The sequence below is a fragment of the Budorcas taxicolor genome, chromosome 11, assembly GCF_023091745.1.
Source record: "Budorcas taxicolor isolate Tak-1 chromosome 11, Takin1.1, whole genome shotgun sequence".
In the NCBI taxonomy this organism is placed as follows: domain Eukaryota; kingdom Metazoa; phylum Chordata; class Mammalia; order Artiodactyla; family Bovidae; genus Budorcas; species Budorcas taxicolor.
Window position 1 is genome coordinate 52391608 of NC_068920.1, and position 144179 is coordinate 52535786.

Here is a 144179-nt window from a genome sequence, read left to right on the forward strand (position 1 = left end):
AAGTAAGGATTCAATATCTGCATATATTGTAAAATGATCACCAAAATGAGCCGTTAAATTCCCTCACCATACATGATCACAACACTGTTTTCCTTGTGATCAGAATTGTTAAGACCTATTCTCTCAGCAATTTTCTGATAAACAATACAGAATTATTAACTATAGTCACCACGCTATACATTACATCTCCATGGCTTTTTAACTTTATAGCTGAAGGTTTGTATCTTTTGACCCTCTGTTCCTATTTGCCCACCACATCTTGTTGTCTTTGGCAACAAGAAATGTGTTCTTTGTATATATGAACTCATTTTTGTTTGTTTTTCTAGATTCCACATATAAGTGAAATCATACAACATTTGTTTTTTTTTTATCTGACCTGTTTTACTTAGCATAATATTTTCAAGGACGATTCTTGTCTCAAATGGCAAGTTTTTTTTTTCTTTTTCTTTGTGGTGACTGAGTAATATTTTCTTGTATGTGTATCTATCTCTGTCTTATCTTTCTATATTCAGTTCATATCAGTCACTCAGTCATGTACAGCTCTTTGCGACCCCAAGGACTGCAGCACGCCAGGCTTCCCTGTCCATCACCAACTCCTGGAGCTTACTCAAACTCATGTCCATCGAGTTGGTGAGGCCATCCAACCATCTCATCCTCTGTCGTCCCCTTCTCCTCCCACCTTCAATCTTTCCCAGCATCAGGGTCTTTTCCAAGAAGTCAGTTCTTCTCATCAGGTGGCCAAAGTATTGGAGTTTCAGCTTCAGCATCAGTCCTTCCAATGAATATTCAGGATTGATCTCCTTTAGGATGGACTGGTTGGATCTCCTTGCAGTCCAAGGGACTCTCAAAAGTCTTCTCCAACACCATAGTTCAAGAGCCTCAGTTCTTCAGCGCTCAGCTTTCTTTACGGTCCAACTCTCACAGCCATACATGACTACCAGAAAAACCTTAGCTTTGATGATATGGACCTTTTTTGGCAAAGTAATGTGTCTGCTTTTTAATATGCTGTCTAGGTTGGTCATAGCTCTTCTTCCAAGGAGTAAGTGTCTTTTAATTTCATGGCTGCAATCACCATCTGCAGTGATTTTGGAGCCCCCACCCAAATAGTCTGTCACTGTTTCCATTGTTTCCCCATCTATTTCCTATGAAGTGATGGGATTGGATGCCATGATCTTCGTTTTCTGAATGTTGACTTTTAAGCCAACTTTTTCTCTCTCCTCTTTCACTTTCATCGAGAGGCTTTTGAGTTCCTCTTCGCTTTCTGCCATAAAGGTGGTGTCATCTGCATATCTGAGGTTATTGATATTTCTCCCGGCAATCTTGATTCCAGATTGTGATTCATCCAGCCCAGCATTTCTCATGATGTACTCTGCATATAAGTTAAATAAGCAGGAAGACAATTTACAGCCTTGACACACTCCTTTCCTTATTTGGAACCAGTCTGTTGTTCTATGTCCATTTCTAATTGTTGCTTCTTGACCTGCATACACATTTCTCAGGAGGCAGGTTAGGTGGTCTGGTATTCCCATCTCTTTAAGAATTTTCCACAGTTTGTTGTGATCCACACAGTCAAAGGCTTTGGTGTAGTCAATAAAGCAGAAGTAGATGTTTCTATATTATATTTTCTTTATCCATTCATCCATTGATAGGCCCTTAGGTTGCTTCCATATCTTGGTTGTTAAAAATAGTACTGCAATGAACATGGGGGTGCATATATCTTTTTAATTTAGTTTTTTCATTTTCTTTAGACAAATACCAAGAACTGGAATTGCAGGGTCATAAGGTAGTTCTCTTTTTAATTTTTTCAGCACATTCCATAGTGTTTTTCATAGTGGTTGCACAAATTTACACTCCTACCAACAGTGCACAAGTGTTCCCTTTTCTCCACATTCTTGCCAACCATTGTTACTCGTCTTTTAGGTGTGCTGGTGCTGCTGCTGCTGCTGCTGCGTCACTTCCATTGTGTCCGACTCTGTGCAACCCCATAGATGGCACCCCACCAGGCTCCCCCGTCCCTGGGATTCTCCAGGCAAGAACACAGAGTGGGTTGCCATTTCCTTCTCCAATGCATGAAAGTGAAAAGTGAAAGTGAAGTTCCTCAGTCGTGTCCGACTCTCCACGACCCCATGGGCTGCCGTCCACCAGGCTCCTCCGCCCATGGGACTTTCCAGGCAAGAGTACTGAAGTGGGTTGCCATTGCCTGAGGTGATATGATATCATATTGTGGCTTGATTTCAATTCCTTTGATAATTAGTGATGTTGAGTACCTTTTCATGTACCTGTTGGTTATCTGTACGTCTTCTCTGTAAAAATATTTATTCAGATCCTCTGACCCATTTTTAATGAAATTTTAAAAATTAAGCTATAAAGGCTCTTTATATATTTTGGATATTAACCTCTCATCAGACATATCATTTGCAAATATTTTCCTCTATTCAGGAGGTTGTGTTTCCTTTTGTTGATGATTTCCTTAGCTGTGCAGAGAATTTTTAGTTTGAAATAGTTCTACTTGTTTATTTTTAGATTTTTTGCCTTTGCTTTTGGTTCAAATCTTAAAAATCATCACCAAGACAGGTATCAATTGCATTCCCTTTAGTTATCTTCCAGGAATTTTATACTGAAATCAGATTGATTTTGTTTTTTGCAGCTGAAGATGGAGAAGCTCTATACAGTCAGCAAAAATAAGACCAGGAGCGGACTGTGGCTCAGATCATGAGCTCCTTATTGCAAAATTCAGGCTTAAATTGAAGAAAGTAGGGAAAACCACTAGGCCATTTGTGTATGACCTAAATCAAATCCCTTGTGATTGTGCAGTAGAGGTGATAATTAGATTCAAGGGATTAGATCTAGCAGACAGAGTGCCTGAAGAACTATGGACGGAAGTTCATAGCATTGTATAGGAGGCAGTAACCAAAATCATCCCAAAGAAAAAGAAATGCAAGAAGGCAAAGAGGTTGTCTGAGGAGGCTTTATAAATAGCTGAGGAAAGAAGAGAAGTGAAAGGCAAGAGAGAAAGGGAAAGATACATCCAACTGAATTCAGAGTTCCAGAGAATAGCAAGGAGAGATAGGCCTTTAAAATTTTTTTAAATTTATATTTAATTGAAGGATAATTGCTTTACAACATTGTGTTGGTTTCTGCCATACATCAAATTGTTAAGAAGGTCTTCTTAAGTGAACAAAGCAAAGAAATAGAGGAAAACAATAGAATGGGAAAGACTAGGAATCTCTTCAAGAAAATTGGAGATATCAAGGGAATATTTCATGCAAGGATGAGTATGAGGACAGAAATGGTAAGGACCTAAAAGAAGCAGAAAAGATGAAGAAGAACCAGCAAGTGTACATGGAAGAACTATACAAAAAAAGGGTTAATGACCTGGATAACCATGATGGTGTGGTCACTCACCTTGAACCAGATATCTTGCAGTATGAAGTCAAGTGGGGCTTTGGAAGCACTACTATGAACAAAGCTAGTGGGGGTGATGGAATTCCAGCCGAGCTCTTTAAAATCCTAAATGGTGATGCTGTTAAAGTGCTGCATTCAATATGTCAGACAATTTGGAAGACTCAGTTGTGGCCACAGGACTGGAAAAGGTCAGTTTTCACTACAAACCCAAATAAGAGCAATGACAGAATGTTCAAACTATCATATAATTGCACTCATTTCACAAGGTTATGCTCAAAATCCTTCAAGCTAGGCTTCAGCAGTACATGAATCAAGAACTTCCAGAGGTACAAGCAGGATTTAGGAAAGGCAGAGGAACCAGAGATCAAATTGCCAGTTCATTGGATCTTGGAAAAAGCAAGGGAATTCCAGAAAAACATCTACTTCTGCTTCATTGACTATGCTAAAGCCTTTGACTGTGTGGATCACAACAAACTGTGGAAAATTCTTAAAGAGATGGGAATACCAGAACACTTTACATGTCTTCTGACAAACCTGAATGCAGGTCAAGAAACAACAGTTAGAACCAGACATGGAACAATGCCACTGGTTCAAAACTGGGAAAGGAAAACAAGGTTGTATATTGTCAATCCACTCATTTAACTTCTGTGCAGAGTACATAATGTGAAATGCTGTACTGGATAAATCACAAACTGGAATCAAGATTGCTGGGAGAAATATCAACAGCCTCAGATATGCAGATGATACCAGTTTAATGGCAAAAAGTGAAGAAGAACTAAAGAGCCTCTTGATGAGGGTGAAAGAGGAGAGGGGAAAGCTGACTTGAAACTCAACTTTCAAAACAACTAAGATCATGGCATCTGGTCCCATCACTTCATGGCAAACAGAAGGAGAAAATAGATGACTTCTTTTTCTTGGACTCCAAAATCACTGTGGCTTCAAAGTCTCTCCAAAATGACCACAGTCATGAAATGAAAACATACTTGCTACTTGAAAGAAAGGCTATGACAAACATAAACAGTGTTTTAAAAAGCAGAGACATCATTTTGCCAACAAAGGTCCATATAGTCAAAGCTATGGTTTTTCCAGTAGTCACATCCAGTATGGATGTGAGAGTTGGACCACAAAGAAGGCTGAGAGCCTAAGAGTTGATGTTTTCAAACTGTGGTACTTGAGAAGACTCTTGAGATTCCCTTAGACTGCAAGGAGATCAATCTAGTCACTCATAAAGATAATCAATCCTGAATATTCATTGGAAGGGCTGACCCTGAAGCTGAAGCTCCAATATTTTGGCCACCTGATGAGAAGAACTGACTCATTGGAGAAAAAAAATACCCTGATTCTGGGAAAGACTGAAGGCAAAAGGAGAAGAGGGCAGCAGAGAATGAGATGGTTAGATAGCATCACCAACTCAACAGACATGAATCTGAGCAAATTCCAGGAGATAGTGAAGGACAGAGGATCCTGGTGTGCTGCAGCCCATGGGGTCACAAAGAGCTGGATAAGACTTAGCAACTGAACAACAACAACTAGGAGTTTTATGACTTCAGATCTTTAATCAAGTATTTAACCCATTTTGAGTTAATTTTTGTGTATGGTCTAAGTTAGTGATCAACTTTTATTGCTTTGCATGCAACTTTCCAATTTCCCCAATATCCCAATAATTTATTAGAGTCTGTCCTTTCCCCATTGTATATTCTTGACTTAAAAAAAATAAATTCATTGATTATATATGTGTGGGTTTAATTTCTGTTTCATTGTTCCATATGTCTATTTTTATGCCAATAGCATACTGTTTGGATTACTATAGCTTTGCAATATAGTTTGAAATTAGGGTGCATGATGTCTCTAGCTTTGTTGTTGTTTCTCAAGTCTGCTTTAGCTAATCAGCATCTTCTGTACTTCCTTACAAATTAAAGGAATATTTGTTCTAGTTCTGTGAAAAATGTCATTGGAATTTTGATAGGGATTGCATTGAATCTGTTGATTGCTTTAGTACTATGGACATTTAAACACTATTAATTCTTCTAATTTCGTCAGTTTGGTATATCTTTTCATTTATTTACTGAACCTCATAGTTTTCAGAAATTTTTCACCTCCTTTGTTAGAAGTGAGCTGCTGTAGATCTATTCTTGGATTTTTTTATATTGTTTCATTGATCTAAGTACCCATCCTTTCAAAATAGCCATTAGTTTTGATCACTCTAGCTATAAAATAGTTTTAATTTGGTTAAACATCATTTATATTTGGAAATAAATGTCCCACATGTTTATTTTTCTGCATTCAATTTGTTTTATCTATCCTAATTCATATGCTTTTTCATAGATGTTTCAGAATAAGTTTCTACAACTATTAAAGATTTTGCTGGGACTTGGACTAAAATTACATTAAACCAGGATATCAGCTTGAGAAAGAATTGACATCTTTCCTATGTTCAGGTTTTCAGCTGATAGATATAGTTACACTTTCCATTTATTTATATCTTTGACTTCTTTCACCAGCCTTTTAGTGTACAAATTCTTTACATGTTCTGTTGCTGCTAATTCACTTCAGTCGTGTCCGACTCTGTGCGACCCCATAGACGGCACCCCACCAGGCTCCCCCGTCCCTGGGATTCTCCAGGCAAGAACACTGGAGTGGGTTGCCATTTCCTTCTCCAATGCATGAAAGTGAAAAGTGAAAGTGAAGTCACTCAGTCATGTCTGACTCTTGGCGACCCCATGGACTGCAGCCTACCAGGCTCCTTCATCCATGGGATTTTCTAGGCAAGACTACTGGAGTGCGGTGCCATTGCCTTCTGCAACATGTTCTGTTAGTTATACTTAAGTCTCTCTTTCTGGTCTTATTGTAAATATTATATTTTTAACTTTTGTTTTATGTCTTCATTGCCATATATAGATATATATGCTGATTTTTTAAATTGATTTTGAAATCTGCACTTTTGATAAAATCCATTATTATATAGAATTTTTTAAAATATAAATTTATTTATTTTAATTGGAGGTTAATCACTTTACAATATTGTATTGGTTTTGCCATACATCAACATGAATCTGCCACAGGTATAGACGTGTTCCCCATCCTGAAGCCTCCTCCCTCCCCATACCATCCCTCTGGGTCATCCCAGTGCACCAGCCCCAAGCATCCAGTATCATGCATCGAACCTGGACTGGCGATTCGTTTCTTACATGATATTATACATGTTTCAATGCCATTCTCCCAAATCATCTCACCCTTTCCCTCTCCCACAGAGTCCAAAAGGCTCTTCTGTACATCTGTGTCCCTTTTGCTGTCTCGCATACAGGGTTATTGTTACCATCTTTCTAAATTCCATATATATGCGTTAGTATACTGTATTGGTGTTTTTCTTTCTGGCTTACTTCACTCTGTATAGTGGGCTCCAGTTTCATCCACCTCATTAGAACTGATTCAAATGTATTCTTTTTAATGGCTGAGTAACACTCCATTGTGTATATGTACCACAGCTTTCTTATCCATTCATCTGCTGTTGGACATCTAGGTTGCTTCCATGTCCTGGCTATTATAAACAGTGCTGCGATGAACATTGGGGTATGCATGTCTCTTTCAATTCTGGTTTCCTTGGTGTGTATGCCCAGCAGTGGGATTGCTGGGTCATATGGCAGTTCTATCTCCAGCTTTTTAAGGAATCTCCACACTGTTCTCCATAGTGGCTGTACTAGTTTGCATTCCCACCAACAGTTTAAGAGGGTTCCTTTTTCTCCACACCCTCTCCAGCATTTATTGCTTGTAGACTTTTGGATAGCAGCCATTCTGCCTGGTGTGAAATGGTACCTCAATGTGGTTTTGATTTGCATTTCTCTGATAATGAGTGATGTTGAGCATCTTTTCATGTGTTTGTTAGCCATCTGTATGTCTTTGGAGAAATGTCTATTTAGTTCTTTGGCCCATTTTTTGATTGGGTCGTTTATTTTTCTGGAATTGAGCTGTAGGAGTTGCTTGCATATTTTTGAGATTAGTTCTTTGTCAGTTGCTTCATTTGCTATTATTTTCTCCCATTCTGAAGGCTGTCTTTTCACCTTGCTTATAGTTTCCTTAGTTGTGCAGAAGCTTTTAATTTTAATTAGGTCCCATTGTTTATTTTTGCTTTTATTTCCAATATTCTGGGATGTGGGTCATAGAGGATCCTGCTGTGATTTATGTCAGAGAGTGTTTTGCCTATGTTCTCCTCTAGGAGTTTTATAGTTTCTGGTCTTACATGTAGATCTTTAATCCATTTTGAGTTTATTTTTGTGAATGGTGTTAGAAAGTGTTCTAGGTTCATTCTTTTACGAGTGGTTGACCAGTTTTCCCAGCACCACTTGTCTTTTCTCCATTGTATATTCTTGCCTCCTTTGTCAAAGATAAGGTGTCCATAGGTGTGTGGATTTATCTCTGGGCTTTCTATTTTGTTCCATTGATCTATATTTCTGTCTTTGTGCCAGTACCATACTGTCTTGATGACTGTGACTTTGTAGTAGAGCCTGAAGTTGGGCAGGTTGATTCCTCCAGTTCCATTCTTCTCTCTCAAGATTGCTTTGGCTATTTGAGGTTTTTTGTATTTCCATACAAATTGTGAAATTATTTGTTCTAGCTCTGTGAAAAATACCATTGGTTATAGAATTTTTTTATGAAGGGGAGGGCATTCCTTGGAAATTTTTGTGTGGACCATTATATCAAATGAGGATAGGTATAATTTTATTTAGGGGTTTCCCTGGTGGCTCAGACAGTAAAGAATCTGCCTGGAGTGCAGGAGACACGGGTTTGATCTCTGGGTCGGGAAGATCCCCTGGAGAAGGGCATGGCAATCCACTCCAGTATTCCTGTCTGTAGATTTCTCATGGACCGAGAAGCTTGGAAAGCTACAGTCCACAGGGTTGCAAAGAGTTGGATACAATTGAGTGACTAACATGCACAGACACACACACACACACACACACCACACACAAGTTATTTCTGATATTTTTGTGTTCTGACCACTTCCTCTTCATTCTGTAGATGAAGGAGGGTCCCCTACCTTTAATAGTATGAGATAGCTGAACAAACAACATCCAAATGGACAGATGAATTGATAGCAGTTTATTATGTAGACTCACAGCCTGAGGATACAACTCCCTCCATAGGGGCACATGGAGGCTGCACTCAGGAACACAGTGAATAACTAGCGGCTATGGAAGACAACCTTTGTAGTAACAAGATAATGGGGTCCCCCTGGATTTTATGGAAGGACGTTTTTGGTTGTCAGAATAGTTTCATTAGCTCATCGGGATGTGAAACCTTAGACTGAGAATCAAGGGCAGTTCAGCTGTTCAGGTTGATGGGAAGTAGCTGGGTAGAGAAACAAGCCTAGTGAAAGCAGAGAAGGAACTCATAATCTGGGGCCCTTTGAGGCCTGAAGAGGTCTTGGCTGCAATTCAAATTATAGATCTCACAATATAACACATCACTGATTTCTTTTTCTTGTTTTATTACGCTGAGTAGACTTCCATTAGTGTGTTAACTAAAGAAGGAGAAAGGCATATGACCATGTGGATAGAATTATAAAATAGTTTTTAGAGATAGATTTACAAAACACAATTCAATCTCTGTTCTTCATTTTTAAAAAATTTAAACCTCTTATTAAACAATGAGTATGCAAGAGAAATTTTCTCAGTCTAAGAAGACTACTCTGCTGCACACGTCAGACTCAGTAGCAAAATATTTAAAATCTTCTTGATATCTGGAGTACTGGAGATGGTAGACAATGAAAAATGGAGAGAAAAATAAAGCTATAAGGGTTGCAATAGAGGTAAAATTGTCATTATTTACTCTTAATTTAATCCAACACTTTGAAAATAAACATAATAGACAAAGTAACAGATTTAATAGCATTGTTGGATAAAAGGCCAATATACAGAAAACCAACTCTATTATGCTCTACCAGAAATGAAGAAATAGCAAAACTGAGAAAATAATATCATTCAGAGTAGCAATCCCAAATAGCAAATATCTAGGAATAAACCTAACAAGATATGAGTAAGACTTCTGTACTGAAAACCACAAAACATCATTGGGAGAAGTCAGTGAACCCATGTAAGTGATGACAACAAAGATCAGAGATGGTAAGGGTAAGTATTTTTAAATGCTAGTTACCTCTAAATTAATCTATATTCAATTAAATTTTCATTGAAAATCAAGGTAAGGAGTTTTGTTTGCTTGCTTGCTCCTTCTGCTTTCTCTTTGGTCTCTGTGTGTGTGAAGGTGTGTTTCTGTGCTGTTGTTCAGTCGTTCCGTCGCTCAGTTGTGTCCGACTCTCTGCGGCCCCACGGACTGCAGCACGCCAGGCTTCCCTGTCCTTCACCACGTCCTGGAGCTTGCTCAAACTCATGTCCATTGAGTCGGTGATGCCATCCAACCATCTCATCCTCTGTTGTCCCCTTCTCCCCCTGCCTTCAATCTTTCCCAGCATCAGTATCTTTTCTAATGAATCAGCTCTTCGCATCAGGTGACCAAAGTATTGGAGCTTCAACTTCAGCATCAGTCCTTCCAATGACTATTCAGGGTTGATTTCCTTTAGGATGGACTGGTTTCATCTCCTTGCAGTTCAACAGACTTGCAAGAGTCTTCTCCAACACCCCAGTTCAAAAGCATCAGTTCTTCAGCACTCAGCCTTCTTTATGGACCAACTCTCACGTCTGTTCATGACTACTGGAAAAACCATAGCTTTGACTATGCAGACTTTTGTTGGCAAAGTAATGTCTCTGCTTTTTAATACGCTGTCTAGGTTTGTCATAGCTTTTCTTCCAAGGAGCAAGTCGCTTTTAATTTCATGGCTGCAGTGATTTTGGAGCCCAAGACAATAAAGTCTGCCACTGTTTCCTCATCTATTTGCCATGAAGTGATGGGACTGGATGTGTATGTGTGAAGATTGTAAAACTAAATTTAAAATTTGAACATAAATTTTATAGCCTAGAATCACCTAGGAAATGTTCAAAAGTAAGAACACACCTGGGAGAAAATTAGTACAACATAACAAAAGGCTTGTTAGATTATGCTGTGTTGTATTGGCTATGCTAATTGACACACGGTGGTATATTAATCAACATAGTGTGATGTTTGCTTGGGTGAAGATGAATAGGAAAACAGAATAAAATAGAAATTCTAGAACCAGATCCTCTCTCAAATAAAATGCTCTTGTCTATGGTGGCACTGCAAAGCAATGGGAGGAAGATGGTCTTTTCAATAAACATGACTAGGTCATCTGAATGTCTCTTTGAGAAAATTTACCATGGCAGTTACTCTAATCATTGGGCTTCCCTCATGGCACTAGTGGTAAAGAATCCACCTACCAATGCAGGAGATGCAAGAGATGTGGGTTCGATCCCTGGGTAGGGAAGATCCCCTGGAGAAGGAAATGGCAAACCATTCCATGTTTCTTGCCTGGAGAAGTCCACAGACAGAGGAGCCCTGGTGGGCTACAGTGCATAGGCTCACAAAGAGTCAGACATGACTGAAGTGACTTAACACTCACATGCACACTCTAACCATTAATAAAATAAGTTCCAGACAGATTGAAACATTTGGTAGGTTTTTGAAATGGAGGGTGGTCCTTGTCCCCTCCTCCCTATGTCCTCAGCCTGCCATCTGTCTGTGAAAAAACTTTAGCCAAAGAATAAGTCTAATCAGAGAAGTGAGAACACGCAGAAACAAAGGGAAACAGCCACCTCCCCTTACATCTGGACCGGCGCCGAGCTCAGACCGTGAGAATGTGGTGGAGAGGACACCACATGTCTTCTGAGACTACACCTCAAGAAGTCTTGAGGCATTTACTTTCCTCTCGGAAGTGCTGAGCCACCAGATGAGAACTTGTCTTCATTGCTGGTGGGACCACATGGGCCACATTAGAGGCGCTGGATCTGCTGAGAGAGAGGCTGTCTCCACATCCCAAGGGAGCCTCAGGAGATCCCTGCCCCAGCTGCCATCTGACTTGCAGCCGTATGAGGGACCTTCTGTGAGAACCACCCACTATGTTCAGTCAACTCTCAGGACTGTAAAAAAAATCACTACATGGCTGTAGTTTAAAAATAACTAATTAATTACTTTTTGGTTGCCTGGGTCTTTGTCACTGTGTGTGGGCTTTCTCCCGCTGCATGGAGCTGGGGCCACTCTCTAGCTGTGTGCGCAGGCTTCTCATTGTCCCGGCTTCTCTTTTGGTGAAGCTCGGTCTCTAGAGCGCCGGCTCAGTACTTGTGGCAGCGGGGCGTGGTTGCTCTGAGGCACGTGAAATCTTTCCGGAGCACGAATTGAAGCCATGGCCCCTGCCATTGGCAGGCAGATTCTTATTCACTGTACCATCAGGGAAGTCCAAATGGCTGTATAAGTTTTGGAGTAATATTTTTGGAAGTGGCTGTGGAAATTTTATTTTTATTTATTAAAATTTTTTTATTATGGAAATTTTCAAACATAACTGAAAATGGAGGAGTAGTGCAATGACTTCTACACAGAAGTAGGTCATGAAATGGGAGAAGGCATTGGCACCCCACTCCAGCACTCTTGCCTGGAAAATCTTATAGACAGAGGCGCCTGGTAGGCTGCAGTCCATGGGGTCACCAAGAGTCGGACATGACTGAGTGACTTCACTTTCACTTTTCACTTTGATGCATTGGAGAAGGAAATGGCAACCCACTCCAGTGTTCTTGCCTGAAGAATCCCAGGGACGGGGGAGCCTGGTGGGCTGCCGTCTATGGGGTCGCACAGAGTCGGACACAACTGAAGCGACTTAGCAGCAGCAGCAGCAGGTCATGAAATATTGTGGTTTTCAAAGAATTTCATCTAAAATGTCCAATCTACTGGCACAGAATTCTTTATATTCTATTAGCATCTTTTTAATGCTTGTAGAATCTGCAGGAATGGCATCTTTTCATTATAGATGTTAATAATTTGCAAGTTGGAGAAAGAAAGAAAGAAAGAAAACTCTAGCTTTGTGATTTGCTTTATTATACATCTATGTTCTTTTAAAATTAACTGCAAATCCTTTATTGCTATCAAATAAGAATCAATTTTATTTTATTTTATTTTTTTTTGCTGCACCAGATGGCATGTAGAATCTTAGTCCCATGACCTGGGACTGCATCTGTGCCCCTGCACTGGAAGCTTGGAGTCTTAGCCACTGGACCACCAGGGAAGTCTCTATACATCTATTTTCATTCTGTTTATTCCCTCTCTCACTGTCGTCATATCCCTTCTTCTACTTTTCTCGGTGTGTGTTACTCCAGTTTACACAGCATATTTTCTTAAAGACACTATTCTTTCCCCATTGGATATTTTTGGCTCCCTTGTCAAATATTACTTGACTGTACATCCAAGGGTTTAATTCTGGGCTCTCTATTCTATTTCAATGGTCTGTGTGTCCATGTTAACATCAGGCTATATTGTTTTTATTACTATAACTTTTTACTAAAGTTTCAAATCAGGAAGTGTGATGCCTCTGGCTTTGTTCTTTCTCAGGGTTGCTTTGGGTATTCTGGGTCTTTTGTACTTTATGACTTTTTTTTTTTTTTTGCTACCCAGGCTGGCTAGTCCTACCTTCATTCATGTAACACTTGGCATATTATCCCTTTGCATGGCTATACCATAATTCATCTGTTCTTTCTCTGAAAATTAGACTGTTTCTTTTCTCTTCAATGACATTTTTAATATGTCATCTTGGGCACATATGTGAGAATTTATTTAGAATGCTTTTAACTAAGATGGAAATCTGGGATTATCTGACTACCCAAAGAGGTATACACCAGTATTTAACATACAGTTTTTTAACATACAGAATATTTATAATCAAGATAAGTTTATAAGTTTCTCTCTTAGAGTTCTGAAATAATTTTATTGCTCCAAACCCTGGTGCAACAAACATTCAAGTAGAGGTTTCTTTAGGCTCATGTAGGATTGTTCCTTTAAGACAGATATTGTCTTAGTTCCTTCAGGCCTCCAGAACCAAATACTATAAGTGGGGTAGCTTATAAATAACAGAATTTTATATCTCACAGTTCTGGAGGCTGGGAAATCTGAGTTCAGGGTGCCAGCAAGGTCAAGTGCTGGTGAGAAACCTCTTCTGGGTTTGCAAACTGCCAACACCTCACTTGTAGCCTCATATGGTGGGAAGGGAAGACACTGGTCTCTTTGGGCATTAATGGCATTAATGTCATAGGCAGAAGAACCAGAGATCAAATTGCCAACATCCACTGGATCATGGAAAAAGCAAGAGAGTTCCAGAAAAACATCTATTTCTGCCCTATTGACTATGCCAAAGCCTTTGACTGTGTGGATCACAATAAACTGGAAAATTCTGAAAGAGATGGGAATACCAGACCACCTGACCTGCCTCTTGAGAAACGTATATGCAGATCAGGAAGCAACGGTTATAACTGGACATGGAACAACAGACTGGTTCCAAATAGGAAAAGGAGTACGTCAAGGCTGTATATTGTCACCCTGCTTATTTAACTTTTATGCAGAGTACATCATGAGAAATGCTGGGCTGGAGGAAGCACAAGCTGGAATCAAGATTCTGGGAGAAATATCAATAACCTCAGATATGCAGATGACACCACCTTTATGGCAGAAAGTGAAGAGGAACTAAAAAGCCTCTTGATGAAAGTGAAAGAGGAGAGTGAAAAAGTTGGCTTAAAGCTCAACATATAGAAAATGAAGATCCTTGCATCTGGTCCCATCACTTCATGGGAAATAGATAGGGAAACAGTGTCAGACTTTATTTTTTTGGGCTCCAAAATAACTGTAATGGTGATTGCAGCCATGAAATTAAAAGACTCTTACTCCTTGGAAGGAAAGTTATGACCAACCTAGATAGCATATTCAAAAGCAGAGATATTACCTTGCCAACAAAGGTCCGTCTAGTCAAGGCTATGGTTTTTCCAGTAGTCATGTATGGATGTGAGAGTTGGACTGTGAAGACAGCTGAGTGCCAAAGAACTGATGCTTTTGAACTGTGGTGTTGGAGAGTACTCTTGGGAGTCCCTTGGACTGCAAGGAGATTGAACCAGTCCATTCAAAAGGAAACCAGTCCTGGGTGTTCATTGGAAGGAATGATGCTGAAGCTGAAACTCCAGTACTTTGGCCACCTCATGCGAAGAGTTGACTCACTGGAAAAGACTCTGATGCTGGGAGGGATTGGGGGCAGGAGGAGAAGGGGATGACAGAGGATGAGATGGCTGGATGGCATCACTGACTTGAAGGACATGAGTTTGAGTGAACTCCGGGAGTTGGTGATGGACAGGGAGGCCTGGAGTGATGCAATTCACGGGGTAGCAAAGAGTTGGACATGACTAAGCACCTGAACTGAAATGATAGGGGCTCAACTTTCAAGACCTAATCACCCCCAAAGGCTTCGCTTCCTAATACCATCACATTAAGGATCAGGTTTCAACAGACACATTTTGTAGAGGCACAAACATTCAGAACATAGCAGATACATAGATGCGGATTTTATTGTTGTTGTCAATCACGCAACATTTGCACTCTTAATTTTAATTACTGTGTTAACTGCTCAGCTGTGTCTGACTTTTTGCGACTCCATGGACTGTGGGCTGCCAAATCCCTCTGTCCATGGGATTTTCCAGGCAAGATTTCTGGAGTGGGTTGCCATTCCCTTCTCCAGGGTATCTTCCTGACCCAGAAATTGAACCCAGGACTCCTGCATTGCAGGCGTCTTCTTTACCATCTGAACCATAGATACAACCAAGTTCATGATGTTACTAGTAATATATGAGAGAATCCATTCTCACAGAATCTTCTAAATCCTTTATTTACAAAACCAGACTACTACACTTGCCAATTTGGGGGAAAAATATTTCATCATATTGCTATCTGAATTTGTATGTTTTTGATTATTGGTGTGTTTCAGTAAATATTTTATGCTTAATGGCCTTTGGTATATTATCATCTGTAAATAGTCTAGATCTTCGACCAATTTTCTGTTGTTTATGTTTGTTTATTTATTTATAGATTTGTTGGTGATTTCAGATGATAAGAAAGTTAATCCAATTGTCAGCCTTATGTGTTACAAAGTTTTCCTGAGCTTTACATATTTCTTTAAAACTTATTTTATCCATGCAAATATATTTTTAATTTTTATTCAAGTACATATTTTTACTTATGTCTTCTAGGTCTTCTGTCTTGCTTAGGTAGACTCTTTTTCTTAAAAAAAAAAATAAAAGATTATTTTAACAAATCTCCTGAGGTGTAATTAGCTTACCACAATATCATTCTTTCTACATGTAAAATGTAATGTTTTAGTAAATTATAGATTTTTTTCTTGTTTTAAATTTATTTTTTATTGAGGTAACATTAATTTAGGAGGAGAAGGGGATAACAGAGGATGGGATGGTTGGATGACATCACCGACTCTATGGACATGAGTTTGAGTAAGCTCCAGGAGTTGGTGATGGACAGGGAAGCCTGGAGTGCTGCAGTCAATAGAGTCACAAAAAGTCGGACATGACTGAGCAACTGAACTGAAATGAACATTAATTTATAACACTATGTAATTTTTGCATTAAAACATTTTATTTCCACTTTTGTGTACACTAGAGCATGCCAGAAATTTAGTTTCCATTCACCTTCCTACAGTTGATCCCCTTTATCCATTTCACCCTCCTCCCACTTCTGGGTACTTATCCAAAGACTATGCAAACACTAACTCAAAAAGATATATGCATCCACATGTTTATCACAGTAATATTTGCAATAGCCAAACTATGGAAACAACCTAAGTGCCCACCAACAGATGAATGGATTAAAACAAGACATGGTATGTGGTATATATATATATCTGTATTTATACAATGGAGTGCTATCAGCCATAAAAAAGGTGAAGTCTTGCCATTTGCAACCACATGGATGGACCTCGAGGGTATGATGCCAAGTAAAATAAGTCAGATAGAGAAAGATATGTATTTTATGACTTTACTCATAATATGTGGAATGCAAAAACAAGCAAAACAAAATAAATAAAACATATCAAACAAAAATAAATGCCTAGATACAATGAACAGAGAAGTGGTTACCAGTGGTGTGTTTTGATTGGCTGATTCAACTTATTTACATTTAGGGTGATTATTGATCAATGAGGACACAGTACTGTTATTTTCTCTTTTGTTTTCTGGTTGTTTTTGGATCTCTATTGCTTCCTTTTTCCTTGTGTTTCTATCTGCCATTTTAACTTGGTGGCTTTGTAGTATGTCTTCTTCATTTCTCTTTTTTTTTTAATGTTTCATATCTCTGCTCTAGATTTATGTTTTGTGGCCACCATGAAGTTCGTATAAAACATACTGTAGTCCACGTTCGATGCATGATACTGGATGCTTGGGGCTGGTGCACTGAGATGACCCAGAGGGATGGTACGGGGAGGGAGGAGGGAGGGGGGTTCAGGATGGGGAACACATGTATACCTGTGGGGGATTCATGTTGATGTATGGCAAAACCAATACAATATTGTTAAGTAATTAGCCTCCAATTAAAATAAATAAATTTATATAAAAAAGTATCGTAGATAAAATAGTCTTTTTTCCTGCTGATAGCATTTTATCTTCATTTACCTATTCGGCTTCTGTACTTTTTCCCTTCCCTGTTTGTATTTTTTGTTGTCTCAAAAGAGCCCCTTTTGTGTTGTGTTTGTTCCCAAGTTGAAGTAGCTATAGCTATTTTTCTGCCTTTCCCCTCTTTAATCTTTATGCTATGAGAAAATGTTAAAAACTCTGTTCTGATTACACAGTTGCAGTTTTCTGCTTCTATGTATCACCTTACTCAAAATTTGTTGCTTTTGGAAAGTAGCCCTTGGCTCCTTCCCTGTTTGCCCATTTCTGTTCCTCTCTAACCTTAAAGGAACTTAGTTAGAGGAATGAGATCACTGAGCAGTTGAAACTGACTTCCGACTTATGCTCTCATGAATACACACCATGCCTTGTCTAACCTGTACAAAGATTCCACTCTCTTGTATTTCAAAAAATACATATAAAGAAATGTGTATGGAGGGAGGCAGCAGGGGTAGAGAACAAAGAGGACCAGGAAAGAATGAAGATAAGGTACTGGGATCAATCCTGGGGACTTCTGGGTGCAGGGTAGGGGCCGAAGAAGCCACCCAGGACTTTTTCTGCAGGGTCATTCAACCCAGAGCAAATTAGACCCTGAGAAAGTACTCTCGTGAGGAGTGAACGCTGTACAGCAGAAATGAAAACAACACTGCAAATCAACCATATTTCAATAAAATTAACAAATAAAGACTGCCAGGCCAGCAGCCACCAGAGGGGCATCTCTTCGATTAAAAACTCTGAAAGTAATACAATAAGAGGCCCACGGTCTGAAGTAGGAAACCTTTTCAAGCTGCGAAAAAGCTGGGACTGAAGGTTCTTGTCTGAGTGTCATGGTCTCTGCTCCAGCTCAGGAGACCTGCAGGGGACAGAGGAGACGGCTGTTTCCATACCACTGCTTCACGCTGCTTCTTCCCCACTTCCTGGGGACCTCCCCTGAGAGCTCTGCAGTAAGAAGGCGGAAATCAGTCTTAAGCCTCCCTGAACCACAGCAACCTCAGGCCATGGGCCTCTTATTTTATTATTTTTAGAGTTTTAATTGAAGAGATGCCCCTTTGGTGGCTGCTGGGCTGGCAGTCTTTATTTGTTAATTTTATTGAAATGTAGTTGATTTACAGCACTGTTTCCATGTCTGCTGTACAGCAAAGTGACCCAGTTATACACATATATACATTTAAATTTTACTTTTCATTTATTTATGGTTGCACTGGATCTTTGTTGTGGGGCACGGGCTTTCTCTAGTTGTGGCTGGTGGGCTTCTCACTGCAGTGGTTTCTCCTGTTGCAGAGTGCAGGCTCTAGGGTGCATGGACACAGTAGCTGTGGCATGCAGGCTTATTAGCCCTGTGGCATGTGGGATCTTAGTTCCCCAACCCCGGACTGAACCTGTGTCCCCTGCATCAGGAGGTGGCTTCTTAACCACTGGAGCACCAGGGAAAACCCCACATACATACATTTTTAAAAAGTTCTTTTCCATTATGATTTATCTCAGGATATAGAGTTTCCTGTGCTATACAGTAGGACCTTGGTATTTATCCATCCTGTATATAATATCCATCTGCCAATCCCAGACTCCCAATCTCTCTCTTCTCCACCCCCTCCCCCTTGGCAAACACAAGTCTGTTCTCTTATTAACTGTGCAAAGGTTTACTGCAAACTGCCTAATCAGAATTCAGTCTTTCTCATTTTGTCTGTTGCCCCATTTGTCATCTCCACCACTGTTCCTAGGAGACCAAATCTCTCTCTAAAAGGGGATGAAAGGGCATTACCTTGGCTGAAGCCCAGTGTCCCCTAGGAAAGGAGAGGGAGGAGGCACATTCTCAGGATACAGTGTCTCAGCCCCTGACCACCCCCTGAGATTTCTCAACACCACAGCTTGCATCACTGAATACCAGGGTGGACAGGGGAGCAGACCCTGGAATGCATATGACCTAGGAAGCTTTCATCACACAAATCCAGCACCATTTCATCAGCCTTAGTGTCTCTTCTTGCATTTGCCCAAGGATTTCCATCTGAGATCTCCGTGCATGCTAACCCTTCTCTTATCTCTACAGGCCATCACCTCTTATATTTCACCCATAGGTTCTTTCTGGATTTCTAGGAAAGTTAAGATCAACTAGACAAAGGTTGTATTCAGAGAACTTCATTGAGTAAAGCCATATTTCTTCCTCCAAACAATCTGCGGGGATTCTCAGCTGCCAACAGGTCCCTTACCTCCTGATGTAGAAGAGCAGCCCCATCCCAAGGAAGAGCAGACCCAGAACACAGGCCCCGATTCCACTCAGCATCTTTTCTTGTGAAGATTCGTCCTGTGCCCCTGAGAAAAGAAGCCAGTTTCTCAGTGATTTTTATCCCAAATCCAACTTCTGTAATTGAAATTGGGGGGAAGAAGCCTGCTCTGAAAAAACTGAAATAATTGGCCATTCCTAGAAAAGAGATGAAAATTCAAGCTGAGTTACTACAAGGTTCAGGCAGTGTATCATTTAAATATCCCAGCCCTGATAGAAGGCCACACATCTTCAACATCTGACGGATGAGGAGCCTGGGACTGGATGAGGTGGGGAAGTCTGTCTTGGCTGACAGAGCTAATAAAAGGCAGAGCTGGGACTGAACTTCCCTCAGGTCAGGAAGGTCCTTGGAGGGGGTGTGCCCCTTCTCAGATCACAGTGAACAGCTCAGGGCAAGAGTGTCCGAAGCACAAGCCCAACTTGACACAGAGGACTGGTGCCCTGGAGGTCACAGGAGGCTCTGCTTGCTGGGCAGAACTGGCTCCCCAGGGGGCCCAGGCATTTACAGAAGTCATCAGGGATATCTGCAAACTATTGGAGGATCTCCAGCACAGGACGTCACAGGGCAACCCCAACAACCTCAGCTGAACGAGACGAGAACATGGAGCCCATGGACACTTGTGCGGGGAGAGGAGAAACCTGACACTTGGGGGTAAGTGGGCCCCCTCTGTGGTGGCTGAGAAACTTATGAGATCAGAGAGCCCCTCACTCCATTCTGCTGTGACAGGGCTCGTCCGGCTGGGGTGCTCCACGTGGCAGGTGTAGACCTCTCCACCCTGAGGAACTATTTCAAGCATCACCATGATCTGGAAGGTCCAGTCTCCATTAGGGATCAGGCCTGTGGAGACCACCCCAGAGTCCTCTTCCTGGCCGTTCCGGAACCACTTGACTTCAATGTGGCCAGGGTAGAAACCATTCACAGAGCAGACCAGGAGGTTGTGGTGCTGTAGAGGCCGACTCTTTACAGGATACACAGTCACCGTAGGCTCAACTAGGAGAGAAAACACAGCAGGGGTTATTGCGGGAGACAGACTAAGTCTCCTGACCAGACTGCAGCCTCCGACAGGCCAGGCTACCCATGTGGCTTCAGAGGATGTGGTGCCATGAACCTTGCTTGAATTTAACCCCAAAACCTCCAACCCCTATTAGAGTTGAGAGATGTTGAGGAAAATTGTGGGGTTTCTTTTTGATAACTTGAAGGAGTTACTTATTGTTGAACTGCAGTATTTACACTTTTTACAGGACACAGGGTATATTCATTAAAGGTGTGATTTCTGTAACTAGGCTCCTTGGGTTCAAATCCAGGCTCTGCTTCTATCTGGTTAATTCTGGAAGAGTTTTTAAATTACTTTGTGCCTCAACTTTCTTATCTCTAAGGAAGATAATGAAGCAAACTTACCTCTTTAAGTTAGATGAGTCATATATAAGATGGACTACTATATATAGAAAATGATAAAACACTGGTGAAAGAAATCAAAGAGGACACTAATAGATGGAGAAATATACCATGTCTATGGATCAAAAGAATCAATATAGTGAAAATGAGTATATACACAAAGCAATCTATAGATTCAATGCAATCCCTATCAAGCTACCAACAGTATTTTTCACAGAGCTAGAACAAATAATTTCACAATTTGTATGGAAATACAAAAAACCTCAAATAGCCAAAGCAATCTTGAGAAAGAAGAATGGAACTGGAGGAATCAACCTGCCCGACTTCAGGCTCTATTACAAAGCCACAGTCATCAAGACAGTATGGTACTGGCACAAACACAGAAATATAGATCAATGGAACAAAATAGAAAGCCCAGAGATAAATCCACACACCTATGGATACCTTATCTTTGACAAAGGAGGCAAGAATATACAATGGAGAAAAGCTCATCTCTTTAACAAGTGGTGCTGGGAAAACTGGTCAACCACTTGTAAAAGAATGAACCTAGAACACTTTCTAACACTATTCACAAAAATAAACTCAAAGTGGATTAAAGAGCTAAACATAAGACCAGAAACTATAAAACTCCTAGAGGAGAACATAGGCAAAACACTCTCTGACATAAATCACAGCAGGATCCTCTATGATCCACATCCCAGAATATTGGAAATAAAAGCAAAAATAAGCAATGGGACCTAATTAAAATTAAAAGCTTCTGCACAACAAAAGAAACTATAAGCAAGGTGAAAAGACAGCCTTCAGAATGGGAGAAAATAATAGCAAATGAAGCAACTGACAAAGAACTAATCTCAAAAATATGCAAGCAACTCCTACAGCTCAATTCCAGAAAAATAAACAACTCAATCAAAAAATGGGCCAAAGAACTAAATAGACATTTCTCCAAAGAAGACACACAGATGGCTAACAAACACATGAAAAGATGCTCAACATCACTTATTATCAGAAAAATGCAAATCAAAACCACAATGAGGTACCGTTTCACACCAGTCAGAATGGCTGCAATCCAAAAGTCTACAAGCAATAAATGCTGGAGAGGGTGTGGAGAAAAAGGAACCCTCTTAAACTGTTGGTGGGAATGCAAACTAGTACAGCCACTATGGAGAATGGTGTGGAGATTCCTTATAAAACTGGAAATAGAACTGCCTTATGACCCAGCAATCCCACTGCTGGGCATACACACTGAGGAAACCAGAATTGAAAGAGACACGTGTACCCCAATGTTCATCGCAGCACTGTTTATAATAGCCAGGACATGGAAGCAACCTAGATGTCCATCAGCAGATGAATGGATAAGAAAGCTGTGGTACATATACACAATGGAGTATTACTCAGACATTAAAAAGAATACATTTGAATCAGTTCTAATGAGGTGGATGAAACTGGAGCCCATTATACAGAGTGAAGTAAGCCAGAAAGAAAAACACCAATACAGTATACTAATGCATATATATGGAATTTAGAAGATGGTAATGATAACCCTGTATGCGAGACAGCAAAAGAGACACAGATGTATAGAACAGTCTTTTGGACTCTGTGGGAGAGGGAGAGGGTGGGATGATTTGGGAGAATGGCACTGAAACATGTATATTATCATATGTGAAATGAATCACCAGTCCAGGTTTGATGCATGATACAGGATGCTCGGGGCTGGTGCACTGGGATGACCCAGAGGGATGGGATGAGGAAGGAGGTGGGAGGGGAGTTCAGGATGGGGAACACACGTACACCCATGGTGGATTCATGTCAATGTATGGCAAAACCAATACAATATTGCAAAGTAATTAGCCTCCAATTAAAGTAAATAAATTTATATATATATAAAAGATGGACTACTGCTGCTAAGTCATCTCAGTCATGTCCGACTCTGTGTGACCCCATAGACAGCAGCCCACCAGGCTCCTCTGTCCATGGGATTCTCCAGGCAAAGAGTACTGGAGTGGGGTGCCATTGCCTTCTCCAAGATGGACTACTACTCAGCCATAAAAAAGAACAAAATAATGCCATTTACAACAACATGGATGCCCCTAGAGATGATCATACCAAGTTAAGTCAGTCAGAAAGAGAAGGACAGATACCACATGCTATCACTTATATGTGGAATCTAAAATATGACACAATGAACTCATTTATGAAACAGACACATGGACACAGAGAACAGACCTGTAGTTGTCAAGGGGTACGGGCTTGGGGGAGGAATGAAGTGGGAGTCTGGGGTTGGTAGATGAAAGTTATTATATACAGAACAGATAAACAACATGGTCCCACTGTATAGCAGAGAACTATATTCAGTATCCTATGATAAAGCATAATGGAAAAGAAAAGAGTATTAAAAGAAGAATGTATGTAACTGAATCACTTTGCTGTACAGCAGAGATTAACACAACATTGTAAATCAACTCTACTTCAATAAAATATATTGACCATCATATTTTTAAAAAAGACTTGATAGACTTAAACTATGTTAAGAAACAGCTGGGGGAATTCCCTGGTGGTCCAATGGTTAGGAGTCTGCACTCTCACTGCCAAGGGCCTGGTTCAACCCCTGATTGAGGAACTAAAGTCCCACAGGTTGTGTGGAGTGGCTGGAACTTAGTGCTCAATATATGTTAGTTACTTGTTGAAAAAATTTTTTTTTCTATGAAAGAAAATACGATTCAAAGCTTAAGGATAAATGAGAGAACAGCAGTGGGGTTGGCAGAGTTGTAGGGCTGCATGGAAACTGTTCTTCCCCTGAGCAGCAGAGACGGGCCTCAGAGGTCATTCTCCACGAGGGGTATCTCAAGGAAAACATAAGTCCTGCACAGGAAAAGCAGCAAGGAGAGTTCATCATTTTAAAAGTTGTTATAGCTTGATACTCAGCTGATGAATCTCTCCCTTTGTCTCCCTTTTTTCCAAAGAAAGTCACAGTGGGATCTCACCAGACACTGAATCTGCCTGTGCCTTGATTTTGGACTTATTCTTCTCTAAAGCTGTGAGAAATACATTTATGTCATTTTTAACATAAAGCAGTTTATGGTAGTTTATTATAGTAGTCTGATCTGATTATAGCTGTCTGACATTATACAAATGGCAGAGTAGAAGGACGTGAGCTCATCTTTTCCTGCGAGAACACCAAAATTGCAACTAGCTGCGGAACAACTATTGACAGCAGGATGTTGGAACCCACCAAAGAAAAGATACCCCACATCCAGGGACAAAGGAGAAACCACAACGAGATGGTAGGAGGGGCTCAATCAGAGGCTCTTGGAGAGTACAAACAAAACTTGCCCACACCAGGACCCAGGGAAAGGAGCAGTGACCCCCACAAGAGACTGAGCCAGCCCTGCCTGTGAGTGTTTGAGGGTCTCCTGCAGAGGCACAGGTCAGTAGTGGCCTCCCACAGGGACAGGGGCTCTGGCAGCGGCAGTCCTGGGAGGCGTGGTGTGTGGCTTACGTCCACTTGGAGGAGGCTTACGTCCATTAGCCCTATCCTTAGAGCCGATAGCCCTAGCTCAGAGACTGCAGAATCCAGGACTGGGCTGTCTCAGGGAGAGAGCACAGCCCCAGCCATCAGCAGAAAACTGGATTAAAGACTTACTGAGCATGACCCTACCCTCAGAGCAAGACCCAGATTTCCCCACAGCCAGTCTCTCCCATCAGGGAGCTTGCACAAGCCTCTTATTGTCATGCATCAGAGCTCAGACAGAATGAAACTATAAACACAGAAAACTAACCAAAATGATCACATGGATCTCAGCCTGTGTAAGCCAATGAAACTGTGAGCCATGCCGTGCAAGGCCACCCAAGACAGACGGGCCATGGTAGAGTCCTGACAAAACATGGTCCACTGGAGAAGGGAATGGTGAACCACTTCAGCATTCTTGCCTTGAGAACCCCATGAACAGTATGAAAAGGCAGAAAGAATGGCCCTGAAAGATGAGCCCCCCAGGTCAGAAGGTGTCCACTATGCTACTGAGGAAGAGCAGAGAAACAGCTCCGAACTGTGGTGCTAAAAAAGGATCTTGAGAGTCCTTTGGAGAGCAAGGAGATCAAATCAGTCCATCCTAAAAGAAATCAACCCTGAATTCTCATTGGAAGGACTGATGCCGAAGCGGAAGCTCCAATGCTTTGGCCACCTGATGTGAACAGCTGGCTTGTTGGAAAAGATGCTGTTGCTGGGAAAGACTGAAGGCAGGAGAAGGGGGTGACAGAGGATGAGATGGTTGGACAGCATCATTGACTCAATGGACATGAGTCTGAGCAAACTCTGGGAGACAGTGAAGGACAGAGAAGCCTGGTGTGCAGCAGTCCATAGGGTCACAAAGAGTTGGACGTGACTGAGTGATTGTACAATGTTTGGAATTGTTATCATTTTAGAATTATCTCTCCTTCTAAACTGACATTTGTGATCAGAGTACGGCCTGGGACTCAACATCTGAAACAACTATCAAAGTGAAAGTGAAGTCACTCAGTCATGTCTGACTCTTTGCGACCCCGTGAACTGTAGCCCACCAGGCTCTTCAGTCCATGGAATTTTCCAGGCAAGAGTACTAGAGTGGGTTGCCATTTCCTTCTCTAACACTGTCAGGCCCTAGGTAAATACAATTATTTTAAAAGAAAGAAGTGGGGGATGCATTTGTACAGAAACATGAAACAGTAGATTTAAGATTGATGGTAAACCATTAGTCACAATTTTGCTGTTTCTATTTCTGTAAATAAAAACTGTTAAACACTTAACATGGAAAATATTAAACAGAATCTAATAGAAACTGCAAACTGGAGAAAATGTTGACTCAAAATGTTAATAATCTTACTGCATAGAGAAGTCATAAAATTACTGAGAAAAACACATGGACCCCAGCGATAACAGATTAATAGTGTTTGGAGCAGTCATTGCTGCTGCTAAGTCACTTCAGTCGTGTCCGACTCTGTGTGACCCCATAGACGGCAGCACACGAGGCTCCCCCGTCCCTGGGATTCTCCAGGCAAGAACACTGGAGTGGGTTGCCGTTTCCTTCTCCAATGCTTGAAAGTGAAAAGTGAAAGCGAAGTCGCTCAGTCGGGTCCGACCCTCAGCGACCCCATGGACTGCAGCCTTCCAGGCTCCTCCATCCATGGGATTCTCCAGGCAAGAGTACTGGAGTGGGGTGCCATTGCCTTCTCCGGGAGCAGTCATTACAACTGACAAAAAAAAAAAATGTGATAAAAGAGAACTTTAGAAATAAAAGAAATATAAGTTAAAAACAATAAGATATAAATTTCCAACTAAGTGACAATATGGAAAATAAAATTTACAATGGGGAGTGCCAGGTAAATTGTTTACAACCATACAAAGGGTTAATATGTAACTACCTAAGTAGTATTACATTATAAACATGGTAATATTAGTATGTTAATATTAAGTAACAAAATTATATCCGGAAGTTGGCTTCATAATCATTTCAAATATGTAAACATGTACATACCAAGAAAGCAAAAAAGTAGTCGGAAATTTAGAACTAAAAGCAGCTTCAGAAAGGTCAGAAGGGTGTGGGAGGTTCCCCTCTACTGCACCCCTAGAAATTAGTGCCCCCACTAATTTATTCTCAGCGCAACACTGCTGCGCACAGACCCCAGCGCACTTAGCGCGGAGGGTTCAGCAGTGAGGGGTGTGCCCAGAGCAGACTGGAGCTCTTCTCAGTCTCCCAGTCCTTTCGCATTCCTCAGCTCCCCCCCAAACCTCCCAAACCACGGACACCTCGAGGCCCCTTCCCGAATCTCTGCGCCACTTCAGCCAGCCTTCCCCTCCCTCCACCCGCCCCCCAGCCCTCCCTGGGCGCCAGGAGGCCCAGACGCCCGTCCCCCGCATCCGTCTTCCCACCTCGCCCCTCTCTCCCCCTCTCAGACCCCGGTCCACTCCCCCACCACACCACCCTCTCTCCGCCCACCGCACACTGACAAAATCGCACACTAGCTTTCTGACAGCAGGCTTTCACGGGGACCCCCGTAGCCTGCCCTGACCTCCCCCATCCGACTCACTAGACTCAGTCTAGCTCCGTCTCCCTCTCTGTCTCTCGGTCTGTGTCTCTGTCTCTGCCTGTCTGTCTCTGTCTCTCTGTGTCTCGCTGTCTCTGCCTGTCTGTCTCTGTCTCTCCATCTCTGTCTCTCTGTGTCTCGCTGTCTCTGTCTGTCTGCGTCTCTATCTCTCTCTCTGTCTCTCCATCTCTGTCTCTGTCTCTATCTCCACCTCTGAAATCTCCGTCTCTCTCTGTCTCTCCGTCTCTCTCTCCGTCTCTCTCTGTGTCTCTGTCTTTCTATCTCTGTCTCTCTGTGTCTCTGTCTCTCTATCTCCGTCTCTCTTTGTCTCTCCGTCTCTGTCTCGGTCGCTCTCACACTCCCCGCCGCTGCACCGACCTCTCACCCCCATCCCGGCTCACCTCTCCTCTGCACCGTGCAGCTTGCGAAGAACTCGTAGTTGCTGGCGCAGAAATCGTGCACGGCGGCGCGGGCCCGCTGCAGGGCGTCGGGCCAGCGGTTCCAGCGCTCGGCCGCCGGCCGCCCCATCTCGGTCTGCGCCCGGTACTCGCCCACGAGGCTGTCGAAGCGCTCCTGCTCCTCGCGGTTGTAGATGTACCTGTCCAGGAAGCGCACCTGCCGCGTGCCGTTGGAGAAGTGACACTCGGACTTGCCCTGCACCATGAAGAGTGCTGTGGGGACGGGAGTGCCCTGGTTACCTGGCGCCCGGCGCCGCGGGGCAACGGGGACCCCCAAGGGCTCCCCCGGGCCCTCGGAGCCCTGGTCCGTCCTCCCCCGCCAGCCACGCAGGGAAGACGAGCTCTGCCCCTGAGCCGATCGGGCTCCTTTTGGCCACCAGGCTCGCCTGGCGTCGCCAAGTGTGGCCTGGTCGGGGTCCCCGCCACCGCCTCCTCCTGGGACCCTCCACCGCGGAGACACCAGCGCTGAGTCTCCCCACGACCTCTGCCGCAACACGGCCGCCCCCTTCCTCCTGTGCGTGCTTGGTCAGGACTGCCCGCCTGCCAAACCCTCGCTGCCCCTGAGATTCCAGAAAGGGGAAAACGTGCACCGTCCCTCTATTCGTGGAGCTTGACATTTAGTGAAAGTGATGCACGGAAGCCAAATGCACAGCAATTTATACAGGAATGAGAAATGTCAGGATAACAAGGGGGGGGGGGGATCTGTGAATGATGGGAGGACCTAAGCTAGGTTAGGGCGTCAGAGGCACGGTCTCTGAAGACACTTAAAGTATGAGGTGTAAGGGGAAGTGGCTGAGAGCTCGAGGAAGAGTGTGTGTGTTTAGGGGAAAAAGAGAGACACATTTTAAGTAGAAATGTGGAAAAGAAGTAGACGGGTGGAAAAGCTGAAAGAATTAACTGATGAACTTCCTCAAGAAGACAGTTCACTGAACCACAAAAAAGTGAGAGAAAGGAGGCTAAAAGATGAGACTGGAGAAATTACATGGAACCAGGGACTTGTAGGTAATAGTAGGATTTTGACTTTATGCTAAATGTAATGAAAACTATTGATGGGTTGTAGGAGATTAAAACTGTAAGCCCAGGTCCACCATTCCAAGTCTGGACAGCTCAGAAAGCCAGATTTTCTAAAAATTGGGTGCCAAGATTCATTTGGCAGTTCTGACCTGCTGACGGAAAGGGTCAGCTGGGTCTCAGCGCTCTTGTTGGTTGCACATGGTTCTGTAGCTTCATTGTGTGTAAAGATACAGAGATACAAATATACACACACATACCATATGAGTGTATATCTTTGTAAATTTTGGGGTCTTTTCTTAAATTGCAGTATCGTTGATTTACAATATTATATTAGTTCCAGGTGTACAACACAGTGATTCAATACTTTTATAGATTATACTCCATTTAAAGTTATTACAAAATAATGGCTATATTTCCCTGAGCTGTACTATATGTCTTTGCTGCTTATTTATTTTATACATAATACTTTGCATCTCTTAATACCATACCCCTGTCTCATTCTTCCTGCCTTCCGGTTCCCCACTGGTAGCCACTAGTTCACACTTTGTGAGTCTGTTTCTGTTTTGTCATACACATTTGTTCGCTTTATGTTTTAGATTCCACTTATAAGTGATAACAGAGTATTCGATTTTTTCTGTCTGACTTATTCCACTAATCTTAATACTCTCTAGGTCCATCCATATTGTTGCAAATGGCAGAATTTCATTCTTTTTTATGACTAATATTCCATTGTATATGTACCACATTTTTATCCATTCACCTGTCAATGGACACTTAAGTTGCTTTCACATTTTGGGTATTGTAAAAAATGCTGCAGTGAATGAACATTGGGATGCAACATTGGGATGCATGAACCCCTGCAATCTAATTGCCATGTGGTAGCTAGAATTATTTTAAAAAAATAAATATAGGGCAGTAGTTCAGTGGCTAAGACTCTGAGCTTCCCATGCACAAGGCCAGCGTTCACTCCTTGGTTAGAGAACTAGACCCCACGTGCCGCAACTAAAATCCCACATGCGGCCACTAAAAAAAAAAAAGATCGTGCAGGCTGCAACTACAGATATGCGTGCCGCAACAAAGATAGAAGATCCCGCGTGCCACAACTAAGATCCAGTGCAGCCAAATAAATAAATAAATATTTAAAAAAATATACAAGTGGACTCACTTTGTAACTTCCCTTAGTGGCTTCACGTATCTCTGTAAATAAAAGTCAAATTTCTCATCATGGCCATTTGGGCCTAACATGATTTGGCTCTTGACTTTCTCTCCAACCTCACCTTATTCCACTCCTCCACCTGCTTTATTTGTTTCAGCTGCTCGAACCTTCTTTCTGTCCCTTAAACACAGCAAACATCATCCCACATTTCTACCTTTCCCTTGGTCCCTGGAGTATTTGTCCCTTAGATCTTTCTCATGATTGTTTTCTTCTCATCATTTATTGGATGTCGCTTTCTCAGGAAAAGCCCCCTAGACACTTGCACTGAAGTCAGGTGAATACTATATATCTATATCTATCTATCTATATATAAAATATGTGACTCAGACAGTAAAGAACCTGCCTGCAATGCAGCAGACCTGTGTTTGATCCCTCCAGGGTCTGGAAGATCCCCTGGAGAGGGGAATGGCAACCCACTCCAGTATTCTTGCTTGGAGAATTCCATGGACAGAGGAGCCTGGTGGGCTACAGCCCATAGTGTAATGAAGAGTCAGACACGCTAACACTCACTCATCACATATAATATACACATATAAACAGCATTTACTACTGTTTCAAATGTTTTTCTTGGTTCAGTGTTTATTGGGTTGTTGTCTTTCTTGTCATTAGGTAATTTCCATGATCATAACGGACTTCTCTGTATTATTCAAATAGAATTCACTGAGCCTAGTACATAATAGTTGCTCAAGAAAGTATTTGTCATTTATGGTTTGGGGAATTAATCTTTGTGGGACTTCTGGAAAGCAGGAAGAGGCTCCCACTCCAACACAGTTTTGTAATCATGACAACTTAATTCCCCAGCCAGGGTTGAACCTGTGCCCTCTGCAGTTGGAGGTGGAGTTTTAACCACTGGACCACTGGGGAAGACTCTATATATACCTTATGTCTCTGCTATATCCTGTGAGAAATTCGGACTAACTTCCTCTTTCTCTTCTTTCTACTGTAAAGAAACATTCACAGGTGATTTTAAGAGACAAGCAACATTTTATGAAGTTTCATCTCATCCAATGGGTCTGTTATAGTGCTTCAGGTTTGTGCAAACTTTGGGAATTTTCAGTAATGGTGATGGGGGAAAGAATACAGAAAAATGGAGGGAGAGGTAACCAAAGATGGTTGATTATGGAAAACTGTTGGCATGATGAATGAACATATGAAAATCGGGCTCAAGACTCCAAGAGGTAATGAGTTCCCTTGACTTCCTTATAGGCTTTCAGCCCCGTGGGATGGAAACAGCCTTGACACTCTCAGTATCCTGCTCAGGGTACATGGTTTGAACCATATGAAATGGCTGATATGTGACTATTTTGGGTTTATAAAAATATAATTTAATATGGTCTATTCTATACTGGGATTCCCAGGTGGCACTAGTGGTAAAGAACCCACCTGCCAGTGCAGGACACATGGGAGATGCAGGTTTGACCCCTAGGTTGGGAAGATCTCCTGGAAAAGGGCATGGCAATCCACTCCAGTATTCTTGCCTAGAGAATCCCTTGGACAGAGGAGCCTAGTGGGCTATGATCTATAGGATCTCATAGAGTCAGACACTACTGAGCGACTGAAGACACACACACGCATTCTATATTAGTTGAATCTCTTCTTGAAGGTTCAGGCCAGATCAAGAGGCGATGTAGCAGAAACTGAGAGGATAGAAAGGTTCAAAATAGTCACAATAAGCACTGGCCTGTGCCAGGGTTTCAGTTCTTCTTGAGTTCTTTAAGGCATCACAGAATGCCCCTTGGATGCTCCTTAACTACAGGGTCATTCCAAGTACTGAGGATCCCCACTTTAGTTCCGGAGTGCGTTACACCACAGGAGAAACGAGAGAAAACTAACCCCAACTTGTGGCAGAGAACCTCCAGTCCAGGGACACAGGCCTTATAAACCATGGGGTTTAGGGAGAAAGAACAGGAGACAGCAGATAACCAATAAGGACCTACTGCATAGCACAAGGGATGCTATTTAATAATTTGTAATAACCTAAAGGGGAAAATAATCTGAAAAAGAATATATATATTATACTATAAGAATATATATACTATATATATAAAAGAATATATATACGACATATATATGTAACTGAATTGCTGTGCTGTATACCTGAAACCAACTCGATGTTATAAATCAACTATGAAAAAGTGAAAGTGTTAGTTGCTCAGTTGTGTCCGACTCTTTGAAACCCCACAGACTGAAGCCTGCCAAGCTTCTCTGTCCATGGAATCCTCTAAGCAGGAATACTGGAGTGGGTTGCTATTCCCTTCTCCAGGGGATCTTCCTGACCCAGGGATCGAAGCAAAATCTCCTGCGCTACCGGCCGATTCTTTACCATCTGAGCCGCCAGGAGAGGCCAGCACATACATATCATGTGTATGTATGGATAACTGAGTTGCTGTGCTGTACACCAGAAGCTGACCCAATATTGTAAATCAACGATACTTTAATTGAAAAAAGGAGGAGACAGTGGGGAGGCCACTTGGAACATCCTCACATACTGGGGAGAGGAAGCAGTGTCACAGATCCCGTGGAGGACACAAGAAGGGTCTTCCAGGAGAGGTCTTTCTACTTCCTTTTGAATCCCCTTAATGTTTTCATTTTGAATTATTTTGGAAATCATTTCTAAATCCTCTCAAAACCCTGAGGGAATGGGATGCGAGACTGGAGAGGTTTTATTAGAAGAGAGTTGAGAAGAAATAGGCTATATGCATATATATGAAGGCTCCTTGGGCAGGTCTCCTAAAGAGGGCAAGTATCCAGGCTCCTTTTGTTTGTGGAAGGAATGGAGGATTCATATGATAAAGATAGGGCTTCCCAGGTGGCTCAGTGGATAAAGAATCCGCGTGCGATGCAGGAGATGCAGGAGACTTGAGTTCCATCCCTGGGTTGGGAAGATCCCCTGGAGGAGGGCATGACAACCCACTCCAGTACTCCTGCTTGGAAAATCCCACGGATAGAGGAGCGTGGCGGGCTACAGTCCATGGGGTTGCAAAGAGTTGGACACGACTGAAGTGGCTGAGCCCGCATGCAAGCACTCATGATAAAGATAAGTAGTCACTGGAGAAGATGCTGATTTTTGAGGGATGTGGCCTGCACAGAGAGGTAAAGCTAACTCCCTTCCTCCCCCTCCCTCCACAGCAGCTCACCATTCAAGGTGTGCACTTACTTCGGGTGTTTCCAGCCCAAGCCAGGAGAGGGCTCAGCACCATCAGTATCACTGGCAGAATTACTGTCCAGGAGCCTGGGGGGAACCAAAGGCACACCATGCAGGAGAACAGAAGAAGGCAAAGTGCAGGGGAGCAGAAAAATCTCGGTGAAGACTAAGATCCCCCCTCCACCCACATCTCAAATATTACCAACCTAGGAACTCATTGCTCTGTTTCTGGATTGGGTCGGCTGTTTGGGAGAGCCAATCAGATTCATCCGCGGACAACATCATCAGTTGCTGGTCAGATATTCAGTATGCAGTTCCTCTTTTGAATCCTTAAAAGGATTGTTTTAATTTTGTGCTTTAAAAGTTTGATCCGTTTTGTAGTTGTAGCATTTTGATTGGGGCCCTATCGTGAGCCAGCTCTGCTGGTCAGTGATGGTCACCTAAGTTTTTCAGGATCATCTCCCAACGCTGCCTCCACCGTTAGTGGACCTCCAGAATACACATAAGGGAAAGCCGCTAACAGAGAGTGATCTGTGGGCAACGCAGTGTCTTGAAGGTACCTTTGCAGAGTGCGTAACTCACAGTGTAATAGGGTCCATGTCCTAATCCCATCCTGCAGGGGCTCAGAGATAGGTCTCAAATCAGCAACTCTGCTTTAGAATAATTAGTATTTTATGTGAAAAAGGGATTAATCCCATCCTCCTGGTTCCCATTTTTGACTCTCCTCTGTCTACTGGGGACATGTCCCCTTCTCTTGCTTTACCCGAAGGAAAGATACAAGCAGATGTTGCTCAGAACACATTATAGAGTGTTCAGTAAACAGAACCCTATGAAAAAAACTATGAATTACCTCTTTTGATGCAACCATGATTTAAATATATCATTCTACTTTTAGATTAATGATTACATCTTATATTAATGTATGCATTATCTGTGATTCAGAATGGACTTTAAAGGAAAGCTGTCATCTAAAGTTCTGCCTTAATTCTTTTTCTACCACAATTCTGATAAACAGTCCATCTTTACATGCTTTAATGTATCTAGTGACAGGAAACTCACCATGCTACCATAAAAATGACTAGAACTGGTACTTTCCTGGTGGTCCAGTGGCTAAGACTCCATGCTCCCAATGCAGGGGGCTCAGATTTGATCCCTGTTGAGGGAACTAGATCCCACATGCCGCAACTAACAAGTCGCACGCCATAACTAAAGTTACTGCTTGCCACAACTGAGACCCAATGCAGCCAAATAAATAAATATATATTTTAAAATGACTAAAATTTGTTGAGCAATTTTTGAGCTGGCTTTCTGTATCATCGTTTTATTGAATTCTCACATCATCTCAGTGATTGAATTACCAGAAGATAGACAGAATAAAAGGGTGGAGAAGAACGACTTTTGCCAGGATGCAAATCTGAAGAGTGATACTCTCCACGCTCAACCAAGTTAAATGTGATTCCAAACCCCACAAGATCAGCTATTACTTCATAACAATCTACATTCAATTCCTGAAGAGAACAGGGTCCTTAGATTAAAAAAATGTTTTCACTGCATCTCAATGGAAATGAGAATCCATGAGAGGCCCATTTTCGTGAATGACAGCATTTTATATAAACTGAGGCAGTTGCAGCGTTGCAAATCTAGTTCCTCCAAAAGTTACCCCTCATCTTCACTCTTGCTTTCCTCTGGAAACGATGAACTCTGGCACGGACCTTTTGTCATGACACTAGAGCTCTTGTCCAAGTCTCCTCACTGAAGATGAAAATGACCTTAACAGTCCTAAATCCAGTGCGTTGGTCTCACTTATTATTCCAGATTTTTCAGCATAATGTAGTGCAAGTTTGGACACTGCAAAAGAGAATCAAATGGTGCCTCACTCACTTTGGGAAAAAAGGTTTCTTTGCCTGTGGAAAGTTCAAAATTTTCTTGGACAAGGAGAGCTTGAGGAGCAGTTACTATTGTCCCTGGACTTGAGGAGCATCTGTGTCCCCAGGACCCCAGTGATAATTCAGTACTTCTAGCAGTTGTGCAGTTGCCCCAGGAAATGCTCACGTTTAATTTGACAAACAGCAAATCATAATTTACTCAGAATTCACCACTTGTGACAGTGTGGAAAGCCTAACAAAGGCTCACCCGAGACGACAGGATAAAAGGAATGCTGAGGAAAAGTAATTCAATATCGCAAACATACCAAAGCCCCATGAAAGAGGGCACTACCAAAACTCATTCATACAAATCTGACATAGAGTTTATAAAATCATACAAAGTTCTTTTCAAAAAGGATGGGATGTATACATTTATGAGTAACCAAGATGTACTGCTTTAAATGTTATAAATCTCAACTTTTCTTCAATACTAATTAAACATAAGGACAATTCAGGTAAAACAATGCAGTAACCGTCACCGCATCATCATCCCTAAGGTGATCTTGAGGCTGAATTTCTCCACTGAAAACAGGAGGAGAAGCAATCCTGCTCAGCTCCGACTGTGTAAGAGAAGTCTCAAGTAAGAGCTTATCTCCTGAGGAAAATGCAGTTCATTTGGTTTCTGGAATAAAGTGTAGATTCAGTGTAGAAGTTCTAGTCTCTGCTCTCGATGCATGAGACCATATGCTTGCTTCTTTGGGCAATAAATCAACACTCGGGAACAAACAAGTGAGATCACATGCACAGACCTTCACTGACCAACAAGCAGGTGGAAGTTTGTATCATTACAGGATGCTTTGAGCCCCACAGACTGTCGCAGAATAGGACTCATTTGTAGAAAGCCTGGAAAGTTGCAATACATCTGGGAAAAATGGGTTCTTCATTTTCTCAAGCTAGTTAGCATGTAGAATGTCTCTCTCTTGTCCAAGCAGTTTAATATATTCTCTGTAGTTTTCAGAAGCTATCAGCACTAAGCTGGAAACAAAAGAGAGAAGCAGGTCAGTGGTTCCTTTATTTAAGGAAAAATGTTAATAACAGGGACTGGATCAACAGGGCCCATTTCTTCTTACCAAGGAAGATGCATATCCTCCACGGAAGACTGTGTCATTTACAGGCTGCGTCAGCCGTCAGCAGGCTTAGTAGGATGCTTTCCACTGAGGTTTTAGCGATGTCCTCCATTCAGTTCAGTTCAGTTCAGTCGCTCAGTCGTGACCGACTCTTTGCGACCCCATGAATTGCAGCACGCCAGGCCTCCCTGTCCATCACCAACTCCCGGAGGAACTTTTAAAAACTATTCGTTTTTATTTATTTATTTGGTTGTGCCAGGCATTAGCTGTGGCATGTGAATCCAGTTCCCTGACCAGGGATGGAACCCAGGGCCCTTGCATTGGGAGCTTGGAATCTTAGCCACTGGACCACCGGGAAGATGCTTAAAGATGATCTGGGGACAAAAAACCAAACAAAAACCCAACAAACAACAGCAACAACAACAAAACCCTTTTTTGCGCCAATAACAGTGTCGCGCGCCCCCTGCTGGCCGCCGGGCCCAGAACCGGACACCGGCTGGAGAAGCTTGCGGAGCCCCGCCCGCCGCGGACAGAGGGGAGCGAAGCGGCGACGGCGCGAAGGGGCTGCAGAGCGCTAAGGAGAGACCCCGGAGCTGCCGCGGGGGAGGTGGTGCGAGCGGAAAGCCGGAGCACTAACGGGAGAGACGCAGCCCCCCGGCCGCTCCCTCCCTCTGGTCCCGGGGAGCCCAGGAGCAGGGCAGGCGCCCTCTGGTTCTTGGGAGCTCGGAGGCTGGCGGGGCCGGGGTGTGCGGAGGGGGTCATGGAACTTTAACTTTTTAGAGGATGAAGTTGCAGATGGTCACGCTTCCCAGCTCCGTCAGGCCGAATGCCCTGGGTCCTAGGAGAGAGGTGCTGGTGAGATGGGGTGCCCAGGGCATCTTTCAGGGCAGCACTGGGTAAATGTGCACCGTGGAAAATGTCCGCTGCCCATTTTTAATGAGATTTTTTTTTCCTATTGAGTTGTATAATACTTCCTCAGGTCTCAGTGACGCTTTATTGCGACTGTGCTGCTGAGTACAGTTATCATCTTGATTTTACATTCTTTCATCAGCCTTTTTGGAGAAGGAAATGGCAGCCCACTCCAGTATTCTTGCCTGGAGAATCCCACGGACAAAGGAGCCTGGTGGGCTCCAGTCCATCGGGTCGCAAAGAGTCGGACACGACTGAGCGACTAACACACGTGCACACACACACACACACACACAAATTGAGTTGTATGGATTTTTAAATATATTTTGGATATTAACCCCTTTATCAGATACAAGATTTGCAAGTATTTTCTCCCATTCGGTAGGTTGCATTTTTGGTAGGTTTCCTTTGCTTTGCAAGAATTTTTTACTTTGATGTAGTTCTACTTGTTTATTTTTATTGCTTTTGGGGTCAAATTTTAAAAAATCATCAAGACCTATATCAAGAAGCTTAACACCTACGATGACTTTTAGAAGTCTCTGGTTTCAGGTCTTGCATTCAAATCTTCAACCCATTTTGAGTTAATTTTTGTGTATGGTGTTATTATTGATAGTTGTCTAATTTCATTCTTTTGCATGTGGCTGTCCAGTTCTCCTTACACCATTTACTGAAGAGATTGTCCTTTCCCCATCGTGTATTGGCTCTTTTGTTTTAAACTAAATGACTGCAGCCATGAAATTAAAAGACGCTTGGTCCTTGGAAGAAAAGCGATGACCAATCTAGACAGCATATTAAAAAGCAGAGACATTATTTTGCCAACAAAGGTCCGTATAGTCACAGCTATGTTTTTTCCAGTAGTCATATATGGATATGAGAGTTGGACCATAAAAAAAGCCAAGTGTTGAAGAATTGATGCTTTTGAACTGTGGTGTCGGAGAAGACTCTTGAGAGTCCCTTGGACTGCAAGGAGATCCAACCAGTCCATTCTAAAGGAGATCAGTCCTGAATATTCACTGGAAGGACTGATGCTGAAGCTCCAATACTTTGGCCACCTGATGTGAAGAACTGACTCATTGGAAATGACTCTGATGCTGGGAAAGATTGAGGGTGGGAGAAGAATGGGCTGACAGAGGATGAGATGGTTGGATGGCATCACCGACTTGATGGATATGACTTTGAGCAAGCTCTGGGAGTTGGTGATGGACAGGGAAGCCTGGTGTGCTGCAGTTCATGGGGTTGCAGCGTCAGACACAACTGAGCAACTGAACCGAACTGAACTGACCAAATGTATGTGAATTTATTTCTGGGCTCTCTATTGTGTTCCATTGGTCAGTTTTTATATGAATTCCATGCTGATCACCACAGCTTTGTAATGCGGTTTGAAATAAAGTCTGGAGTCTAGAGTCTATTGCTCTTATTGCATCTTCCATACTTCATGAGCTTCCCAGGTGGTGCTAGTGGTAAAGAACCCTCTGCAACGCGGGAGATGTAAGAGGCACAAGTTCGATCCTTGGGTGGGGAAGATCTCTCAGAGGAGAGCATGGCAACCCACTCCAGTATTCTTGCCTGGAGAATCCCACAGACAGAAGAGTCTGGAAGGCTACAGTTCACAGGGTTGCACAGTGTCAGACATGACTGAAGCAACTTAGCACGCATGCACATACTTTGTAATGCTTCATTTCACTAAATGTTAAGAATGAAAGGGGCTTTAGGGACTATCCAGCCAATTTCAGCCTCCATTTACTGTAAATACCAATAATTAGATTCAGATCAGTCATGTCCGACTCTTTGCGACCCCATGAATCGCAGCACGCCAGGCCTCCCTGTCCATCACCAAGTCCCGGAGTTCACTCAAACTCACATCCATCGAGTTGGTGATGCCATCCAGCCATCTCATCCTCTGTCATCCCCTTCTTCTCCTGCCCCCAATCCCTCCCAGCATCAGAGTCTTTTCCAAAGTCAACTCTTTGCATGAGGTGGCCAAAGTACTGGAGTTTCAGCTTTAGTTAGCATCATTCTTTCCAAAGAAATCCCAGGGCTGATCTCCTTCAGAATGGACTGGTTGGATCTCCTTGCAGTCCAAGGGACTCTCAAGAGTCGTCTCCAACACCACAGTTCAAAAGCATCAATTCTTCCGCTCTCAGCTTTCTTCACAGTCCAACTCTCACTCCATACATGACCCCTGGAAAAACCATAGCCTTGACTAGACGGACCTTAGTCAGCAAAGTAATGTCTCTGCTTTTGAATATGCTATCTAGGTTGGTCATAACTTTTCTTCCAAGGAGTAAGCCTCTTTTAATTTCATGGCTGCAGTCACCATCTGCAGTGATTTTGGAGCCCAAATAAATAAAGTCTGACACTGTTTCCACTGTTTCCCCATCTATTTCCTATGAAGTGATGGGACCAGATGCCATGATCTTCGTTTTCTGAATGTTGAGCTTTAAGCCAACTTTTTCACTCTCCTCTTTCACTTTCATCAAGAGGCTTTTTAGCTCCTCTTCACTTTCTGCCATAAGGGTGGTGTCATCTGCATATCTGAGGTTATTGACATCATAATGTAAATACAGCAAGTCCCCTACGTACAAACCTTTAAGTTTTGAATTTTCAAAGATGCAAACCTGCCTTCCCTCATGGTCAGGCTTTAGTGAAACTGCAGCTCGTCCTGTCTCCTATTGTTGACCCTTCAGCTCTGCCGTCTCCCACCTTCTCTCCCTCCTCGTCGGTAACTCTTCCTGCCTGCTCACTTGATGCCAGCCCCTGTCTGTATGCCAGCTGTTGTCCTGTACTGCTGTACTTTTCAAAGAACTGTAAGATTAAAAATGTTTTATCTTTTGTGTTTGTTTTTTCATGTATTATTTGTGTGATAAGTACTATAAACCTATTACAGTACAGTACTGTATAGCCGATTGTGTTAGTTGGGCATCTAGGCTAACTTTGTTGGGGTTCCGAACATGGTCAGAACATGAACAGAACTTGCTTGTGTGTAGACTTACTGTAGTCTGAGGAGTGCATCTTTCCCAGCCAAGGTCACCTGCTAAGGCCTCCTGACATCCTGTCCAGACACTGGTTCCCTTCTAATTTACACTTTTGTAAATATCACTTGGCCTACATGTTCAGAAGCATTTACAGGGAATGTTAAAATATTTACACAAAAGCATAAAGAGGAGAGAGCAGCTGGTAGATCTCAGTGGCTTATCTTCATGGAATGTAGGAGCAGGGAGCCTTAATCTAAATGGAAAGTTTGTTAGCAGCACCCGTAAGAACCCTGCCGTTAAACAGCCCATGTCCAGTTCTGAGAAGGGCCCCTTCCCCAGCAGGGAACCTTGATGCCCCGAAATCCCAGGCTCATAGCCCAGGTCTCTTCCCCCACATCTGACACCACCAGTGCTTGAAGGATGCTGTTACATTTTCTCTCTGCAGGGTCCCCAAGGAACCTCCTGAGATGTGGCCTCATCCTGGGTTTCCACGCTTTGCACTCTTTGTGTAGGTGCTAGTTCAGAAGGAGGCGGCCCAGGCCAGCGCCCTCCACTGAGACAGAAAGGCTCACCAACAGCTAGGGGCCAGGCGGCAGACAGAAGCATCCTGGGGCCAGGCTGGGCGGCAGACAGAAGAATCCTGGGGCCGGGCCAGGCCATGAGGCACACGGATTCGATTCCCTGACCAGGGATCGAACTTAAGCCCCCTGCCTCAGTAGCTTGGAGTTTTAACAACACAAGACCGCCAGGGGTCTGTCTGTAAACTTTTCTGTTTTTTCCAGTGCTGGGTCTCCAGCACTGCACAAGCTTTTCCCTGGTTGTGGCAAGCGGGGCTACTCCCTAACCGTGGCGCGGGCTTCCCACTGTGGTGGTCTTTTGCTGCAGAGCACCGGCTCCAGGGTGGTGGGTTCAGCCATGGCCTGAGGGCTGTGTGGCTCTTGGGCTTAGCTGTCCTGTGGCATGCAGGATCTTCCTTGATCAGGGATCGAAAAACCCGTGTCTCTTGCACTGGCAGGCAGATTCGTCACCACTGAGCCACCAGGAAAGCCTCCTTCACAGGTTTTGTTTGTTTGGAAACCTCTTGTAAATCCAGGAGACTTGATGGGTCAAGAAAAGGCCAGTTGTGTTTTAAGTGCGTGGGACAAGGCACTCTTCACTTATCTCAGTTTTCCCCCCAAAGCCTGAACCCTCAGCTGTGTTCAGGAGGAAAAGGTGATGCTTTGTCTTGGATAGAGACACAGAGCTGCCATTTGAATTTTCATATACACATGAAAGATCAGTATCAGCTGACTTAGAACAGATGTCTGTCTGAGGTACAGGAGTGATCGAAGTCCTTGTTACTCAACATGGTCCACAGACCAGTAGCATCAGCGTTGCCTGTTGGCCCCAACCCCGGGCCCACTGAGCCAGAGCTGCACTTCAAAGACGTGTATGCAGATCTGTTTGGCAGTGACCCTGCCCTGGGATCATTCAGATAGGTAAAAGCAGACCAGCAGGTGACGCTGAGAAAAGTGGACGGACCAGATGAACTAGGGGTCGGGGGTAGGTGAGAGATGCGTGTCTGAAGACATAGGTAGGCAGTGGCTGTCTGCTGGGCCTGCTGATTCAGTCTGAGTGGATTCTCCACGGTGCACAGAGCACCTGAGTTACTTGCATGTAATTGACCACATGATCGCTGACTCAGCACGGTGACGGTTTGGAATAAAAGGAAAATTCATGTCCGGCGGCCACTGCTCCCCTCCCCACAGGGCTGAGGGCTCCTGGGGAGGTCAGGCATCTCTGTTCTCATCACTGTGCTTCTTTCTAGAAAGAGCTGAGGATGGAGCATGATGAAGAAATCATTTTCCGGCATACTTGGGCTAATTAAAAAAAATTCACCACCATCCGATTAGTTGCAGAACTCACTTTCAAGAGTTTTCACAATGCCAATTCCATTCTTTATTTCCTCATACCACAAACATTTTAGTGCCTTTTTACAACCTGAATTTACATAAGCAAATTGCAAAGGGAAAAGGCATTCTTTTATCCTCCAAAATGCATGTAAGAAATACAGCACAAATGAACAGGCTTAGCTGAAGCTTTATGGCAATTTCTCAAAATGAGCATGACAGTTTAAATATTTATGCCTGTAAAGGTTTGCATAATCTACTATACATAGTTATTTCAGAAGCAGTTAAGACATTAATCGGAGAAAAACTTCAACAAAAAGCTCTAACAATTGTGTGCAACTTAAATTATTTACAGTTAAACATTTAGGGTCCTGATTCACAAAACTTAGTGCATATCATGATTTTTGCAGAGAAGCTAAGTAGTACGCAGAATATTCCTTGGGTAAAATCTAGAATAAATGGCTTTTAGAAGAATGTCTGTAATATGCTTATTGGAAACTAGAGGAAAAGTAACAAAACAAAAACTTCAGCAACTGCATTTGATTTGGAAATTTAAGTAGACAGCAGCAATCAGAAAAAACAGGGGCCACAAGAGAAGAGCCGGTGGCATTTTTGATATTAGTTTTGTTATGTACAAGGAGAAAAACAATTCTCCCCATTTTTGTCCTTAAAAAAACAAAACAAAACACCCCCAATAATCACTATGAGTGAACTCAGAGTCTTTCCTCTTCCAGAGTTGTCTTCAAACTTAACACCAAAACTAGCAAATGTGGGTAAAAAGTACCATCAGTTCAGTGGGTTTTGTTTTAGTAGGGAAAGCCTGGGACAGGGTTAACAAGGGATTAGCTATTCAAATTATGAGAGAATTGTCACAGATAAGGCGTCAGAACCCCAAGCTTCCCCTTGAAGCACTTTGGTGGATTCAAAAGTGATTTTACATATATGCCAAAGGAGATGATGCAAAGAAAATGAGCAGGACAATCTGTTTTCAAGGTAAAGTGACAGAATTTTCAGTGAATCAGGTACCAGGTTAAAGCCTTAAAAAAAAAAAAAAAGCCAACATTTACAGTAAACATTTTAAACTCTGGAATGCAGATATAGTACAGTTACCGGTAAGTTACATTTACAAAACTGCTTCAGACAGTAGTTGCTCCAGAGTTAGAATTGAAAAATGTACAAGCCAGCTCATGAGAACCTTAGATACAATGTTATTAAAATACATTGTTAATCATAAAAATACTTTACTATGTACATGTACACTGTATAAACTCTAGGTCTGCTGAATCTCACTTCTGCCAGCGCAGCACACTATTTCCACCTGCTCCTCACACAATGCACACAGCTGGTCCAGCCGTCAGTTCTTCGGGAACTTAGGGAAGGGCTTCTCGTCCTGCGGGGCGTCTAGGTGGAAGAGTCGCTTTTACTTCCACTGTACCTTACTTTCCTAAACGCTGGTCCGAGTAACTCTGGGCACTCACATGATTCATTTGCGATTTGATTACACTTTAGAAGAAGGCTATAGTTCATCTGGTCAGTTATTACACTGTCCTGCTTGTAGTCGGGATGCTTTGCGATAAACTCCCTCATCCATTTGGCAACTGTCATTAATTCTCCTGGCGGGGGGAAAATAATTTTTTTTAATGACAACTTAGTAGCATTTTTTTATTTGTTGGGTTTGCGTTTTATCTTTAGAAAGGCGACATTTAGCGCCTGGACAACACAACCCTGAAGAAGAATCAAGAGGCGTTTGGGCCGAGCCACAGGGCAGGGGCTGGGAACAAGACGGTTTTCACCTTGTCTGAAAAACTCCTCCTGGGAAAGGTTTCACGCTGCCGGCAGGAGCAAGAACACACATGCCCTGCTGCTATGAGGCCTGCTAGGTGCCAGCCATACGGGGACGCCGCCCGCCCTAAGACACGGGAGCCAGCGCACGTTGACTAGTCCGTGTCCTCCTGTCCAGCCAGGCCTGCCCGTATCGGTGTCAGAGACTGCCCTGGACGGGGGGCTCTGGGCTCCCCAGAGAGACTCGATCCAAGAGGGACACAGAATAGTGCGTAGATGCACTCAGAGAGAAACCCACAGAGACAGCACTTGGGGGGTCACCCTCTTGGCTCTGGAAACCCTACAGAAGCCTCAAGCGAAACACACAAGTCGCTGTCCTCTTAGTCACAGCTGACAGCTCCCTGGCCACCGGGATCTCAAAGCGGGAAAGCAGAGGTCCCCGGGCGCCCCTACAGGGAGCCAGGCTAGTGGGCCCGAGTCCGAGCTGTGTGCTTAGTTGGTTGACCCAGGAACCAGCTTAGGCTCATACAGAGCCCGGGGTGCTGCAGAGCACACACAGCTGGGCAATAATGACAAACTATCCACGTACGGTATTTCATCGCCTGAAATGCCATCGGGTTCAAGATTCAACACTGGTTTATGAACCAGTAAGAGAAAAAGCGCTGCTGATTCTCTTTCACAGCAGACTGTGAAAGACAAGGTGTATGTAACTGCAGAGATGGTACTACCCGGACAAGTGCGGTGATCAGGATGCTGTATACTTTAATAAAAGACCACTTTAAAAACTGGGTATTTTAAGACTGTGAGGTTCTGCCTATGCTAAGAGACTCTTTTTTAAAGCACAAAGGAAAGCGGAGGCTGCCGTACCGGATGCCCTCTTCTTGATGAGCCTCAGGTAGTTCAGGATGCTGCACCTGGTGTCCACGTCCACCTCCATGCTCTCCAGGTAGGAGTTCAGGACGGGGATCAGCCCGGGGAACACGCCTTCCTGCGAGGAGCAGTGCGCGGTCAGGCAGGGGTGCCCTGTGGGGGCTCTGGGCAGGCAGGTGGGGAGCAGGCCAAGGCAAGCCCTACCTTGCCGTTGATGATGGTGTCGATGGACATGAGCGCGTACTCCTCGGCCGCTGGCTCCGCCCTGCCCGCGGCCTTGCCGCAGCCGTCCACCACGGCATTGCCACCTGCTGGAGGGGTGCGGGGTGCGTTAGCAACTGGTGCGGCCTCCAGGGACCCCAGAAATGCAAGAAAAGGTGGTACCTTTGCAAATGTCTTTTCTGAAATAAAACAGTTCCTGCAGGACGGCATCTCGCTTCTGGGCAACCTTCATGTTCTCATCAACCTAGGGAGGAAAACCATCATGGCCACGTTAGAATGTTCCCGAAGTCGGGGACACTCGTGCTCCCATGTGGGTGGGGCCGCTGGCCTCTGCGGTGGGGACCCACCTGTGACGAACCCTCCCAACCCCAGCGCTGGCTGGGGCCAGAGAGGCTGCACGCTCACGTGGAGTCGTGTCTCTCAACCCCAGTCTGGGATGTGCTTTTCAATAACGGGGCAACTTGAAGAGACACGCACCTTAGAAATCCATGTGAAACTTACACGCATGGAGGCTGCCTGGGAAAACTGGGGGGAATGTATGGTGCTGGGGAGGCAGGGAGCCGTCCCGGCTCACAGCCGGAGGCATGGAGGGAAGCGCTGAGGCCCTGCTGCCTTGGCGGGTGGGGGGTCCTCTGTCCTCCCTGCCCAGGGCTTTGCTGCCTCACCCAACCACTTGGCAGTGGGCAGGTCGCCAACACTGCCTGCCCGCCTGGGGCTCTGCCCACTCCCTCAGGAGCCCCCAGCTCCCTCTTCGTGAATTCTTCATTTATTTCGATCAACATAAGAAATCTTAGGGGACACTCCAATATACAAAATGGACGTAAGTCAGAGGTCACACTGGAAGGGACGGCTGAGACAAAGTCCTGGATCAGCTTTGCCCTTCACACCCATTAATTCCTACAGGTATTTATTTGTTTTTAAAGGTACATATGACCTTCGGATTAATGTAGATAGTTCTAGGAACATGTTCAAATAATAATCCTCATATGTCTGGCTTCAATCCTAATCAACACTTGCATTTTTCTTAGTCTTGACAAAAAGTCACAAAGATCAACAGTTGTAACTTCTGCTTCTATAAATTCCTTTTTCAGTCTATTTTTACTACTGCTCTTTAGATTCTGAATTTGACTACCTAGGTTTATTTTTAATCTTTCTGTTAAAGCATTTAAAGCTATGGTTTTCCCTTGAGACCAGCTTTGCCTGCCTCATTTTCCTATACAATCTACAATTCTAATTTTGATTTAATCTAGAATCTATTAGGAAAACAATTTAAAATTTCCAACAGTTAAATTTTTCCTGAACATTTTCTTGATGAGTTTTGGTGGAAATGTGACTTACTGTATGCTGTCTAGTTCTGAGAAGTGAAAATTTTCCTCGATTAGTTTTTGATATTCTTCCTCGGGGCATTCAAAAGGCACGTGTGGTATGAGATCTGTGATACAAACGACACAGCCGGGCTTGTTAGCCATGCTGTTCACCTCCGCTGAGGCTTTTCTCTTCCTCTGACTGTGTGGCCTGTCAGTTATTGAGCAAGGCGCTGTTGTAAGTGGTCTCCCCCACCATCCCGGCGCAGCCTCAGGACAGCCCGCCCGGCCCCACTCTACACCTGCACACTGGGGCGCCAAGAGGACACCAACCGTCCAGGTGAAAAGGCTGGTAGGTGGTACAAGCCAACTGAGTGTTCACCCGGACCAATATCTTACCCACTGCACTACAGTGCCCTTAAATTCGTTTATGCTCTTGAGAAGCTATGCTTTCTGGATGATATTAAAAAAAAAAAAAAAAGAATCATGTCTCTCAATGATATTGGATGAGCAAGTGGATAAACTTGCTTTCTGCATCTCATTTAAGACTGTCTCACATTTCTCTGCTACATCTTTGCCATTCCTGTGTTCTTTTTAAAAGGTCATTATGGAGCTCTTTACTGTCAACATCTGTCCGTGTTTTAGGTGTAGCTTATGCAAATTACACTGCCGTTTTAGATCACCGCTTTCAGCATTTGAATAGGAGAACACAGTCTATTCAAATTTGTCTTCATCTTATGTTCCCCACTGTGTGTTCTCCTGGGCACACTGTCTTCCCATGCCTACGGCCGGAGACCCACTGCTGTGGCTCCGAAGTTTCCTTTGTTCTTTCCCCACCCCCTTTAGCTAGGAGATTAGAGGCGACAAATCCTATTTCTAAGCATTAAGTGTGAGACAGTTCAGTTCAGTTCAGTTGCTCAGTCGTGTCCGACTTTTTGCAACCCCATGAACCGCAGCACGCCAGGCTTCCCTGTCCATCACCAACTCCTGGAGATTACTCAAACTCATGTCCATCGAGTCAGTGATGCCATCCGACCATCTCATCCTCTGTCGTCCCCTTCTCCTTCCACCCTCAATCTTTCCCAGCATCAGGATCTTTTCCAATGAGTCAGCTCTTTGCACGAGGTGGCCAAAGTATTGGAGTTTCAGCTTCAGCATCAGTCCTTCCAACGAACACCCAGGACTGATCTCCTTTAGGATGGACTGGTTGGATCTCCTTGCAGTCCAAGGGACTCTCAAGAGTCTTCTCCAACACCACATTTGAAAAGCATCAATTCTTCTGCGCTCAGTTTTCTTCACAGTCCAACTCTCACATCCATATATGACCACTGGAAAAACCATAGCCTTGACTAGACAGACAAGTAGTTTTGAAACTCTTTCTCCGGATGTCAGCCATTAAGAAGCATCTAATATTCCCCTCCTTCCACTGACCCCTTGCTAGATAAGATTTCTGTCTGACTTTGAGCCCTAACTTCATCTTTTTTGTTATAATCACTTGGAATTTAAACACTAGCTCGGCTGCCAGAGACATCCATGGTTCTAGTTCTTTACCTTCAGGATTCTGGAGACTTCTCTCCATCTCTTCCAGCATTTCATATTGCAGATGAGAAATGAGACCAACTGATTTTTCTTCTTTTTTGGCAGAAAGCTAAGTAGCCTAATTTCCTCTCCTTTCTGGACAACTGATCTTTTCTTTGAGATTCTTCCTAGATTTCGGTTCTTCTTTACCTATTTCTGTCTCATCCTTAATGGACTCTTACTCAGGGAAAATTATATTCATTTATTTTCTTTATTGTATCTCACATCTCTTTTGTGTAGACTACTCTCTTCTTCTAATTATTAGATGAACACTGAACTTTTCAAATAATTTCTCTCTTGCTTTTCCCATGACTTCTGTTTCTCTGCCGTCCTACAGGGACGAACTCAGCTTGGTTCCCGAAATCAGTGACTTTGACCTTCAACCACATCTGCTTACTGGGGAGTATACTGAGTTTTAAAAGTGTGGCTACCACATTGTTTCTGAGAACTCCTCTGCTCCCCAAATACTCTTTGATCCACAGGGCTTGTTTATTTAAGATGCGACTCTTCCCTAGAATTTCTTCAAGGGCATTAGTGAGAATTTCTTAAAATATTCTTTCCAGTTTCCAAATTAACCGTGTTCTACTCAGGATAACACACTCTGGGGGCCCATGGGCTCTTCTCTTTAAGGCTATTAAAAGTTTTCAAGTTTCTCCTGCCTTTCAGATATCTATACCAGGCCCTGGAACAACGCATGTCCCCCTAGATGAAGATGCTCTCCAGCAGTGAACATCACAGTACTCCATGATCTGCTGCTGGTCGAATTCTCGGATACGGAGGAACCGACTGTAAGTTGCATGTAGTTTTCTGACTGTGTGAGGGTCAGAGTCCCTAAGGCCTGTGTTGTCCAAGGGTCAAGTGTATTTACATTCATAAGCAAAGGCTTAGAATGGCAGCTCTCGGGGACCCATGACATGGGCTGATCTCCCCAGGGGGTGCCCCGCAAGGCTAACAGGGGCCCGCAGGGTCCTGCAGGTCACCTTGGGCCTAGGCGCAGTGGGCAGGCAGGGTCTGCCTGACTGCCAGACTTCTTCAGGGTGCATGTATGCACGCCGGCGGGAGTGGCCTCCACAGAGGAAGGGGGCATCGGGGGCAGGCACTGGCCCGGTGGCTCTGGTCCTCCTCCCACGCTCGCCGGGACAAGCAGCGTGTCCCGCTGTCTCTGCTCTGGCCCTGAGCCCCGCAGACCCCCACTCTGCCCGGCAGCCTCTCCCAGCCCCACTCTGTGCCGAGACCCTCCAGCCGGGAGCCCAAGGCCTCCATGCTCGCTTGGCTACGCCCCCAGGGTCTGTAGCACTGCAGCCTCACAGCCTGGAGCTAGTTCAAGGCCCTGAACGGCTTCCAGAAAGCTCCATCTTGGTTTTAGTTGGGCTGGGGCAGATTCAGATCTGTTTTTCCGATGGTGCCCTGCCATCCGCATTCTCCAGAAACCTCCCCAGCTCAGCGCCTCTGAGGCGCCCCCTCCCTGCACTGAGTAGTCACGCGTCCCTTCCTCCCGAGTCTGAGGTTGTGACCGGCCTGGGAGTTGACAGGATGAAAACACACTGGGGGGCACCCCCTCCCACCACCATCTTAAATCGAAAGTCTAGAAATTGGCGGGTATTCCAATGAAACTCTGAATGTCCTTCAAATGGGCCGAGTAAGGAGCTACCATCAGCACTCTGTTTCCAGGAGTCTCCACCAAAATGGTCCCCAGACCTATAGTATAAGCTTTGGTTTGGTTTGAAAGGAAAAAGAAACAGGGTGGAAGGGGGACACTCTTTCTAAGGAGGAACAGGTCTAAGTGAGGTCAGAGTTGAAACAAGTATTATACAGAAAGGAGCATCAGATGATAATCCAGATACCCACAGCCAGCCCTACGCTGAACACCGTCCTTACCTTGGACAGCGGGATGAGAAAGTCCAGTTTGTAGGACAGGATCACCCTGGTGAGCAGCACCACGAACACCACATATGCGGAGTTCTCGAAGTCCGTCAGCTGAACCTGGACGTGGGGCCAAGATGTCAGGGACCCACTGTGCCTCCCCGAGGGGCCCCGCGGGTCACAGTGTTCCCACGCACCTCCTGAGGCCCCACCTGGGGCCGGAAGCCTCTGCCCACTGTCTACTCCCAGAAAGCAGTCCTCCTGAGCCACACACACACACACACACACAGACAGACACACACAGACACAGACACACACAGAGACACACACACACACAGACACACACACACACAGACACACACACACACAGACACACACACAATCTGTGGTGCTGTCTGTGTAACCCAAGTCTCCAGGGAGGGTATAGGTGGGTGGGTGGCGGTCAGGTGGGAATAGGTTCAATAGAGTTGGTTCCGGCCCGCGGGCTGCATACCTCCATGGGCCGGAATTCCACTCTCCACCCAATGTCAGAGTTTGGAGGTGGAGGCTTGAATCGCATTGTCTGCCAATTTGTGGACTGAATATTCTGTAACCAAACAGGAGAGAATAAAACCAGTTTTCCACATATCCGGGAAGATACTAAGATGATTTCATATTTAACATGTGAAGCAGACTATTTACTGTCTATACCCTTTGACCTACAAAGAAAACTGAACAGCGAGCATTTTACAGAAGTGAGGTGACATTTCAGCGACTCTGAAAGTAGCAGTCATGTTCTTTATTTTTTAAAACATTTGTTGCAGATACCTCAAAGTGGTCGGACTCGTTGGCATCATCCAGGTGGATTTTCTCTTCAAACAGAGTCAGCGGGTCTCTGATGAAGAGATGAGCCACGTGCTGGGCCAGCAGGTGGTCGAGGCCTGCGGAGAGGTCACACCAGGCTCGCTCCAGAGCTGCTCTCCACGCCCCGGGGACGGCGGACAGCTCGGGGTGGGGGGGTTGAAGAAAGGCAGCTAGGAGCTTAGGAGGCGCTGGGTTGTGCAGGATTCTTGTGCCGCCCCAAGTTTATCCTGCAGACCCGAGGGGAGTGTCGGAGTTGCGTTCACCCCTTAAACGATGCCCATGGGGATCTGAGGGACACACCTCCAAAGTCAGCTCTTTTCGCTAAAAGTTAAGCTCTCACAAGTATCCGGGACTTGAAACTTTAGGACAAACAGCCTCGTAATAAAAGTTAAGAGACCTCACATTAAAAATAGAAGCCAGATGGGAGTCAGCAGAGGAGTTTAACAGAGTTTTGAAGAACTAAAGGCTTACAGTCAAATCTAGACAAGGGGAATGGAGGCTTACCTTCCTGCAACAGCTGTTCATAGATTTCTTTGTCTTTTGTCAGGTCAATGTCATTGTATTTCTCACCGCACTCAGATAAGTAACTGTCTATCGAATCGTATCGGGACTTACTGATCCTATAGTGGTTGTTCTTCAGTGGCTAAAATTGAAAAAATACAAACGAATGCCATATACAGTGATGTGGAAATAAACGAATGCCCCAAGTAATTATATTAAAAGGTTACATGCTTTATAAATAATTACATAAAACTGTTCAACCTGAACATGAGATCCCGAAAAATAGCTATTAACCCTAAAAAGTATTAGAATTAAAAAACAAAAATTGGAGACAATTTAATCTGTTCTCAGATCTCAGTTAAATGTATGTACATATTTCCTTTTTTTTTTTTTACAAGTGGTTCACCATTATTATTAAGACTAGAAATGCCCATGTTGGGAGCAAAAATATAAACCCACCATGTATTCTTGCCTGGGAAATCCCAGGCACAGAGGAGCCTAGTGGGCTTATATATAGTCCATGGGGTTGCAAAGAGCTGGACATGACTAAGCCACTAAAACTTTCACTTTCATAATGTAAACCAAAAAATTTGGCTTAAGCCATTAAAAAACCATTAAAATATCTACTTTAAAGCTTATTTGTACTTAGCATGGTCAACAATTTATCAACAATTATATAAAGACCAGAGCAACAGTAGCGCAGCCCTGGTCAAGAACATGAGAATCACCTGTGAGGACTCCTTTACTAACACGCACGCCTGCATCTCAGTTCTGGACTTTCTTTACTCACTGGGTCTGGGGGTGGGCAGGGCTGGGTAACTATTTTTAAAGAGCTCCATAGGTGGTTCTGATGCACACTTTTGGTTGCTGAGATGCAGGGTCAGAGCTCAACATGCAAATAAGAGACACAAACCTACACTTCTTAGGCAAAACTCACCCTTTATAAGGGGCCAAGGAATCTGACAACAGATTGTGCTTTCCCCAGCAGAGAAAGCACCATAGGCAAAGCACTCATGTAGCGCCAAAAGCTTTCTGGTAAAAACAGCCATCAGCACTGCCTCCCAAACAAAGAAAACCTGTTCTATTAATCTTAGAGGGCAAAACAAACACAGATTGCAACAAATGATGGAAATTAACTTGGCACGGTCCCTCCCCCTCAACCAAATCACATTTCCCACATTCTCACCCCAAACACACCATAAAGCCAAAGACAGGCTGATCAGCTGCCAGCTTCTTCCCGGGTGTGACTAACCCACTCAGGATGGAAATGGTGTAAGGGAGACTTCAGCACTGTCAGTGGCGACAAGCCCCCCTCTTCACCTGCCGGATTCAAAAGGCTGGAAAGGAAAAGCGTGCCCACCTCCAGTCCTCTCTCCTCCCGAGTTCTATCATCTACAGATGCAGAAATCACGCCCCAGCGACAATCAATGTCTGACACATAGCCTCGGTAAAAAGGCGACGCAGCGCTCAAAGCCATCTAGGAACAAACAGAAGTCAGCACCTGCAAGGTCAAAGTGTCACCAACATGCTGAAGAAGGCTCCATGCAGTTATCCCCGGTCTAGAAGCACCAGCTTACGCCAACCCTGCAGGCTCTACCACAGGCACTGTGCCTGCCTGCTCCTGGGGAAGGACGGCGGGAGTGACTCCAGCCCTGGCCTCTGCTTCCTTGAATCATCCTCTCTAGACGGTGAGGACAGGCGGGATGAGAGAAGGAAAACAGCTACGCTTGAACTTGACGTTTAACACATAAATGCCTCGCTAGCTAAAGCACTGCTAAACTCTTCAGCTTAGACGCTTATCCAGGAGCTCTCCGTCTGCATACTAGTTGTGTTAGTTCAGTTCTAAATGAAGTCTTAACTGGACTTAAATAGCACATGGTCAGCAAATTTTGCACATGCAGTCTTTATCTGATACAAAAGAGTAGTTAAAATTAGGTGTGATTTCTACTTACGACAATTGGGCAGATGGTAGCCAACTGATCATAAAGGTATCTGGCCTCAGATATGCTGCAGGCTTGGAAAGTTACCTGTTTAAGAATCACAGATTATTAGAGAATAATACAAAATCATCACCATCCTCCCCAAGGAGCCAGTCTGAGAAGGAAGGTCATTGCTCATGGCATGTGAGGTCATCCCACTGACTGCATCACTGAAGCCAGTTTTAAAAGCTGTCTCAGAGGAACTTGTCTAGAATATGGCTTTAATCATGTTTGCATGGGACATAAATAACCATGTTCTGATGTCAAGTAAGATAAGAAGTCAGGAAAGAAAACCAGGACCTGTACTGACAGTGAAGCTCAGCCAGGCACTTCTCCTCCATGGCTGGCCATCTGTGTGCCGTTGGCTGCGGGCTTGTATACATTTTGGTACAAAAGGAGAATCTGGAGATGTGAATAATGGGCGTCAAAGCTCCCCACTGTGGCACAATGGGTAACAGCTTGGAAGGGGGCAGGACTGTAGAGAAGGCAGGAAGAGAGGGCAGTTTAAACACTTTGACTGCCCAGGAGGAACTGCAGGCTGGTGGAGGAGGCACAGAAGAGCCACAGCGGGCCCGGAGGCCGGTGGGCACAGACCAGAGAGAGCAGACCTGGGTCTGGGCCCGGGGGGTCCTTGGGCAGGTGGGGAGCTGCACCACCAGGACACGGCGGGCTTACTGAGCCACGGAAGAGACCAAGAGACCCTGTAAGCACGCTTTCTTCTCAGGTTTTTGATTGGTGTCTCTTAGACAGTCTAGTACACACTCCATTTACAGGCCAATTCTGGAAAAGTCAACCCTAGAAAAATGTGCTTGAGAAAACTGGCGGCTGGAATTCAATAACCACGTTACAACAGTGATACAGCTTACAGCTTAGTTATTTTAAGTATATTTAAGAGCTAGCTTCCTTACCCCAAGAACGAGAGAGGCACAGCCAAACCAAACAGGACATCACTGCCATTAATGATGGGAAAGGAAAAAAGTATTCTTAACACCTTAAAAAGGTATGAATATATGAATGGTTTTGGCTTCTGGTATCCTTTCAAAGTATCATATAAAGAAGAGAAGCAATTTCCCCTCAGGAAAATGAGGAGGGGGGAAAAAAGAAGAAACATTGATTTTAGGAAACTAAGTACCTAAAATTTATCCAGTACCCAGTGTTGAAATCACAGAATTTTCTTGGGGTGGGGGGTAGGGAGGGAGCCTATCGTAACAGGCATGAACTTATTAAATGATTCCTGAAAAGTCCCCCGAGAGTCAAAAATTTGAATATGGTTAAAATACTTTTTATTCTGTATAGTGAGTTGCTCAAAAGCCTTAAAACAATACTTTGAAATAATTTTGTCCTGCTTTCTTGTAATGGGTAGTTTCTAGAGTTCCACTTAAAAGATAACAGAGAGACTTCTACGGAAATTGGTGGAATCTGTCTCATTTTCCACTTACTCACAGTAGCTGGGCTAAAGACTTTTAAGAGTAGTATTGAAAGTGGGGTGGCTGGACACGCCATTTAGAAAAAAAAAAAAAGACAATGTTAAACCCATGACACAAAGCTTAAACTAGATGGAAAACTGTATCTACAAGCAATAAAAATGCCAACTACCTGCCATTAGGACACATTTGTTTGTATAAACACTGTATCAAGGGAAAGAATGATCCCTTTGGAATGGGGTGACAGTGTAGTCTTCCGCAAAACACCTTGGTTTAATAGTAAACCGATGAAAAAAGGCAACTGGCCCTCCGACAGCACTGCTGCAATTTTAAAGCCGTGCGCTGTTAAGTTCTAGAGTTTAATGGCTCTCTTCAGAAATATTTGTAATTAAGATAGTTAAGTAGATATGCAGTTAGAAGTCAAAAGGTCTCCTTTGTTATGCAGTGTACCCAGCTGGAAGGAAACTCATGGCCTAGGTTTGTTTGGCAGACACGCTTTATACCACTTACATCAGTAAGTCGGGGAAAGCGGGGGGAATGGGATCCTCGGCCACGGTTAAACACACTTAGCATGGATACATCTGAGTCTGACATTCAATTCTGATTATACATAGCTGGAAAAATGAACACATCCGAGATCCAAGTGCAGGAAGGCATGCCTCTGTGCAAAGCTGCCTGAGATGGTGGGACACAGAGTCACCAGCCATGTGTGCAGAGCAGAGCCACCCCACGTGGGGCCAGGCTTCACGGTGCTCCAACCAGCCAAGAAATTGGAACTAGAAAAAAATCTCCTTAAGTAATAACGAGGCCCTCCTTTTTATCGGAGATTTTGAAACATCTAGTTTTGAGCCACTCCTACTTCTAACATTTTATTTTTTTAAATTTGTATTTACTTAGTTTTGGCTGCACTGGGCCTTCGCTGCTGTGCGTGGGCTTTTCACGGCAGCGGCTTCTTGTGTGGAACACAGGCTCGAGGCGCACAGGCTCAGCTGCCCTGAGGCATGCGGAATCTTCCAAGGCTAGGATCGAACCTGTGTCCCCCTGCACTGGCAGGCGAATTCTTAACCTGGTCTTTAACCTTAAGGTGGTCTTTTCCTGGACCACCAGGAAGGTCCCAACATGATTTTAAACAAACTAAAGATTGAAACCAGTATTGCTGTTAATAAAAACAAAAGAGTATGAGCCGAGTCAGACTTAGAAAGGGCCTTAATATAAACTCTTCTTTCAACTGCTGAGAAAACTGAGGCCAGAAGGGAAAGGAGTTAGCCAAGTACCCGAGAGATGACAGCTGAAGCCTGGATGCAGGCTGGCGGGCAGCCTGAGGGGTCCCCCCACAGACCGCCTATGGGATGGGGATGCATCGCTGCCGTAGGCACCAGCAATCAGATTAGACCCGGGGTGCGGGGGGAGCAGTTTAATCATGTCATTAAAAGAGAGGCTATTCTATGTCCTGTGAAACAGCCAGGGCCAAGGCAAACCGGGGCTGTTAAATATTTATTCTTTTTATACCACTATATAGCCTTACAGGAAGATACATTGTTTAAAGTCCAAACAATCCTTCCCTTGGACCACAAACTCACTGGGGTGCATCCAGGGTTCATTTTCAGAAACAGACTTGAACAGTGTTTACAATCTCAAAGCTAAACCATCACTAGATGGCAGCAGAAATTAGGCACAGAAAGAACTGAGACAGTGGCCTTGGAACATTCCACATTTTAAGTTCACGAGCAACTATGTCTTTGCAGTGAACTGAAGATTTTGCGAATTCTGTTCAGTGGTACCTTCCAATGAATTTACTAATATAACTTCAGTGGTTTTCAGAAAGATGTTACTAGTTACAGTAATATTTCAACCTGATGAAAATTTTTAAAACGAAACTCGCGCACCTCAAGAAAAGAAGGTAATCAAGACAAGTGGAGGCGGAAGCACCTCTCTGGGTCTTTGCACGGTACCTGCAGGCAGCAGTTGCCCATCCCGAAGCCCATGGCGTCCATGTAAATGTGGTCGGGCTTAGAGGCCTTCGCGGCCTCCTCGTCCTCAGGGAAAGTCTCTATAAATGGAGCTGGGGTGTTCTTGTCCTTAAAGACTGCAGTAATAAAACCAGAGAGAGAAAGAGGAGAGAGCAGGGAGTGAGAGAGAGTCAGCATCAACAGCGGGGCAGGGGCTGCCCCCTCCCGCCCACGGACTCACTGGGCACGTTGATGACCACTTTCTCGCCCCTCCGGTGCCGGATGTTCCTGGTGAGTGTGCTGAAACAGACAACAAATGTCCTGAGCGGGCTGCCCCAAAACCCTCATACGGAAGAAGAATTTGATAATACAGTGCTACGCGGGACGGCTCCTCCCTCAGACAAGTCCCCTAAGGAAGCCCTACAGAAAAATCACATGAGGGGTTTCCTGCAGCCTCGCCTGAGGGCTCCTGCCTGAGGACGTCACCCTCTCTCCTGTCCAAGCCCTCTTCCCGGCTCCGGGTGACTCCCCAAACCAAGCTCAAGTGTTTAAGGTCTGCCGTGGTCTGGCCTCATGCTATGCTTCTAACATTTTCCATGTTAAGTCCAAAACCTGAGCCAAGTTGAAGTCCTCACGTTCCCTGCGCCTCACAGGACCCCAGTACCTCATCGCTGCCCCCATCCAACCCCCAGCTTAACACCATCTCACGGCCCACCACCTGATCCAGAAGCCCCCAGGCATGCTGTGAGCACCGAACATGTGGCCAGTCCTAAAAAAGACGTCCTCTCAGAGCAAACACACAGCAGATTTTTAAGACTTGGTTTAGAAATAAAGTAAAACTTACTAGTAATTTAAAAATACTGATTGCAAGTTGGATGTGTGTGTGTCATTAGTCACTCAATCGTGTCCGACTCTTGCGACCCCATGGACTGTAGCCCACCAGGCTCCTCTGTCCATGGGATTCTCCAGGCAAGAATGCTGGAGTGGGCTGCCATGCCTTCCTCCAGGGGACCTTCCGGACCCAGAGTCAAGCCTGAGTCTCCTGCTGTACAGGCAGAGTCCTTACCGTCTGAGCCACCAGGGAAGTTGGATATAGCTATAAATGTAATTCACTATTTTTTTTTTAACTTTTTTAACGTGGCTACTAAATCACTATTAAAATGACATGTGTGGCTCGCATTATGGTTTTACCAGGCAGGGCTGCTCTCGGGAGGCCTGCCTTTGACCCCCCTTCCGCCCCTCCCCCCCCACCCCGCCATCAGAAGCACCTTCCTCTGTCGGGTGTTGCCATCTTTGGACATAATCTACCTTTTCTTACAGCTGACCATCTCCTCTTTGGCACACTCTAACCCTAATGTTGGAAACTAAGCTTCTGCGTCTTCCTCTTCCCCAAAGATTCCATGCGTAGCGGGTGTGAAGACGTGTTACAGGGAATGAACACTGAGCTGTCACAGGTCCCTAACTCTAGGTCAGGAGCCCGGGTTCAGGATGACAGGGGAGACCCAAAGGTACAAAGCTGAGATCAGACCGGTGTGGGTCCTAAAGCAACCTGAAACCCTGGAATCAAAACTCCAGAGCAGAAGGTAGCGCGTGCCTATTACACACACAGGCACTGGACATGTCACCCTATGGTCAAGGTACACGAGCAGGGTGAGGAGATCACGGGCACTGGAGGTGAAAGATTAAAGCAACAACAAGAAAGCTTCTCCAAACAGGGACTGAAATGACCTGGGATTGAAATGACTTTGCAGCTAATGAACAACCTTTCCGATGACTCGGAAAACAGGCAGACCCAGCCTGGAAACAAGCGGCGAGGGCCATGCAGCGCACAGGAGGGTCCCGGCGGGGGCAGGGACGACACCACCCCCAAGGCAGGGGCCGGGAGCTGAGTCTCGGCACTCACCTGAAGCGCGGGTGCTTGTTGATGGCTTCATCGGGAAAGAAGAGGGACTTGGAAGCTCCTCCTTCCACCGGGCTGGGTTTGAACTCAGGCAGCGTGAACCCAGGGCAGCCTAATCTACAACAAATTGAAGAACTAAAGAGATAGAATGTGTCTCCAAGGATTAAAAACTCGCAAGTGCCACACTGCCTTGTTCAGGGGGGCCCAGGTGTTCTGCCAACCCCGGGCCCCTTGCAACCAGCCCGCTGCAACCTGTCTTGCTCACCAAGCTCTTCTCTTGTGATTGCAGCCTTGGGCTAATTTATCAAAAGCCTCTGTCCACCCAGAGTCTGCAGGGCACATGTCACAGCCGCCTCAGCTATTTCCCCCAGGAGCTTCTGTCTGAGGCATGCTCCTGTACCGGCTGCCAGCCCTGCACACCCTCACTTCCCGGCAGTGTGGGTGCCCTGGGAAGGGTCTCCTGTTTCCTGCCTCTGCCCAGCACCTCCTGAATCCCTCCAGATCAGGCAGGTCCCCGACAGGCGACCCCGTTCGCCTCCGGGATTCCCCCGGAGGCTGAAATCCAACCCTATTATCTCACTAGACTTAAGAAGCACTTTAATTTCAACACAGAAACAAAGCTCCGCTTTCATCTGTAAACGTAAAGCTCAAATTCCACATCACGGGCAGTGACGCCACCAGCTCTCCCAAGTTTAAGATCACTGCTGAGTGTGCTGGGGGCGGGCATGGGACTCACAGAGCAGCGCCAGCAGAGGAAGAGTGGCTGCTGGGGGGCGGGGGTGCAGTTTCAGGGTGGGGAATTTCTGGCCTCAGAGCCAAAACTAGCTGGTGCCTTCTTTATTTTCAGCTTCACCTTTAATAAAACCGGTTGCCCGCAACCACCTTGTGAAGAACAGTGAACTTGCCCATCACATCTGGAACAGTCCCAGATGTGACGGGGTCTCGGGAGCGTTCCTGCAGCAGCCTGCGTTATTCACCCCGAGCCAGAAGCCTTAGGAGAAGCCCTCGCAGAGAGTGACAGACTGAGGGCCGGGGACTCTCCGCTGACCAGGGTCAGGCTGGAGCGGGGAGGTGAGCACCAGCGCGCTGGGCAGGAAGTGGGCGGCTGGGACTCAGACCTGCACGCGCAGCAGGGCCTTCCCTCTAGATGACCCATCCGACCATCTGACGGCGCCTCCAGGGGTGGGGACACCCTCCACCTGCCCTGCGGGGCCAGCACTGGCAGGCGAACAAGGCCACAGGGACCAAGGAACTGCACTTCCGTTTGCGTCAGCCTGAGTAACTGACGTGTCAACAGTCACGTGAGCACGGGGTCACAGGGCCACCCTGCAGTTGCACCCGTTTATGAACAGAGAATCCCCATTTACACTGAAAAAAGCCCATTCTTCTCCCTCTTGATCCCCCAATAAAACTTTCCTTATCACTTAACTGTGCATTTAAGATTAGGCTTTTACAAACCAATAATCATTACTCTTGTTTTGCTTACAAATCCAAAAATACCCTCCCATCATAGAAGATAAACTAAAAAAAAATTAGATTTTTAGAATAAAACGTATTCCTCGCTCAACCTTCCTTCCTTCATAACGTGAGAAAAAGAAACTTCTCTAAAACATTTGATGAGGTGCTTCAAGAAGGCCTCGATTATTTCGATGTGACCATGGAGATTTTAAAAAAGAAAATTCCCTTTAAGTGTCCTAAGACTGGTGGTGTGACTTCTGAATGCCTGTGTTCCCAGAGGACATTTATCAGGAAAAGGAAAGAAGGTATAAAAATAGTTCAGCGTGTTCCAGGCTTTGGATACCAATCCTCAAAGAGCTTCTGAACTTTGGGGAGGTAAGCATACTTTGCCACGACCTGAGAGATCTCTCGCAAAGATAACCAGATTTACGATTTGGTAGAACTGCATTCCTGCGTACAGGTCCTACATAAAACCGTGTGATATTTACGCACCTCATTCTAAGCCAAGGGCAGAATCCCACTGACTTCATATTCACTCTTGTGAACTTGCAGCCATAAGCTGATTTGACGAGAAATCCTAACTTGTTTCAGCGTGATCTGAACATGACCCGACGGCTCCCGTGTTCTTTGTGTGCACCGCCCATCCCAGGAGCACTGAAGCCAACCTGCTGATCTGATCTGCGGGCAACGCGTGCCCTTCCTTATACAATGCTCCTTCCCCTCGGCCTGGGGAGCGTGTGGCCCTCAGGTCCTCCCCCAGTCCCCCACCGCTGCCCCCACCACCACCGGAGGCCAGCATGTGACTTGGCCTGCAGCTCTGACATTACAGGTTCGGTCAGATGCTGTGTGACGAGGATAAACCATCCACAGTACGAGAGCTGCAGGGTCAAGTGTTAGGTTGTGATCTGCTCTCTGGACACCGGATGCTCTGGAGCACCAGCTGCGCACGTTGACACAGGGACTAACCTGGGAAAGGAAGTGATGGTGCAGAGGGCCTGGTTTTCCCCCAGGAGAGATGTGGCCTCTTTGCGCCGTTTCCTCATGTTGTCCTCAACCGTGTTGAATTCAGACATGGTCCCACCATACGGCTGCCCGGGTGTCCCCTCGATCATGTAGCTCCCATATTCTGGTCTCCAAAGGGTCGGATGGCTGCAGAGGAGAAAAGGTTTCGGGTCCCTCTTACTCTTCTGCTGCAGGCTGCTCCCTTTTCAGTTTTGAAAAGCGGCTTCCAAAAATTTAGAAACCACTGGGTATACAAGAAGCCAAGAATGCTTTATGGTTCCCAGAGTCTGTTAATCTTCCATAGCTCTTTAACTGTGTAAGGGTTACAAGTGCTGGGTCCAAAATATTTATAAATAACTGAGCCGCACGGAGGGCACGCACTGTCCAAGACAAACAAGCCCGTCCACTCTGTGGGGAAGGGCGTGAGGGCTGAAGGCTCCTTCAGTTTAACGCTGGGCTCCAAATGCAAACCCAGCCTCCCAAAATTTAGTGGGCAGAAAAGTGAACATGCCCTCTTCACCTCTGTCTACTGAAATAAAGAAATATTTTTTAAAAAACATCTTTCCAGCCAAACAAAATCCATCTGCACGTTTTCTCTGGCACCATGGTTTGTGATCTTGGGAACACGTTGCCAATTTTTTTTTTTTTTTTAATATTTAAATAGTAAACAGACTTTATGTGGCATTTACTCTTCCAAGCTCTCACTAATGTATTTAGAGTGTGAGCACCCTAAGAGGCACCCCTGATTTACAGAAGAGGAAACTGAGGCACGGAGAAGCGACACCCCTCACCTAAGGGTGCCCAGCTATTGAGTAGAGGGAGCAGGATTTGAACCCAGGCAACTGGGAACCAGAGCCTGAGCCCTAAACTGCTGGGCTCCCTGGTCTCCTGTACGTGGGAGGAAAGATGTCACGCCGGTGGTCCTAACAGTTTCAGAAACTGGAAAACAAGGCCCCAGTCCATCAGCTTACTTTGGGTTCGTCCTTTCCCCCTTTTCTTGCAGAGTTTCAAGAAGTTCCTCTCCAGACAGGACCAGTTGGGCTTTTTTCTTTTCATGATCAAAAGATACCAACATGTACTCCACCTATTGAGAATAAAGGAGAGAAAGATGAACATTCCTCCATCCAGACTCGAGCTTGATGCGACCTTCAGGAGAGAGAGAAGCAGGGAGGTTGGGAAGGGTCACAGGGAGCTGAGGAGTCACCCTGGCTTACACGACGGCGCTTGTATGACGCGAAACCCGGAGACAGCGGCCAACAGTGGTCTGGCAGGAGGACCAGAGCTCTCACTCACGTCTGTCTTCTCCTGTTTTACGTAGTCCCTTCTAGAAAGGTCAACACGCCCACTCTGACAAACGGTACTTCGAGAGAGAAGTTTTGAAACTAAGATTCTGTAAATTGCGGCTCCAAGAAGCAGTCGCGTTTTACAATGTATTTCCTCAGTGGGCTTACTATAAATTTACGAAAGGGGTTACCTGGGCGTACTCATCAAGGTAGGTGACCCTTCCTCACTGGTAGGCTACTTAATCACCCCACTATAAGCCCTGCTAGTGGACCATTAAGTCATAATCAAACACATCGATATGGAAGTGTTAGCATCAGAGTTGTGGCAATTTCTTTTTTAAAAAGTATACGTTTCTTCATTACTTTAATTTTTTTTATTAGTTATTTGGCTGCACCAGGTGTTAGTTGTGGCCGGCGGAATCTTTAGTTGGGACATGTGTGATCTAGCTCCCTGACCAGGGATCGAACCCTGGCCCCCCTGCTTGGGAGCACGGACTCTTTGCCACTGGTCCGCCAGGGAAGATGCTCGGCAAGTTTGTCTTGGTTTCTCAAGAGCAAATTCAGGCCACTTCCCCACTCTGAACTGACACAGAATTTACAATTCAAGGTGCGCTAGTGCATCTATAACAATACCTGGTGGAATTCTGATAAAAATCAAGAGTGAAATACCAAAGTAAGACTTTTCTGGGCTGAGTATAAATGGAACCTGCTTTTGTTTTCCCTGAAATTGTGTGCTTTAAGTCATGAGAGCTGGGATTAATCCTGAAGGTTGTGAACCACTATTTATGGTTAAAATAAGACACACAGCATCCATATGTAAGTGAAAAGATCGGAGCTGGATCGTTCAGGGAAACATGTGAGAGCACCCTTTGCACAAGGCCCCAGACCTGTGCCACAAGGCAGCCGGCTCTCCAGAATTACCTTGTCTGGCTCATCATAAAAGAGGCAAGCAACAATGCACCCAGTATCTGCCTTATCCACCTGACATTCTGCATGTAAATCCAGATCCAGCCTTAAAAACAAACCAAAGCCGGGAAGCCCAGCAGCAGGCCTGGGGCGGGGGTTGGGGGAGGTGGGGGTGGGCTGCTCCCCCTGGAGGAGGGCTCTGGCCTGAGCCTAATTCACATGGACCCGCCTCCCCAGCCTTGCAAGGTGCTTGAGTCAGACATCCCTATCAGAGACTTCCAAGAGACTGTTTGGCCCTTCAGCTAAAAAATACAAAAGGGAAAAAATGTTAGTAACCATAGGGAAACAGCTTGACAACAGGCTTAAATGAGAACAAAAAATAAACTTTTATTAGTTGCTGTATGGACTGAATGTTGGTGTCCCGCACCTCCAACCATATGTTGAAGCCCTTCACCCCAATGTGACTGCATTTCGAAGTGAGGCCTTGTGGGGGTGGGAGTGTACCTAGGTCAGGAAAGTGGGGCCCTTTGATGGGACTTGTGACCCTCAAGAAGAGATGAGGAAGATGAGTTCTCTCCCCCATGCGAGGACAAAGCGAGAAGGCGTCCAACTATAAGCCAGAAGAGCGCCCTCACCCAGAACCAAAACTATCAGCATTTTTGACTCCGGACTGTCTGACCTCCAGAACTGTGGGAAATAAATGTCTGTTGCTTAAGCCACCCAGTCTGTGGTACCTGTCACAGCAGCCTGAGCAGATCGAGACAGCTGTCTTATTGATGAGTTCAAGTCCCTGCTCTTGCCTCTCTATTATGAATTTTTTAAGTTCAAAAAAAAATGAGTAAGATGGCTTGATTTACGTACATGAACCAGAAACGTGAGATGTGCACCTGTACAATCACTCAGTGTTCAAATGCCAGGAAGCTGCAGGCTGCAGAATCTGGAATTGCTCCCAACGTTTACAAGTTTTCAGGTAACACCTACAGATTCAGGGCTCCTGAAAAGCTAAAACCTGATGGAACAGGAAACTTTGTTAGGTCTCGGAGGATATATGAAAATATCCTAAGTATGAGAAACAACTTTACCTTTAAACAAGCATAATGAGCAGTGGTCTGCTAGGAACCTCTGGATCCTCGTCTTACCCACCACGCACCGTAGGCATGATCACCCACTTTGCAGATGGACAGAGAGGCTGAGCGGACCGCCCCGGGCAGCGAGTGTCAGCAGCGATCTGAACCCCGGCCTGCCTGGTCTCAAGGCCCAGCACAACTTGTTGCTAGGACCACAGAGGATTTCAATCTTGGATAAGGATAGGAATAAGCTTTCTAAAAGAACTGTTGTAAGCTGTGAGGCAGGGAAAGGTTCTAATACTGGCTGCAAATCTCTCAGCCTGGATTATACCTCCACTTTATGAAGTAGGCCTGATGTTCCATCATAGAAGCGGAGCTCACACAGTTCCAGGTAGAGATCTAAACTGATGGGTTGGCTTGCCTCTTTAGGCCCAGCTCAGATGGTCATTGCTCTGTGCTGCATTCTGAGCCCCACACCGTCCTTGCCCCGCCCCTGGTTCCAACACATCTGCCCTGCACCATCTGTTGGGGTGAAGTTATCTTCTTAACAAGATAACATGCTTCTTCCGGAAACAGAGATGAAGAGATACTCCCCTGCTGACTGGGTTCCCACTGGCTGTCTATTTATCAAAATGAGCAAGAACGTTGGCACGAATTTATACAACCTATATTGCAATTATTTTTGTTAGTTTCCTGGTTTAGAAATAATTGAAATCCTGTTTTCAGAATCACACTTGGCCCAGAAGTTTAAAGCTTGGGTAGGGCAATAGAACAGAAAGCTCAAACTGAGTTTGAGCTTTAAATATCAGCCAAATGGGTGACATTTAAAATGCTAACAAACCAAACCCTCCTTAATTAAAAAATAATCACCCATGATCTCATTAAGCAAGTGAAACAGAAAAACAGAATATTTACAAGAGGAAGAGAAACTTTTGGATAAAATTTACTTATCTTGGGGATAAAATCTAAGTTTAGAAGGCCTAGAATTCCCTGAACATTTTATAAACTCAAATTTAAGGCTTTCTGAATTATCCCCTACAACCTCCTCCATTTTTCTGCATTAGGGCTCCAAAGGCTTCTTTAGCCTCTCAGCTTTTTGTTAACTTATTTACCCCTTCCTCCATCCCAATATATTTATGTTTATCTCCAATTCCAGTTCATACAAGCCCTCAAACAAACAACTCATTCTTTAGGCGCCAATCTAGAACGGTAAGGGAGTTTGGTTCAGTTACAAAAAGTGACACATTAGAAGAATGCGTTCCCAATATAAAATACCTAAAGCCACAGGGAATTATTTCTGGATTTTTGTCCCCATCCTAAACTTCCTATTTACATACAAAGGATGAGAGGAAAAGACAAAAGCAAAGGGAAAACAAAACAGGACATCGAGGCCCTTCTGCACACAACATGATTCTAAGGACTGGCCTCTGCCTGCTAACTTCAAATACCATCTATGCTGGCGTGGTGCAGTGTCTCTCTACGTGCACGGCACACAACGCGGCTCTAAAGGCAGACACCCAAGGAGCATTATAAATGGGTACAGAGTGACTAATTCAAATCTGCACGATTAGCATATCATTTGCAAGGAGCAAAAACAGCCATCTGTTCTCCGAAAAGATTACAACTCCCTGCAAATAATTTAAGGCACTACTACTTGGTGCCCATCAGCTGTCTCTTTAAATGCAAGGAGAACAGACCCAACGGAATCGCCCAATTAGTTTTTGAGACACTCTACTTAAAATGTGCACTACTTTTTCTACAAATAAAGTTAAAATCCTTTAACTTTCTATTGCTCAAAGACTAAAGGCTACCCACTAGGATAAAAGTCACTAATATTTCTGAGCTGCTGAATCAAAGACAAAGGCACATTCAAAAGACTATTACGTGGTTTACTAATGGTAGTGGGTTGCTAGGAAGGCCCTGGACACGGTAGCCTTCCAGCCATCCAACGCAGGTCTGCACAAGCAGGAAGGGCTGTGTGTTCACCCGAAATTAGGCCAATAAAAGTAAAGAACTTTAATGGAGGATGATGTAAGTCAATGCTGAACACTGACAGTGAGATACTTGTGGCATTAAAGCTCAAGTTAACAGTACTGTTCACGTAATATTAAAATGCTGACATTTTTAGAATTCAAGTCATTAAACAGCACTAACTACTTTAAAATTTAAATGTTCTTCCTTTTTTTTTTAAAAAAGGCATTTTGATACTCTACCATGAAGGTAAGGGTTTCAGAAAGCTCAGAATTTGAGGAAAGCCTAGACATTTTATAAAATATTAAGTTTTAAATGTTTGCTTCCCAGAGATGAAAACAGTGCTTGATTCGGAATCTAGACCTATTAAGACTCAGAATCAGCCATAGGCAATTCCCTATTTAGGGAGACAGTACTTTGAGAAAGTCCCTCTGTCAATTTCTGTGTACATTAGAAAAAAGGGATGTTCAAATCTCTTTGAAACAAAGTTATACAAAGGTCCCTGGGCCACCTCTCTAAGTATCTAGCCGATCATGTGTATCTGACCTCTCAAGAGAGGGGAACCTATCACCACATCCTTGGGGACAATGAGGTCCTAAGTGCTTCCCAGGCACTGGGAGAAGGACTCCACCACTATAAACCTGTGCCCAGGAGGTCAGGCCGAGGAGGGCAGGGTGGGGGCACTTAGCCCTGGAGGAGTGGGCTGCAGCCACATTGCTGACATTCACAATTCACGATTTAGGGCCAGCTCCTCCCGTTCACCTGCCCAGGCTGGGAGTACTCTTGATTCCTACTGGAACTACCTGTTGTTTCTAAGAAACCTGGTTTTCTCCTTACACTGATCTCCTGAACAAGCCCGAAGCTGTCCTGCGATCAGGCTCTAAGTGGCTGATGACCCACGAGCGCCAAAACGCAGCATCCTGCAGCACCCCCTCCAAGTCCTTTGACTCAGGTCCTATCTTTGGCAAGTGCTGGGAGCAATGCAGGTGCAGAGCCAGGTGGACGACTCCTGCTCTCAAGCTCATGCGGGGCCTGGAATGACAGTCAATAACCCAAGGGAGCCAAACGGTTTGGGCGGCAGCTCAGGATGACCATCAGAGCTGGGCCTGTGTTAACAGGAGGGTCTGGTTCCACCTGGGGGATCAGAAAGCTTCCTGGGGCAAGGGGTTGGCCAGGCAAAGGAGGGGGTCCTCATAAATACAGCCCTCCAGCTAACAACTACCCTGACTGCAGTGTAATCACCTGGCTGGCTGCCCAGAGATACAGATAAACTGAGCCTGCACCCCCAGGGGACCATGTCACATAGCCCCGCCTCGAGATCATAAACTGCTTTAAAGCGAGAGGCCCTGTCCTCTGCCCGGAAGACGGTGCCCTCACACAGCAAATATTAATGACCAATGCCTTTGAGCACTTTCGACCATCCAGCTGGACGGCACCCATTTCCATACTGAGCGTGACACCCAAGCCTGGAACACCCAAGGATGTGCCCGCCACCAGCGATGCTACTTGGTTTCAGAATTACCTGCAGTGAAACAGCGAAGACCTGCGCGGCAAGATCTGAACAGCTGCGCTTGAAACGGTGGATGGACTTGAGCTGACCGCCACAAGTCCAGCAACCACCTGTACATGGTGATATTTTAGACTGTAACTGTAGAGACGTTCTTTTAAAAACTGCCCTGTTTTCCCCAAAAGGAAACATTTTAGTAGCTCACTCTCGGAGAAGGCAATGGCACCCTACTCCAGTACTCTTGCCTGGAAAATCCCATGGACGGAGGAGCCTGGTGGGCTGCAGTCCATGGGGTCGCAAACAGTCGGACACACTGAGCGACGTCACTTCCACTTTTCAGTTTCATGCACTGGAGAAGGAAATGGCAACCCACTCCAGTGTTCTTGCCTGCAGAATCCCAGGGACGGGGGAGCCTAGTGGGCTGCCGTCTACGGGGTCGCACAGAGTCGGACGCAACTGAAGCGATTTAGCAGCAGCAGCAGCAGCTCACTCTAAAGTTACATCAGGGAACTATACTCAGTATTTTGTGATAACCTCTAAGGGAAAAGAATCTGAAAAAAAACATACATACAGGTATGTGTTTATGTCTATACATATATGTGTATATATATGTGTACATATAACTGAACCACTCTGGTGTACACCCAAAACACAACATTGTAAATCAACTATACTTCAATAGAAAAAAACAAAAAAGAAACACACGGGCCAAAACCAAATAATTTTACAGCAAACTCTTAGAATATCTGTTATATTTTGACTTCTCCCCTACTATGAAATGCCGTTTCATACCACAGGATGACACAGGGTGCTCATCAGGGAAGTTTACACAAAATAAAGTGACCTTGGCCTGGTCTTCCGCTGGCGTGTCCTAGACCTGGACTTCAGCTAACAAAGCAAGAGGCTCTTTATTTATAACACATTAATCTCAAAGATAACACTGAGTAAAATGACGAATTTCTTATATGATTAAGTAAAGTGACTTCCTTGAATCACTACCAAAACAAATTCTTCCCAGGCCAAGATTAAGATAAGAGGCCTTGGTGAAAAACTTCTAAGATTCAGGAGAGAGCAGGGAAAACTGATGGATCTCAGAAAGGGGACAACGAGACCTTTCAGTAAATGGGGGGAAAAAAATCCTCTCCTTTATTGGAGACACTAGGCAGGTGTGACTTCCTGGATTTAAAATTAAATAAAAGTTTCAGTTCCCAAGTTCCTAACTGGGAATTGCAAACAATTCGATTACTGCAGCAAGTGGTACTGCACAGCACTGGGAGAACTCTCCTCCTGGAATTGTATCTGGACACACTTACTGAGGCACTGCTGCTGGTTCAAAGGGAATCCTGCATGCAGACTGGCTCTTTCTCGTCCTACAAATGCTGTGAGACCTCTACCTTCTGGGCCTCTGAACGGACACTGGCCGATTTTTTTTTTAACCATGCCACTACATGTCAGGCATATGGTTTTAATTTTCTGATGTTTGGATGGCATCACTGATTCAATGGACGTGAGTTTGAGCAACCTCTGGGAGATGGTGAAGGACAGGGAAGCCTGGCGTGCTGCAAGTCCATGGGGCTGCAAAGAGTCAGACATGATTGAGCGACTGAACAAGAAATAAAGGCCAGACTAAAGTACTCCTACCTTATTTCGGAATCAAACTAGCAGAACCCAACTGGCCTGCTCTTACAAATTAAACTCAGAAAAGACAGCAGATTATGTGAAGTTATCAAAGGGGATGTTTGCTGTGGCCATCAACAGGGGTACTCTGCAACTCAGAACCCTAAGTCAGAAGACACTTCCTCCTAAAGAAACAATATTGTAGATATAAATAGTTCTTGTGTGCTGGACTTAGTTGTGTGATGGACTTCGTTGCTCAGTTGTGTCCGACTCCCTCACGAACAGCAGCCCGCCAGGCTCCTCTGTCTATGGGATTCTCCAGGCAAGAATACTAGAGTGGGTTGCCATGCCCTCCTTCAGGGGACCGTCCCAACCCAGGGATCAAACCCAGGTCTCCTGCGTTGCAGGCAGATTGTTTATGGTCTGAGCCACTGGGAAGCACACAGTAGTTCTTATTTATCTCAAAACATCTGCAGGTTAGAACCTTCCAGATTCTGAGGATAAGTAAGTTCCTTGGCTCTTTCCTGAGAACAGGGTCCTGGTCACCAAGTGGCTGACAAGAGAGGGTGCCGTGGACCAACGGCTCTGCAGTGCACAGCTGGGGAGAGGGCAGGGAGGGAAAACAGATGAATCTCTTAAAGGGGATGATACCTTGCAGTCAAGGGGGAAAAAAAACACCATCCTCTCCCTTACTGGAGACAGTAGGCACATGTGACTTCTTGGATTTAAGGAGTGAGAGCCCCTGGAGGACTCCCACGAGGTGCAGAACTCTGAGCTTCAGGAGGGTGGGCTCTGGGCTCCAAGCGAGAGAGGGACAAAGCAAGCTTGGCCCCTGTGAGTGTGCTTAGCGAAGAACTTGGCCCCAGTTCAGGGACCACTGTGGAGATAGGAGAAATTCAGGGGTTTCATTCTCAGGAACTGGTGGTAGGTCAACCTACCTGACAAAGGAAGGGGTGATGCTCTCTAAGGAGACTGAGAGCTGGTGCTGAAACAGGATGTCCAGCTCCCAAGCCACTGCTACGTTCAGAGGGCCCCCCAAGCCCCCAGGATTCCACAGCCCAGTCGAATGTCCTTCCATCTCAGGGAGGGTCTCTCATAACCGCGTCTCACAGAGGCCCTGGACGCTGCGGCAGGCCCCACCAGCAGCTCTGACCTGCTGAAGACGGGGTCTGGGGGACGGAGATGCGCCAACCCAAGCCCCTTCCCACCAAGCCTGGAATTCACGGGGAAAGGCTACAATCTCAGATACATCAGAGCTCCTGACTTGGGGCGCTGATGCTGGCCTGCAGCCTGGGTCCAAGGTCCGCTCCTTGGCATATCAGGTGAGGTTAGCCTGATCCCCAGAGAGGCTCATCTGTGTCTGTGCTTTTCCCAGGGCTGGGCTGCCAGCAGAAGATTAGCTGAGAAGGCAGCAGTCACATCACTAAACCTGTTAACATCTGCCCTGTGGACAGAGAAAGTGACTGCACATTCTCCATATTTCAGACCTGAAAGCACACTGGCCTTGCACAGTGGCTCGAGACCTTCATCACAGCAGCCCAATCCCCCGTCACCGCCCCCCGCCTACACACACACTCCTTCCCCTTCTACCTCCAGCCTCCTCTCGGCTTGGAGCCTCATTTAAACCTAAGTTACTTTGCCAACAAAGGTCCGTCTAGTCAAGGCTCTGGTTTTTGCTGTGATTATGTATGGATGTGAGAGTTGGACTGTGAAGAAAGCTGAGCGCCAAAGAATTGATGCTTTTGAACTGTGGTATTGGACAGACTCTTGAGAGTCCCTTGGACTGCAAGGAGATCCAACCAGTCCATCCTAAAGGAGATCAGTCCTGGGTGTTCTCTGGAAGGAATGATGCTGAAGCTGAAACTCCAGTACTTTGGCCACCTCATGAGACGAGTTGACTCATTGGAAAAGACTCTGATGCTGGGAGGGATTGGGGGAAGGAGGAGAAGGGGACGACAGAGGATGAGAGGGCTGGATGGCATCACCGACTCGATGGACATGGGTTTGAGTGAACTCCGGGAGATGGTGATGAACAGGGAGGCCTGGCGTGCTGCGATTCATGGGGTCACAGAGAGACTGAGCGACTGAACTGAAGGGCTGTATATTTTTTTCTTGTATAAAAAGAGGATAACGCCTACCTCAGGGGGTCACTAGTGATTACAAAGAATCACGCCTGTCAAGTGCCTAAAGCGGAAGCGAGTCCACGTATCCTCCGGTGTTACTGGGGATTGCCTTCTAAGGTCTCACCGCAGGGGCACACATATTGAGGCAGGATGGTGTTTTGCAAGTGCTCTTAGCGGGCCATGATGGCCTGTAATCAACATTACCCTAAAGACTTGAGATAGAGCAGAATATCATATTTCTGCTGCTTCTCATGGCATTTATTTCCGGTACTCGGGGTCCCAGTAAAAGGAAAGCCTTCTGGCACAACACCCATTAGCACTGCGAAAGCAGGCACGGATCAAGTCACTCCCCTCCCAACCACTGCCAAGGTCTGAAACTCAGAGGAAGGCAGCGCCCATGCCACGCGGCCGCCCGGCTGCTCCAGCCCAGCCCCTCCTCTCCAGTCCTGCCCCCAGGCCGCACCAAGGTGACCGCGGGCCTTGATGCTTCTCTGGGCCTGCACGGCACCTCTGCTATCTGCTTGGCAAGCTCTGGCCGCAGGCCTTCGGGAAGCTGGCTCTGGAGGGGCTCTGGTCAGGTGCCCACTCTTCAGAGGACCCCTGGCTGACTCCCAACACCAGGACCCCTCTTGGCCCCACGTCCAAGGGCTCCACCCACACTTGGGCCTGGTGAAGTTGTGGAAGGTGGTTACCCTGGCCAGAGCAGTCGCAATTTCCCCTCTCTCCTCACAAATATTGTAATCATGGACATTAGGGACATGTTTTAATCTCTGGAAAATATGGAAAAGAACCACCGTGTCCCTTCCAACTCTTAACTACTGTTTCTGTAGTTACACTCTTCCAGAAATTCTCACAGTACAGGACCATCTCTTTTTCGTTCCCTCTCAAATGCAAGACATTGCATACTCTATATTGCCAGGAAGGGAGTTTCTTTTCAAATCCATTGTCTGGCTACCCAAGGCTCACCCCTTCTAGCACATGATCTCTTAAACTGTATGCATACATCAGTGGAAATCTTCCTAAAGCTGATTACATCCTCTGGCGCTACAACAGGAAGACACTAAACACACTTCCATTTACGAAGGCTTCAGACTCCAGGCAATTTCATTTCTGTAAGGAGAGTCGTAACAGAGCAAGGACCTGGGAGGCAGCCACCAGCTACCGCGCCTAGATCTGCTTCTCCAAGCTGCTCTTGGCATTGGTTTCTCACTATGTAGTTCACCCTGAGCAGAGGAAAGAGATGACGGGCGTGCAGGAACAGTGTATGAAGTGGGTGATCTCTGGGTGAGGGCTTGGGACAGGCTTCCAGGAATAAAGTGTATGCCCTCTGTGCTACATACCTGCTTCCTAGTTGCGGCTGTTTGCGTTCTGAGGCCAGCAATTCCTGACCCCTGGGTCCCTCTCACCCAGCCAGAGCGGCCCGGGGCCGAGGCAGCACCGCAGGCCAGGCTGCTGTGCCTTCCAAGCGCCCAACTTGTGTAAACACGTGAACGCTTGAGCGGGAAATGAGGGGAGTGCTCCCAAATAACCTCTCTAGGTTGCTCTGAGGCTTCCAGGGCTCAGCATATTCTTTCAAACAAAAAACCTTTTTTAAATTAAAAAAAATGTAAACGTTCGCAGAGGCTCTGGCCTCTGGGTTTGTTTTAAAACCCTGCTTCTTCAGCACACAGTTCAGAAAGAGGTTAACTGAATCCACAGGACAGAAAAACAGGCCTGGGGCATGGGAGACAGGACAGTGGGTTTGTGTGAAAATCTACGTTAATTACGAACATCTGGTTTGGGGGTTCTTTTGTAATCTTGTTGTGGAAATAAGTTCAATTACTAAATCCTGACCATAGCAGACACAAACATCTAAAAACACTGAGAGCTCTCCAAACAGAGTGGAGCCGTGGCCGTAGGAACTCTCCAAAAATACACCGACACAGGTAACCAAGCTTTCTGGATGCAGAAGATGTTTTCTTTTGGCTGGATGTCTAACGCTTATGATTCCTTAACTTCTCAAACAAGATCTGAGAAACTCAGCCTTTAAGAGGTGGCGATTCAGGGTCATCGTTCTGAACTACTCAGTCCTTTATGATCAGTCTCAGTATACAGTCCCCTTGGCTACTAAGTTCAGTGACCAAAATGCGTATGCTTTCCGAGCTCAATTTTGTTTCTCTCTGAGACTCATAATCAAGATTTCAAGGACCCTACAAGCTGTGAAAACACGCATGGGCTTTGTGCCATTTAACTTGGCAGGAAACCAATTCTTGCTCTTTTCCCAAGTTCTTAATATGTTCGGGATTGGTCTCTGCCAAAGCCTCCGGTCCCTGCCTAACCGGCCAATTTGGGCTCACTTCCGTTCCTGTCCCCATAATCTCTTGAAAGCCTGCCGCCCTCCCTGCCCCCAGGGTGACCCACCGCCACTGAGGTCCTTCTTGGGGTTCCACACACGCCTGGGTCCCTCGTGGGGGTCAGCGGGGTTCAGGGGCGCTGGCCAGCCTTCCTCTCTGGGTCAGGCACCTCGCCCTCCTCAGTTTTAGCCCTGTCTGCAGGCCTGCGGCCGCCCCACCACAAACACAGCCTGCCCAGACGTTGCTCCGGCTTCCTCTGCCCAGTATCTCTGCTGCACTAGCACGGGGCTCCTTCACCTGGAGGGTCCCAACCCAGAAGGCCCAAGCAGTTTCGCAGGAACCAGCCCCCTGGCCCCCACTCCAGGCAACACTCTCTCCCCTTCCCCAGCAACGAGGCGTCCTCTGCAGGAGCTCCTAGCCTCCAGTTACCTTCCCAGGCAATTTTCCCACCCCCTCCGAAGGGACCTGGGCTTCTCTGGTGGCTCAGCTGGTAAAGAATCCGCCTGCAGTGCGGGAGACCTGGGTTCAATCCCTGGGTTGGGAAGATCCCCTGGAGAAGGGAATGGCTACCCACTCCAGTGTTCTGGCCTGGAGAATTCCATGGACTATATAGCCCATGGGGTCACAAAGAGTTGAACAGGACTGACCGACTTTCAGTTCACTTCTGAAGGGACCCAGGATTCCGTACCACCATTCCTAGACTGGCACTACTATCGTCAGACCCTGGCGCAATGCACGGCCCATCACAGAGGGGCCCTTCTACAGCCTCGGCCTCTACCCTCGCCCCATGCCCTGCTCTGGTCCCACGCCATGGCAGAGACCCTCAGTTTCAGGAACTTCACAGTTGCACGTCTGGACACGCCCCTCCCTGGCGCCCTTGCCACCTCCATCCAAGATCCTCCCAGAAGTCCCCCATCCCGCCCCCATCTCTAAGGCTCCCAGGATTTGCAGGTAGAGAGCAAACTTCTCCCTCCTCCCTGTGCCCCCACCGCCCCCCCCGCCGGCACGCCACTGGCGCTCTTCCAGGGCAGAGAACGCCTCCCTTTCCTCAGTTTCTCTCTTCAAGCCCATGACCGACCATGGGAAGTCCGTAATAAACAGCAGTCACTTGACAAATACATAAAAGTCGTCCATCACAGAAATAAAGTCATTAGTGTTTTGCCACACGTTAAGGGAAGCTGAAGTCTTAGCTTTTCTGAAAGAAACATTCTGCAATATCATCTTGCCTTTTTCAATAGAACCATTGTGAGGCTCAGAGGTTTATGTAGGAAATTAAAACTTTCTAGAAACCTAATATCAATGGGTTTGTAATTAGACTACTTTTTCCAGGAGCCAGTAAAATATGTTCTCTTTGAAAAATGCTAAAACCCAAAAAGGTAACAGGAATAGGAAATGAAATGGATTCTACCATCTCTTGTACACATTTCCTGATTTTCGTAAGTTATGTGGAGTTGTTTTCTGAAACAAATAGCTGAAAAGATACAGTTAAAATTGTAGGGCTTCCTGGTGGCTCAGTGGTAAAGAATCTGCCCGCCAATGCAGGGGACACGCGTTAGATCCCTGGGCTGGGGAGACTCCTCAGGCCACAGAGCAACTAAGCCTGCACCACAACTACTGAGCCTGCGCTCTGGAACCCAGGAGCCGCAGGGACCGGGCCCACGTGCGGCAGCTACTCAAGCCCTTGTGCCCTGGAGTTCATGCTCTGCGACAAGAGAAGCCTCCGCAGTGAGAGGCCCGTGCACCCCAACTAGAGGAGCCCAGCTGCCTGAGGCCTTGCTCCAGTTTTGGAGAGAGGGGACTCCTTGCTAGCTGTGGTGCACAGGCCATTGCGGGGGCTCCTCTTGCTCCGGAGCACAGGCTCCCTGGCCCGCCAGCTTCAGCAACCGTGGCGTGTGCTCCGGAGCATAGGCTTAGGAGTTGTAGCTCACAGGCTTAGCTGCTCCGAGGCATGTGGGGTCGTCCCAGACCAGGGAACGAACTCTTGTCTCCTACACTGGCAGGCGGATTCTTTACCACTGAGCCACCAGGGAAGCCCAATAAATTATTTTTAAAAAAAATTGTAGGGGTTTCCCTGGAGGCCCAGTGGTTAAGACCCCTGCGTCCAATGTGGGGACACAGGTTTAATCCCTGGTCAGGGAACTAAGAACCCACAAAGCATGCAGTGAGATCAAAAAGGTTTTTTTTTTAAATTGTACGTGCTGTGCTCAGTTGCTTTAGCCATGTCCGACTCTTTGTGACCTTATGGACCATAGCCTGCCAGGCTCCTCTGTCCATGGAATTCTCCAAGCAAGGATACTAAAGTGGGTTGCCATGCCCTCCTCCTTTAAATTGTATCTATATACACGCAGGTCAGGAAGCAACAGTTAGAACTGGACATGGAACAACAGACTAGTTCCAAATAGGAAAAGGAGTAGGTCAAGGCTGTATATTGTCACCCTGTTTATTTAACTTATATGCAGAGTACATCATGAGAAACGTTGGGCTGGAAGAAGCACAAGCTGGAATCAAGATTGACGGGAGAAATATCAATAACCTCAGATGTGCAGATGACACCACCGTTATGCCAGAAAGTGAAGAGGAACTCAAAAGCCTCTTGATGAAAGTGAAAGAGGAGAGTGAAAAAGTTGGCTTAAAGCTCAACATTCAGAAAACGAAGATCATGGCATCCGGTCCCATCACTTCATGGGAAATAGATGGGGAAACAGTGGAAATAGTGTCAGACTTTATTTTGGGGGAGGCTCCAAAATCACTGCAGATGGTGATTACAGCCATGAAATTAAAACATGCTTATTCCTTGGAAGAAAAGTTATGACCAACCTAGACAGCATATTAAAAAGCAGAGATATTACTTTGCCAACAAAGGTCCATCTAGTCAAGGCTATGGTTTTTCCAGTGGTCATGTATGGATGGGAGACTTGGACTGTGAAGAAGGCTGAGCGCTGAAGAATTGATGCTTTTGAACTGTGGTGTTGGAGAAGACTCTTGAGAGTCCCTTGGACTGCAAGGAGATCCAACCAGTCCATCCTAAAGGGGACCAGTCCTGGGTGTTCATTGGAAGGACTGATGCTGAGGCTGAAACTCCAATACTTTGGCCACCTCACGTGAAGAGTTGACCCATTGGAAAAGACCCTGATGCTGGGAGGGATTGGGGGAAGGAGGAGAAGGGGATGACAGAGGATGAGATGGCTGGATGGCATCACCAACTCAATGCACATGAGTTTGAGTGAACTCCGGGAGCTGGTGATGGACAGGGAGGCCTGGTGAGCTGCAATTCATGGGGTTGCAAAGAGTCAGACACGACTGAGTGACTGAACTGAACTGACACACACATATATATACACAAGTAAGCACACAATTCAAAACCAAATGACAGAATTTTTTGATTAGTCTTACAGATGAGGAAATTGTGGTCCAGAAGTTCTGTACCAAAGATCACACAACTGTTTGGAAGAAGACCTGAGCTGTGCTCCCACCTTCAAGTTAGCCCATTTTTACACATGTATGCAAACTTCAAAACAATTGTGTTTTAACCAAAGACAAACAGTGATACAAAGTAATGAACATTACAGCATAAAGGCAAAGAAAATCCTGACTTTAAACATTTGGCTAAATCTAGGTTGCTGGAGATGTAAGCACGAGGGCTAGCTTTTGGACAAAGTTTATAGACAAAGGAGAGAAAAGCTGAAGGAAAAACAAAAAAGGTGCAGCAAAGACTTCCACCTCTGATCAAGATGGAGTAACAGTGATCAGTTTTACCCTCCCATTGTATACCTGTGATACAAGGAAGATGTTTGAGTGAGTGAGACCGACATATGCTCCAGGTTCCTGCCTGCAGAGAGGCACTAGACCCTGGGCAGGGAGGTGAAGCAGAGCCTGTTGGGGAAGGGGGCTCCTTGAATCGAAGACGGAGAGCTGAAGGTCTGAAGGAACCAAGTCAACTAGAGGTCACAGGACCAAAGAGAAGAGAGCTGCACCAACAACCCCGTAGATCTGCAGAGGGTCCGTATTGAGGACTTGGCACTGACCTGAACCACACCTGAGAGGCAAGGACCCAAAGCTGGGACAGGGTGCCTTCCCACAAGCCAGAACGGAGTGACTCCTAGTTCAGGGCACTGCGGCAAGTCCTCCTGAAGGCCTTGCCTGAGCAGAAGGGCATAACTAGCCCTAAGCTGAGACTTCTCAATCCAACAAATTGTAAAAGAAAGACCTGAAAGGATCAAACGTGCTTAGTCACTCAGTTGTGTCCGACTCTTTGCATCTCTTTGGACTGTGGCCCATCGGGCTCCTCCGTCTATTGGATTTTTCAGGCAAGAATACTGGACTGGGTTGCCATTTCCTTCTCCAGGGGATCTTCCTGACCCAGGGATTGAACTCGCATCTCCTGCATTGCATGTGGATTCTTTACTGGTTGAGCTATCAAACCACCCCCAAATAATGATCTTTCAGAACAAAGCTTTTAGGAAAATACAAATATCAAGCACCCAAGAAGGTAAAATTCATGACATCTGGCATCCAAAGATTATCAGTCATGCAAAGAAGCAGAGGAACCTACTGAAAATAAAGAGGAAAAAAAAAAAAATCAATTGAATCTTACCTTAAATGACAAAGATAGAATTAGCAAAAACATTAAAACAGTTACTAGAACTGTACGCCGTATGTTCAAAACACAGTTTTAACAAGGTTGCAGGATACAATATAAATACATAAAATCCATTTTAATGTATTAGCAACAATCAATCAGAAATTTAACTTAAAGAGTCATGCAATTTACAATAAAAAATATGAAACAGTGATAAATCTGACCAAGGACATGAGAGACGGCCACCAAAAACTACAAAACACCGCTGAGAGAAAAACAAAGAAGTGGAGAGACGCTCCTGGGTTGGAAGCGTCATTGTTAAGATGTCAGCTCTCCCCAAATGATCCATAAATTTGATGCAACCACAGACAAAAATCCCAGCAGGGTTCACTTTGGGGAGGAACTGCCAAGCTGTGCTAAAATTCATGTGGACATTCAAAGAACCTAAAAAAATCAAAACAAGTTGAAAAAGAGCAAAGTTGGAGAGTTAACACTACTTGGGATCAAAACTTTATAATTATGAATTATAGCAATAAAAGAGTGTGGTATTGGCATAAAGATCAAGAGGTTAATGAACAGCGTGGAGTCCAGAAATGAAACCTCACCCGCAGAGGCAACGGACAGTGTAAGAATGTGCAAAGGCCTTCAGCAGCAGAGAAAGGATTCTTCAACAAGCCGTGCCAGAGCACTGTGCAAAAGCAACCAAACCACAAAATCCATACCCGGCATCATATACAAAAATTCACTCCAAAGGGGTCATAGGCCTAAATGTAAAACTAAGGAAAGATTTCCTTGATACCAGACCAAAACCACGATCCTTAAAAAAAAAAAAAAAAAAAAAAGGACATATTAGATTTCATCAAAACCAACAACTTCTGCTCCTCAAAAGACACAATTAAGAGAATGAAAATAGACTGGGAACACAAATGTGCAAAGCATGTATCTGATATAAGACCTACATCTAGAATACAAAGAACTCTCAAAACGCAGTAATAAGGAAACACCACAAATAGACAAATTATTTCAACGCACTTCACCAAAACAGAAAAAGAATACAGATGGCAAACAGGCACATGCAAAGGTGCTCAAAATCAGTCGTCGTAGAGAAATGCCAATAAAAAATACAATAAAATACCACCACAAGTCAATTAGAATGGCTAAAATTAAAGACACTAATATTAAGTCAGACTTTATTTTTTTGGGCTCCAAAATCACTGCAGATGGTGACTGCAGCCATGAAATTAAAAGATGTTTACAGTTATGACCAACCTAGATAGCATATTGAAAAGCAGAGACATTACTTTGCTGACTAAGGTCCGTCTAGTCAAGGCTATGGTATTTCCAGTGGTCATGTATGGATGTGAGACTTGGACTGTGAAGAAAGCTGAGTGCCGAAGAATTGATGCTTTTGAACTGTGGTGTTGGAGAAGACTCTTGAGAGTCCCTTGGACTGCAAGGAGATCCAACCAGTCCATTCTGGAGATCAGCCCTGGGATTTCTTTGGAAGGAATGATGCTAAAGTTGAAACTCCAGTACTTTGGCCACCTCATGGAAGAGTTGACTCATTGGAAAAGACTCTGATGCTGGGAGGGATTGGGGGCAGGAGAAGAAGGGGACGACAGAGGATGAGATGGCTGGATGGCATCACTGACTCAATGGACATGAGTCTGAGTGAACTCCAGGGAGGCCTGGCGTGCTGCGATTCATGGGGTTGCAAAGAGTCGGACACGACTGAGCAACTGAACTGAACTGAACTGAATGTTAAGTGGTGACAAGAATATGGCTGAACTGGAACCAGCATATTCTGATGATGGGAACGCAAAATGGTACAATCACTCTGGAAAAGTTTGGTAGTTTCCTTCGAGAGTTAACGTACATCACTCCTACATAATAAACAAGATAGACGAAGGCCTAAGTCCATAGAAAGACTTGAACGTTTACTTTCATAGCTTTGTTTGTAACAGCTAAAAATTGGATACAATTCAAACGGTGAAAAGATAAACAAACTGTCATGTATACATACAGTGGAATACTACTCAGGAATGAAAAGGAGTGAACCGCTGATACATCCAACAACACAATGAGTCTCAGAACAAAAGCCAGACCAAAGAGTACATGCTGTGTGATTTCCTAAATATAAAACTAGGAAATGCAAATTGAGCTATGGTGACAGAAAGCAGGTCAGCGGTTGACTACAGATGCAGGGGATGGAAAGCGAGTTATGAAGGGACACAAGGACATTTCTGGAGACGATGCATCTTCATTATGCTGACGGTGGTGACGGTTTCACAGGTGTATGTGTATATATATACACATTATATATCTGTCAAGACTTAGTAAATTGTACAGTCTAAATATGTGCAGCTTATGTCAACTATATCTAAAAAATGCTGTTAAAATACACCTAACTTGGTCAAATGTATAAACAGAGAATATGAATAAGCAAGCTCATCAGGATATGGCCTATCCAGTTAACGCAACAGCAGTAATGCCCCGTATAACAACATACTCAAATGGGCATCGAAACAAACATTCAGAAACACAAATTCTGTGTGAGAGGCTCAAATAATATTCTGCCATCTTAAGATACGGGGTCTTACACTGAACTTTACTGAGGTTTCTCCTTCAAAATGAAGGTACCCACAGAGTTCTTGTTAAGTACATTTGCTAACACCACTTCTAGACATTTCTGAAAGTGGTACCACTAGAAACGGTATCCTGGACATTCCTCTTCCTGGAGAAGAATTCAACAAGGATAGGATGGGGTGTTAGTAACTCATTCAGAGGTCTGGAAACATCCTCGAGGTGAGCCAGGCGTATGGAAGGAATAAATCTTTCCTTCCATTGTGTTTTCCTCGTGCCTTTAAGGTACAGCAAAGCTTCCATGTATCCAAAGCCCTCTGCATGCTCATCCTGCCCGCTCACTGCGCTGACACCACCGCCAGGCACAGAGCCGCTCACCTTCTCACCTTTATTACACCGCTCACTCGCCTGGAATGACTTCCCTTTGCTTTACCTAGATAAGGTGCGGATTCTCTAGGGCAGCTTCCCAATGACGTGCTCAAGCACCAGAATCACCTGAGGGGATATGAGTCTCACATGTCTGCAAAGGGCACAAGGGGAACTTCTGGAGGGCATGAAAGTTTTATATACAATATATACGTTTCATATTTTAAAGTTTTGACTGCCGTAGCAGGTATCTAGCTGTAAACACTTCTTAAAAGTCACTGAGCTCTACATTTAAAATGGGTGTGTATTATTTTATGTAAATTATAATTCAATGAAACTGGTTTAAAAAGAAAGTCCACATAAAACTATACAACACAAAATGAACAAGGGGAAAGAAATTCCCAAAGTGAGATGGACACCAGAGGAGGCACCCAAACTCAGCTCCTAACATAAACGAAATTGACCCTCGAACCAGGAGGGGGTCAGCGATGCCGACTCTCCCCATAGCCTGACATCTGCATGTTAACTTTACAGTCCAGATCACGTAGTACGTATTTATTGAAAAAAAAAAAGCCCATGTATAAAGTGGACCAGTGCAGCTCAAATCCAGCTCAAAACCCCAACTGTACACACAGGGTCAGTGATCTGGTTCTCTCATCTTCAAAAATGAACCTCTTGGTTGAGAAAGGTAATTATGGGGGGGGGAGGGGCGGAAATCACCAGAAGGTACCAATCATGTTCCGCTCTTTTCCCCGGCTTTCATCGCAGAGCTTTAGAATGTCAGTAGAGGCTGTTAATGTCCATGATGATCGGAAGAGAGGGAAATATGCAGCAACTGTGCTTCACGTGCAGAGAGCACACGATGACCGATAGACTCTGCATGACTCTCAGGAATCTGTGCTCAAAACCATATTCTAAGAAGTCAGTGTCTAATAATGCATTAAAAAAAAATTTACTTCACTCTGTATAATAGGCTCCAGTTTTATCCACCTCATTAGAACTGACTCAAATGTGTCAGCCAGAAAGAAAAACACCAATACAGTATACTATCGCATATATATGGAACTTAGAAAGAAGGTAACGATAACCCTGTATGTGAGACAGCAAAAGAGACACAGATGCATAGAACAGTCTTTTGGACTCTGTGGGAGAGGGAGAGGGTGGGATGATTTGGGAGAATGGCATTGAAACATGTAAATTATCACATGTGAAACGAATCGCCAGTCCAGGTTCGATGCATGAGACAGGGTGCTTGGGGCTGGTGCACTGGGATGACCCAGAGGGATGGGATGGGAGGGAGGTGGGAGGGGGGTTCAGGATGGGGAACACGTGTACACCTGTGGCAGAGTCAAGTCAATGTATGCCAAAACCAATACAATATTGTAAAGTAAATAAATAAATAAAACTGAGATTTAAAAAAAATAAAGAAAAAAGAATACAATTTAAATTCTGAAATGCAGTTCAGAAATACAATAAACCATGACTGACTAAGCTAATGGAACACCATTATACGTGAACGGCAAATTTCAGTTAAAAACCCACAAAAATGGAATGCCTCATTCCCCAAAGACCATGGCTATTTAAATGAGACAATTTAAATGAATGGTATCTTGGATATTTAAACATTTCCAAGCACATATCTTTAGCTACCATTTATGAGTCTTACTTAAAAGACAAGACACTGATTGTAAGCCATTTCACCAATATTATCTCATTTAATCTTACTAACTCTATAAGGAAGGAATTACTTTCTCCATTTTACAGATAACAAAACTGAGGTTAAGACAGGTTAAGCAACTTGTCCAAAGCTACACAGAACCTTCGATTAGACTCAAATGACTATGCTTTTGTCCATTCTAGATTTATAATTCAGGATGTTATTTTTGCTATAAAATCATAAGCTTATTAACAAGCTATGCATTTTCTAATTAGTCATGTAAGCATCCTCAACCTACACAGTAATTTGAAGTTCAGCCTTTTATAAATCCTTCTCATGGTTTTAGGCATGATACCAACGCACTCATAAATATTAAAGATGTATTTTCCTCTTAAAAGTTCACATGTACTTATATCTGCTAATTAGAGGACAACTGACCTTCTTTCCTTTGAAAGCCACTATTATATTGGGTCAAAAAAAAAAACAACTCAGGAAAATGTATGTTCCCTTTAAAATGTTTTTCTGATACCTCTCTAACCAGGAGACTTTGAAGAAATTTGATGAAATCTCATACACTGTAAATAATCCAAAACCTGGTATAATGTATTTAAGAAAGGTCCCTGGAGTCAGACAGATTTCAATTCTGATAATGCCTGTGCCACTAAGTATCTGAAAAGGCTGGCAGGTAGCTGACACTAGAGGGATATTGGAGTTGTGTTTACTGCAACACGTTCAGCTTTTATAAACTTCCTAGGTGCATACTCCAAGTTATAAACAAAATCTCGTTGTGTGTGGGCTGTGGAGAGAGAAGTGCTTATTTTTTTTTTTTGCATAAAAGAAGGCTTAACAGACATCAGGGCCCCCAGGAACAGCCATCTCATCTTCCCCAGACCCCCATCCTGGGCCTACATGAAGCATCTTCTCTATACCTGGGAGTTAAAACTTCAGTTCCCTCCAGAAGCAGCGGGATCACTGGTGGCTGCCATATTCAAGGCGAGACCTGCACCTGTAAGCTGACCTGGGAGTCTGCCTGTTTGTAAGGTTCTCACGGGAAAACACTTCTGAGCTCCAAAAAGCCAGCACACACATCTGCGCGATACAACCCCTTTGGCCCGTGGCTGGTGGCTGGTGCCAGCCTTCTCTGTCTCAGTCAGCAGTTTAAAGACGAGCTATGCCCGGGGGGATTTCAAAGAGGAGCAACTCTGTTCCAAAGGAGAAAACTGAGGCTCACAACCACACAGGCCATTGGCAGGCCTTGGAATACAACACAAGGGCAGCTCCAAGAGCAAATTCTTCCCGACAAACACCATCAAACACTGCCCTAGCGCCAGGCATTTCCAAGATGGCAGGCTCTCCTTCCAACCACGGGTTTAGACTCCTTTCATCTTATTTTTAATCCAAGACCACGGTCCTGTAAGCACAACACCAAAACCTCCAGAAAGAGCAGAATTTGGTATCACACCAACACAGCCCAACGTATCATGTCCCAAACACCCCTTTCTGTCTGGTGGGGCCAACCTGCATCTCCGGGGCCACAGTCCCCACCACACCCTTCCCCACTTTTATCTGCCTGGCCTGATTCTTGGTTGTCACCTAGGCTTCTGAATACAGACAAGCTCACTTGTGGGCTAACCCTGCCTGCAGACGTTACTCAGTAGTTGTGATAGGGAGCTCCCACCAAGTGCAAGGATCAGTGCTAACAGTGTTAACTTCTGTCCTGCTCTCAGTACCCCACCTCACACGATCAGTGTGGGACCCTGACTTCCAAACTCCTTAGCTGCAACCAGAGTAGTAATTTACTGCAACACAGGCACCCAACATACCACCCCCCACACACTCAAATTATTCAGGTTTGACATAATATCCTTGCTATGTATGATAAACCAATACTCTTCATCCTACTCTTCATTTTTTACAGTCTTGGAGAGACAAAAATCTAGCAGAGGAGGAAAGACCATAAAATACACACAATACATAAATGAATACACAGTCATCCCTCAGTATCCATGAGGGGCTGGTTCCAGGACCCGCCAGACACCACAATCCACAGATGCTCAAGGCCCATAGTTAGCCTTCCATTCAGCATCTGTGGATTCAGCCACTCTCGAATCGGGTCATGTATCCTTTTGGACAAAAAAATGTTATAAAAAAATCAGATTCCTAAAATCGTCTAAATTTATTTCTCAGCCTACTAATGGATCATGATCTCCAGTTTGAAAAGTAATTTTTGGTAACATAACAGTGATTACCTTTACATAATGCCAGAGGTACAAACACCAGCAAATACTTAGGTATGAGATCCCGCACCACCCACCACCGCCCCACACCCGGCAACCCTCAAGTCACATCTTCTCTCTGCCCAGAAATGCAGAGGTACCACAGTGGAGAACCAGCATCTGAATGCCCCGGGTCAAGGAGAGAAGAGAGCAACAACCTGGGGCAGACTAACGTGTCAGTCAAGTGCCATTCCAGGAAGAGAAAGAGTGTGGCTTTTCTCTTCATCACCTGAGAAGTCTACACAATCTCAAGTCTTCCCCTTGGGTCAGGCTGCCCATTTCCCAACTGGACTGTCAGTACTGGCAGGCAGGAATTTCTCTGTGAAAATCCTACACTACCCAGACATGACTGAAGCATGATTTAGAGTAATAATACATGGTCAGTGGGTATTTCTTAAATCTAAGATAACTTTCCTAACTCGTGGTTTCTGTTAAACAGTCCTCATTGTTAAGGACACTGGTTTGTTAGTGGGAAAAAAGGGAGATGTGGGACAGAAAAAAATCTAGAGGGAACACAAGAATAGATCATAAATACAAGTACATAAAATGTCGGATGCTGTTGAAAACAAAACCAAGGATTAGACTAAAACTGAAGAATTATCACCGAACACATACTGTACCCCTCTTCTGTCCAATAAGGTATGGCGAACCATATAGTAGAAACATGCGTTACAAGTCAAGTTACTTTTCTAGCTTACAAGAGCACAATTCCTTCAACTACTATGAGAGGCAGAGGCATTTTCCCATCATAGAAAAACAAACTTTTTGCAAGGAGACGGATCGGGCACTGGTGTAGCAGCACCCTGACACTTAGGTCAGGAGTGATAACACTGCCGAGAAGATAAATAATTTACACCTGAGCAAGCCATGGGCCGTAGAACACGAGAAACAGATGGACCTTTTGAGAAGTCACTCGATTCGAACTGTATATACAAGTGATTCTTAAAAACAGGAAGCCAAGGAAGACACAGAAAGCTTTGGCAGAAAAGACTCTTAACAGCAGGCAGTGCTTTCCAGATCCTTCCAATAAATAATGGTTCAACACTGAGACTCTAGAGGCATTTCACCTGGAAGCGCACACATGCGGAAGCACGGATTCGGAAAGTTTACAGGCTAAATCTGGGCCATGGAAAGGCACTAACAAATCCTAATTTTGAAGCTCTCCGAGTTCCCATAATTTGTTTTAATTTACACCTATAAAGTTGTGGTCGAGAGGTGGTTGATGGAGAAGCTGGAGGCTTAAAAGGTAACTGGATGAGGTGGGGCGGAAGTGAAATCCTTTAGACCTGATCCCGAAAAGCAACCGGCCTTCTGAAACCAACCTAGTTCCTTTCACTTCAGTGGCATTTTGAGACGGGACGGGGACAGTGGATCAATAGGCGGCGGCGGCAGACACCCCAGCCTGAAAACTCCTCCAGGCACCCGGTGTCACACTCTGGCACGCTCACGCCTTCCCAGCGCCTGCTCCGCGTTTGCTGAATGGAGAGGAACCCCAAATGAATGAATGGGAGAGAGACGTCTGGCCAGAGGCTCCGAGCAGGCAGGGCCCTGGACAGCGCCGGGCGCCCGACCCTCGGGGCAGCGCGGCGAAGGGCGCAGACCGAGGGGGCCGGGGACTCGCCGAACAAAGGGGCGCGGGGGGCCGGGCGCTCACCTCATCGCCCCACTTGAGCACGTCCTTGTGCCGGTCCTTGACTGCGTGGTAGATGTGCAGGAACTGGAGGATCCCGTGCCGCCGCACGTGGTCGGCGTGGCGCTTGGTCTCCTCCCAGCTCAGCGGCGAGCCCTGGGACAGCAGCCCCATGGCCGCCCCCTCTCTCCGCCCTCGGGGCCGGCGGCGGCCGCTCCGGGCTCGGGGTGCGCGGCGCGGGTCGGACGCTCAGCTGCCCGCAGAAGGCGGCGGCGGCTCAACCCCGGGGTGGGGTGCGTTGGGGGGAGGCGCCCTCGGGCCCCAGCCGGCGGAGGGAGGGTCCGGTCCCCTCCGGCTCCCAAGCGCGGGATCCTCGCCGCCCCGGGGACCTAGGTAGGGATCGGGCGCACCGCGCGGACGGCGGCGGCGGCCCCGAGGCCGGGCTGGCTGGCTGGCTGGCTGGGTGGCTGGCCCTCCGCCCGACCCCTCGCCCGCTCTGGCTCCGCACCGCTCCTGCTCCGAGGCGGTGGCGGCTGGCGCTTCTCTTTGCCGGTGTCGTGCACTAGCTCCTTCCTACTTGTGACCAAAACCTGCGCCGCTGAGCATGCCCAGTACTCCCGTCCGCCCGCCGGCCACTCCCGGGCGCGAGAGGCCGCTCCAGATTTTATAGGCTGCTGAAGGGGCGGGGAAAGGGGCGGGTCCGGTGAGGGGTGGGGCCGAGCGCCCGCGGAGACTCGGGGGCCCGGGGTAGGCGTGCGGAGGCGTGGTTAGGAAGGAGTCCAGGGGGAGCATCCGCGGAGGCCGCAGTCCGCCTGGCTTTAGACAAATGATCTCTGTGAAATTCCTTTTTTTGTAATGCGAAAAGAGAAACTGAGTTGGGGAAGAAAGTTGATTATTCGAGCTAATGAAGAATCCACCAGATTATTTTTTTAGGTGAGAAAGGCCTCACACTTATAAAAACAGGTGAGAGCATTATGGTGTGGCAAGAAAATTTGTCTATAGGTTTTAAGACGTGAACATATTAAGTATTTGTGTAGTCTCTAACTATTTGGTGACATAGGTTCTTTGGATGGCACAGGAACCATTCATTGCAACCAAAGGGTTGCAATTCACCCGTCAAGCGATTAAAATGACGTTCCTGTGAGCTTACCATGGAGGTGGAGGATATTAGAAACTTCTTGAGTTGGCCCTCTCTTGGCGGCAAAGGGAAGGAACGGGATACCTCGCCCCCAAATAACTGTTCAAATAATGTGTTAACAGAGCGATGAGATGACAGATGAGGCTGACAGTGACAGTAGCTAGACCATACACGTATTGAGACCAGAAAGTGTGTACTTACTGTGCCAGCTTCCCTTACAGCTAACATTTAGTGAGCACTGTGTGGATCACAACAAACTGTGGAAAAGTCCTCAAGAGATGAGAATACCAGACCACCTGATCTGCCTCCTGAGAAACCTGTATGCAGGTCAAGAAGCAACAGTTAGAACTGGACATGAAACAACAGACTGGTTCCAAATCCCGAAGGGGGTACATCAAGGCTGTATATTGTCACCCTGCTTATTTAACTTATATGCTGAGTACATCATGAGAAATGTTGGACTCGATGAAGCACTAGCTGGAATCAAGATTGCTGGGAGAAATATCAATAACCTCAGATAGGCAGATGACACCGCCCTTATAGCAGAAAGCAAAGAAGAACTAGAGCCTCTTGATGAAACTGCAAGAGGAGAGTGAAAAAGTTGGCTTAAAAGTCAGCATTCAGAAAACGAAGATCATGGCATCTGATCCCATCACTTCATGGGAAATAGATGGGGAAATAATGGAAACAGAGACTTTATTTTTGGGGGCTCCAAAATAACTGCAGATGGTGACTGCAGCCATGAAATTAAAAGATGCTTGCTCCTTGGAAAAAATGGTATGACCAACCTAGCCAGCATATTAAAAAGCAGAGACATTACTTTGCCAACAAAGGTCAAAGCTAAGGTTTTCCCAGTAGGCATGTATGGATGTAAGAGTTGGACTACAAAGAAAGCTGAGTGCTGAAGAACTGATGCTTTTGAAGTGTGGTGTTGGAGAAGACTCTTGAGAGTCCCTTAGACTGCAAGGAGATCCAACCAGTCCATCCTAAAGGAAATCAGTCCTGAATATACATTGGAAGGACTGATGCTGAAGCTGAAACTCCAATACTTTGGTCACTTGATGCGAAGAATTTACTCATTTGAAAAGACCCTGAGGCTGGGAAAGACTGAAGGTGGGAGGAGAAGGGGACGACAGAGGATGAGATGGTTGGATGGCATCACAGACTCAATGGACATGAGTTTGAGTAAGCTCTGGGAGTTGGTGATGGCAGGGAGGCCTGGCATGCTGCAGTCCATGGGGTCACCGTCAGACACGACTGAGCAACTGAACACTTACTGATTGTCAAATGGATAAATGATCATAGGGGTCTCTTCTCCCCATCCTTCATATTGGACTTGCCCATCTCAGGGTCTGGGGACATGGAAATCCAAGGTCTGGCTGTAATGTCCACAGGTGTGTGTGTGTGTGTGTGTGTGTGTGTGTGTGTGTGTGTGTAGTGTGAGTGGGGATGTGAGGATATTTGAAGCTCAGAAGATAATGTTTCAATCATCTGTTTCAACAGCTGGGATAAAAATCAAGCCTCATTCTACTTTGTCCATAGCCCAATCTTCTTTGTACCCTCCCCACCAATCACAAGACCTGTGTGATTCTGACTTTCTGCTGTTTTTCTCTGGTTGGAATTCTCCATTTGACACAATCCTATACATTCGTTGGGTCCCAGTTACTCTTCTCTGTATTTTGGTTGCATTTGTACGTATCACTGTTTCTAAATCATGATAGAATCGCTTAAAAAATATTTCCACGCTAGATAGTGACTTCCTCTGGGATAGAGTTGATTCAGGCCTCTTGTATCTTTAGCTCTAAAAAAAGTGCTTGGTGTAAATGGAAGGAAGGTGGTGTGGGAGTAGGGAGGAAGGGATAGTATTGGTCACTGTTTCACACCCAAGCCAGGCATCCAAAGGATCATTTTGTAATTCTTAAAATCTCATCTCACATATGCATACCCTGGCATTGTTCAGTACAATAGCCATTAGCCACATGTGGCTGAGCACTTGAAATGTGGCTAATTGGAGAAACTGAATTTTACTTTGATTTTAATTCACTAAAAATAGAAAAATTTAAATTGATGTTCCATGTGGCTACTGGAAAACTTCTAAGTAAATTTGGAACAGATTGGGAGTATGAAATCCACTTTTTCATCTGTTAATTTTGTAAACTCTAAATACAGAGCAAATATTTCCAAAGAAAATTTAGTGGACTGGAGATGCATTGTGAGGGTAAGACACATACCAGATTCAAGGTGACACACACAAAGAACGTAAATATCTCATTAGTGATTTTATTTTGATTTCATGTTGCAACAGTAATATTTTCAATATGTTATATTATTTAATTGACCTCCAGGATGCCTTGCAAAGGCCAAGGGAAGCCATATTTAACAACACTCATTCCTCTCTATTAGTGTTTTGCATTTTTTGGTTTACTCCTCGAGTTTGTTCGGTAGATTGCACCACGGTTGGGTTTCGACTTCTGGGAGTGGGTTCTCAGCGGACAGCCCCACACAGAACGTTCAGTGCTTTAACGATGGCTAGGACGAAAAGAAGGCGCTTGTAGCTTGCACAATCAGCCTTCACCAAAGGCGGATTCCGGGTCAGTTCTGCAGAAGAGAGAAAGACCCACTGGGCCAGAACCCGGTGACTCTACGAACACCGCATCCGGCCCTGCGGGCGCTGGGGCCAGCGGCAAGCCGCGCCCCTAGGGCCGCGCGGAAAACCCGGGCGCCGGAGCCGGGCGCGGCCGGGTGGCGCTCTGCGCAGGCTCCGAGGGCCAGCGGGTGGCGCGGGGAGGCGGCGCCGGCGCTGCACGCCGCGCCGTTGTTGTGGTCCGGCCCCCGTCACGTGACCGCGGCCCGCCCCCGAGCGCGGCACCGCCTCCCCGTGACTCAGCACTTCGTGCCGGCTCGGTCCCCGGGGTCAACCTGGGAGAGCCTGCGCGGGGTCGGAGTGCGCTCCGCCGCTCCTGCCCCTGAGGCGGCGGCGGCCGCGGGTGTAGCCGCTACCCTTGCAGTCTCTTGGGTTTTCCGGCCTCCGGGCAAAGAGGAAAAATATATGGTGTTTCCCTGGAGCAAGATCGCTCTGGGTTTCCCCTGAGTCAGCAGCTCCGCGGAGAACCTGCAGCCTGCCTTGAGTGAGGCGATGCGGGAAGCAGAGGGCCTTACTTAGGGGTCTCTAAGCCTCAAGTCGTTTGCAGGTGACCTGTCCAGCCCTTACTGCTCCGTTTGGCCTGAGCATCCGCTAGATGGTCTCTCGAGTGGTGTCATTTCAGCTCAGTCCAGTCGCTCAGTCGTGTCGGACTGTTTGCGACCCCACGGACTGCAGCATGCCAGGCCTCCCTTTGCATCACCAACTCCCGGAGCTTGCTCAAGTCATGTCCATCAAGTCGGTGATGCTTCCTCTGTCGTCAACACCTTACTCTTTATGACTGCTTTATACCAAGCTCTTTGATCTGGAAGTCTATGGAACAGCCCTGGTTGTTTCCTTGTTCTTGGATGAGGCTGCAGAGATCCAGTGAACAGGTCGTTGTTATGCAGAGTTGAACTGCAGTGTTTCAAAGCCTGTGCACTTCCTGCTGCACCCCGAATCCTGCGTGAAGCTGAGAGCCGCCTTCCATGACACACCTCTCCCCTAAAGACCGCTGGTCTGCCACTGAAGGGCTTAAGATTTTCTTCCTTTTTAATTATTGGTAGAAAATAAACACACAGTGCTGTTAACTTCAGCGTACATGATGCAAATGATGTGGAAAGGATTTTTTCCCTACAACCGCGTGGTGTTCAGCATTTGAATTGATTATGTTGAAGAAGGCCCCTAAGCCTTAAGATAGAAGAACAGTAGCCAAAAGAAGCTACGGGCTTCACCCTAGCTCAGAGGGTAACCTGAGAGGATCTAAGCAAAGCTGTGTTGTCATCAGGGACCACCCCCCTTCTCACTCTTCACCTGTTTCAGTGAGAATCTGGAGGAAATGTGGTTTCCTTTCCAACCAGCTCAGGTGTCAGTAGTACTAAATTAGTTGAAAAAAGTGCAGATCTTTTCGTATTGTGTAGTATTTCTAACCCAGGATGCTGAGATACACGTTTTGTTTTAAGAAAAAAAAACTTTCAACTTGGTTTTTAAAAGCCAGCCCCTAGTTTATATGGATTAAAAATATATATGAACATGTTCTTTTTCATGTAGAGTTACAAAAGATCTGCTCAGTAAAGGGAAGGCCTCTATTAAGCTGGGAAAGCATGGGTGTGTAAAGGAGGTGGATAGGAGTCAGCAGGGGTGAGGTGAAAGATGTGGGCGTGAGAAACTGATTGGGACTTGAACCCATGTGCTGGGACTCAAACCCAGCCAAAACCCGTGGTACCTGGTTTTACGACCTAATGAAGCTCAGGTTCTCGATGTCTCATTGCAGAAAGAATTCAGTGAGAGACAAAGTGATAGGTCACAAATGGGTTTATTCGGATTCAACGAGAAGCACACTCCACAGGCAGAGTGTGGGCCATTTCAGAGGGTGAGTGTGGCTGTGAAATGGGGCATGGTTAGTTTTTACGGGCTGGGTAATTTCATATGCTAATGAGTGGGAGAGCTATTTCAACTGTTTTTGGGAGAGGGCAGAGATTTCCAGGATTTGGGCCACCGCCCCCTCCTTGGTCTTCAGACAGTGCCTTGGAACTGTCATGGCGCCTCCGGGTGAGTCATTTCACTTGCTGATTGAGGATCAAGATCTAGTCTTCTCTGCCATCTTGGTCCCATTTGATTCTGATCAGTTTGTGTCGTGTCCTTGGGCTAGGTCATTCTTTCGAAAGTTGTGCCCTGCCCCTTTCCCTCCTGTTACAAAAGGATGTCTTTAGAAGCAGGATGTCTCAGGAGAGGGACTTCCCTGGTGGTCCAGGTGGTTAACACTCTGTGCCCCTAATGCAGGGGGTCCGAGCTGGATCCCTAGCCAGGGAACTGGATCCCACCTGTGCATCCTGCACGTGACAACGAAGGTCCCTTGTGCGGTAGATGAATTTTTTAAAAAGAAAAAAAATTATCTCTCAGGAGACATGACTTGATGAAATCCAGAACACATGTAAAGAAGTTAATTTTTTTCTTTCTTTCTTTTTTTTTTTTTAAAGTAGTATCATCTTCTTGTGAGATGCTGGGAAAGGTGTAAGGGATTGGGATGGGCAACTTGGTAGCTCAGTTCAGCAGACTCACTTTCACTGGAGTGCAGTTAAAGAAACACGGCTTTTTATGATGGACACTTCCAAATAAGCACAAAAGTAGGGAGACATAGTGTCATCTACCTATTACCCATCTTCAGGATTGCTGCACGGCTACTCTTATTTGGGGTATTCCCCTCATTAGAGCAGCTCTTACTGAGAATGATCTCCAGTGGTGAGCTCTAAATGAGCCCTTGCCTCTAAGAAAGAGGAACATGGGGATGAGAGAGATACAGGAAGCTGGGAAGGAGTGAGCAGTCAGCTAATCTCTCACCGGAATCAGTTTCCTTCCTTCAGAAATTGGAGACAGCTGACGTTAACCAGTGGTTTTTATTCCGAATGTTCTAACTATCGTTATAAATTATGGGACCTTGAGTTTAAATCAATGCCAAAAACAAAGCCAAAAAGCAATGCTTGTCACATGTAGTATAAACTATTTCACAATAGCTGGAATGGATAATTGTTGTGGTCAAAGTAGGGCCATTGTCAAAAGGAGTGTAAGGTCTTTCAAGCATGTATTTACCCTTTTAAAGATCCGTAATGTTAGTCTACACCCTTTTCTTCCCATTTCACTTACACTGGTTCACACGGATAAATGCACACTTCATTCTAGGTTAAATGACGTCCAATAATTCACCTTTGTCACACAGCAACCCATCATTGGTGGCTGATGCGGTGTGAAAAGGTGCTAACCATAATTACACACACAGAAAAATGCAATTGTACTAAATATTGAGCAATTTTGCTTTGATAAGATCAATTCCTAACAGGAAAAAAAAAGGAATAATGTAATTTTTCTTCCTGAAGGTATTTTTCCATACACAATACCCCTGCCATTCATTGTAGTACTTCGGCTAAAACGTAATAGGTACCTTTGGTGGGGGAGAATCAACTCATCTAAGATGTACCTTATCCAAGACTTCTTGATGGTCCGGTGGCTAAGACTTCATGCTCCCAATGCAGGGGGACCAATTTCAACCCCTGGTCAGGGGTTTACATCCCACATGCTGTAACTAAAGTTCTCGCATGCTGCAATGAAGACCTGGTATAGCCAAATAAATAAGTAAGTGTTTTTTAAAAAGTAAAATGCAACTTATCCTCTAAGTGCACAGGGCAGCCCCACACAATCATCCAGCTCAAAATGTCAGCAGTGAGAAACCTTGGTCTACGTGGATCAGGATTGATCCTGAGTATTGCGTGGGTGCTTTTCCTTAAATCTTTGCAAGGGTTTCTAAGTTCATCAGAATGGTTAGTTGAGACAAACTGAGTATATACAAAGGTTAGTATCTTTATTTGCAGTACCATGAACACAAATACGTACAACTGTCTAGTACATTCTTGGTCTGTAATGGGCTTATGGAACTTACGGTAGGAGGGAGAGGGGAGGGCCCTTACTTTTATCCTGTTCCTGGTTTCCTCGTGGCTTCTAACTGCTCTAACTCTGGTCTACTCTTCATAGCGTCTTATTTTCTGTTCATGTGAGATGAGTTATATACCTGTACCAATATTAACATTAAACTGCAGTGTTCTTAATCCCCTGTCTAGATTTCTTGAAAATTCAGTTTTAAAGAATGGAAACTCATTAGCTCCCTTAAAAGCTCTGTTCCTACTAGACAGGAAGTATGGTACATGTGTGATCTGGCCACCCAAGATACAAAGGTATTTTTCTCTTTTTTGAAAAAAAAAAAACTTTTGGTCGCACCGTATAGCATGTGGAATCTTAGTGACCAGGAATCGAACCCTTGCCCCTTGCAGCAAAAGTGTGGAGTCTTAACCACACTTCTAGCACGAGGATGCCCCCAGGATGGCTGTTCTCTTGCTTCCTGTCCACCCCCTGCTCCGCCAGCGCCTACTCCACCTATACCATACTCACAGGACTGACTTCCTTCATACTTGCCTCCCCAGCTAGTGCTTGTCCTAACTTCAGATTAGAACATCTCCGTCATGATAGTTTATCAGAAGGGCAGTGGAGGGGTGTGCCTCTCTGCTTGTTTCCCTGGTAATCTATGAGCCAAGCTAACACCAATTCCTCCATAACCAGCAGCCCGCCCCGGCACACATACCCCTCCTACTCCCACCCCCGACCCCCATCAAAGACTGCCACGTGGCGGGGTGTTGCTCCAGGACCTTGCTCCCAACGTTCGCGCTCCCCCATTCATTAAACCATTGATGTCTCCATTGCTGACTCTAGGCTCTTTCTTTGGTTTCAAGGTTGGCCTTCAGGACTTGTAGGCCTGCTGGTTGCAGCCTGACAGCATCCTGGAAGAAAGCTCAGTTTGAGAATTAGAATTCCAGCTCTGCCCACCTTTAACCCTGGGCAATAGTTTGCTGATTGATTGTAAAGATTGAAAATAACATGCAAAACGTCTGACACAAGTTAGGTAGAGGCTCTTGAAATGGTTATTTCTTTTGCATCAGCCAAGGCAGGGGAGGGATTTCCAGAGGACCAGCACTATTGTATTCAAGGACCAGTGAGTTCACAAAGCATCTTCCAAGCCATGGATGCTACTTTTCTGGAAAGGCCAACAGATACTGGGCTGTAAACACTGGGATTCAAAGCTCTCCACTGGCCACTGAAAGTTGCCTCTCTGACACTTTCATTTTTAAGGTTTTGTGATTTCTTCTAGTGTCTTTTTGGGAAGGGCAATTCAGTTAAACCTCCATGGGCTTCTTCTACCATATTTCTCCCCAAGAAGAAGCCTGGACAAAGTGGAGATCGGTTTGCCACCCAACAGCTGCCTCCGTGGTGGTGGGTGGGGGGTGTTGTAAGGACATCAAGGAGGGCAGGTCACAGCTTGTGGCAGCATGGGCCAGTGAGTTCACAAATGAGTTGTCATGAAGCATCACTTGGGATGGGCAGCCCCGCCCAGCCTTGCTTTGTTTTACAAATTTAAAGCAGGACCTGATCTGGGTGACCAGAGCCTCCTGGTCCATTTACATTTCACTGTGGGTGGCAGCATCGTTTGCAGTAAGAATATCCTCCTTTTCAAGGTGCCCTGGTGGCTCAGATGGTAAAGAATCTGTCTGCAATGCAGAAGACCCAGGTTTGATCCCTGGTTCAGGAATATTCCCCCCATCCCCCACCTGGAAGAAGGGAATGGCAACCCACTCCAGTGTTCTTGCCTGGAGAATTCCTTGGACAGAGGAGCCTGGTGGGCTACAGTCCATGGGGTTGCAAAGAGTTTGAAGCAACTGAGTGACTAACAGTTTCAATTTTCAGTGTCATAAAAAAGTTTGGGAACAACTTCTGTAGGTAAGAGCCCATTTCACAGAAGAGGAGGCTGAGGCTCACAGATTATTCCATCCTCAAAGGCCACACCTAGAAATAGCAAAACCGGGGTTTGATACCAGGCCTGTTTGCCTTCTAAGGCCAAGTTCATTCCTCACACTGCTAAAAACAAAACTGAGTAAACAGTAATATCTAAATTTTGAATAGGCCTTTATGGCCTACCAAGTGCTTTGACAGAAGAAGAGGGGAGTTAAGGGGGTGAGGGAATGAGGGTGTCTCATATACCTAACCTGCATCCAGGGCTTCCCATCCACCATTCTGTTGAATGTTAACTGTGTGGATTCCTGATTCACAGAACTTACAGTAGATGGCCTTGCTTTGTTTTACAAATTTAAGTTGCTCAGTCATCATTTTCTGTCTATGCCCCACTAGTTCTAAGAACAAGCGCTACTAATTACTCACATTTGTGTATGACAGGGTAGCTTTCACATATGTTTGGTACCTCATTTGGTTCTTAAATCACCCCCTGTGGAGTTGGGCAATTTTACCAGGAGGAAACTGAGGCTGAGAGGTTATCTATCTTACCCCAAAGTGGCACCACTAGCATGAGGTCGGGCTGGGAACACTTCATCACTGCTCCAGCTCTGCCAGCACCTGGCAGTGGACGTTGATTCTTGAGTGTTTCTGCACTAACCAAGGGCTTCAAGACTTGAAGTCCAGGGGGGAGGGATAGAGTAGGGCACTGGGATTGATGTATACACACTGCCAGATACAAAACAGAAAACTAATAAAGACCTACTGTGTATATTTGGTGCAGCAGAGATGGATGCAACATTGTAAATCAACTATACTCAATAAAAATTAATTTATAGGAAGATAGCTTTGAAGTTTAGCAGATAGCTTCCTCCTATCCTCCCTTTTCAAAATATCCCCAATCAACAGAGGAAAAAATAAAAGTAAATAATTAGAAGAAGAGGAAGAAAAACAACCAAAATGTTCTCAAGCAATTGTCTTTCAAGAACAAATGCAAAAGGAAGGCTGGCCCAGGAAATAGCTTTCTTCTCTGTGTAGAGAAGCCGCCGACCTGGGGCAGGTGGTGACGTCATCATCTCTCTCCGTCAGGTGATGGCTTGACCGCCCAGTTCAGCCCATCTTTCCCCAAAGACTCTCCTAACTGTACCCTCACCTGACCTCCCGCCTGCAGGCTGACTTCACACATAGGCTGTCTTAGTATGTAAGCTCCCCTTTTCAACAGATTATATAAACTTATAGAATTTTAATATGACTTCCTTTTAGAGACGGGGAGACTGAGCTGGAGAAAAGTTCAATGATAGAACTTGTACTTAAACCTGGGTCTTTTAACAGAACATTCAGGACCTTTCTTGCCCCAAGAGTGATGCCTTCATTTCATATGGTAGAGACTTTCAGAATCAGATAATCATCTTTACCGGCTTAAGAGTAGACACAAGAAACTCTTAAACTTGACGTCTTTAGTTTTTGTACATTTCTGTTTTCTCTCTCTATGTATTTTAATTTCTTTGTGCAGGACTTCTGCGTATTTGAAGAATTGTTTAAGTCATGTGCTGCTGGAGGAAGATAGGGAGAAAGACTGGATGAGAGATAACAGTACCATGGAAACTGCTAGAAGACCCTCAAGAAATGATTTCTTTTTAAAGGAAAATATTCAATAAGTATACTCCTTAAAGTAAACCCATGAGTATAAAACAAGCCACTCCTTTTCAGTGCTATTCACTAAAACTCATGGTATAGAAAATAAATTTCTCTGTCCAGAGATGTCTCTCAAGCACATAAACCAGGCCCTTTATCCTGCCGAGGAAAACCAAATGTAACTTGTGTGAGAGCTCACGAGCCATTTTCATGTACAGGGAAATGTCAGGGGGGTCACATTCCTGTAGTTGCAGATGTGTTTGTTGGGGGAAATTCAGTAGGTTTTCTGAGTCGTGAGTAAAATGCAAGGGTGACAATAAATTATTTATTTCTGGCTGCGCTGGCTCTTCACTGCTGCACGTGGGCTTTCGATGGTCGCGGTGAGTGGGGGCTACTCCCTCGTTGCAGTGCCTTCTCATTGGGGTGTCCTCTCTTGTTGTAGGGCACTGGCTCTTGGCAACGGGCTCAGTATTTGCAGCACATGGGATCCTCCAAGACCAGGGGTCAAACCTGTGTCCCCACGGCTAGATTTAAAATGGATAAGCAACAAGGAACAGCTGTATGGAGTATGGAACTCTGCTCAATGTTATGTGGCAGCCTGGATGGGAGGAGCGTTTGGGGAGAGGAGAATGGATGTAGGTTTATGTATGACTATTGACCTGAAACTATCGCAGCATTGTTAATTGGCTATACTCCAATACAAAATAAAAAGTTTTTAAAAAAAATTGCAGGGGTGATAGCAAGCGCTAAAACCTCGGGTGTGAGAATTTGTCCTTGAAGATAAGATTCCTACTGAAGTTAAATTTAGTTGCTGTCTTCTTTTCACTGTGCAAAACAAATACCTAAAAAATCTTTTACAGATATCCTTTAATATTTACGAACATGAATTAAATATGTCCACAAAGTAGCTCTGAAATGAGTACCAATGTTGATCTGGGCTGCAAAGAACTTTTGGATGTTTAGATGATACATAGTTATATCATGGAGGCAATGTTCTGCCAGTCGGATTAAATGTGTGCTTGGTCATTTAACAAATATTTATTAAGTACTCACTCTATGCAGGTCCTGTTCATGGTACTGGAGACTTTGGATGAATGGGAAGGACCACAATTCTGTTCTCATGAACTTTCCTTCTAGAGGGAGAAGGCAGACAATAAACAGGAGAATAGATGTGATGATTTCTAGGTGCCATTTTGAAGAAAGCGATAGAGAACGGTAATTGTTGCTGTGATGATTTATGTATGCTAGACCTTCTTGTGGTTACTTTTACAAATGATTTAACTACCAGTCCTGTGATTTTGCAGGCCAAAAAAGCTGCCAGCTCTAGAGAACGTTCCTCTGCTCCTGCCTGGGCTTCCTGGGTGGCGCTAGTGGTAAAGAACCCTCCTGCCAACGTAGGAGATGTTACAGACGTGGGTTCGATCCCTGGGTCAGGAAGATCCCCTGGAGGAGGCCATGGCAACCCACTCCAGTATTTTTGCTTGGAGAATCCCATGGACAGAAGAGCCTCGGGGGGGGTACAGTCCATGGGGTCACAAAAGAGTTGGACACGCCTGAAGCAATTTAGCATGCACATACCTGCTAGGGCTAAACCCTATTAGTTGAAGTAGAGTTTTTTCCCTCCCTTTTCCTTCAGGTAGGGCATATAGTTTCCTTCATAAATTTCTTCAAAATGAGATAATCATTGTAATTGCTATTGAAAGACAGATGCTTTAGTTACCTTTGATAGTTTGTTATGAATCTCTAGATCTTAAAAGCATAGTATTTAAACAGTTTCTAAAACCTAAAGTATTTATCAAAGATTTATGGTGAGATTTAAGTATGCCAAAATAGTGTCAAAATGTTAAAGAATATTTGATTTGAGTTTCATCAAATTGACTCAACACATTACATGGGTCAAAGGTGTTTTTTTTTTTTTTTCAATTTACTTGGATTGAAAATAATAATTAATGGCATTGCCTTGAATTAATAGCATTGCCTGCATTGAGAGCACAAGAAAGAAAGTTCCTTTCACTGGGTGTTGGAGGCATCTAAACTGTAAAACCGGAGGGAAAAGTGCAAATAGTTCCATTTTCCAGATATTTGGTACATTTGAAGATGTCAAATTTGTAAGCAACAAGTAATTTAATCCATATTATATTATGCCCAAGTTTGTTTATAAATCCTGTTTGTTTTTGTTTCTCATAAGAAACAAACACAAACTGTGCTTCTTCAAGATGGAACCCCCAGCAAGAGCTTTCTCTTTTATCCATATTTGTATTTTATAGTTGTAAAAAGGAGATTCAGGTCACCCCATTTTAACTAGGGTAATATGTTCTGAGGTTTCTGAGTTTTTGTTTTCAAGTTATGGCTAGTTTATATCATCGTGGGGCTGTTTTAATTTCAGATGATTATATGGTAGTTTATTTAAAAGATAAAAAGAAATGCCAACGTAAGCCCTCAAATATTTACTTCAATTTTTTAAAGTCTGTTAACATTAATTCAGGTAACATGTTATTGCATGATTAATGAAAGCTGAATTTCTTTTAACCATATTTAGAAAGAAGACTGTTAAAATAAATAAACAAAAAAAAACAATGACTATCATGTTTTGTTTCCTCTGAGGCTTGTAGTTTAGTAATCGCCTTAGTATTGCAATCCAGAGTCACAGAGGAAGGGAATAAAAACTAGTGTATAATGTGAAGCTGCGGCTGCTGCTGCTAAGTCACTTCAGTCGTGTCCGACTCTGTGTGACGCCACAGACAGCAGCCACCACGCTCCCTCGTCCCTGGGATTCTCCAGGCAAGAACACTGGAGTGGGTTGCCATTCCTTTCTCCAATGCATGAAAGTGAAAAGTGAAAGTGAAGTCGCTCAGTTATGCCCAACTCCTAGTGACCCCATGGACTGCAGCCCACCAGGCTCCTCCGTCCATGAGATTTTCTAGGCAAGAGTACAGGAGTGGGGTGCCATTGATAATATGAGGAGTTATCAGGAAAAGGCAGAGAAGGAAAGAATTGAGGGGAAAATTAAAGGAAGAAGAAAGGGAAGAGATTCACTTGGCTGTATAGCAGAAATTGACACAACATTGTAAAGCAACTATACTCCAATGACAATTAAAAAGAAAGAAAAAGGGACGAAAGAAAGAAAGAAAAGAAAACCAGGGAGAGCCTGGAGCAGCGTCTTGGGTTCCTCAACGACGAGCTCATTCTCTCAGAAACTAGCGTGCTAGTGACAGAGCTCGGGGAAGATACGGATGGCAATGCAGGCTTAGTGCACAGACCTGTGGACACAGTGTGGGAAGGAGAGGGTGGGGCCCACTGAGAGAGGGGCGTGGACACATAGCCATCCCCATGCAGAAAATAGAGATCCCGTGGGAATGTGCTGTGTGACGCAGGAGCTCAGCCCAGCGATCTGCGACAGCCTGGAGGGGTGAGGAGGGAGGGTCCCGAGGAGGGCACACGCGTGCACCTGTGGCCCATTCATGCTGATGGATGGTGGGGACCAGCACGATACGTGAAGCAATTATCCGCCAATAAAATTTTTCTTAAAAAAAAGTAAGGAAAGAAACTGCAAATGCTAACAGTTCCAGCCACCAAGTTATTGTGAGGTTTAAACAGCATAACATATATGAAAGGGCCTCAAAAAAATTCTCTACAGAAGAAGGTTCTCTGCAGGTACTACAGGCAGACCTCTGAGAGATTAGGAGTGGGTTTGGTTCAGACCACCACAATAAAGCAAATATCAACACAGTGAGTCACATGAATATTTTGGTTTCCCACTGCATATAAAAGTTACATTTACATTATACTGTAGTCTATTAAGAGCAACAGTGCTATGTCTCAAAAAATGTAAAGTTTTAAGTTAAAAAATACTCTATTTCTAAAAAAAGGTAACCATCATCTGAGTCTTAAGCAGGTTTTAGCAGTAACATCAAAGATCACTGATCATGGATCACTATAATAAACATAATCGTAATGAAATAGTCTAAGCTATCGTAAGAATTTTAAAAAATGAGATGCAGAGACATGAAGTGAGCAAATGGTATTGAAGAAATGGCGTGTTAGGCTTGCTTGATGTGGGGTTGTCACAAACCTTCGATTTGTGAAAAATGCAGCATCTTCAAAGTGTAATAACAAGAGGAGCGCCTGTATTAACAAAAGATATGGGCCTATTTACCAATTTATTTCTAAAACTATATTTGAGGTTTTTCGAGGGGCCTCCCAAGCCAATCTCAAGCACAGAGAGTAAGATGGACATCCTTTATCTTGTGAGAAAGCTTGCAGTGTCTCAGTACTCACACTGGCTGCCTATAGGGTAGAGGAGGAGCAGAACACGGTCTCTTTGATTAGTGTCTATTGTCAACAAAAAAACAAACCAAAGCTATAGCTGTGCATGTTTAAGATACAGTATCTCATTGGGAAGATACTGGGTAGGTGGTACATTCTGTAAGACTGGAAAAGATGAAAGAAGCTGATTCATCTAATTCAAGGCCAGGATCCAATAACTATGGATGCTGGACTGCATTCACTGAGGCCATAGTTTGTGCGTGTGACTGTGTTCAAACCCTTAAGCATCCTTTCATTTAATTCTCACCACCATCATGTGGGGCCCAGCAATAAGAACTCCACGTGGCAGCTGGAAAAAGCAATCTTTAAGGATTTAAGCATATTTAAAAGTTACCTATCAAGTAAACGGCAGAATCCAAATTCAAATCCAGGTATTTACCGCCTTGCTTCTTGCCTTCAGCTCTCTGGACACCCCTGCTCTTCCCCAGGGCAAAGGGGATCAAAGCCAAGGGGCCCAGGGCTCTCCTGCAGAGTCAGCTGTTGGCCCTGTGGGTGTTGGAGTCAGAGGTCTTTTTTCCCCATCCCATCCCTATGTTGTGTAGCATTTCTAGAAAGTGTCTATGTTCCTTCTCCTGTCTTGGGATGGTGGCACCATCATTAAGGGCAGCTCTCTAACCGCTGCTTCTCAGAGGTGGTCTCCTAGTTCCAGAGTTGGGTGAACACTTTGCAGGGGTTAATCGAGGAGCTCAGAAGTGTTGAGTGCTAAAAAAAGAAAGAGAGATACAGTAGGAATTTGGGAGTAACACCCCTGTATGTAATATAGATAACCAACAAGGACCTACTATATAGCACATGGAACCCTACTCAATAATGGGTAATAATCTATATGGGAAAATGGAAAGAATCTGCAAAAGAATATATTCTGAATCATTTTGCTCTACATTTGAAACAAAATGTTGTAAATCAATTGTACTTCAATAATTTTTTTTTTTTTTAAGGGAAAGAGGCAGGAAAAGGAGTAAGGTTAGGGTAGTGGGGGAATAAAAAGAGATTGCCTACTGGGCGCCCTGTACTGTGCTAGGTGCTGGGACAAAGAAGTAAACAAAAGGCAGGGTAGTTCTCTCTCCATTTACAGCCAGGTTGGGTAGAAAGAAAGTGGTGTTAAGAGATGTATGAGTTAATGGGCTTCCCTGGTGGCTCAGACAGTAAAGAACCTGCCTGCAATGCAGGGGACTCGAGTTTGATCAGTGGGTTGGGAAGATCCCCTGAAGGAGGGAATGGCAACCCACTCCAGTATTCATGCCTGGAGTATTCCACAAACAGAGGCGCTGTTGTCCCTGGGGTCACCAAGAGTTGGACACAACTGAGCGATTAACACCTTCATGACAGTAAAAGAGTGCTATGGCAAGGAATAAGGAGAGGAGGATACAGTTAAGATGAGAGATAGTTTCACAAAAACCCCTATGAGATAGTGATCTTTAAAACAAGATATTTATAAACTGATTCTGAAAAACTTGTATACTGATGATTCTAGAATAATATAACTAATAACCTTCGATGGAAGTTGTGAGTAATAATAGGAAATGCATTTATTTTTATTACATATGCAGAGTATAGCTTTTAAGAGTAAATAGCAGCTATAAGGAAATATTTCTATATCTGCTATAATCATAAATTTTAAGGAACTCTTATTTTATTATTTTCATATTACCTGGAGTAAGCCATTATAAAATATCAATTGTTTTGTGAAAAGAGTTCTCTTTTCCTCCTATCCTGTAATTGACCAAAGTTTGACTCCTTCTATACATATGATAGCAATTATCTTCTCACCATTTCATATATCTTCTTTATGATTAAAAAAACAATTATTTTATTTATTTATTTATTTTTGGCCATGCTGGGTCTCCATTGCTTTGTGCAGGCTTTTTCTAGGTTCAGCAAGCAGGGGCTGCTCTCTGTCGCCGTGTGGGAGCTTCTCACTGATGGGGCTCCTCTTCTGTCCGAGCACAGGCTCTAGGCACTCAGGCTTCATCAGATGCAGCGCTTGGGCCCTGCAGCTGTGGTGCACGGGTTTAGTTGCTCTCAGGCGTGTGGAATCTTCCTGGACCAGGGATCGAACCTGTGTCCCCTGCATTGGCAAGCAGATTCCTGTCTACTGGGCCTCCAGGGAAGTCCTAATACATCTGTTTTAATATTAATATCTGGGCTACATCTCATTTTTAATTCTTATTTAAATAACCCCATAGTGTTTTGCTTCCAATAAAATATTAGTTAAATAATTGGTTTAGGGTACATCTACACTTACATGGAGACTAAATAGATAAAATTTTAGCAACTTTTAATGGTCAAATAAAGCAGTTAGAAAGCTTTTCCTAAAAAACACACGTAGTCTCGCCCTACCTTTTGAGTATGAATTATCACCTTATTATTGAAAGTTACTCCTTTTAAATAGTATGGAGAGTTCACTATAAGTTATACATGGGTTCTCAACTGTGAAACTGTGAAGAGGGTCAATGCCTCTAATCCCACCCTTAGTCAAGGGTCAAATGTAATGGCATCTTAGAATCGGCAAAATATGGCATGACGTACATGGTGACTTCGGCAGCAAGTCTTGCTTTCATCCACCTGGGGTATAAAATGAAATGTCATTAATTAAAATATTGTATTGGAGTGTAATTGATTACAATTTGTGTTAGTTTCAGGTATACAGGAAAATGAATCAGTTATACGTATACATACAGCCACTCTTTTAAGATTCTTTTCCTGTGTGTGGTCTACAGAGTGCTAAGCAGTTTCTCCTGTGCTCTACAGTAGGCCTTTACTAGTTACCTATTTTTTATATAGCAGCATGTGAATATTAATTGTAATATTAATTTTCTATGTAGTGTGTGATATTAATTTTTAATGTCCAATTTATCATGATTCTTCGCCCCAGAATGCGACTGGTTGACCTCAGCCCCTGCCCCACCCCTCACATTTCCACTAGTGTTTCAAGAGCCCTGGAAGAGGCGCCGAACGCCAGGCTTAGAAGCCGCCCCCCTCCTGTCGCCGGGATGGACTCAGCTCTCTCTCCAGGTCTGTCTGGGCCCCACCTTCTGCATCCTCCGACATCAGGGACGCCCTCCAGAGCCTTCCCAGGTCTGCAGAGAGAGGAAAGTCCCAGGATGCTGTCGCAGGCAACATGCGGTCGTCGGAATCTCGGTGACATCCCAGTGAGGAGGCTGAGACATCCCCGGCGCCCAGCTCTGCTGGAAGCCAGGTGGTCTCCAAGCCGTTTAGGGGCGCTTCTGCCCACGCCTCCTTACCTCATTGCCACCTGGGGCCTGCATCCCTCCTTTTCGCCAACCTTCCTTCCGGAAACTAGTCTCCTTAGAATGTCCAGGCGGTTCCTTCTTTACGAGGAAATGCTGCAGCAGCCTCCTTTCCCTGCCAAAGGCATCAAGTCATTTACAAGAAAATTCAGAAAAGACAGTCAGCAAGAACAATGGGGACTACAATAGTTGATGCCCCGTTGTAAAATCAGGGAACTCAGAAGATCGGAGGTTGAATGACTTGTTCAAAGTCACAGACCTACAAAAATAAGGCAGGGGATGATAGCTCCAGACTATCAGTTCAGTTCAGTTCAACTGTGTCCAACTCTTTGCAATCCCATGGACTTCCCTGTCCACCACCAACTCCTGGAGCTTGCTCAAACTCATGTCCATCGAGTCGGTGATGCTGTCCAACCATCTCATCCTCTGTCGTCCCTTCTCTTCCCGCCTTCAGTCTTGCCCAGCTCTCTATGCCACCACCCATAAGAAGACTGAGCTTTCTTTGTCTTCCTGCCCGTTTTGGCCTCTTGCTAAGTCTATCAGCTTCTGGAGGTAGTCCAGGGAAGCATCCCTCTCCTCAAAATGCAACGGGTTAAAATCTGCCTTCCATGTTGCTGCCCTTGTTTCGGGCATAAAACGGGGACAGTGTCCTAACAAAACGGCGTCTGAATGTGTTTTTCAGCGTTTGTCTACATCTTTCTTTCTTTTATCCCATTTGATATATGTGCTCACACGCTTTTAAAAAAATGAAGCTCTGGACAACTGAGAAGTAACAGTTACAAAAGTGACGACATCTTTTCCTAAAAAATCATTCCCACAGTTTTAAGTGAGTTTGGGATTTTTTTTTTTTTTTAATCAGTTTTCTTCCTTGAGAGAACCAGGGAACTGAAACACAGTTTATTCATTCATTTCAACCTTTCTTTTCTTCCCTTCCACCCTTTCTGCCTTCTTCTCTCACTGATCATTCAGGAGACACTTGGAATATTCGAGACACAGTGCTAAGCATGGGATACAGAGATGAATACAACCGGTACGTTTCCTAGGATACTACACTGTGAAGAACTGGATCTTTAGAGCTACAGTAAATTAAAACACAAACCAAAAACCCAAGCCCTCTAGTACAAATTAAAAAAGGATAATTATTTAAGCAAAATTCTGATAAAGTGCTATGTTTTTTGTTTCTGTTTTGTTTTATACATAGATTTTTCTCCATTGGAAGAAAGGGTCACTGGGGTGGCATCAGTGGAGCTGTTATATGGGCTAGACCTTGAAGGCCCAGTGACAAATTGCTATACAGAGACTGGGACGCAGACACAGAGTCAGGGGCAGTGGGAGCGTTAGGAACTACACCATATAAGAGAAATGGCCGCTCGTGATCCAAGTGAACATTCCATTTTGACGGAATGTTAGATTTTGAAGGTGAATGATAAAAAATGTTTTAAAAGTAGGTCAAATCCAAATCTAGAAGACCTAAAATGCCTGTCTAAAGACTTGGGACTTTGTTTTGTCCTATATTGTACCAAAGTTGAGCCAATTGTAACCCTTAGTTTAGGGCACAGTTTGTTCATTGGTCTGTGCTTCATTCATTCATTTCTATTTCCTTTTATCCCCACTCCCAGCAATGGCCCCCATGCTAATGCACCAGATAGTCATACTTTTTTGTACGTGTTTTCATGATATAAATACTGGTGTGTTTAAGCTTTTTAAAATACTCTTCATTGTGGAAGATTTCAAATGTCAACAAACTCCTATGCATTATCCATTAGTAATAATAATCAATTAGTGATTAGTGATTACTTTTTTTTATCTATAGCCGCATCTCCTTTAGCAATCTCTCCTGTCAGATTATTTTGAGAAAAATAACAGACATAATATTAATATTATTTCAACTGTAAATATTTCAGTATGAATCTTTAAAAGATAAAGACTTTTGAGGGGGAAACATAACTTCACTGCTATTATCTTGCTTAAAAATTCAGTGGAAATTTCTTAATTATTTCTTCAACAAGTGGTGTTTATATTTCTCCAATATTTCTGAAAATATTTGAGGAGATGTAAATTATTAAAATCTAGAAATTTGGAGGCAGAGCCCTGCAGAGCGGAACTGAGAGCTCTGAGGAGGGGGTGTTACTCTTGGGAAGTCAAGGTGAGGTTGGAGTTAGGGGGGAGTGGGGAGAGTGGGGGCAGGGGATATTGGGAGCCCTGCAAACCAGCGTCAACTGTTGCTACTGGCACAACTCCACTGCTGGGGAAAAGAAGGCTTGGGGGTGGTGCTAATGTTTCCCTTTTTGACTTTCCAGTTCTTTACAACCTGGCTGCCAATTCCTTGATTATGTTCAGCTCTCAGTTAGCAACAGCTGTGCATTTCTGCATCCTGACTGGACTCCACCTGATGGATGTCAACTCATCTCCTTTTGGCTTCTCCTATCCGCCACTGGACTGATATTATCTAGGGTTTTAGTTCTGGATTACTATAAACATGTATTTTTATTTTAAACTTTCTTTTCTTTGCTCATTTTTAATTTTTATTTATTTTTATTGGAGTATAGTTGTTTTACAGTGTTGGGTTGGTTTATGCTGTATAGCAAAGTGAATCAGCTATACGGATACATATATCCCTCTGTTTTGGATTTCCTTTCCATTTAAGTCATCACAGAGCACTGAGTAGGGTTCCCTGAGCTACACAGAGGTTCTCATTAGTTATATATTTTATGCATAGTATCAGTAGTGTATTTGGGTCAGTACCAGTCTTCCAGTTCACCCCTCCCTCCACTTTTAGCTCATTTTTAAAGTAAAGAATTGGGGTCTGTGTTCATATATCTTTTTTTCCAGACTAAATTTTAACTTCTGGTAACTTTTTATTTTATTTTTTTTCATTTTAACAGCTGAACTGAGGTATGGTAGACATACAGGACACCTTGCAAAAAGCTAGGGAGAAAGGGAAAGATATTCCCAACTGAATACAGAGTTCCAGAAAATAGCAAGGAGAGATAAGAAGGCCTTCTTCAATGAATAATGCAAAGAAATAGAGGAAAAGAATAGGATGGGAAAGACTAGAGATCTCTTCAAGGAAACTGGAGATATCAAAGGAGCATATCATACAAGGATGGGCATGATAAAGGACGGTAAGGACCTAACAGAGGCAGAAGAGATTAAGAAGAGGAGGCAAGAATACACAGAGAACTGTATAAAAATCTCTTAATGACCCAGATAACCATGATGGTGTGGTCACTCACCCAGAGCCAGACATCCTGGAGTGTGAAGTCAAGCGGGCCTTGTTGCTTCAAGTTGGAAGCATTACTACCAACAAAGCTAATGGAGGTGATGGAATTCCAGCTGAGGTATTTAAAAATCCTAAAAGATGATGCTGTGAAAGTGCTGCACTCAATATGTCAGCAAATTTGGAAAACTCCGCAGTGGCCACAGGACTGGAAAAGGCCAATTTTCACCCCAATTCCAAAGGACAGGGCTAAAGAATGTTCAAACTACGGCACAGTTGCACTCCCTTCCCATGCTAGTAAGGTAATGCACAAAATCCTTTAAGTTAGGCTTCAGTATTTCCTGAATTGAGAACTTCCAGATATACAGCTGGATTTAGAAAAGGCAGAGGAACCAGAGATCAAACTGCCAACATTCTTTGGATCATAGAGAGAGCAAGGGAATTCCAGAAAAACATCTACTTCTGTTTTATTGACTATGCTAAAGCCTTTGGCTGTGTGGATCACAACCAACCGTGAAACATTGCTAAAGAGATGGGAATACCAGACCATCTTACCTGTCTCGTGAGAAACCTCTATGCAGGTCAAGAAGCAACAGTTAGATTGGACATTGAACAATGGACTGGTTCAGTATTCAGAAAGGAGTACAACAAGGCTATGTGTTGTCACCCTTTTGTTTAACTTATATACAGAGTACATCGTGAGAAATACCAGGCTGGATAAGTCACAAGCTGGAATCAAGGTTGATGGGAGAAATATCCACAACGTCAGACATGCAAATGATATCACTTAATGGCAGAAAGTGAAGAGAAACAACAGAGCCTCTTGATGAAGGTGAAAGAAAAGAGTGAAATTGCTGGCTTAAAGCTCAACATACAGAAATCAAAGATCATGGCATCTGGTTCCATCACTTCATGGCAAATAGATGGGGAAACAGTCACAGATTCTCTCTTCGAGGGCTCCAAAATCACTGCAGGTGGTGACTACAGCCATGAAATTAGAAGATGATTGCTTCTTGGGAAAAAAGCTAAAACTAGACAGCATATGAAAAAGCAAAGACATCACTTTGCCAGCAACAGTCTGTATAGTCAAAGTTATGGTTTTTCCAGTAGTCATGTATGGATATTAGAGCTGGACCATAGAGAAGGCTGAGCACCAAAGAATGGATGCTTTTGAACTGCGGTGTTGGAGAAGACTCTTAGAGTCCTTTGGGCAGCAAGGAGACCAAACCAGTCAATCCTAAAGGAAATCAACCTTAAATATTCATTGGAAAGACTGATGCTGAAGCTGAAGCTCTAATACTTTGGCCACCTGATGCAAAGAGCCAGTTCATTGGAAAAGACCCTGATGCTGGGAAAGGTTGAAGGCAAAATGAGAAGGGGGCAACAGAGAATGAGATGATTGGATAGCATCACCAATTCAATGGACATGAACTTGGGCAGATGCTGGGAGATAGTGAGGGACAGGGAGGCCTGGTATGCTGCAGTCCATGGGGTTGCAAAGAATCAGACACGCGTTAGTGACAGAAAAACAGCAACAAAGACATACAGGAAACTGCATGTATTCAAAGTGTACATTTTAATAAGTTTTGGCACATGTATATAGTCTTGAAATCATTACTATAATCATGATAATATCACAATAATGAGTATATTCATCTCCCCCAAAAGTTTTCTCCTGCTGTTTTGTAATCCTGCTGTCATTTCTTCCAGCCCTGCTTCGCCGTCTCCAGGCAACCACTTGCTTGCTTTTCATCACTGTAGATAAGCTGCATTTTTAGGGTTTAATATAAATCTAATACTATGAACTTTTCCTATTTGTCTCATTTAGCATTTATTTTGAGGTTTATTTTTTGTTATTTTGTGTATCAATAGTTTATTCTTTTGTATTGCTGGGTAGTATTCCATTCTATAAATGTACTTTGTTTATCCACTCCCTTGTTAATGGATATTTGGATTGTTTGCAGTTTGGGCTATTACCAATAAGTTTGCTGAGAACACTCGACAAGTCTTTGTATGGATATACATTTTCTTTTTCTTTGGATAATACATTGGGGTGGAATGGCTGGGTCAGATGGAAGATGTATGTTGAACTTTTTCAGAAACTGCTGAACTACTTTCTAAAGTTTCCTGAACCAACCAGCAGTCCCTGAGATTTCCAGTTCTCTGTAGGCTTGGCAACACTTGGTACGGTTAGTATGTGGAGGCAATTCATTATGGTTTTATTTTGCATTTCCCTAAAGACTAATTGTGTTGAGCATCTTTTCGTGTGCTTATCTGCCATCTATATATCTTCTTGGGTAAAGTGTGTGTTCAAGATAGACCACAATTTGAGCCATAAGACAAGTCTCAGCCCATTTAAAAAGATTCAGATCATATAAAGTGTGTTTCAGACCACAGTGGAGTTAAATTAGAAGTCAACAACAGAATATCTGGAGCATCTCCAAATCTTTGGATCTGGTGTTGCTGTTAAGAAATCTGATTCTTGTAGCTTCATAGAAGATGTTCTTTCCCCCTGGAAGCACTTAGAATTTTCTTTATCTTTTATGTGCTTAACTTTCCCAATATTGTTTCTGAGTTCTTAATCTCTCTTATTTGGCACCCGGTTGCTTCCATCTGAGTTCTTTCATCTTTCTTTACTTCAGGGCTGTTTATTTTTATTATTTCCTTAAATATTCCCTCCCCCTCCTTTTAGTTATCTCTCCTTCGGATTCCTATTTTCAGTATGTCAGCCTGTCTGCTTTCTATCTTCCATGCTTCTTAACTTTTTATTTCCGTATTTGTTTCTTTATCCAATTTTTTCTGCCTCCCAGGAGATTTCCTCAGTCTGCTCTTTTGGTTTTGCAGTTTACCTGCATTCAGCTTGCTATTTATCCCATCTACTATTCTCTCTTTAAGCATTATTTCTTTTTTTATAGTTAATCCTTCCATTTGGCTCTCTCTTTTGTTTTTTTACTTTTTTCCTGCTGCATGTTACCAGTATCTTTTTGGCAACATTGGTTGTTGCTCATTTTAAATTCTCAATCTGCCTGTTCTAGCATTTCTGCTTGATATAATCTACATTGTACAGTTTGTCGTTTTCCTTTTATAGTGGTTCTAACCTTGGTTATTTAGGTTGTGAACCCGTGTTCCCCCAGACTTGTCAGACCAGAACGAGACACCAAGGCTCAGGCTCTGGTTTACGGCTTCCTTTTGACTTCAAGGAGAGGTTAGAAGGTGAGCCCCAGGGAGACAGTCCTTGATGCTGGAAATGCAGACCTCCGCTCCTCTGTTGCCCCTCTCTCCAACTAAGCACTCCGCAGGTTAGGGTTCTCCTTTGAAGTTTTAAAGGGAGAAGACGGGTCCCTCAGATGTGATCTAACATCTCTGATGCAGGCTGGCCAGGCGGCTGGGAGGAGCGGGTGCTCACGGAGGCTGCCCAGCCTCCCCCACCATGTGGGCTCTTGTTATGTACCTCCTGAGTCCTAATGGGGTGAGCCACGGTCAAACGAAATCTGGGAGAGGCTGAGCAGAAACGAACAGTGCTTGGTCACCTGTTCCTCTGCCTCTGCACGCCTCTCCACCCACAGCTGGTGCTGGTCTTTGGTCTCCCCAGAGATCCCTCACAGTTTTGAAGATGAACGCATTCCTCTCTCCTGTAGCTTTCCGAGAACTGATTCCCTGTGGCCTGTCTCTGCTAAACATCTTGTCTGCACCGCATGGGGTGGCAGTCGGGGGTAGGTTATTGAGTGCTTCTGAGTTTTGCATTAAGAAAATTATTATTACAGCAGAGTACAATAGAAAGAGGAAGGAAATAGAGTCTAGGTAAGCAGGAATAACAACAACCTGTTGAAATGAGAAGATATTTTTTTTTCTGTATAAATAACTTACTTGTTAGTTGAGCCCAAACTTGAAGCTATTGTTTTATTTTGCCTTTTTTTTTTTCCTAAGTATGTTTGCTTTTAGCCTTTTTTTGTTGTTGTTGTTGTTGAGTGAATTGCAAACTAAGCACTGGGAGAAATTCAAGATGTTAAAGTGAAAAAGGAAGCTAAATAAGGCCAGACTGGAGAACAAATTGTTATTATTTTAAACTCATGGACCACCCAGGCTTTGGCAAATTCTATTTAAGAAAATACAGAATAACGATTCTTTCCACTTAACTAACAGTTTCAGGAAATATATACCACATTTTGAGTGTGTTTTAGTCCACATACTGCCAATATTTAAGCTTGTTTAATTTGAGGAATTTCCTCTTAGGTTTCTTTCCCTTAATTTTTTTTTTTTTTTGAGTGGTTCCATTTCTCTTTTTAAAAAAGTAGGGACTACGAACAAATGATGTTGTGATGAACAAATGATATTACTGGGCTGAAAGTTGGTAACTAGAACACTGTCTTTATGCTTCGTAGAGCTATTACCCCCTTGCATCTATTCAGAGTGTTTGCCTTCACTCTAGAGTAACTGGCTAGTCACTATGTTTATTTTAGATTAAAATCAAAGAAATCAGTTTGAACCGTAACTTGTAAGGTTTATGTTAAGCATGAACATAGGAACAGTGTTCAATCATGAGACAATTTTTCTTTTGCCTATCAAACTGCCAAAAATTACATGTAAAAATATTTAGTAGTAGGAATGCTTATTAAATGCTGATGAGAACATAACTTCTGCTCACCAGGAAGGATACTTGTGGATACAGCTGTGGCAGCTTCTGAGTCGCAGGTGAACCCTGCCTCCACCACATCCCAAAGACAGTGGTTTTCTCAAACTTTAACATATCCCAGAGTCATCTAGAAAGCTTGTTAAGACTTAGATTACTGGACCCCATGCCCACATCTCTGATTCAGTAAGTCCAGGGTGAGGCCTGAGACTGCATTCTAACAAGTTCCCAGGTAACGGTGACACTGGTCATCCAGCATCGACTTTAAGGATCACTGCCACATGTCAGTGGTCCTCGACCCTGGCTATACCTGCGGATCTTAAAGAGAATACTGTGGGCCCTTCCTTGGTGGTTCAGTGGTTAAGAAACTGCCTTGCAGTTTGGGGAACGTGGGTTTGATCCCTGGCTGGGGAACTAAGATCCCACATGCCGTGGAGAAACAAAGCCCATGGGCCGCAGCTAGGGAGTCTGTGCACGGTAAGGACAGGTCCCATGCGCCACAGCTAAGACCCATGCAGCCAGATAAATGATAAACAGATTTTAAAAATTTAAAAAATCTATTAAAAGAAAAAAAAAGAATACTGGGATTTCCCTGGAGGTCCAGTGGTTAGGACTGTGCACTTCTCTTGCAAGGGGCATGGATTTGATTTCTGGACAGAGAATTAAGATCCCACATGCCATGAAGCATGGCCAAAAATAAAAATTGATGCAAACAAACCATAATAATTTAAAAAAAAAGATGCTTTTGTTGTCAGAGACTATCAATGTTCATGTCTACTCCAGGGGTGTAACGGTTAAGAGGGAGACTGGGTATCTGTATTTCATGAAAGCTGTTCAGGAGATTCTGAGGGGCACTTCAGGTTGAGAACCACAGCCCATTCTCAATTTCCGTGATTATCCAGAGGCACTATTAGAGTTGCTGGTTAACGTCCAGTCAAGCCTTCAACATCGAGGTGTTATTGAGATATTTTTATTTAAATTGGCATGCCCGTTGGTTGTGGTCACCACCAAAATGTAAGTCATTAAGTATTTATCGTCTCTGTGCCTTTAAATAGTTGCCCATGATTTCTCTCCTCTAGTCCAGTCTCTCCTCTCTCTTCTCCTCACTTTCTTATCTCTCTTTCGTCTTCCTTTTGCTTCCTCTAGAGTTCTTCATAACTCTCTAGAGTTACTAACAATCTCTTCTCTTTCAGCCTCTCTATCATTTTTAGAACTTCGTCTCCTTGCGTTATCTGTAACTTGGCTTGTTTCTGACCATAGTGCTTTTCTTTTTTCTTTTTTAATTTATTTTTTGGCAGCACTGCACAGCTGGGGTATCTTAGTTCCCCAACTAGGGATCAAACTCGTGCCTCCTGCAATGGTATCATGGATTCTTAACCACTGGACCACCAGGGAGGTCCAATAGCGCTTTTCTTGCCGCTGTTCCAGATACAGGCTGCATTTATGAAAGGAGACTTGGTTTGGGGCGTTCTGCACAGAAGTCTGAGATGGGTAAGCTATGCCCCAGACCCCCTAAATTGCCTTTCCTCTATACCTCCTTGTACCCTCAACATTTTAATCCTTAGGCTGGCCATGGGTAACAATGTTACTACGTTTCCTCAGATATTCATGTTTTACTGTGGAAAAGTTTCAGATACCTTCAGAAGAGGTTATGTGCCTTATGCCAGGAATCAGCTTCCTAGTGAAGTATAATCGACAGCATGATTCTGCCACATGTATCAAGACTCTTCAACATATTTACACCCTTTGACACTTTGGTGGGCGGAGGGAGCACAGGATGGAGAGGTGCACACCCAGGCAAAGCCCTCTCATCTGTTTCTCTCCTTCATGTGTGGAAAGCAAAATGTCTCCCCATTTTTTTCATTCGCCCTGGAACAATGCCTCATGATCCTGAAATTCAATTCTCCCAGAGCTGTAGTTTTCACTGGGAGCAAGTCTAGGGCTGTTGGGAGAAAAGATGTTGATGTGTTTATTCATAAATACGCCTTTTAAAAAACTGTCTGTGTGTTGCTGTTTTGTTTCCACACGCTTTCTGCCTGCACAGGATCTGGGTGCAGTTTGGCTGGCGTTTCTGTGAAGTGAGGGGATCACCAGGGACAGGGATGTGTCTAAGCCATGGTGGATAATTCTTTCTTTGATAAAGACAGACCTGTTCTGGCCAATGCACAGAAACTGGGTGCACAGGGAGATAGGAGACACAGTGGGCTGGTGATAAGGGCGAACGGCTAGACAACTCAGAGTAAGAATTTTTTTCTTACTTGGCTTGTGATTGTGAACCATTTAATTCGTTTGTGTGAGCCTCAGTTTTTTTACCTGTAAAATGGGAACCAGTGTGTCTATTTTAGTAAAGTGCCATAGGGACTTCCCTGGTGGTCCATGCTCCCAATGCAAGTGGCCCTGCTTAGGAAACTAGATCCTACATGCTGCGGCTAAGACCGGGGCAGCCAAATAAATAAATGCATAAGTATTTTAAAAATAGTAAAGTGCAATAGGACAAAGTTAAGGTATTTTTGTAGGATGGGGTGCAGTGCTCTCCTGGGCTTCGAGGGGAATATTAAGTTAAATTGACTTCTGAAATCTGTGCCATTGACATGTTAATAATGATAAATCATAAAATTAAAAATGGTTAAGGCAAACTTTAGCTTTTGAAATTTTAAAATGACTGAATGAAGATGAGTAAAAATACCATCAACTGGTGTTGGAGAAGAGTCTTGAGAGTCCCTCGGACTTGAAGGAGATCCAATCAGTCCATCCTAAAGGAGACCAGTCCTGGGTGTTCATTGGAAGGACTGATGCTGAGGCTGAAACTCCAATACTTTGGCCACCTTATGTGAAGAGTTGACTCATTTGAAAATACCCTGACGTTGGGAGGGATTGGGGGCAGGAGGAGAAGGGGACGACAGAGGATGAGATGGCTGGATGGCATCACTGACTCGATGCACATGAGTTTGGGTGAACTCTGACAGTTGGTGATGAACAGGGAGGCCTGGCGTGCTGCAATTCATGGGGTCGCAAAGAGTTGGACACGAATGAGTGACTGAACTGAACTGAACTGAACTAGATTAGAAGTAAGATTAGAGATTTTGAAAATATGCTACTTAAACAATATCAAATACTTTACTATCCAAATAAGAACAGCCATTTCCTAAGCCCCTTTTCTTTTAGAATAAAGACTTGTCTTTCAAAATATTACCCAGATTCTAGCTCGATATGGGAATGCGTTAGGTGTTCTACTCTGTCTACCAAGAGTAATCTTTTTTATTTCACTTTAAAAAAGAGACCAGGAAGTTTTAATATGGTGCGTGAGACAATGTCAATTGTCTGGAGTATCTCAATTTCTAGAAATGTCATTGGTCATAAGGCCCTCACAAACTATAATGTTTATGGTCCCTTTAACCCTTCAAACCAAAAATTCTCAACCAGTTTCTCCTTTTGAGAGGCAAGGGATATGAATATTGTCCTAAGGAACATATGTCCCTTCCATTTTCCTGTGTGGCAATTCTCAAATCTGGCCCTCTTTCATCATCTCTAAAGCCATCCTCTTAACCTGGGCTTGCTTACCTTCTGCCTGGATACTTCCTGAACCTTCCATATTGCCAGCAGGAGGAGGTTGTATGCTCACACTTTGGCCTTGCTTCCAAGTGGTGCTGAGTTATTTACTCATTCCTCATCGATTTCTATGCAGTTTCCTTCTCGTTAAGCTAAATCCACCCTTTGCCTGTATGTCTCCAGAGCAAACACAGTATTTTGTTCATTTTAGGTTGTCAGTTCAGTTCAGTCGCATCCAACTCTTTGCAACCCCATAGACCACAGCACGCCAGGACTCCCTGTCCATCACCAACTCCCGGAGTCCACCCAAACCCATGTCCATTGAGTCAGTGATGCCATCGAACCCTCTCATCCTCTGTTGTCCCCTTCTCCTCCTTCCCACAATCTTTCCTAGCATCAGGGTCTTTTCAAATGAGTCAGCTCTTCGCATGAGGTGGCCAAAGTATTGGAGTTTCAGCTTCGACATCAGTCCTTCCAATGAACACCCAGGACTGGTCTCCTTTAGGATGGACTGGTTGGATCTCCTTGCAGTCCAAGGGACTCTCTGTACATGTTAAATCCAATGGAATAATTTTCTTGATCAAGCTTGCAGCATAAACTGGACTCTCTGTGAGCAAACATAAGTGTCCCTGCCCCTGTTGATATAAAACATGAGTTTAGAGTTTTCAGTGTAAATCCTGGAAAACAAACCACCTCAGCGAGATGGAAGAGCAGTGATATGGGAGGTAAGAGGGCAACCGTGTCCTTCACGCCAGGACTCAGAAGAACACTCTGGGTTTCTCCTCTTGGAAAGATGGTCCAGGACCCCAGAAGAGGAGCTGGAGTTCAGCATGTTTGGAGGTGGCAGTTGGCAGTGTGTTCACGAGGACAGGGTTGTCTCTACTGTTCATTGCTGTTCCTGTTCCAGCACCCAGAACAGCACCTGGCATGAAACAGACACTCAATAACTATTTGCTAGCAGCATGCATAAATGAAGACTAGGCGATCCATGTGTGGTTAAATGCACCAAAAAGTTTGAAAACCTTCAGGGCTAACAGGAACTCACATAAGGACTTTGGCAAATGCTAGATTTGGGGAAATGGAAAGTGAAAGCTGCTCAGTCATGTCCGACTCTTTGTGACCCCATGGTCTATACAGTCCATGGAACTCTCCAGGCCAGAATACTGGGGTGGATAGCCTTTCCCTTTTCCAGGGTATCCTCCCAACCCAGGGATCGAACCCAGGTCTCTGGCATTGCAGGCAGATTCTTTACCAGCTGAGCCACAAGGGAAGCCCAAGAATACAGGAGTGGGTAGCCTATCCCTTCTCCAGGGGATCTTCCCAGCCCAGGAATCGAATGGGAGTCTCCTGCATTGCAGGTGGATTCTTTACCGACTGAACTATCAGGGAAGCCCTGGGGAAATGGAGCAATCTGTCTTTTTTTGAAGCGGAGTTCCTTGGTTCCTCCCAATAAGACACCATTGTTGGTTCCCTATCTATCTCCTAAATTCCCATCAAAATTCCCAAATGAGCATGTGAAGAGGGAGACTCCAAGTTGATACTGTCCAGATACCAAAAATATGCCATGGTTTCTGTGGGATCCTGTGTGGTTCTGCATTAGATGCGCATGAGCACTGTTGTTCTGAGGGCATTACATGTCTGGGATGCAAAAGGAAAAAGACCTGGCAGAACCCTCGGAGGGAGGCAGGCACCATGGCACGTCATTTGGCTTCCCTCCTCTGTTGCATGGGGCTTCCCCAGTGGGGAAGAATCAACCTGCAATGCAGGATACACTGGAGATGCGAGTTCAGTCTCTGAAATGGGAGGATGACCTGCAGGAAGAAATGGCAGCCCACTCCAGTTCTCTTGTCTGGAAAATCCCATGGACAGAGGAGCCTGGCAGGCGACAGTGCATGGGGTCACAAAAGAGTCGGGCTCTGTGGCATGCCTTATGAATTCCCAGTCTTCACCAGCGTCCACCCAGAGGCCACATCCTCAGTGTCCTCTGTAGGGCACCCCTCCCTGTTCCATCAGGAGGCTGCGATTGCTGCCGCTTCTTCTGTCTTCACTCCAGTCCACGAAAAGAGGAGAGGTCGGCAGTGATGTCCAGCCTGGGAGATTGTGGGGGTGAGCTGGAAGGATGTGCTTCTCAGGAGGCCACCCTTAGAGGCGCCCATGCTGGGCCGGGAAAAGCTGAGCAGGATTAGAGGCAAAGAACTGCCATGACCCCGGTGGTGATGGGAAAGAGGTGTTGGGGAAACACTGAAAGCCTGACCAGGCAAGACAGTAGCCACTTGCATGAGTTATTTTAACAACAGGAGGTCTCGGTAAGGAACACAGAACTAACAGGCGACCACCAACTGGAAGAAATTGGGGAAAGTCGAAAGGAGAGAGGAGATGCCAGCTCGTATGCCCTACCAACCCACCAGAATCCTCGCTGGAATTCATCTTGACTGAGAGATGCGCACACCAGCAGGGAGGACCCGGAGTCACGACGACTGGGCAGGGACAGCCAGAAACCTACCCAGTTACCATGAAGCCTGACACTGTGCGCCACATGGCGGAAGAGTTCTCCTGGGCTCCCTTCACCCTCCCGCCCTCTGACCAGGTGTCCCTTCCCAGTGGGGCCTCTTGTGTCGTCAGTCTGTGTGTCTCCTCTGACCATTCACTTCCGAGTGTTAAGCAAGAGCCCATTCCTTGGTCCTGGAAGGGGCTCCCCTTCCTGCAGCAGAAGTAAAGGAAGTCAGAAGGTTTAGATGGAGGGCTCTGCTGTTTGCTGGTGTCCAGCGGAAAGCTGGGCATGCACTAAGCTGGAAGGGACTGTGATCCAGGCAGGATGGAGAGACACGTCTGAACACAGTCAACAATCTGCCACGGTGCTCTGAATCCTTCATAACTCTACCAGGAATTCTCCTTCTCTTCCCTGCCATTGCCTTCCACACTATAGAGTCAAAACAAGACACCAGGGAAAAGACGTGGGGCACAGCTGGCCTCTGAAAGCCACTTCCCATGGGCTTGAGTCTCCCCGGTTCACTGATTTCTCCCAAGGCTTGTGATTGCTGTCACCTGAGAAGAACAATTCTATGGCTCATTGACGAGTACATGAACCTACCTCAGCCCACATGTTTTGGGGACGTACAATTTCTTTCTCTTTGGAAAGAGTTCACTTTCAATGTTTTTTTTTTTTTTTCTCTCCCCTCGTAGGGATTGTTTCTTGTGATAAAACGCAGTTGTCAAAGGTCACCAGAAACAAATCAATATTTCAACAAAGTTAGGTTTATTTCATTCTCTTCCTTGTCCCCTCCCTCCCTAGAGATTGCATTAAACCACAGAAACATGATAAATACGGATCATTTACAAGTATATTGTTTCTCAGTGCCCAGCAGGTGATACAAAGGAAGAACTGCCATCATGAAAGAGGATTCTGACTCAGGGACAGAATCTGACTACCCCTACATGGAATGCCTTCTGGAAAGGTCAGTTTTCTGCCTTTCCCAAGGTCAATTTCCTTTACCTCTTTCCGTCAAGGGCTATCAAAAATCAGCACATAATGAATGATGTGCCTGGCAAGTAAATGTCTTTCTAATATGCACAGTCTTGAAAGAAAATGTACTAGATGTTTTTCCTTTAATCCTTTTATCTGTTATGTTTATCAACAATACACACAAAAAGTCCAGAGTCCAGAAACCAATAAAATTAAGCTGAAAAGTATGCCTCAGTATATTACTGTACAGCCTAATTTTATGTGATTCCCCCCCTTTTTATTCTTAGAAAGTCATGAAATCCAAGATCTGTGAGAGTCAGCAGTCCTTATGCTTTTTTTCTTGTTGTTTTTTTTTTTAGTTGAATCAACTTTTTAAAATTAAAAAAAGCATTTATTTATTTAGAGACTTCCTTGGTGGCTCAGACGGTAAAGCGTCTGCCTACAATGCAGGAGATCCGGGTTCAGTCCCTGGGTTGGGAAGATCTCCTGGAGAAGGAAATGGCAACCCACTCCAGTATTCTTGTATGGAAATCCCATGGATGGAGGAGCCTGGTAGGCTACAGTCCATGAGGTCGCAAAGAGTCGGACATGACTGTTATTGCACGGTGTCGAGTCTTTGTTGTGGAATGGGACACGTGGGTGCTCCATGTGGAATCTGAGTACCCCAACCAGGGATTGAACCTGTGGTTCTTAACCATTGGACCACCAAGGAAGTCCCTTCTTGTTGTTTTGGTCTTAGTAGATTTAGGAAACAAACCACTCATTCATTCAGATGAAGTTACCATACCGTTGGGCATACAGAATAGAGGCAGATACGGACCTGGCCTTTTAGGAATTCAAAGCCCCAGAACACCCTTCCTTCATTGTGCTTTAACACCACCTCTGAAACAAAGAAGCAGCAGAATACTCCTCTTTTGAATATATGCCATGTACATGACTCATTGTATTTATGACTCTTTAAATGAATTTAGAGGAAGTTCCTAGGGTAACATGCAGATTAAGCTAAAGGTAGTTGTGATGGATTGCAAAAATAGTCACAAATTATTTCATCCCCACACGCATGCCCTTTTGCAATGTGAATTTATGGTCTTCCCCTCAAGAAGTTAATTCTTTTTCTCCACCCAGTAAATCTGGGCTTGGACATGTGACTTGCTTGGCCAACAGGAAAGGAACAAATGTACTATAAGGAGAGACTTGAAAAATGCGTGGGCATTAGGCTTGCTGTCCTGCTGCACGTGGAACAACATGGACGAGCCTGAGCTCCCCTGCTGGATGGAGAGAGACCCAGGGCCATGGACACATCACTCCAGCTAACATATGCCACCCACCGGAGCTGTGAAGGAAGCCACCCTAGGCCATACAGCCCCAGCTGCCCCACCAACTCCCATTAGATGCCTGAGCAAGCCGGCACACCCCAGTTGGGCAGACTCAGCTTGGAGATCCCCACTGGCAAGCTTGTGTTGAATTCTTTCTAACCAACAGTATTGTGCAAAATAATAAATATTTATTGTTTTAAGTCACATTTTGGGGTGCTGTTTTGCAGTAAAAGCAATTGATACAATCCAATTTTTTAATCTCTTAGCACAAAAATACTTAATTTAACCCATTCTAACTACCAGTAATGCCTCGACCAGCAACGCTGAAGAAGCTGAAGTTGAATAGTTCTATGGAGACCTACAAGACCTTCTAGAACTAACACCCAAAAAAAGATGTCCTTTTCATCATAGGGGACTGGAATGCAAAAGTAGGAAGTCAAGAAACACCCGGAGTAACAGGCAAATTTGGCCTTGGAATATGCAATGAAGCAGGGCAAAGTCTAAAAGAGTTTTGCCAAGAGAATGCACTGGTCATAGCAACACCCTCTTCCAACAATACAAGAGAAGACTCTACACATGGATATCACCAGATGGTCAACACCGAAATCAGATTGATTTTATTCTTTGCAGCCAAAGATGGAGAAGCTCTATAAGTAAGCAAAAACAAGACCAGGAGCTGACTGTGGCTCAGATCATGAACTCCTTATTGCCAAAGTCAGACTGAAATTAAAGAAAGTAGGGAAAACCACTAGACCATTCAGGCATGACCTAAATCAAATCCCTTATGATTATACAGTGGACGTGAGTAATAGATTTAAGGGACTAGATCTGATAGAATGCCTGATGAACTATGGATGGAGGTTTGTGACATTGTACAGGAGACAGGAATCAAGACCATCCCCAAGAAAAAGAAATGCAAAAAAGCAAAATGGCTGTCTGGGGAGGCCTTACAAATAGCTGTGAAAGGAAGAGAAGTGAAAAGCAAAGGAGAAAAGGAAAGATATACCCATTTGAATGCAGAGTTCCAAAGAATAGCAAGGAGAGATAAGAAAGCCTTCCTCAGTGATCAGTGCAAAGAAATAGAGGAAAACAATAGAATGGGAAAGACTAGAGATCTCTTCAAGAAAATTAGAGATACCAAGGGAACATTTTGTGCAAAGATGGGCTCAACAAAGGACAGAAATGGTATAGACCTAACAGAAGCAGAAGATATTAAGAAGAGGTGGCAAGAATACACAGAACTGTACAAAAAAGATCTTCACAACCCAGATAATCACGATGGTGTGATCACTCACCTAGAGCCAGACATTCTGGAATGTGAAGTCAAGTGGGCCTTAGGAAGCATCACTATGAACAAAGCTAGTGGAGGTGATGGCATTCCAGTTGAGCTCTTTCAAATCCTGAAGGATGATGCTGTGAAAGTGCTGCACTCAATATGCCAGCAAATCTGGAAAACTCAGCAGTGGCCACAGGACTAGAAAAGGTCAGTTTTCATTCCAATCCCAAAGAAAGGCAATGCCAGAGAATGGTCATACTACTGCACAATTTCACTCATCTCACATGCTAGTAAAGTGATGCTCAAATTTCTCCAAGCCAGGTTTCAGCAATACTTGAACTGTGAACTTCCAGATGGTCAAGCTGGTTTTAGAAAAAGCAGAGGAACCAGAGATCAAATTGCCAACATCTGCTGGATCATGGAAAAAGCAAGAGAGTTCCAGAAAAACATCTATTTCTGCTTTATTGACTATGCCAAAGCCTTTGACTGTGTGGATCACAATAAATTGTGGAAAATTCTGAAAGAGATGGAAATACCAGACCACCTAACCTGCCTCTTGAGAAACCTGTAGGCAAGTCAGGAAGCCACAGTTAGAACTGGACATAGAACAACAGACTGGTTCCAAATAGGAAAAAGAGTACGTCAAGGCTGTATATTGTCACCCTGCTTATTTAACTTATATGCAGAGTACATCCTGAGAAACGCTGGGCTGGAGGAAGCACAAGCTGGAATAAAGATTGCCGGGGGAAATATCAGTAACCTCAGATATGCAGATGACACCACCCTTATGGCAGAAAGTGAAGAGGAACTCAAAAGCCTCTTGATGAAAGTGAAAGAGGAGAGTGAAAAAGTTGGCTTAAAGCTCAACATTCAGAAAACTAAGATCATGGCATCCGTTCCCATCACTTCATGGGGAAACAGTGGAAACAGTGTCAGACTTATTTTTCTGGGCTCCAAAATCACTGCAGATGGTGATTGCAGCCATGAAATTAAAAGACGCTTGCTTATTGGGAGGAAAGTTATGACCAACCTAGACAGCATATTAAAAAGCAGAGACATTATTTTGTCAACAAAGATCTGTCTAGTCAATGCTATAGTTTTTCCAGTGGTCATGTATGGATGTGAGAGTTGGACTGTGAAGAAAGCTGAGCACCGAAGAATTGATGCTTTTGAAGTGTGGTGTTGGAGAAGACTCTTGAGAGTCCCTTGGACTGCAAAGAGATCCAACCAGTCCATCCTAAAGGAGATCAGTCCTGGGTGTTCATTGGTAGGACTGATGTTGAAGCTGAAACTCAGATACTTTGGCTACCTGATGTGAAGAGCTGACTCATTTGCAAAGACTCTGATGCTGGGAAAGATTGAGGGCAGGAGGAGAGGGGGATGACAGAGGATGAGATGGTTGGATGGCATCACCGACTCAGTGGACATGGGTTTGTGGACAGGAAGGCCTGGCGTGCTGCAGGTCATGGGGTTGCAAAGAGTCAGACATGACTGAGTGACTGAACTGAACTGATCCTAACTACAGGGTTAGGATGAGTTCAGAAAGTAAAAGTTTAAGTAGTCTATACTGTAAAATTTCTTAAGACTGCCTGTCAATTCTATTGACATTTTTGCCTGAGGATTTAAACAATTAGGAGCGATCCTAAAAAAAAAAAAAAAAAAGGATGCTTTATAGAGGTGTGATTGATATACAAAAAGCTGGAGATGTTTGAGATATACAATTTGATATATTTGGGAGTTGGCAGAGATCTTTATTATTTATTATTATTATTATTTGTAGTGTAGGTCCAAAATTGAAACTGGTTGCTGCTGCTAAGTTGCTTCAGTCGTGTCTGACTCTGTGTGACCCCATGGTAAGATTTCCAGTTAATAGAGAAATAGAATCACAGCTTATTGTGCCAGCTTTTACTCTGGCTCTGCCTAATATACTGCAAGTCAATGTTTACTTCATGAGTGGTATTTAGTGCTTTTCAATTAAAAACCAAGCCACGTTGTTAATATGGAAATTACTGTGATGAGTGGTACCCACTGTCTCTCTGTTGCTCACTCCCTCTATGTGTTGGCAGCCAGGGATGCGTTCCAGGCTGTGGTAGTTAGCATCCTTGGATATAAGCCCAGTGGACGCAGCAGTTGCGTCTGCTTTGCTGCCTGCTACTCCTCCAGCCCCTGGAATCTGGTTTTGCTCTACTACGGCAACAGAGTGCTTCTGCTCAAGGTCACAGCTCTGTATTGCTAAGTCCAGTGGACACTTTGCAACTTCTGTTTTCACCTGTTAGCCACATGTGACCCTGATGACCAATTCCTTCTTGAAGTATGTTCTTATAGCTTCTGTCACACCGTCATCTTCTGGTTTCCTTCCTACTTCCCTGAATATGCTGTGGTCTCCTTTGGGGGCTCATTTGTATATTTTCATCCTCATTTTTTTATTTTTATTTTTTGACTTTACAATACTGTATTGATTTTGCCATACATCAACATGAATCCGCCACAGGTGTACATGAGTTCCCAACCCTGAACCCCCCTCCCACCACCCTCCCCATATCATCTCTCTGGGTCATCCCAGTGCACCAGCCACAAGCATCCTGTATCCTGTATCAAACCTAGACTAGCAATTCATTTCTTACATGATAGTATACATGTTTCAATGCCATTCTCCCAAATCATCCCACCCTCTCCCTCTCCCACAGAGTCCAAAAGTCCATTCTATACATCTGTGTCTCTTTTGCTGTCTCGCATACAGGGTTATCATTAACATCTTTCTAAATTCCATATATATGTGTTAGTATACTATATTGGTGTTTTTCTTTCTGGCTTACTTCACTCTGTATAACAGGCTCCAGTTTCATTCACCTCATTAGCACTGATTCAAATGTATTCTTTTTAATGGCTGAGTAATACTCCATTGTGTATATGTACCACAGCTTTCTTATCCATTCGTCTGCTGATGGACATCTAGGTTGCTTCCATGTCCTGGCTATTATAAACAGTGCTGCGATGAACATTGGGGTACACGTGTCTCTTTCGATTCTGGTTTCCTTGGTGTGTATGCCCAGCAGTGGGATTGCTGGGTCATAAGGCAGTTCTATTTGCAGTTTTTTAAGGAATCTCCACACTGTTCTCCATAGGGGCTGTACTAGTTTGCATTCCCACCAACGGTGTAAGAGGGTTCCCGTTTCTCCACACCCTCTGCAGCATATATTGCTTGTAGACTTTTGGATCGCAGCCATTCTGACTGGCGTGAAATGGTACCTCATTGTGGTCTTGATTTGCACTTCTCTGATAATGAGTGATGTTGAGCATCTTTTCATGTGTTTGTTAGCCATCTGTATGTCTTCTTTGGGGAAATGTCTATTTAGTTCTTTGGCCCATTTTTTGATTGGGTCGTTTATTTTTCTGGAATTAAGCTGCATAAGTTGCTTGTATATTTTTGAGATCAGTTCTTTGTCAGTTGCTTCATTTGGTATTATTTTCTCCCACTCCAAAGGCTGTCTTTTCACCTTGCTTATAGTTTCCTCTGCTGTGCAGAAGCTTTTAATTTAATTTAATTTCTTTTAATTTTAATTTTTAGTTTATTTTACTTTACAATACTGTATTGGTTTTGCCATACATTGACAAGAATCCACCACGGGTGTACATGCGTTCCCAAACATGAACCCCTCTCCCACCTCCCTCCCCATAACATCTCTCTGGGTCATCCCCGTGCACCAGCCCCAGGCATGCTGTATCCTGCATTGGACATAGACTGGCGATTCGATTCTTACATGATAGTATACATGTTTCAATGCCATTCTCCCAAATCATCCCACCTTCTCCCTCTCCCTCTGAGTCCAAAAGTCTGCTATACATATTTGTGTCTTTTTTGCTGTCTTGCATACAGGGCCATCATTGCTATCTTTCTAAATTCCATATATATGTATTAGTATACTGTATTGGTGTTTTTCTTTCTGGCTTACTTTACTCTGTATAATTGGCTCCAGTTTCATCCATCTCATTAGAACTGATTCAAATGTATTCTTTTTAATGGCCGAGTAATACTCCATTGTGTATATGTACCACAGCTTTCTTATCCATTCATCTGCTGATGGACATCTAGGTTGTTTCCATGTCCTGGCTATTATAAACAGTGCTGTGATGAACATTGGGGTACACACGTCTCTTTCGATTCTGGTTTCCTCGGTGTGTATGCCCAGCAGTGGGATTGCTGGGTCATAAGGCAGTCTATTTCTCCACACCCTCTCCAGCATATATTGCTTGCAGATTTTTGGTTCACAGACATTCTGACTGGTGTGAAGTGGTACCTCATTGTGGTTTTGATTTGCATTTCTCTAATAATGAGTGATGTTGAGCATCTTTTCATGTGTTTATTAGCCATCCGTATGTCTTCTTTGGAGAAATGTCTATTTAGTTCTTTGGCCCATTTTTTGACTGGGTCGTTTAATTTTTCTGGAATTGAGCTGCATAAGTTGCTTGTGTATTTTTGAGATTAGTTCTTTGTCAGTTGCTTCATTTGGTATTATTTTCTCCCATTCCGAAGGCTGTCTTCACCTTGCTTATAGTTTCCTTAGTTGTGCAGAAGCTTTTAATTTTAATTAGGTCCCATTTGTTTATTTTTGCTTTTATTTCCAGAATTCTGGGAGGTGGATCATAGAGGATCCTGCTGTGATTTATGTCGGAGAGTGTTTTTTGCCTATGTTCTCCTCTAGGAGTTTTATAGTTTCTGGTCTTACATTTAGATCTTTAATCCATTTTGAGTTTATTTTTGTGTGCGGTGTTAGAAAGTGATCTAGTTTCATTCTTTTACAAGTGGTTGACCAGTTTTCCCAGCACCACTTGTTAAAGAGATTGTCTTTAATCCATTGTATATTCTTGCCTCCTTTGTCGAAGATAAGGTGTCCATAGGTGCTTGGATTTATCTCTGGGCTTTCTATTTTGTTCCATTGATCTATATTTCTGTCTTTGTGCCAGTACCATACTGTCTTGATGACTGTGACTTTGTAGTAGAGCCTGAAGTCGGGCAGGTTGATTCCTCCAGTTCCATTCTTCTTTCTCAAGATTGCTTGGGCTATTTGAGGTTTTTTGTATTTCCATACAAATTGTGAAATTATTTGTTCTAGTTTTGTGAAAAATACCGCTGGTAGCTTGATAGGGATTTTGTTGAATCTGTAGATTGCTTTGGGTAGTATACTCATTTTCACTATATTGATTCTTCCGATCCAGGAACATGGTATATTTCTCCATCTATTAGTGTCCTCTTTGATTTCTTTCATCAGTGTTTTATAGTTTCCTATATAGGTCTTTAGTTTCTTTAGGTAGATATATTCTCAAGTATTTTATTCTTTTCGTTGCAATGGTGAATGGAATTGTTTCCTTAATTTCTTTTTCTACTTTCTCATTATTAGTGTATAGGAATGCAAGGGATTTCTGTGTGTTGATTTTATATCCTGAAACTTTACTATATTCACTGATTAGCTCTAGTAATTTTCTGGTGGAGTCTTTAGGGTTTTCTATGTAGAGGATCATGTCATCTGCAAACAGTGAGAGTTTTACTTCTTCTTTTCCAATTTGGATTCCTTTTATTTCTTTTTCTGCTCTGATTGCTATGGCCGAAACTTCCAGAACTATGTTGAATAGTAGTGGTGAAAGTGGGCACCCTTGTCTTGTTCCTGACTTTAGGGGAAATGCTTTCAATTTTTCACCATTGAGGATAATGTTTGCTGTGGGTTTGTCATACATAGCTTTTATTATGTTGAGGTATGTTCCTTCTATCCCTGCTTTCTGGAGAGTTTTTATCATAAAAGGATGTTGAATTTTGTCAAAGGCCTTCTCTGCATCTATTGAGATAATCATATGGCTTTTATTTTTCAATTTGTTAATGTGGTGAATTACATTGATTGATTTGCGGATATTGAAGAATCCTTGGATCCCTGGGATAAAGCCCACTTGGTCATGGTGTATGATCTTTTTAATGTGTTGCTGGATTCTGATTGCTAGAATTTTGTTAAGGATTTTTGCATCTATGTTCATCAGTGACATTGGCCTGTAGTTTTCTTTATTTGTGGCATCTTTGTCAGGTTTTTGTATTAGGGTGATGGTGGCCTCATAGAATGAGTTTGGAAGTTTACCTTCCTCTGCAATTTTCTGGAAGAGTTTGAGTAGGGTAGGTGTTAGCTCTTCTTGAAATTGTTGGTAGAATTCAGTTGTGAAACCATCTGGACATGGGCTTTTGTTTGCTGGAAGATTTCTGATTACAGTTTCAATTTCCGTGCTTGTGTTGGGTCTGTTAAGATTTTCTATTTCTTCCTGATTCAGTTTTGGAAAGTTGTACTTTTCTAAGAATTTGTCCATTTCTTCCACGTTGTCCATTTTATTGGCATATAATTGCTGATAGTAGTCTCTTATGATCCTTTGTATTTCTGTGTTGTCTGTTGCAATCTCTCCATTTTCATTTCTAATTTTATTGATTTGATTTTTCTCCCTTTGTTTCTTGATGAGTATGGCTAATGGTTTGTCAGTTTTATTTATCCTTTCAAAGAACCAGCTTTTTGTTTTGTTGATTTTTGCTATGGTCTCTTTTGTTTCTTTTGCATTTATTTCTGCCCTAATTTTTAAGATTTCTTTCCTTCTACCAACCCTGGGGTTCTCCATTTCTTCCTTTTCTAGTTGCTTTAGGTGTAGAGTTAGGTTATTTATTTGACTTTTTTCTTGTTTCTTGAGGTATGCCTGTATTGCTAGGAACCTTCCCCTTAGCACTGCTTTTATAATGTCCCACAGGTTTTGGGTTGTTGTGTTTTCATTTTCATTAGTTTCTATGCATATTTTGATTTCTTTTGTGATTTCCTCAGTGCTTTGTTAATTATTCAGAAACGTGTTGTTCAGCCTCCATATGTTGGAATTTTTAATAGTTTTTCTCCTGTAATTGAGATCTAATCTTAATGCATTATGGTCAGAAAAGATGCTTGGAATGATTTCAATTTTTTTGAATTTATCAAGGCTAGATTTATGGCCCAGGATGTGATCTATCCTGGAGAAGGTTCCGTGAGCACTTGAGAAAAAGGTGAAATTCATTGTTTTAGGGCAAAATGTCCTATAGATATCAATTAGGTCCAACTGGTCTATTGTATCATTTAAAGTTTCTGTTTCTTTGTTAATTTTCTGTTTAGTTGATCTGTCCATAGGTGTGAGTGGGGTATTAAAGTCTCCCACTATTATTGTGTTATTGTTAATTTCCCCTTTCATACTTGTTAGCATTTGTCTTACATATTGTGGTGCTCCTATGTTGGGTGCATATATATTTATAATTGTTATATCTTCTTCTTGGATTGATCCTTTGATCATTATGTAGTGGCCTTCTTTGTCTCTTTTCACAGCCTTTGTTTTAAAGTCTATTTTATCGGATATGAGTATTGCTACTCCTGCTTTCTTTTGGTCTCTATTTGCATGGAATACCTTTTTCCAGCCCCTCACTTTCAGTCTGTATGTGTCCCTTGTTTTGAGGTGGGTCTCTTGTAGACAACATATATAAGGGTCTTGTTTTTGTATCCATTCTGCCAGTCTCTGTCTTTTGATGGGGGCATTCAACCCATTTACGTTTAAGGTAATTATTGATAAGTATGATCCTGTTGCCATTTACTTTATTGTTTTGGGTTTGGGTTTATACACCCTTTTTGTGTTTCCTGTCTAGAGAATATCCTTTAACAATTGTAAAAATATGGAACGCTTCACGAATTTGCGTGTCATCCTTGTGCAGGGGCCATGCTAATCTTCTTTGTATTGTTCCAATTTAGTATATGTGCTGCCAAAGCGAGCATCCCTTCATCCTTTAAATATTGATGTTCCTTCAGGGTATATGGGGCTTCCCTTGTAGCTCAGATGGTAAAAGCGTCTGCCTACAATGCGGGAGACCAGCATTTGATCCCTGGGTAGGTAATGGCAACCCACTCCAGTACTCTTGCCTGGAAAATCCCATGGACCGAGGAGCCTGGTAGGCTACAGTCCATGGGGTCGCAAAGAGTTGGACACGACTGAGCGACTTCACTTCACTTCACTTCAGGGTATGTCCTGGGTCACCTTCTATTTTTATTATACACACTCTTCCCCTGGCAATCTCATCACTTACACAGGTTCTTGTCTTCTATGTGACTCTCTTCTAAGTTAATGTCTCTATCTGAAACCTCTTCTGAGCATCTGAAGTCAAGCCATTCACTGAACAGCTTCTCTCCGATGGCTCCAACTCAGCCTGTCCCAGCCTGAAGGCCGACTCCTTCTGCCCTCCCCTGGCCGCAGGCAGTTTCCTTCTGCCCGCCGCCCCCCGCCCCCCGCCCCCAATTCATCAGCTCCTTCTATGGACCAAACTGCAGTGAACGACACTTCCATCCTTCTGATTACTGAGAAGAGAAACCCAGGAACCATCCTTGACTTCTCCCTTGCCTCTACCACAGTCCTAAATTAATAGACTAATTCTGTCAATTCCTCTCTCTCAATAGCTCTTAAATAAATTCAGTTCTCTTTAGCTTTCTCCCTGTCCAGTTCAGAGAACGTATGCTTCCAAATCACCTGTCTCTATGCCAGCCAAGTCCTGGAATGCCAGACACCTGAGTCCGTTGTCCTTTTCATTTTGCCAGGTAGTACCTGCCTTGAAGCTGCAAAGAAAAGCTCGCTGGTTGACTTAGTCTGAAAAGGCCAGCGGGCTTGGAAACGCGCATGTATGTATGTGAAACCTTATTTGCTTAACAATTTGATCCAGCTGCATCTATAGTAATTTCTAGAGCTTCTAACTTCCTTCATTTATTTTCTAGACCTTCATATCTACTTTATAGCTAATAGTAATCATATTCTGTGCTGTGCTTAGTTGCTCAGTCATGTCCAACTCTTTGCGACCCCATGGGCTGCAGTCCACCAGGTTCCTCTGTCCATGGGGATTCTCCAGGCAAGGATACAGGAGTGGGTTGCCATGCCCTCCTCCAGGGGATTTTTCCCAACCCAGGATCAAACCCAGGTCTCCCATATTGCAGGAGGATTCTTTACCAAGTGAGCCACCAGGGAAGCCCAAGAATACTGGAGTGGGTAGCCTATCCCTTCTCCAGGGGAACTTCCCCACTCAGGAATTGAACAGGGGTCTCCTGCATTGCAGGTAGACTCTTTACCAGCTGAGCCACCCAGGAAGTCCAATCATATTCTCCTTAGCAGCTAATAGTATACTACTAATACTATGGGTAGTATACTATTAACTTACTACTAATATGTAGTAGTATGCTATAGGATAGCTATAGTTCATAGCTTAGATTGCTTTTTTCCCTTCATAATTTTAGCTTTTAATTGCCTATGTTGAAGCTCAAATGTTTGTTTCTTAATTTCTCACATTCTTGAAAGTTGTTTCTTCCAGTCTGCTGAAATTTTTCATCCCCATATTTGCTTGGCATTTTTTTTACCCCCAAGCTGTCTAGTGGACACTGCAGATTTATGATTCTGTAAGTAAAATCAAGATGAATCGTTCAGCTGTTCACTTCTCATTACTTACAGTTTTTTTTTTTTAAACTCTGAAAAGTGCTCATTTATTTTTACAATTTCCTTTTTTTTTTTTCTTGCCCAAAAGGATAAATTAAAATCCAGAGGACCTCTTTTGAAACTTTCCATATGTAGATTCACTAATATTTTGGACTGAGTAAAATAATGGGTTGTGGGAATATCTTGATGATTCTTCTTGTTTTCATACATTTTAAACCGTGTGGTGGGTACCATTTTGCCTTTTCATACTGTTCAGGCAACTCACTGCAAAAGACCCTGATGCTGGGAAAGATTGAAGGCAAAAGGAGAAGAGGGTGACAGAGGATGAGATGGTTGGATAGCTTCATCGATTTAATGGACAGGAACTTGGGCAAACTCTGGGAGATAGGGAGGGACAGGGAGGCCTGGCGTGCTGCAGTCCATGGGGTTATAAAGAGTCAGACATGGCTTAGTAACTGAACAACAGCAACAATTGGGTACAGTGTGTTGATAGGCCTGTAGAAGGTGGCAGTGTAAATTGACAGCTGAATGAGGGCTGATTAAGATGCATGGCATGTCAGGATAGATGCTTGCTCTCGGTGGGTATATGGGGCACCTCTTGGGCCCCATCTGGCATCTGCAGCCAGAGGTGCAGTGGCCTGGCAGTGCCTGGACTCAGCTGTCCTTTGAGTCTCTGGCTGGCCTGTGGCCTCTCTGTTCTCGCTGTTGGGGAGGTTTCCAGGAACTCCCTGGTGACAGAGGCACAGCTGAGCTCTAGAAGCATGACACTCCATGGGCTGTTTTTGACCACAGAGGGATGGGAGCCATGGTATGGTGCGAATAATGTACTTTACTTGACTTTTTCATCCTCACTCTCCTGCTCCCTCCAGTAAAGGGAAAAGTATTTACATAATAATAAATATCCTTCAGTGTGGTGAGGATTCAATAAGATAAAGTGGGTACAGGTCTGTCAAATAGTAGATACTCAATAAATGTTAATTCTCTCTGTTCCTACACTTACAAAATTGTGATAATGAATGTCATTATTTTGTTTACCTTTTTTTGTCGTTTTTACTACTAGGTTCGAAAAATAATTTAAAGAAAATAATCTTTTAAACTTAAAACGCTTCAAAAATTAAAATTAATACTAACCAATGACCAATAACTACAGCTAAGAAGTATAGCCGATATGGGGGCATCTCTGGCAGCTTAGCTGGTAAAGAATCCACCTCCAATGCAGGAGACCCTGGTTCCATTCCTGGGTGGGGAAGTTCCCTTGGTGAAGGGATAGGCTACCCACTCCAGTATTCTTGGGCTTCCCTGGTGGCTCACTTGGTAAAGAGTCCACCTGCAATATGGGAGACCTGGGTTTGATCCTGGGTTGGGAAAAATCCCCTGGAGGAGGGCATGGCAACCTACTCCTGTATTCTTGACTGGAGAATCGCCTTGGACAGAGGAGCCTGGCGGGCTGAAGTCCATGGGGTTGCAAAGAGTCAGACACGACTGAGACACACTGCACAGCACACAGTTGAATGTCCTATGTGTAGTCAGAAAAACCTAGTCTGGTTCTGGTCCCACTGATGACTTACTGACTAAACAACAACGAAATGACTGTCTGCTTCACTTTGGAAGAACTGTGGTGACTCACACAACATTGGATGAGGAAATAGGCTTGTTCCAACTCCTAGCACCTGTTGGCAGAGGGAAGAAAGAAAGAGGAAGAAAAAAATGTTTTAGTAGTAACACAGTCAAGATGGAATTTATTCCTAGCTTTCCCTTCAAGTAGGAAGTGATTCTAATAACCAGAGTTGGCTTGAAATCCCCCACCCACTTAGTCCTGGCTGCAAAATGATGCTCTGCTGAAAGTACCCTGTGCATCCAGATGCCACAGAGGAAGGGTCAGAGCTCAGCGATTCACAGCCAGGGATGGACAAAGCTTTTCTTCACAGCCAGCTGATACTAACTCAGTCTTCAAAGAATTCCTGTGAATAAGCCCAGAAGTAAAGCTAACTCACAGAAATCACTCCTAAAGATCCCAAAGCAAGAAGCAGCCATCTCAGTGACTGAGTGACATAAGCGTATTGTGTGTTATACGGTGAAACCAGACTGAACCCTAACTAGTCCCTTCACTAAGAATTTTTGGAAGAAGGAGCTAAGGAGGATATCAAAACAGACTCTGTGTCCTTTGAAATTTGTTGTACATGTTTATGGAGAATGAACTGTGCATAAACCTCAGGATTACGGGACTTCCCTGGTGGTCCAGTTGTTGGGATTTTACCTTCCAACACACAGGTTACAGGTTTGATCTCTATTCCAGGAGCTAGGATCCCACATGCCTCCTGGCAAAAGAACCAAAACCTAAAACAAGCAGTATTGTAAAAAATGGTTAAAAAAATGGTCCACATTAAAAAAAAATATTTAAAAAGTCTCAGGATTGGGTGTCATTACTTTTACACTCACCAATTGTTTTCTTTCTTTGAAAATTCTGAGTTAATTGTTTGGGGGGTTATTTTCATTTCATTTTTTGGTCTTTTTGTTTTAATTGTGGTAAAAAAAACCATATAACATTCAATGTTTCATCTTACCTGTTTTTGAGTATACAGCTCGGTAGTAAGTATATTCACATTGTTGTGCAACAGGCTCCTAGAACTTTTTCATCTTGCAACACTGAAATTCTATATCCAGGAAACACCAATTCCTTCCTCTCAGTCCTTGGCAACCACCTTTCTACTTTTTGTTTCTATAGTTTTGACTTCTTTGGACACCTTATGTGAGTGGAAACACACAGTATTTGCCCTCCTGTGACTGACTGGCTTCTTTCTCTTAGCATAATGTCTCAAGGTTCATCCATGGTTTAGCATGGGACCCTTTAGCAGGGGCTCACTCTTTTTAAGGCGGCACAATATCAATAACCTCAGATATGCAGATGACACCACCCTTATGGCAGAAAGTGAAGAGGAACTAAAAAGCCTCTTGATGAAAGTGAAAGAGGAGAGTGAAAAAGTTGGTTTAAAGCTCAACATTCAGAAAACGAAGATCATGGCATCCGGTCCCATCACTTCATGGGAAATAGATGGGGAAACAGTGGAAACAGTGTCAGACTTTATTTTTGGGGCTCCCAAATCACTGCAGATGATGATTGCAGCCATGAAATTAAAAGATGTTTACTTCTTGGAAGGAAAGTTATGACTAACCTAGATAGCATATTAAAAAGCAGAGATATTACTTTGCCAACAAAGGCCTGCCTAGTCAAGGCTATGGTTTTTCTGGTGGTCATGTATGGATGTGAGAGTTGGACTGTAAAGAAAGCTGAGCACTGAAGAATTGATGCTTTTGAAGTGTGGTGTTGGAGAAGATTCTTGAGAGTCCCTTGGACTGCAAGGAGATCCAATCAGTCCATCCTAAAGGAGATCAGTCCTGGGTGTTCTTTGGAAGGACTGATGGTAAAGCTGAAACTTCAATGCTTTGGCCACCTCATGCGAAGAGTTGACTCATGGGAAAAGACCCTGATGCTGGGAGGGCTTGGGGGCAGGAAGAGAAGGGGATGACAGAGAATGAGATGGCTGGATGGCATCACTGACTTGAAGGACATGAGTTTGAGTGAACTCCGGGAGTTGGTGATGGACAGGGAGGCCTGGCGTGCTGCAGTTCATGGGGTCACAAAGAGTCAGACATGACTGAGCAACTGAACTGAATCTTCCATTGTATGTTCAGACCATATTTTCTTTACCATTCATCCGTTATCGGACATTTAGGTTGCTACCACCTCTTGACTATTGTGAATAGTGCTGCCATCAACATAGGGATGTATCTTTTTGAATTATGGTTTTCTCTGGATATGTGCCTAAGAGTGAAATTGCTAGGTCATATGGTAGTTCTCTTTTAATTTTTCATAATGGCTGCACCATTTTGCATTCCTACCAACAGTGCACAAGGGTTCCAATTTCTTTCCATCCTCATCAACACATTATTTCTGCTCTTTTTACAGAGGCCCTCCTACTGGCCCTACCTACTCATACCCAGCTACCTATCTGGATTTGTCTTATGACTAATGATGTTGAGCATCTTTTCATATGCTTGTTCACCACTCTTGTCTTCTTCGGAAAATTGCCTATTCAAGTCCTTTCCCCATTTTTTAACTTAAGCTATTTGTTTTTGTTGTTGTTCCTTACATTTTCTGGATGTCAACTTGTATATGTCAGATACATGATTTGAAAATATTTTCTCCTGTTTTATAGGTTGACTTTTCATTCTAATGATTGTTTCCTTTGATGCACAGGTTTTAAGTTTAATATCATCCCATTTGTCTATTTTTGCTTTTCTTGCCTGTGCTTTTGATGTCATGCCCAAGAAATCATTGCCAAATCCAAGGTCCTGAAGCTTTCCCCCTATATTTTCTTTTATGACTTTTATAGTTTTAGTTCTCATGTTTAAGTCTTTAATCCATTTTAAGTTAATTTTTGCATTTGATGTAGGGAAGCCCTCAACGTCATCCTTTTGCATGTGGATATCCAGGTTTTCCAGCATCAATTATTGAAGAGACTATCCTTTCCTTATTGGGTAATCTTGTTGCAAATTATTTGGTCCTACATGTAAGGATTTGGGCTTCCCTGGAGGCTCAGTGGTAAAGAATCTGCCTGCAACCCAGGAGATGCAGGTTCAATCCCTGGATCGGGAAGATACCATGGAGGAGGGCATGGCAACCCACTCCAGTATTCCTGCCTGGAGCATCCCATGGATAGAGGAGCCAGCAGGCTGCGGTCCCCAGGGTTGCAAAGAGTTGGACACGACTGAAGCTACTGAGCACACTTACAAGGATTGACTTCTGGGCCTTCTAGTCTGCTCCACTGGTCGATAGGGAGCCCATAGTCTATATGGTCTCTAAGACCACGTCGTCTTAGTTACTGTTACTACACAGCATGGTTTGAAATCAGGAAGTATGAGGCTTCCAGCTTTGTTATTTTTAAAGATGATTTTGACTATTCAGAGTCCCTTAGATTCCTTATGAATTTTAGGATGGTTATTTCTTTTCCTGCTAAGAGTGCCTTTTGGATTTTGATAGGGATTGAACTGAATCAATCTGTAGATCATTTTGGGAAGTATGGACAGTATAACACTATTTAGTCTTCTCACTCATGAGAAATTTTGCTACTATAATAAGTGGGCTTATTTTCTTAATTTCTTTTTCAGATAGGCTATTGCTAGTGTCTAGAAATGTGAGTGATTTTTGTATATTGATTTTTTTATCCTGCAACTTTGCTGCAATCTTTTATTCGTTGAAACAGTTTTGTTTGTGTATGTGTGTGTGGAGTGTTTAGGATTTTCCACATGTAAGATTATGTCATTTGCAAACTGAGATAATTTTACTTCTTTTCCAATTTAGATGCCTTTTATTTCTTTTAGTTGTTTGCTTTAGAGCTTCCAAACGTTGAAATTAAGATTCCAGCCTGTGGTGCAACAGAGGGGTGAAGAAAGACCAGGACCCTTGCTCTTCCACAGGGTGTCTTTGTATAAACAAGAGAGAAGCCAGCCACTGCCTCCGGGGAGCTCAGCCTGCACCTGGGTGTGTGCATGGAGAGCAGGGCACGGGGTGAATTTCGACCCCTCCCACCCCCTGATCGGATATTCTTGGGCAGTGGACACGTGTTTCACTTCAAATCCTCCTGACCGCTCTTCTGATTCTAGCCACAGGTGCAGGGACCAGTTCTGAGCAGGCTCCCCTGGCTACTGCCTCCTTTTCAACCTGGCCTCTCGTTTCTTGTTTGGGGGGTTTTATGGTTCTCTTCTTGGGGGTGTCCGTAGGAGCTTTCTTGGCACTCAGAGTGTGCAAGGCTGGAGGTGGGGAGGGGCAACAGAGGGGATGGAGGGCAGGGAGAATAATGCTCCACGAGGCAGCCTTTGACGCGTGGGGCCGGCGGTCAATGAACAAATGCTCTGCTGTCTCCACAAGTCCCCGTGGAAGTGTCTTTTCTTTATATATATGTATACACTTATTTATATACATTTATTTATTCGGCTACACTGGATCGTAGTTGTAGCATGCAGCATGCAAACTCTTAGTTGGGACCTGTAGGATCTTTAGCTGCAACCATGCAGGCTAAGACCCAGAGTCTCAGCCGCTGGACCACCAGGCAAGTCCCTCCATGGAAGTTTCTGAGACATGTTTCAGAGGAGTTGTCAAAGGGCTTTTCAGGGTAGAGCAGCTGATGATCTGAAGCTGCGCCTTGGGGGACGCGCTGTAAGGCCTGTTTGTACCCCTGTGTGCAGCAGCCCTGACTGTAACCTTTGACCCCACCATTTCCGGTTATGCCTTAGTTCAGTTCAGTTCAGTTCAGTCGCTCAGTCATGTCTGACTCTTGCCTTAGAGAGACTCATTTGTTGCGGAGGCTTTACGTGTTACATAACCAGTTCACATCTCCGAGTTCTAGCATCCTCTTTATAAAATGAAGGTGAAAACAGTTAATAAACGTATTCAAATGTGAAGTGCAAAATACTTTTTATCATTAAATATAAATCACTATGTTGTCACACCTCACATCCACTACCATGTAAATGAATACTTGCCTTTGTAAATAAAAAGTCATTTATACAGATCTCTAGACTCAGGATAACGGGCAGTGAGTGTTTTAGGCTGAGCTGCTGATTCTAGAGAAAGCTCACTGTTAATTCCTCTTTTCATCTTTATGGAGGCAGCGGGATTGTTGAACTCGGCCGCCTGACCTGGCCTTCATTGTGGCCAGAAGTTCATGCCAACTCATCCCTCGGTCTGTGTGGTTTGGCCTGCCTGCCATTTTAAGCAGCGCTCATTCTAGATGGGCTTTTGAAAATTTTTGGAGCCTGATAGTGCCAATCAGGAGAGGGCAGCTTCAATCTTTTCCCCTAACCCGCCCCCCCACTCTGCATTCCACCCTCAGCGGAATCTCTTCTCTGTCAATACGACTACAGTTACTACTTTGTGACACCAAAAAGCACCTGTAGTTAGCTTACTGCTATACTGGACTTTTATTTTCAGTCTCAGAAATAGCTTATCATTCACAGATGAGAGAAAATACTGAATAAAAACTCGTTTCTTTCTACATGACAATATGACTGAATTATCGTCATTCACTGAAATATCCCTGCTCTTCATTTGATGCCATATATTTCACAACTGGAGTCAACCTAGTATCAGAGAAAATTTTATCTGCATATAAAACAATTAAAAGTTAAAAAAAAATTTTATCTGCATATCATAATGTGATCAAGATGATCACCTTAGTGACTTCATGTCATCATGCCTTTGGAAATGGCGTGTAGGCCCAGTTCTGCTCCTGCCACTTAATTCCTAATTTATAAAAGCTTCCACTTTTATAAACTGGACTGTTGGACTAGATACACCACCTTCTCTAAAATTCTGTGAGTGTCTCCTTTGCATACGGATCAGCTGAGCATATCCCTGGGTTAAGATATTGGTAGTAGTGTGTCTTCCTTGCTTATATCTCACTTGTCCTCCCATCCTCCCTTCTGTTTGCTTGAAAGTCGTAGCAGTACTTTGCTCTGACTCTTACAGTGGCGTATTGCCCTGTGTGTCAAAGCTTCCTTAGTTGAAGCACTATAAACATGCCAGAGGTCTTCTGCCTGTATTCCTGTTCAAGAACTACATTAAATGCAGAGTCTTCCAGCTCAGGTCAAATGTCCTGACTTCTCTGTAGTAAGGTAATGCAGTAGCGAGCACGGTGTCGATTTTCATCCAATGACCTCCCTTCTTTCGTCCACTTCCACGGTCACAGACTGGACGTCTGCTGAGTGTTCAGTGAGAAAGAGGCAGGAGCTGGAGGAAGGGCTGATGGAGGCCGCAGTGGTTTCGCCAGGTGAGATACAGGCCTTCATGTCGTGTCTGTTAGTCATGGGGTTGCAATGCAGAGGGGCGATGTTTGACTTGAAGACATGTGCTATGCAGACTGGATGGCCGGAACAGCAGACATCTATTTCTCACAGTTCTGGAGGCTAGAAGTCTTAAGCTCAAGGTGTTGGTAGGCTTGGTTTCTTCTGAGGCCTCCATCTTTGGCTTGGAGACGGCCGCCTTCTCGCTGAATCCTCACGTGGTCTTTCTTCTGTGCATGCAATTCTGTGACTCTTGGGTGTCCAGATTGCCTCTTACAAGGACACCAAATCAGACTGGATTAGGGCCCACCCTAGCAGCTTCGTTTTAACTTAGTCACCTCTTTGAAGGCCCTAACTCCAACTCTTTCTGACTTACTGAGGATTAAGGCTTCAACACAAGAAGTTTGGGGAACATAATTCAGTCCATAACCCTCTCCACGTACTGGGTGAGCTAAAGCAGTAGCTCTAAGAACTACATGAAAATAAAATTGTGGTAAGAAAATAGCATTTTATAAAAATTTGTATTGGAAAAAATACACTGAATTATTTAAATTTTACTTTTGAACTTTTCTAATTCATTCTGTGTGTACTGTGTTACACTAGGTGCCTCAGAAGGAAAGAGGACCAGGGGCAATAGTTATTTGATAGGAGTTGGTCAGGCTGATTTTTTTTTTCTACTTGTTCTGTCAACTGCTGAAAGGAATTCAAGTTTCTGGTTATCACTGTGGATTTGCCTACTTCTTCTTTTCGTTTTGTTGGTTCCACTTGATATATTTTTGAAACGTTAATATCAGAGGCATACATATTCAGGATTATGTCCTCCTGATGGACTGATTCTTTTATTGTTATGAAACGCTTCTTTGTCGTGAAGTCTACCCTGACTGATTTTAACAGGGTCACAAGAGCTTTCTTACACTTACTGTTGCATGACATATCTTTTCCCTTCAATGTGTTTATGTCCTTGTCTTCAAATTACATCCTTTATAAACAGCATATTACTCAATCTTGCATTTTAAATTCAGCCTGGCAGTCTGCCCTTTCATTGGGGACTATAGTCCACTGACATTTTGTGTAGTTGTTGATATGGTTGCATTAAGGTCAATCAATTCATCCTGTTTTATGTCTGTCATGTGTTTATTATGAAAATATGGTAACACATTTACAGGAGGCTTGGTAAATACAGAACAAGGTTAATATAGTTCCACTATATATTGCAATTATTTTTGAGTAGAAAAATTAAGATTTTTAGTTGACGTTTCAATATTAAACTCTCAAAAATGAATAGAATGAATATACAGAGAAGTAAAAGGATACAGTAGGCCTGAAAAGCACTATGAACCACTTCAACATGATTAAGATGTATACAGTTCTCACACAACAGTAGGATACAAATTCTATTCAAGTTCCCAAAGACTATAAACTAGAAGACACTGGAACATATCCAGGGACATAAGACCAGGGGCAAAAATTTGATGGTCTAAAGGTGTGGAAATCGTAGCGTCTATTCTCTTTTATCAGTGTGGAATTATGTTAGAGATCAATATCAAAAGATATTTGAAAATAGCAAGTGCAATGTCATGCGTTTTTGTTCCTCTGTTACTCCTTTTGTTATTGAATCAGGTTGACACACAGCAAACCAAAATGACAGATAGGATGATGACGTTTGGAGGAGAGAGGGTTTATTTGCAAGGCAGCCAAGCAAGGAGATGGGAGAGCAACTCTCAGATCTGCCTCCCTGAAGGCAAGGGGCTCAGGGCATTAACGGAACAAAGAATAAAGAAACAGGACAGCCTGAGGCTTAGGGAGCTTTGGAAAAGATGCGATATTCGTCATTCTGCACAGGTGTATTAAGCTACAGGGTTCTGCATGTTAAAAAGTGGAGGCATTTAGCACAGTCTGACGGTAGAGTTTTGTCCCACTGATGTCAAAAGGTCACCAACGGGACACACACGTGCCCAACTGGAGGGTCAGTGGTCATATCCAGTCTCAACCAACTAAACCAACTAAAGTACAACTTGACACAGCTGACTCCCAGTTCCTGGAAAACAACTGAGGCAAATATCTTGTTTGGGCTGTGTGCTGTTTGGAGGACATGCAAGTCTTAGAAACAACCTTGATTAGTAGAGGGAGGTAAAATGATTTTGCCTACGATTTCACTTTCCCGCTTTTTGTTGAATTGAATATTTTAACATAATTTAGAAAATTTCTTCTATGTTTTGAAAAGTCACAGTCCATTTTAAATTAGTACTTCATGTAAAATGGAAGAAATTTACGATGGTACAATTTCTTTTACTCCATCTTTGTGTTAATGTCATATATTTTACTACTCTGGACTTTATAAACCTTATACACAATGATACTACTTTCACTTTAAACTTTTATTTTTTAAAGAAACAAGGAGAAAAACAATAGCCTTTTAGTATATTTTTGTTGTTTTTCAGTCAATCAATTGTGGCCAACTCTTTCCGATCCTATGGACCGCAGCCCGTCAGGCTTCCCTGACATTGACCAACTCTTGGAGCTTGCTTAAATCCATGTCCATTGAGTTGGTGATGCCATCCAACCATCTCATCCTCTGTCATCCCCTTCTCCTCCTGCCTTCCATCATTCCCCGCATCAGGGTCTTTTTCAATGAGTTGGCTCTTTGCATCAGGAGGCCAAAGTATTGGAGCTTCATCTTCAGCATCAGCCCTTGCAATGAATATTCAGGGTTGATTTCCTTTAGGATTGATTGGTTTGATCTCCTTCTGTCCAAGAGACTTCTTGAGAGTCTTCTCCAACACCACAGTTCAAAAGCATCAACTCCTTGACACTCAGCCTTCTATAAAGAATGTCCAGCTCTCACATCCATATATGACTTCTGGAAAAACCATAGCTTTCAGTATATGAACCATTGTCGGCAAAGCTATGTCTCTGCTTTTTAATTCTATGTCTAGCTTTTTCATAGCTTTTCTTTCAAAGAACAAATGCCATTTAATATCAAGGCTGCAGTCATAGTCTGCAGTGATTTTGGGTCCAAGAAAATAATCTGTCACAGCTTCCATTGTTTCCCCATCTATTTGCCATGAAGTGATTGGACCAGATGCCATGATCTTAGTTTTCCATATGTTGAGTTTTAAGCCAGCTTTTTCACTCTCTTCTTTCACATTAATCAAGAGGCTCTTTAGTTCCTCTTTGCTTTCTGACATAAGGGTGGTGTCATCTGCATATCTGAGGTTATTGATATTTCTCGTGGCAATCTTGGGTCCAGCTTGAGCTTCAACCAGCCTGGCATTTTGCATGATATACTCTGAATATAAGTTAAATAAGAAGGGTGACAATATATACCCTTGACATACTTCTTTCCCAATTTTGAACCAGTCAGTTGTTCCATGTCCAGTTCTAATTGTTGCTTCTTGACCTTCATACAGATTTCTCAGGAGGTAGGTAAGGTGGTCTGATATTCCTATCTCTTGAAGAATTTTTCACAGGTTGTTGTGATCCACATAGTCAAAGGCTTTAGCAAAGTCAATGAAGTAGAAGTAGATGTTTTTCTAAAACTCTCTTGCTTTTTCTATGATCCAGTGGTTGTTGGCAATTTGATCTTTGGTTTTTCTACCTTTTCTAAATCCAGCTTTTACATCTGGAAGTTCACGGTTCATGTACTGCTGAAGCCTAAGTAGAAGCGTTTTGAGCATTATCTTGATAGCATGTGAAATGAGTGCAATTGTGCAGTAGTTTGAACATTCTTTGGCATTGTCCTTCTTTGAGATTGGAATGAAAACTGATTTTTCCAGTCCTGTGGCCACTGTTGAGTTTTCCAGATTTGCTGGCATATTGAGTCACAGCATACTCAGCTGGAATTCCATCACCTCCACCAGCTTTGCTGTTAGTAATGCTTCCTAAGGCCCACTTGACTTCACACTCCAGGATGTCTGGCTCTAGGTGAGTGATCACACCACTGTGGTTATCCAGGTCATTAAGTATATTTAACTACTTCATTCCTTCCTCTAAATCTGAGATTCCACCTGGTTTCACTTCTCTTTTAGTCTAAAGAGTTGCTTTAGCAGTTCTTACAGTGTAGGTCTGCTGACAACATATTCTTTCAATTTTCATTTATTAGAAAATGTTTTTATTTTATGCCTCCCCCCCAACCTTTAAAGTCAACTTTAAAAAGAGTGACTACTTCATGGCTTTCTCAGCAGCTCTCAGAAGTCTATGGCCCTATATTCACTGTGTATTATGGCATGAAGCCTGCTGTGGCGTTGTATGGATATGAAGCAGTGAAGGAAGCTTTGATTGATTTGGGAGAAGAGTTTTCTGGAAGAGGCAGTCTTCCATTGTCTGAAAGAATTTGTAAAGGACATGGTAGGTGGTGGAGGAAGATGGTGGAGTAGAAGGATGTGCACTCATCTTCTCCTGTGAGAACGCCAAAATTGCAACTCACTGCTGAACAACTGTTGACAGGAGAAAGTTGGATCCCACCAAAAAAGATGCCCCATGTCCAAGGGCAAAGGAGACACCCTAGGAAGATGGTAGGAGGGGCGAAATTGTGTTTAGAATCAAACACTAGACCCACTGGAGACCCTTGAAGGGCTCAAACAAACCTTGTGTGCACCAGGACCCAGAGACCCCACAGGGACTGAGCCAGAACAGTGTTTGAGTGTCTCCTGCAGAGGTTTGAGTC

General features: G+C 44.1%; 2 protein-coding genes and 1 non-coding gene across 4 annotated transcripts; all 3 read right to left on the reverse strand.

The window, feature by feature from the left end:
- Positions 1–17834: 17834 nt before the first annotated feature.
- On the reverse strand, positions 17835–32688 carry LOC128055370 (DLA class II histocompatibility antigen, DR-1 beta chain-like). The gene is made up of 5 exons (XM_052647904.1): positions 32589–32688; positions 27145–27414; positions 20000–20281; positions 19217–19319; positions 17835–17862 (listed from the first exon to the last, which is right to left on the reverse strand). The coding sequence occupies exons 1-5, from the start codon at positions 32686–32688 to the stop codon at positions 17835–17837; spliced, it is 783 nt and encodes a 260-aa protein (XP_052503864.1).
- Positions 32689–41346: 8658 nt separating this feature from the next.
- Positions 41347–86088, reverse strand: GCLC (glutamate-cysteine ligase catalytic subunit). 2 transcript variants are annotated; one of them, XM_052648267.1, is made up of 16 exons: positions 85939–86088; positions 60988–61100; positions 59981–60163; positions 57560–57673; positions 55898–55956; positions 55660–55793; positions 52257–52331; positions 51665–51781; positions 50308–50446; positions 49768–49880; positions 49454–49546; positions 48976–49080; positions 44378–44459; positions 44198–44301; positions 43991–44111; positions 41347–42954 (listed from the first exon to the last, which is right to left on the reverse strand). In XM_052648267.1, the coding sequence occupies exons 1-16, from the start codon at positions 86086–86088 to the stop codon at positions 42743–42745; spliced, it is 1914 nt and encodes a 637-aa protein (XP_052504227.1). In that variant the 3' UTR covers positions 41347–42742. The 2 variants fall into 2 exon arrangements, with proteins under 2 accessions (XP_052504227.1, XP_052504225.1); XM_052648265.1 differs by having other exon boundaries at positions 44198–44304.
- A 43781-nt stretch (positions 86089–129869) lies between these two features.
- Positions 129870–129975, reverse strand: LOC128057136 (U6 spliceosomal RNA). The gene has a single exon (XR_008200309.1). It is a non-coding gene; the product is annotated as a U6 spliceosomal RNA (small nuclear RNA).
- Positions 129976–144179: the final 14204 nt, after the last annotated feature.

Coding starts and splice junctions, on each gene's coding strand:
- LOC128055370 (XM_052647904.1), bottom strand. CDS start 32,688: ATGGTGTGCCTTTGGTTCCCCCCAGGCTCCTGGACAGTAATTCTGCCA. Junction 19,320..19,999: donor CCCTGTCACAGCAGAATGGA/GTGAGGGGCTCT, acceptor TTCTTTTCTCAG/GGGCACAGGACGAATCTTCA. Junction 17,863..19,216: donor CTGCTCTTCTACATCAGGAG/GTAAGGGACCTG, acceptor TGTCCCCTGCAG/GTCTCCTGAGCTGGAGCAGA.
- GCLC (XM_052648265.1), bottom strand. CDS start 86,088: ATGGGGCTGCTGTCCCAGGGCTCGCCGCTGAGCTGGGAGGAGACCAAG. Junction 52,332..55,659: donor TGGGCAACTGCTGCCTGCAG/GTACCGTGCAAA, acceptor ATTCTTAAACAG/GTAACTTTCCAAGCCTGCAG. Junction 42,955..43,990: donor CATCAAGAAGAGGGCATCCG/GTACGGCAGCCT, acceptor TCCCCCCGCCAG/GAGAATTAATGACAGTTGCC.